Source organism: Procambarus clarkii, chromosome 1, assembly GCF_040958095.1.
Source record: "Procambarus clarkii isolate CNS0578487 chromosome 1, FALCON_Pclarkii_2.0, whole genome shotgun sequence".
NCBI classification, from domain to species: Eukaryota; Metazoa; Arthropoda; class Malacostraca; order Decapoda; family Cambaridae; genus Procambarus; species Procambarus clarkii.
Window position 1 is genome coordinate 34,604,739 of NC_091150.1, and position 144,179 is coordinate 34,748,917.

At 40.5% G+C, this 144,179-nt stretch overlaps 6 protein-coding genes and 1 long non-coding RNA gene across 18 annotated transcripts in view; 3 read left to right on the forward strand and 4 right to left on the reverse strand.

Annotated features, from left to right (window-relative positions):
* Positions 1-4,548, reverse strand: part of how (protein held out wings) — a 235,059-nt gene extending 230,511 nt beyond the window's left edge. For 4 of the 9 annotated variants that reach the window (XM_045753563.2, XM_045753385.2, XM_045753118.2 and 1 more), the window contains exon 1: positions 4,298-4,546. In XM_045753563.2, the coding sequence (XP_045609519.1) occupies positions 4,298-4,418 (121 nt within the window). In that variant the 5' untranslated portion in view covers positions 4,419-4,546. Of the gene's footprint in view, positions 1-4,297 lie in introns of all 9 variants that reach the window. The other 5 variants (XM_045753206.2, XM_045753057.2, XM_045753475.2 and 2 more) reach the window with 5 other exon arrangements.
* Positions 4,549-36,632: 32,084 nt separating this feature from the next.
* Positions 36,633-71,136, reverse strand: FBXO11 (F-box protein 11). 2 transcript variants are annotated; one of them, XM_045753750.2, is made up of 14 exons: positions 70,928-71,136; positions 65,175-65,588; positions 63,245-63,404; positions 62,912-63,089; positions 62,506-62,662; positions 59,364-59,579; positions 56,867-57,111; positions 54,548-54,851; positions 49,729-49,899; positions 48,484-48,616; positions 47,434-47,654; positions 47,064-47,297; positions 43,762-43,969; positions 36,633-40,734 (listed from the first exon to the last, which is right to left on the reverse strand). In XM_045753750.2, the coding sequence occupies exons 1-14, from the start codon at positions 71,031-71,033 to the stop codon at positions 40,602-40,604; spliced, it is 2,880 nt and encodes a 959-aa protein (XP_045609706.1). In that variant the 5' UTR covers positions 71,034-71,136; the 3' UTR covers positions 36,633-40,601. The 2 variants fall into 2 exon arrangements, with proteins under 2 accessions (XP_045609706.1, XP_045609793.2); XM_045753837.2 differs by lacking the exon at positions 70,928-71,136 and adding an exon at positions 70,558-70,603.
* A 6,977-nt stretch (positions 71,137-78,113) lies between these two features.
* Positions 78,114-96,222, forward strand: LOC123765355 (ankyrin repeat and SAM domain-containing protein 3). 3 transcript variants are annotated; one of them, XR_011229307.1, is made up of 10 exons: positions 78,114-78,239; positions 79,606-79,854; positions 80,437-80,635; positions 81,824-81,945; positions 82,971-83,161; positions 85,856-85,969; positions 88,120-88,261; positions 91,568-91,739; positions 91,896-95,603; positions 95,656-96,222. XR_011229307.1 is itself a non-coding variant. In XM_045753936.2 (9 exons), the coding sequence occupies exons 2-9, from the start codon at positions 79,679-79,681 to the stop codon at positions 92,229-92,231; spliced, it is 1,452 nt and encodes a 483-aa protein (XP_045609892.2). In that variant the 5' UTR covers positions 78,114-78,239; positions 79,606-79,678; the 3' UTR covers positions 92,232-96,222. The 3 variants fall into 3 exon arrangements, 2 of the variants coding, with proteins under 2 accessions (XP_045609892.2, XP_069184697.1); XM_045753936.2 differs by having other exon boundaries at positions 91,896-96,222; XM_069328596.1 differs by lacking the exon at positions 78,114-78,239 and adding an exon at positions 78,266-78,422 and having other exon boundaries at positions 91,896-96,222.
* A 17,598-nt stretch (positions 96,223-113,820) lies between these two features.
* LOC138363006 (uncharacterized) lies at positions 113,821-114,360 on the reverse strand. Its single transcript, XM_069321707.1, has one exon. The coding sequence runs from the start codon at positions 114,358-114,360 to the stop codon at positions 113,821-113,823; it is 540 nt and encodes a 179-aa protein (XP_069177808.1).
* A 6,422-nt stretch (positions 114,361-120,782) lies between these two features.
* On the reverse strand, positions 120,783-122,373 carry LOC138363008 (nematocyst expressed protein 3-like). The gene is made up of 2 exons (XM_069321714.1): positions 122,228-122,373; positions 120,783-121,515 (listed from the first exon to the last, which is right to left on the reverse strand). The coding sequence occupies exons 1-2, from the start codon at positions 122,371-122,373 to the stop codon at positions 120,783-120,785; spliced, it is 879 nt and encodes a 292-aa protein (XP_069177815.1).
* Positions 122,374-126,711: 4,338 nt separating this feature from the next.
* LOC123754333 (uncharacterized) lies at positions 126,712-131,232 on the forward strand (the record flags this gene model as incomplete). The annotated part of the gene is made up of 4 exons (XM_069321719.1): positions 126,712-127,595; positions 128,282-128,365; positions 128,554-128,640; positions 129,628-131,232. Coding segments are annotated over 4 exons (1,266 nt in total), but the record flags the coding sequence as incomplete, so codon positions are not given.
* Positions 131,233-134,614: 3,382 nt separating this feature from the next.
* On the forward strand, positions 134,615-137,170 carry LOC138358373 (uncharacterized). The gene is made up of 2 exons (XR_011225343.1): positions 134,615-134,772; positions 136,613-137,170. It is a non-coding gene; the product is annotated as an uncharacterized lncRNA (long non-coding RNA).
* The last annotated feature ends 7,009 nt before the right edge of the window (positions 137,171-144,179 follow it).

Consider the following 144,179-nt stretch of genomic DNA (forward strand, 5'->3'; position numbering starts at 1 on the left):
TTAACTGCACTCTTTTCAACTATTTAAATATAAAGCAATGAAAAACACTTTACACTAATTAAACACAGCCCATCCTCCTGTGTGTCTGTACTTATAGTATCTAAGTGGACCATCGTAGATACTGACGTAATGGGCAATTTGAAAGTAGAATTTGGTACTAATGAATTTGGGCAAACGGGAAGGTTTTGTATTTCTTTATAATAAAACCTAACCTAACCATTTCAGGCCTAATTTAGTACATATGTGCCATATCAAACTTAGGAATATTTAAAACTGGTTTTTAGCTTTTTTTTCCCCCGGACTCCATAAAGTGAGTAACACCAAATTCTTCTATCTAAGTGTCCATTACTTCAATATATGTACGATGGTCCACATTGTTACAAGAAGCATTAAACACGAGGATGGCTTGATTGAACCTAATTCATTATTGAGGAAATAGGGAGTCACTATGCCAGCACACTTCACTTAAGCATTAATATATTGTACTCATTTCTACCCATGAACCGGATATAACTACACTGATTTCCACTTCTGAATTTGTACCTTACACATAGAATTGTTAACAGTGCAACAAAAACATTGCTTACACACGTGGGAAGATGTTAAATATTATTCTTTTCCCACAAACGTTACAACAAATCTGACTGGACATATGTAAAATGTTACACCACAGACCACCCTTATGTGATAATGAAATACCACATCTTATTAAATGTGTTAGATGCCACATGCCATTTGAGTAGATACGCCTGACAGTTAAAAGAAACTAATGTGATACATATTTACTAAGCTGATCGCAGTAGCCAAATAATTAGTATATTCTAGTGAAGGTTAAGGTAGTCTGGTAGCATCCCCCCACCCCATCAAGAGTAAAATGGCAAACCATTCTACAGTAATTACTGTGAAACATCAGATCGGCAACTAACGGTCAGAGTAGATACTGTGCATACGGTTGGGTCCAATATCACCGGAAACTGGCATAGTCTTGTCGCTTACACACACTCCATGCCTAGGAAAATTACCCCTTCTAAAAAAAAGTGCTCATAGCTTTCTTCTAACTGTACATTTTTGTATTCAAAATTTTCGTTCCCAAGCAAATTTAATTGTTAGATACACCCTGGTAATTAAGAATGATACAAAAACTTGCATAGTTAGCCTAAGTTATCTTAGGTTAACTGAGCTGCATCAGACCGGTTTAATTAATAAATTAACGATAAAGTCAGAGTTAACCAGGTAATTGAAGAATTGTAACTTAGATGAAAGGTAATCAAAACTTCATAATTCCTCTAAAAAATATAATAAAATCAAGAAGAAAATGGAATCTGGTAACACGCACGTAATTTCCGTCTCACTGTCCATCTATCCATCCATATACCCATCCATCTATCCATCCATATATACCTATCCATTTATCCATCCACACACATTTATCCAATTATTTATCCGTCCATGTATACATCTATCTACCCATCCATCTATCCGTCCATACTTATATATACATTTATATATCTGCCCCCTCTATTCGTCCATCAACCCATTTATCTATCTGCCCCTCTATTCGTCCAACTATCCATCCGTCCATCTATCATACATTCGTCCATCCATCCATCCATCCACTAAGGTCTCCGTCCCCCTCTCCCTCATCCACCCCCCTCCAGTTCCCTCTTATAAAAATATAATGATGTGACCACGGCGTGTGGGTGGTCGTTGGTGAGGAGTTGAGCTGCGTGAAATACTGAACAATTGAATAGTTACCTCATTTACTCCAAGAAAAGGGCAAGGCTTGAGAAACCTTTGAAGCTTGTGGGAAAAGGTCTGTGTTATGCGACTACAGGCAAATTACGCGCAGCAAGAAATTGGTTAATTGTCCTTGTGATCAGTGAATAGTTATGCATATATTACTACAAGAAAACATCAAAATAAATAAATAAATAAATAAATAATTATTATATATATATATATATATATATATATATATATATATATATATATATATATATATATATATATATATATATATATATATATATATATATATATATATGCGCGTAAGTATCGACTAGGAAATTGAAACTGAAGTTAAAACGTTTTCGTGTTTCAACACATCAAGGAAATACAGAAGGATGACAGATTGATTGATTGGTGAAGATTAAGCCACCCAAGAGGTGGCACGAGCAGGAATTGAAGTGGTTGATTTTTTTTTTTTGGAGTGAATGTGATCTTTGGTCGTGAAAGAACATTATGCGTGTTGTGCTCGCATTTAAATCGTCAGTCCTTACTATGTGGCTGTTATCGCGGGGAGGATACTGCTTGACAGTATTTATGAGGGTGTCCAGCTGCTGGACACCTTTCATTACCAGAAGAGTGGCAGTGTTGATAACTTCAGGCTGGTTACTGCAAGATTCGGGGGACTCGAAGCTCTTCTAAGCTCCTTGGTTGCTTCACATTCCACGAGGAGAGATGACTAAGTGGACATTAACAGGGTATTCCTTCATTCATTTAATATTTATACTAGTTAATATCCATTTAATACCCCAGTTAATGTCCTTAATCATCTCGCCTCCATTAATCGATGTTTTAGCTTACGGTTCTTTGTTTAATCAGGCGTAGTTGAGTACATAATCCCAAACTTTTGTCATCCTTCTGCATTTCCTTGATAATGCACTGGAACACGAAAACGTTCGTAATTTTCGTTTCATTTTCCTAGAGGATACTTATGCATAACAATCACATTTTGTGATTATTCTGCATATTATATATATAACGTATATGTATATATTTGTGTAAACACACACACGATATAAGAACATAATCAAAGAAACTGTAGAAAGCCTTTTGGCCCATACGAGGCAGCTCCTATTTATATCCACTCAAACTTATTCATATATATGGCTAACCTACGCTTGAACTAATCAAGGGATATATTTATGAGCAGTAAGTACTACTTAATTATATTATAAACTGTTTTTTAGAAGGTTATCTGGAGAACCCAACCCCACCCCATTGATATCCATCCCAAAATCACTTTACCTAAGTGCGTACTGATTGGGAGATGCTATCACATTTCCTGACACCGTCTCTTGGATCTTACACACTTGTCTGAGACCCTTGGGTTTGCTCCAGTGTGACACGTTGATGCATGCCAACACTAAAATCAACTTGGAAACACATTGTTAATATGAAATTTAAATCTCTCTCCTTTATAACAAAAACATTCAAAGTTTTAAGAGATGCTAGCCGTGCCCACATTTGGGGGACATGATGAGAGGTAAGGAGGAGGAGGAGAGCAGAAGGTGGCGGGCATGTACTCCAGTGCTACGAGGGTGAGGCGGGGGCCCCAAGACGCAGCCACGAGTTACAAAGGAAATACTGAACCCCCAACAGTTACCCGTCCCACCCCGCCTTAGTGATCACCCACGACACTAGTAACATTTCTCCCACATCCCTTGTTCAAAGACAGTCCTACGATTCACGGAGGCACTTACTAATTCTAAATTTACGAGGCTGGAGATTCTTCAGCAACAAGGGGGTGGTTTGTGTGGGGGTGAGATGTGGTGTTGGTGGGTGGCATTCTGCTGGAGGGTGAGATGAGGGTCTGGCGGGCCGCTGCACCTGTGCCCCCTCTACCCTCCCAACCTCATCCCAACACCAATTCTCTAGTAATCTCATTTATACCCACACCTCCTGCACTCTCACTACACCTTGTCGCTGTTAATTACACACATTCATGGCATAAGAGCAGCGTCAAAAGCTTTCCATCAAGTGCAACAGTGCAAAAATAAAAAACGATCTAATGCTTGTTAAAAACAGTCTACAGGACCCCCCTGGAGTTAGCTATATTACGGGTTACTGTTAGTGTAGGAGCAGCAGCGTAGCCTGAGAGCCCGACCTTAGCAAGAGCCCGGCCCCCCACCTTAGCAAGGAACCATGCCCCACCTTAGCAAGAGTCCTGGCCCCTCACCTTAGCAAGAGTCCTGGCCCCCCCCCCAAGCAAGAGTCCTGGCCCCCCACCTTAGCAAGAGCCCCACGCTGCTAAACTATTTTCAGCGGCGAGGTTTGAGTGGGCCGCCACCACCACCACCAGGGGCCCGTCAGCTGACTACCCCCACTGCTAACTCTCCCACAACGTGTTAATGGCTCCACAACCCGCTCTCTCACCGCTTAACTAAACCCTTGAAGCTTCTCACTGTTACACCTACTTCCCCTTAACATGCAAAGTGTGTCCGCAACACTCGAAGAAGCTCCTGCCGCTGCTACGGAGGTGACAACGTTAGAAAGTATTGTTGGTGTGTCTTACCTTCATCGAGAAGTCTTTCGACGTGCATGAATACACTGGGGAAGGCTGCGAGCTGTTTCTTATCCTTTAAGAGTTGGGCTAGGTAGTCCGCAATGCTAGTAGTATTGTTAGAGTCACCCATTGTGTCAGTCGGTGTGAGTAGGCTAGAAGACGAGTGAGGTAAACAAGAGGTTAGTTGACACTACGGAGCAAGAGTCTACAGTACTGTACCTCCATGAACAGTTCCTCACTCACCACTGCCGCGCAGGCGCACCCCGCCCGGGACCGTCCACTCGGCCACGGGGGGGAGGTCGCCTCGCACACTACACGTTTTCTCTATTCTAACTCTACCCAATACTAAAATATATCTCACTATCCTTCGAAAATATATAAATATATATATTATATGTGTTTTTATATTTGTTTCTTAATTATGTGGTATATTTCATGTTGTTTTCGTCAACGCGTCTTTCTGTACCCGTTTGGTAATGTAAACAATTTATATATAATTTGTAATAATATATTTATTTATTTTTCTAGGGTACAGATATATTTATTAATTTAGGAAATATTGTCGGCAAACTTGTCTGTTAAATACAATACACAACACACATTATAAGGGAATCCTAATATAAAACAGACGTACATCAACAAATGTAAATCTTCGAGGGATATAATTAAAACACGCACACACATTTGTTTATTTATTTATAAGAGGGTACATTGGGTTTGTGAGAGTATATAACATTCGTGCTCGTATATGCTGTGCCGGGCTAGCAACACAGCCACTAACACCCATAGCGTTTTGTCCACTTATATAAAGTGTATCAAACAAAACATGTGTACGGGGCAAGTAACAACATCAGCAGATTAACAGACGTTGTCACAGCTCGAATAAGACTTGGCTACAGGTGTCTCTGGCAGTTGGGCTTATATAGGGCTGTAGATGAAGTAAAGTGTAAAGTGTGTAGACAAAGACAGGGACACACACTCGAGCATTATATCTAAGACTGATAAAATTGAGCCATTTAGAGATAAATCTAAACTCATGCTGGAGGAAATGAAAAACCATCCTTTTACTAAGGTTAAATATCTGAAAGCCTTGCACTGTATCCATCTCTCGCTTCTACTAGGTAGTGTGAAGACTAATAATAATAAACAGCAACTTTCCCATGACCTGTGATACCTACATAGTTAAAATAGTTAAGTATTAGCGTAAAGACCTACCATTAACGTATAATTGTAAATACATAGTCATTGAAATAGTAAATTCTCTGTAACTAGCTCACATTATAATTATAAGATGGGCAGGATAGATGCAATTGTGATTGTAATAATCTCCGTTGAGGTCTGATAAAGACCTTTTGTCACTTGTGACACAAAAGATTATTGATGTGTGTATTTGTGTGGGTGATTAAATATGTATGTGTATGTATATATGTATACGTATGTATATATGTATACGTATGTATATGTACATGTATGCATGAGTATGTGTACATGTATATATAACATTAATAGTTTTGAATCTAGCGTCAAAAGATTGTTATTTGCTTAGCTAAACGAACTAGAGGGTTCAGTTCCTGAACCGATTATGTGCCTCTGTAATCCTTTACACCACCGCCCACAGGATGGGTATGGGGTGCATTAGAAATAAAGAAACTGAATTGCCCTCTATAATGTTTTTTGCGCTACCGTCACAAGATGAATATGGGAATACACAATAAACTATAGCCGCCTCCGTCGGCAACATTCAATCAAACTTAGGCTAAGTTACGTTATTTAAGTTTTAAAAACTGTAATTGACGAATTGTCTTAAGTACAAATTGAATTGTAACAAGGCACGTTCAGTTTCGTTATATGTAGGCCTATTCGAGAATTATGCCTATATATATATTTGATCTGCATATTATGAGTCACTTGACTGAAACCATCATCGAATCAATTAAGAATTTCACTTACAGTAGGTTATTTATTTGTTAAGCCTTAGATCTAGATTAAAATTTGTTGTATTAATTAACCCATTAATACTAGGAATGTATATGACAACTAAATAATACACATACAAAGGTCGATCTTTCGTATAGCAAATAATAAACTTCATTTTATTTTATGGGATCATGCACTATATTAGCTAAAGTTACGAATTACGATTGGTTAGGTTAGTATAAGTTAGATTTAGTTGGATTAAGTTTTGTTAGGTTTATCGGAGTGCAGCCATTACAATTCCTATAACAATAGAAAACGAGATTTTTCTATGTCTACATAACACAACAGTGGATGAAATATTTATCTTAGAAAGGCTGCCGCCTTGTTTTCCATATAATCAGCCTCATTATTGTTAAAAACAATATCACAATTTTAGCGTTAATATATATACTTTTTACACTAACACAACTCATGCACCCAATCTGTAAACACAATACAGATAATTTCTACTAGAGTGGGTTTAGTGTTGCCAAAGTAGGGCTTGGCTGACGTCATTTGGGCGCCATATTGAAATTCCTGTTGTTAAGCTCCTGCTGAAATTAAATTTAAATTCAAAACTTTTTCCAAAAATGGTTAAATATTTATAACTGAGTTAATTTATACAAATTCAGTACATTATTTACTAAATAAATCATAATAATACCAGAAATCGTAATTATTATAATTATATACTGTGTAAATTAGATTTAGATTTAGAAGCCTTATTTGTCAGTGATTTATACAAATCATTACAGTGGTGGCTATAGTGAACAGATGCATTGCAATAGAAGACTGTATAGCTTATTAACGGTGAGGCTTATATTGTCAATATATATACAGTACCTTGAGGTGGTGCCTTGAGGTGCTTCCGGGGCTTAGCGTCCCCGCGGCCCGGTCGTCCCAGTATAGCATAAAATTAGTACGATAAGACAAGCTGAAGGATTTTTAGGTACATCTGCATTTGTGCAGCTACCATAGACTATATAAGGGGGAGTACAGCGTGCAAAAAATTAGCAACGTGATGCTAAAAATCCTCATCACGCAGGATGGTTAGTCATACAGAGGCATATGATAAGTAGTCTGCACTGGCAAACTCCGAGTGCATTATAAGGATATCATGAACACAAGAGTGCATAAGATAATAGTGGTACTAAAAGTCCCCATCTCGCAGGACTGTTAGTCATACAGGGCCGTACGTTCAGTAGCCAGCACTGGCAAATTTTGGGTGCAATATGAGGATATCCTCAAGAACACGAGAGCGAATAAAGTAATTGCAAAGCTCCAGGTACCCCATGCCAACGGGACTAGTTCGCCTTTTACTAGTAGATCTGACTAAATGTACAAAAAACAACTCTATCAACAAAACTGTTCACATAAAATAAAAAAGTGTGTTTCATTAAAATTTGTGTACTATTATGCATCTTAGTCAAGTATTCCGAGTTTGCATAATGACGGTAGAGGCCGCGGGAAACGTTACTGCATGGGTGTTGAGCCCAAGATAAAATGATATATAACTAGCTCACAGGAAATGTATATTGCTTAACTTATAGACTGTTGTGATCCAGCTCTTGGACCCATTATGGAACACTCATCCATGGAATGGATATGGGGGGGCGGGGTGAGGGGTGGGGGGTTCCATAAATCACTAATTAAAACTAAAACTAGAACTCAGTTGTTGCTTTAGAGCCTCTTAATGGGGATCACAATTATGTTAGTTTGATAAAGTGTGAATAGGCCGTTAAAATATGGTAACATATTCTTTAACTAGCTCATCAATGCTGTAACTTGCTTATCTAAACGAATATTGGGATTCAGCTCCCGGGTCAATACGGTTCTCTTAGTGTCTTCCACCACTGGTCGCAGTGTGTATGGAGTGATTAGTAAATTAACTAAACACATCTCCAAGAGTCACTGTTGGTCCATGGGTACTGTTCAAGAAGCCTTAGGGACATAAACATTAAATGTTGATTAACAAAGGAATTATTTCAATCACCCTAATCAAATAAGATTGATGTTCTCTACGAGAGACATGATACTCTTAACAATTAATGTTAAAATATGATAAATTATTTATCAATAAGTTTTACAAATAAAAGAATTATATACCACATTTAAGCATATAAATGACTTGTTTTATATTTGTAGAGGCCTGAAACCCCCCCCCCCCTACGGGCTCACCATAGCCCGTGCTACTTGGAACTTTTTGTTCCAGGTAGCGAATCTTGAACAGCAACAACCCACAGAGCAACCGAAAGCCTCATAGAATTACATGAATAATACAAATAAATTTATTCATACACAATAATACATCGTATTATATTACTTATAATATAAGTTTTGATATTTTGTATGAAGTTCATATGAAACATAATATATTAATGAGATACGGACCATTAGCAAACTTTTTTCACCAATTATGTAATTATATATCCGACACGGGACCATGTTAGAGATTCGACTATGTAGCGATCTGGGACAATATAACAATCTTAGGAACAATGAACTTTTATGTAAGGTTTAGTTTTAATTTAGTGGTACAGACATATTGTTGATACGCCAGTAACAGGCCGATTAGGTGCTGCTCTGTTTGAATACAAGCCTATTGTATTCTTCACTATTTATTTAGATACTTCCCCATATTGGAGTGACAGCATTTCTCTTTAGACATACTCGAGGGTACGGTCAAGTCGTTCCTTCTCCACTTCGCTTTTAACCTAAAATATTCACACGAGCCTATATATACAACTTCAATTTAATAACATCTAAACTTGACAAATATGTTCCCTGAAGCCTAGAACAAAGTGATAAATTGTGGAAAGGATTATGAGTTTGTTAATTAATTAGCTCTACTTTTTAACTTTCTTCTAGCCAAATATATTGTCTTGGAAAGAGACCCTTATTGAAAAATTATTATTTTTTAAGAGTAATTGAAGTATCGTTTGAATTATGAATCTTGACCTAATATTAGGACTGAATCCGTAGGAGCCGTGAAGAGGATTCGAACCTATGCGGTGGGTTGTCTCACGCACACGCCCTTTCTAAAGTTTAGGTTCGAATCCTCATCACGGCTTCTAGGAATTTACTCATAGATGCAGTCACGTTAGTGTCGATTACTCTATGTGTATGGACTGATGTTAGCCTATGACGCACTGTGCTAATTGGATACAGGTCCATGAGTCCCGTACTTCCACCCAGTAGACACAATATACAAAAATAGCATCAATTCAATGTTAAATAAATTTTACTCTTGTATATTGTGCCCACTAGATAATAAGACAAGTTGGCCTGATACTATAATGTACATGCTGGTTACTCCATCCTAATTTATACTGTGTCTCTATAGCACAACGATACAATTGTATTTAATATATACACAAACCTTAGATAAGGTATAATTAGGATTCATAGTTCAGTCAATTCTCAAGTTACTCCTTTATACAAGTACAATTTCCAACTGTTCTATAATAAATAGGCAATAATTCATCCACAGAGATTGACGAGATGTGTCACGTGTGGCGTCTTGGAAACCCGACTAGTTAAAAAAAATATATCCTCATTTAATTTAAACTTAACCCAAAAGAACCAAGTGTAAGTCAAACGTGACACATGTATAATACCGTGGAAAAATATGGCAGAATAGTGGCAGCAATTCATAACTGGATCGACGTGATCGATCAATTACTGATGCTCATAATAAACATTGCTCAATTAATAATAATTCACTGTGTCGGGGGACAGGCAGCCAGAGTGTATATATAAATGTTAGGCTTATATCGCCAACCCCCCCCCAAGGTCGTATTACTGATCCCCCCCCCCCTTCACCCACAATAACAACCCAACAACAAGCTGCCTAACTCATGGGTGCCTATTTACTGCTAGGTGAACAGCTGCATTAGGTGATAAAAAAAACGCGCCAAACTATTTCTGTCCCGCCCGGAATTCGAACCCGGAATTCCCGATTGTGAGTCGATAAGGAACCCGACTTTGCTACTGGGGCCCCTACTACCCCCCCCCCTTTATAGGCCTAGCCACTACCAACACAAATAAACAAATAAAATAAAAGCATGCAAATAATTATTTAGCGAAACATCTGGTTCGAAACATCTGAAAGCAGCACCCAACAGTCATTTTGATCAAGGCACTACAAAACATACCTTTAACCACTTGTTTATATGCAAATAAATTAATTGGTGTCGTAACAATATTTGAACAAGACACGGCATGACTCGAACACAAAAAGAGTGAATTTCAGTGTGAAGTTCAATTTATGTCATAAAATTTATTGGATTTCCATGCTGTCTCTTTATGATGTACACTGCTTCACTGTCGCTGCGTTACCTTGAGGTTAACCTCGAGATGATTTCGGGGATCTGCCACCCCGCGGCCCGGTCATCGACCAGGCCTCCTTAACACCAGCTGATATACTGTGTTAACACCAGCTGATACACTGTGTTAACACCAGCTGATAGACTGTGTTAACACCAGCTGATACACTGTGTTAACACCAGCTGATAGACTGTGTTAACACCAGCTGATAGACTGTGTTGACACCAGCTGATACACTGTTAACACCAGCTGATAGACTGTGTTAACACCAGCTGATACACTGTGTTAACACCAGCTGATACACTGTGTTAACACCAGCTGATAGACTGTGTTAACACCAGCTGATACACTGTGTTAACACCAGCTGATACACTGTGTTAACACCAGCTGATACACTGTGTTAACACCAGCTGATACACTGTGTTAACACCAGCTGATAGACTGTGTTAACACCAGCTGATACACTGTGTTAACACCAGCTGATACACTGTGTTAACACCAGCTGATACACTGTGTTAACACCAGCTGATACACTGTGTTAACACCAGCTGATACACTGTGTTAACACCAGCTGATACACTGTGTTAACACCAGCTGATACACTGTGTTAACACCAGCTGATACACTGTGTTAACACCAGCTGATACACTGTGTTAACACCAGCTGATACACTGTGTTAACACCAGCTGATACACTGTGTTAACACCAGCTGATACACTGTGTTAACACCAACTGATACACTGTGTTAACACTAGCTGATCCACTGTCTTAACACCAGCTGAGACACTGTGTTAACACCAGCTGATAGACTGTGTTAACACCAGCTGATACACTGTGTTAACACCAGCTGATACACTGTATTAACACCAGCTGATACAATGACATCATTGTATCACGTTAACATCAGCTGGTGTTAACACCAGCTGATACACTGTGTTAACACCAGCTACCCCCTCTGAGAGGGACAGCCTCCCCTCCCCCCTGTGTGGAATAGCCACCCATGGCTCTGTGTTCCCAGGTGGACGTTGATCCACAACGAGAAACTGACTTTACACCACCTGTGTAAGTACAAGAAACACATTAGGTGTGAACTAGATGATACATCACTGTCGCCTGGGAGCTTAACGTCTCCTCCATGTCATCCAAAACATCCTAGGAGCAGTCGAACAAACTAGGCTACCGTATGACTTTCAAGAACTTGAGAAAGCGTACAAGTTATTTTCAAAGAAATTTGAAAAAAACTCAAGTACTGCGCATAGGCAATTGTATACAAACGCAATAAAAGCTTTGTATGAGATATCTGTAGAGTAACCGTGGTAGACTTCGACGGCAGCCAAGTATAGTGGGTCCAAATATAGCCTCGTAATGTGCGGAGAGACGGGCAGGATCTCGCGTGGGGCTTCATTCCTATTTTCTCTACTTTGAGGGTGACTCGCTACAGCATCATCGCCCCACCTCGGTTTTATCTGTCATCTCCACCTTCCTTCACTTAGTGTGTGTACAATGTGAGACTTGTCTACGAACCTCATAACTGGGCCACATTTGATCCTAATAGCAAAATCCACCTGCTTTGGTATTTGTAAGCAATAGAGATGAGCTCAACATTATGTTTGTTGTTAGATAATTATACACCGTTTCAGTGACTATGTTTAACGTTGTAATTATCCCCCATGATGTCATTGTATGAGAAGAGCTGCATGATCTGAAGAGAGTTTGCTGGGGTTTAAGACTCTTAACCATGTTTGGCGACGACTCTGAACCTACATACATAAAACTTATTTTTCAATTTATAATCATAAGATATGAATGAATATTCAAAGGAAATAAATATGTATATAAAAGTCGACCACTTTTTGCTTGGTAAACAGCCACGTTGTTAAGGGACAGTAAAATGTATTTATTTGTTTAGCAAACAGCTAGGAGTCTCATGGCTCTAGCAGCTTCTGGTGTCGTAAGTTTCCATTGGGAAAAACAGTGCACATTTGTGACCATTATAAGACAACATCCCGGTGGGAGGGTCGCCAGAAGAGTCGCAACATAAATGATTATTAACTTACTAAATCGATTCATTTTATAAAAGCACCGAACCAACACAAGTGTTGTGTAACATCATATATATATATCGTCAATAATTAGTGCGGCCCTGGATGAATATATTAAAAAACCATGTCATACCATTTTATTGTTAACGATGGTAATATATTTGCCTGAATTTACCTGAGGGGCCACTATCTCTCTAGTGGCTTCGACGAGGACAGGAAATTGCCGGCTTGTCGAAGGTCTCCCAATTGTTCCTGGGGATTTTTTCCAACTGTCTTGTCATTTACGATTTCGGCAGGTAGGCGGTTCCGTGGATTTATAATTCTTTGGGTGAAAAAGCATCTCCTGTTTTCTGTCCTGCATTGTGGCCGTTACTCCCGTTTTACTCCTTGTATGTGTTAGATTAGACCTTTTAAAGAAGTGGTCTGGATTAATATCCTCCAACTTGTTCAGTATTTTAATGTTCTCGATGAGATCAGCCTTGTCATGTCTGGTTTACAGTTATAATTTTTTTTCTTAAACTTACTTAAACTGTTGCACAACAATTTAAAAAAAAATTCTGATAGGGAGGGTTACGGTGTCTCATTACAATATTATATTCATATATTGTGTGTTCAGTGAGACTTTTTCTTTAATCTTTCATAGTTATTCTCTGACCGCTTAATCCTTTTGACTATTCTAAGCTAATCTATACCTGTTTCCGGGTAATTCTTTCCCTGGGGATGGGTGGTCAGGTTCTAGTTGTGATTGATTGATTGATGAAGATTAAGCCACCCAAAAGGTGGCACGGGCATGAATAGCCCGTAAGTGGTGGCCGTTTTGAGTCATTACCAGTATCAAGAGCTGATACTGGAGATCTGTGGAGGTGCGACTGCACCCTGCGTGACAGGAGATGTCTCCCGTATCTAGTTGTTGGCCTGTACCCTTCTTATAGCCAGTCTGGTGTTGACAACGGCTTTGATCGGTTGAAACGTTCATCTTCCTTTCCTATTTATCTGTGGATTTTCCGCCAGAACGCACTTCTTGGCCTACTATGCAAGGCCCGATTTGCCTAATAGGCCGAGTGATTTTTTTATTTTTAATAAATTGTTTCCAATTAGTTTATTATTATTATTATTATTATATTATATTAGGAGCATAAATTATTGACTTAGTTGTGTTAGTTTAGGTTAGGTTAGGTAGGGTTGGTTAAGTTCGGTCATATATCTACGTTAGTTTTAACTCAAATTTAAACAAATTAACTAATACATAATGAAATAGACAGATTTATCGTTTCATAAGAAAAAAATTAGAAAAATATATAAATTCAGGAAAATTTGGCTTATTATGCAAATCGGGCCTTGCATAGTAGGCCGAGAAGTGCGTTCTGGCTACTAGGTACGACATATTATATATATATATATATATATATATATATATATATATATATATATATATATATATATATATATACCTAGTAGCCAGAACGCACTTTTTGGCTTACTATGCAAGGCCCGATTTGCCTAATAAGCCAAGTTTTCCTGAATTAATATATTTTCTCTAATTTTTTTCTTATGAAATGATAAAGCTACCCATTTCATTATGTATGAGGTCAATTTTTTTTTATTGGAGTTAAAATTAACGTAGATATATGACCGAACCTAACCAACCCTACCTAACCTAACCTAACCTATCTTTATAGGTTAGGTTAGGTTATGTAGCCGAAAAAGTTAGGTTAGGTTAGGTTAGGTAGGTTAGGTAGTAGAAAAACAATTAATTCATGAAAACTTGGCTTATTAGGCAAATTGGGCCTTGCATAGTAGGCTGAGAAGTGCGTTCTGGCTACTAGGTACGACATATATATATATATATATATATATATATATATATATATATATATATATATATATATATATATATATATGCGAACAAGCCTGAATGGTCCCCAGGACTATATGCGAATGAAAACTCACACCCCAGAAGTGACTCGAACCCATACTCCCAGAAGCAACGCAACTGGTAACTACAGGGCGCCTTAATCCGCTTGACCATCACGGCCGTCAAAAGGAAGTGATAGCCGAGGCTATTTGAGCCACTTCCCCGACGGCAACTTGGGCATAGCATTTCACCAAATCACCTCATTCTTTGGGGCACACGTGAGGAACACAAATGCGAACAAGCCTGAATGGTCCCCAGGACTATATGCGAATGAAAACTCACACCCCAGAAGTGACTCGAACCCATACTCCCAGAAGCAACGCAACTGGTAACTACAGGGCGCCTTAATCCGCTTGACCATCACGGCCGTCAAAAGGAAGTGATAGCCGAGGCTATTTGAGCCACTTCCCCGACGGCAACTCGGATGGTAATCTTGGGCATAGCATTTCACCAAATCACCTCATTCTTTGGGGCACACGTGAGGAACACAAATGCGAACAAGCCTGAATGGTCCCCAGGACTATATGCGAATGAAAACTCACACCCCAGAAGTGACTCGAACCCATACTCCCAGAAGCAACGCAACTGGTAACTACAGGGCGCCTTAATCCGCTTGACCATCACGGCCGTCAAAAGGAAGTGATAGCCGAGGCTATTTGAGCCACTTCCCCTGTAGTTACCAGTTGCGTTGCTTCTGGGAGTATGGGTTCGAGTCACTTCTGGGGTGTGAGTTTTCATTCATATATATATATATAAATATATATATATATAAATATATATATATATATATATATATATATATATATATATATATATATATATATATAAATATATATATATATATATATAAGGGTATTCCACTCTCACATGAAATTCCCTTTTTATGGTTCCACATGAAAAGGTTCCACCTATTTTTATACCACATATTCCACACATGGAATACCCAAGGTTCCACTCAACATATTTTTGTCAGATTAATTTCCATTTGGGTCTACTGTTTTGTTTACGTTTTATCCATTTTGTTATTTTACCATTTATTCGATGTTGGATGTGCTTGTAATTTCCTTACCCGTGTTTCACGTGGTATCTTATCGAAAGCTTTAAGACGTCCACGTATACCACGTCTACTGGAAGTTCTCTGAATTGCTGTTTACCGTTTCCAGGAATGTGAGCATGTTTGTAAGGCAGGATTAATTTTTATCAAAATCATGTTGTGTTGATTTTGAAATGATTCCCTCCTTTAGGATTCTCTCCATGAGCGGGCAGATATGTGAGGCTAGGCTGGTTGACCGGAAGTTTTCGGCTGGGCTTTCTTTCAAACGTCCAGCAGAAAAGCGAAGTAATTACGAGCGAAAATCGACGTAATTTGTAAGAGGACGGGTTGAGTCTGCTTTTTTTAAATATAGGGATGACATTTGCATATTTCCAATTTAGGGGTACTAGCCCTTGGTCCAGAAACTTTGTTAATAGAAGTTTCGGTGGTAGACACAGGTCATCAGCCAATTCAGTTACGATTTTGGATTGAATTCCATCCACACCTGGGGCTTTGGATTCTTTTCATTTTGTCGATCGATACCTGAGAGAGTGTTAATAAACCTGAGACAGTTAGGTAAGTCTCAGTTGTGTCTGGGTAGAAGTAACAGTTTGAACCCAGCTAGTTTTTTTCCTATGGGGATGAGTTATCCTGCCCAATAAACTTGCCCTTTGGGTCAAAATGAAAGTTGTCAATGATCTTCCTGAATGTTCCGCACGTCATAAGCAATGTCCCTTAATTAATGGACGGACACTGGTCACGTCAGCGATATTAATAATGGCGTTTGTGACTAAGTGCGCGGGTGGTGGAAAATCACTCAGAGGTTCAGCTCACCCTAAGGCGCTCCCAATTTGGGAGCAGATGAAGGTCAAAGGTCCAGCTTACCAATTACTGTGGGGCCTTAGGTATCCATCCTTTGTAGTCTGGAACAGCATCATCAAAGACCGCATGATCGAACCAGTCAGTCATTTTCTTGCCAGTTGTTACGGCCCTCTTGGGTCGCAACTGGGTTCTTTCTCTGATGTTAATAGAGCTTGGGTATCCGGCCCCAAGTTAGTAGTGGTTTTCAAGAGGTGTGTTCCGTAACGCAAGTAAATTAAAGGGGAAGGGATACAAATTAACTAAACTTAATATATAATTACCATCACCAATAAATAAATAAATAAATTATCACACAGGGGGGGGGGGTATAAACACTATAATATACAATATGGTCTTCCTCTGAAGACGCAGAGTGTTCCACGGTGCTCAACGATGCTTAGCCCTTGGTCCTCTTCTTGTGGCCTCACGATGAATCCTTTGATTCTCTCGAGTCTACCCTGGCCACAGGCCAGCCAAATCACAGTTCCACTGGGGGCACCGTCGTGGAGGCCTTCAACCACAAATCCAGCCTGTAGCTGGCAGGTTCCAATCAGTTCCGCTGGTTAGGCCACTCCACGACCGATACTAGGGTTGCGAGCCCTAGGCAGGAGCCTCGTGTGATTTCACAGATCACTCTCCTCACCACAACACCCCAGTGGCTAGTCTTCTCCACCAGTCAGCCCCGGGTACGACAATCCCTGGTTCTGCCACCTCACAGGCAGGCTAACACAACAGTGTTCATCCGGGAAGGGGGGGGGGGTGACTCACAGCTTCAGCAGCAAATGCGTGGAGGTTCTACGGCTGCCTTGGGTAGACTGATCCAACTTCCATTACAGCAGTCCCAGGTCGACTCTGTAATCAGACACGTCATCAGTACTAGTTACACTCTAGGGCACCTCACTTACAGGCTTAGACGCAAACGCCCACCTATCCACTCCATAGATGGCGTTGCTGTCTAAGCGTCACCTCACCAGAGGTCAGCAGCGGCTATGTCACGAGCTGATTAGGACGGGAAACTAGCCCTTGTGGCCAGTATATCTCGTCCTCACTAGATGGCGTCGTCCATTTGGAGGGGGTTTCGGGAGCTGACCCACAGATGGCGCGGTCGTCACTGCTCCGTGCTCGGACGCTGGGCTCGGGTCCGTAACACCAGTGACAAATAAAGTCACGAGTTCTATGTAATGCAGAGATTTTTTTTGTTAATACATTAGGTACATCTGCATTTGTGCAGCTACCCTAGACTATATGAAGGGGAGTACAGTGTGTCACTAGCTATGTGATGCTAAAAATCTCCATCACACAGGATGGTTAGTCATACAGAGGCACGTGATAAGTAGTCTGCACTGGCAGACTCTGGGTGCATTATGAGGATATCATCAACACGAGAGTGAATAAGGTAGCAGTGATACTGAGTCTCCATCTCGCAGGATGGTTAGTCATACAGAGAACTTGCAGCTTTACTGCAGACGGCTACTCTAGGCGGAAGGGAACCTGCAACTTTCCTAAAGGCTATGCCTCAGTTGCAGAGAACATCAAGCTTCTCTGCATGCGATTCCATTTGTGGAGGGAAAAGGTAATTATCATGAGAAAGCACTAAGCCATTCCAACTATATAGAATTTGGAAGGGATATGAGGATAAGGATTTAGAACAGGATGGAGGAAAGGAATGTGTCTAACCACATGGACGGTCGGGGATTGAACGCCGACCGTCTTGGTTCTCATATAAATTAATAGATGGAGGCAACTATTGTGCCAGGGCTTCTCTTCCATCCCCAGCTCCTATATCCACCCTCTATTCCAACCTCTCCCCTCTTCTCTCCTATCACCCCTTTCTTCACCTCTCCTCTCCCTTCTCATCTTCCACCCTCTTTACCGCTCTTCATCCCTCTCTCCTTCCCTATCGTCCAACATTCTCTCCTTTCCCCCCCTTCTATTTCAGAAAGTGTAATACTATGAATTACTGAAAAACTGCTAAGAAGCTCAACAGAAAACAAATCCCTGATTTTAGACATCTAAATTGCAGTGGTCGCTACAGAAGCCGATATTTCCTAAAATATGGCACTGGGGCTGACCCCCGACTGTCCTGTGACACTGCAATCATGTGTTATCTTGGAAAGTTGGGTGAGGATAACCCCCAAGCATCTCTTGCATTAGACGGATAAACAAACAGTTAAACAGAGAAAGATAGACATTCTGTTTGATAGATAAAGATATACGTGCCCAATAGCAGTCTTAAAAGAATTTATGAAATAATTTATTATTTAGCCGCCTCCGCTAAATAAGACTTACACTTAAAGCAAGAGAAGAGCATCAACTGCGTCACTGATGTTATTGAACGTTGCCATAAGCAACGGCAGGACATAACGTCAGCTGCATCTTGCGTGATGGAATACAGCGAAGCTACGAATGTAGAACAGTAAGGCGCAAATGAAGCATGAATCATCATACACCGTTTTCTTAAGCAAGGCAAGAAGAGAGCGTCAACTGCGTCGCTGGGTGGCGCTGTTGTCATGTGAAGCATTCTCTCTCCAAGATGACTCTTCCCTTCCCTCTCCTCTTGCTCTGTCTCTCCATCTAATATTTAATTCTGCAATTGAATTCAATAAATAAATGTTTATCATAAATTTTATTCTGATAAAACTAAAAATAAGATTTATGGTGCCGTCACCAGGTGCGAATGATACATGCCCATGGGGCACTAAACTGCAAAGATTGTCCCGTGAAGAAATGCGCAGTTCAATCACAAGCCCGTGGAGAGGTGCGCAGTTTAGTTACAGCCTCATGCAAAGAGGAGCAGTGCAGTTACAAAGCCATTAAGAGGTACGCAATTTAGATTTCTGAAGGATGGCAGAGGATACAGGGCCACGGTGAGCTGTGTACTTACCTTACCTACCAGTGCTTACCTACCAGTGTCAACGGGGAGAGTGAGCTCTAGCTCTTGATGCCCCTCCTACTAGCCTTATTGTACATTTTCAGTTATAATTTATCTATCCTAATGTTCGAATTCCTTGTCGAATCTGACTTTAAACTTGTTGATGGAAATGGCTTCCAAAGCCTCTTCTTGCAGTGCAATCCCCATGTTGACCGCCCGTACTGGGATTTCCTTACATTTATTCCTTCGGCTCATTTGTTGCGATCTCTACTAATGTCCTCTCACATTTTCTTTCAATTTAAAGAGACTGTTCTTATTCCACCTTGTCTATTTCCCTCAGTATCTTGTATGTTGTGATCATATCCCTTCTATTTCTTCTACCCTCTAGGGTTGTGAGATATAGTTAAATTAATAACTTCTTATAGCTTAACCTTGGCTCTGACACCAGTCTCTGTACTTTTCAATTTTGGTTTTATGCTTCACATGGTGTAGATTCTACGCCGCTGCATAAGCCAGTATTGATCTAACATCTGACCTGGTCAGAGGTGTATGAGCTGTGTATAAAGACCTATGGGCAGCTGTATATAAGGACTTATGGGGAGCTGTATATAAAGACATGTAGAGTTGTATCATTTGGATACAGGTTATTGTAGAGTTATAACTCAATATGACGTGTCTTGAACATTCGGCTTGAAGACAGCACAAAACACTAAGATACAGCCTGGAGAAGAGTAGTCTCTTAGGTGGCTGTTAGACGAGTGGCTTTCAATTAATGGAGATAGTGCCACCTAACCTGATTACCCTTGAATTGAAATTGAAATAAGTTTATTGAGGTAAAATACACACAAAGGGATGAGGTAGCTCAAGCTATTCTCACTCCGTTCAGTACATCGTGTTAATACATAGACACACATCACAAACAATAAACATATTACCGAACATTCTGAGAGATAAACATATACATTTCATAGCCTAAGCCAACTAATCCAACCGAATACTGAACATTATAACAAAAATATGAAGCAGGAGCTTCCGGTCCATGTTACTTCACTTGCTTGGTCAATATAATTCGTTCCCGTGTAATTCCATCTTAAATTTAATTTTGTAAATGACTTCCCGTAAAAGAACTGGTATTCGGTAATGTTTGACTCTGGTTATAACACGTTCTGAGGGAACTGGAGATGAAATTGCTCCCTGTGTGTGTGTGAGAAAAATTGCTAGTGTGAGAAAATAATGAGGCATTTACATGGGATCGAACTCGCCTCCAAGAGCTCCCCAGAGGTGCACACTACTGACTGAACCATGATGAAGTACACCGCTATAATATGATGTTTATTGCGCAAAGTGAATGTGCTTGGGAGTGGGTGAGGAGGCAGGATAACTGAGGGTGTAGCGTGCCTTAGCTTGGGTGTGGGTGAGGAGGCAGGATAACTCTGAGGGGCTTGGGTGTGGGTGAGGAGGCAGGAGAACTGAGGGTGTAGCGTGCCTTAGCTTGGGTGTGGGTGAGGAGGCAGGATAACTGAGGGTGTAGCGTGCCTTAGCTTGGGTGTGGGTGAGGAGGCAGGATAACTGAGGGTGTAGCGGACCTTAGCTTGGGTGTGGGTGAGGAGGCAGGATAACTCTGAGGGTGTAGCGGGCCTTAGCTTGGGTGTGGGTGAGGAGGCAGGATAACTGAGGGTGTAGCGGGCCTTAGCTTGGGTGAGGGTGAGGAGGCAGGATAACTCTGAGGGGCTTGGGTGTGGGTGAGGAGACAGGATAACTCTGAGGGGCTTGGGTGTGGGTGTGGAGGCAGGATAACTCTGAGGGTGTAGCGGGCGGGGGCAGAACACCGGCTAGTGACGTCAGAACTCACACTGCCTCATACCTTCAATAAGTTCCTATAGGATATGCAACCATTTGTGTATAAGTACAGTATTGCAACAAAATAATAAACAAATAAATGTATGCCAAAATTATGCACTCAACTGTTGAATATAAACAGTCTTATACTAATTTAGCTCAAGGCCTCTCTTTTTGTCATCGATTGAGATGCCAAGTTGGTAGACACAGCTTAGCACTGTAGTGTGCTTGACCAGGTGTTGCAGACATCCTGCATGCAACGTCACACATCTCACTGTTCTGCACGTCATGCTCAATGGATTTACCTTATGCTATACGATGTATTAGGAGACACATTGTCCCGTGGTGACTAACTGATGTGATATCAATATGTATAAATAGACAAACGAAAGTCTGGGTCATTAATATTTCTGTAATGTTGCATGAATTAGGTAACTCTGCAGGTTATCGTGTACTATCCGTGGCGTTCACTATACTCATGTTCCTGTCAACTCATCATTGTCTCGACCTGGGTATCAAAACTAAAAATTACTTTCGTAACTATGTTTTATAATCAGCTTCAACTGTCTAGTATGAGCAGGAACTTGTCTCAGTGTTGCTCCGCGCCTCCTGCAGTTGCCACACCCAAGCAAGAGGGCGTGAGTCTGGCCGGCGGCGTCAGGTGAAGTCTCCGGCCTGCACACTCCTCACTTGTCTTTGTAATGCCTTAAAAGTTTGATAACTCGCCAATAGCATTCGAATCGTCTGTTTATATGTGAAATATTTCATTAATTAGCATTGTGGCGTAATTATATATATAACTCAAAATTTCTAGGTAGTGCTCGTGATATTTTTAAATAAAAACGTCGAAAAACAACAAAATGCGGCCAGCTAGCCTACTAACATAATTAAAGACAATTATAAATACAAGAGTAAATTACAGCCTCGGTAGAGCATTGTTGCAGACATAATCTCTGACCCTTGCAGATATAACCTCTAACCTGTAGGGAACACGACCTTCTCCCCTTGCAGATATTGTAACAATGAAACATGGTAGGCTCTTCTCTCTCTCTCTTTCCCTTCTTTATTTACTCCTTCCTCCTTCCCGCATTCTCTCTTCTTCCCTCTTCTCCTTCCCTTCCCTACATGCCCTGTCCACCACGGATATTGGTGCCATTTGCCTATCCTCTCCTTAGACAGTCGAGGGTGTAGTTTACTGCACTCTTCCAGTTGTTTGGGGTTATATCAATGTAATTATTACAGGCTAAAGGGGTACATACAAGTTATAGCAACCATTACAGTGAGTGTTACCATACTTGTACAATAACAGCAGTACTTGGTGGTCAGTGATCGTTCAATGGTGACATTCAGTCGGGCTACAATGGTACAGGATTGATTGTTGCTAGCGTTACAATATGACCTCCACCCTTTGCAGACAATGTAATCATATATTGGGACGTTTCCTTAACAAACCGGAAGCTTCCTTTACAAAAATAAGTTTTCCTTTAGAGCGCTATTACCAAAACAATATTTATTAATATCCCTTGCTACCCTATATTTTATCAATTTAAATCCATTGTTATAAGTTTTATCATGATATGTGTTCCCATACCTTAATATATTTCCTCTAATGTTTCTCACTCATTTGCATGTATACTTCAGCTGTGCCTTCCTCTCAAGTCCACACCAATATTTAGAGCAGTGTTGACTAATGAAAACTAACTGAGAGAAATCGAGCAATCGACAACCTTATTGCTAATCTAGTATTTTCCCGTCTTTTTTATAATTTAAATTTATCCAGTTAGCATAAATTATTTTGTATTGCTACATTTATTATCCTAAGAGCTATTATATATAAATATTTCAGTGGAGGTGGACGAGGTATTCGATCAAGGTTTCATTTGAGTAAAGAACAACTTGAGTAGGTTGTCTTCAACATGAAGAAGGGAAGCCTATGGAGGTGGACGTCTGTTTTTTCGAGTTAATTTTCTGCCACAGATGCTGCCAAACGTTTACAATGTTAAACAGCATATATATATATATATATATATATATATATATATATATATATATATATATATATATATATATATATTTATTTATATATATATATATATATATATATATATATATATATATATATATGTATATATATATACATATATATATATATATGTATATATATATACATATATATATATATGTATATATATATATATATATATATATATATATATATATATATATATATGTATATATATATATACATATATATATATATGTATATATATATATATATATATATATATATATATATATATATATATATTTATATATTTATATATTTATATATATATATATGTATATATATATATATATATATATATATATATATATATATATATATATATACATATATATATATATATATATATATATATATATATATATATATATATATTCTTCTGTCATCTATGGACAGGGGCATATATTTATGGCTGTCCTATATAATATGGGTTCGAAATATGCTTCCTTACACATAGTACAGTTGGTTATTGAATACTCATTCACAGAATGTGATTAAAAATGTGTATTTACAAAAGTGAAACACAATTCTTATCCAATTTTCACATACATACATACATACATACATACATACATACATACATACATACATACATACATACATACATACATACATACATACATACGTGATGGACTTCATCACACAGAAATGTAAGGAGGCGACAGACAAGTTCGTCCCAGTCAAAAAGGAAAAAAATTAAGTGCAGATGAGGAACTCATGGTTTAATCAGAGATGTAAGCTAGCTAAGCAACTAAGTGCAAGGGCGTGGAGAAACTATAGAAATAATAGGACACTAGCGAGCAGAGAAAGGTACCGGAATGCCAGGAATGAATATGTCAGGGTGAGAAGAGAGGCACAAAGGCAATATGAAAATGACATAGCAAACCAAGCAAAGACTCAACTTAAGTTACTGCACAGCCACATCTGGAGGAAAACAACAGTGAAGGAACAGGTAATGAAACTGAGGATGGGAGGCAGACAGATTCACTACAAACGACAAGGAAGTGTGTGAGGAACTCAATAAGAAATTCCAGGAAGTCTTCACATTAGAGCAAGAAGAAGTTCCAGAGATAAGAGAGGGAATCGATAACCAGACACCGCTAGAGGACTTTGGGATTACCAGTGAGGAGGTGAGGAAGCTTTTGCTAGTGTTGGATGTGACAAAGGCTATAGGCCCAGATGGAATCTCACCATGGATACTAAAGGAAGGAGCAGATGCACTGTGCCTACTACTCTCCATAATGTATAACAAATCACTGATAACAGGGGAGCTGCCAAAAATTTGGAAGATTGCTAATGTAGTCCCGATATACAAAAAAAAGGAGATAGGCAGGAGGCACTAAACTACAGACCAGTGTCCCTAACTTGCAGGCCATGCAAGTTGATGGAAAAGATTGGGCGAAAAAAACTAGTGGAACATCTAGAGCGAAAGAACTTTGTAACACAACATCAGCATGGATTCAGGGATGACACATCATGCCTCATAGAATTAATTGAATTCCACGACCAGACAACAAAAATCAGGCAAGAAACAGAGGGGTGAGCAGACTGCGTATTTTTGGATTGCAAGAAAGCCTTTGACACAGTACCACACAAGAGACTAGTGCACAAGCTGGAGATGCAGGCAGGAGTGAAAGGGAAGGAACTCCATTGTATAAGGGAGGTTACCTTGAGGTGCCTCCGGGGCTTAGCGTCCCCGCGGCCCGGTCGTTGACCAGGCCTCCTGGTTGCTGGACTGATCAACCAGGCTGTTGGACGCGGCTGCTCGCAGCCTGACGTATGAGTCACAGCCTGGTTGATCAGGAGTACCTAAGCAACAGAAGACAGCGAGTCACTGTGAGGGGCGAGGTCTCAGATTGGCGAAGTGTCACCAGTGGAATCCCACAGGGTTCAGTCCTTGGACATATACTGTTTCTGATATGTGTGAATGATCTCCCAGAAGGAATAGACTCGTTCCTCTCAATGTTTGCCGATGATGCAAAAATTATGAGGAGGATTAAATCAGAAAAAGGTAGTATGAGGCTACAAGTTTATCTAGACAAACTGAATGAATGGTCTAACAAATGGCTACTACAGTTCAACCCCAGAAAAATGTAAGGTAATGAGACTAGGCAGTGGAAACAGAAGGCCAGAAACAGGATACCGAATGGGAGATGAAATCCTCCATGAAACGGACAGAGAGAAAGATCTAGGAGTTGATATCACACCAAACCTGTCTCCTGAAGCTCACATAAAAAGAATAATATCGGCAGCGTATGCGAGGCTGGCTAATATCAGAACTGCTTTCAGGAACCTGTTTAAGGAATCATTTAGAACCTTGTATACCACATATGTAAGACCAATCCTGGAGTATGCGGCCCCAGTATGGAGCCCGTACCTTGTCAAGCACAGGACTAAGCTGGAAAAAAGTTCAAAGGCATGCCACTAGGCTAGTCCCAGAACTAAGTGGCATGAGTTAAGAGGAAAGGCTGCATGAAATGAACCTAAAGTCGCTGGAAGATAGGAGAGCTCGGGGAGACATGATCACTACCAACAAAATTCTAAAAGGAATCGACAGGGTAGATAGAGATAAATTGTTTAACATGGAAGGATACTCGAACAAGAGGACACAGGTGGAAATTGAGTACCCAAATGAGCCACAGGGACGTTAGAAAAAACTTTCTCAGTGTCAGAGTAGTTAACAGATGGAATGCATTAGGCAGTGATGTGGTGTAGGCTGACTCCATACTCCATGTTTCAAATGTTGATATATATATATATATATATATATATATATATATATATATATATATATATATATATATATATATATATATATATATATATATATATATATATATATATATATATATATATATATTCTTTTTGCTAGGATACCACCTATAATTGCTTTAATCTCTCAGAGACCCACAAAACACACTTCAGGATGTTACACACTGAGAGACCACATTCACTCCGAACATCTACCACCTACGGGCTATTCAGGAGCATGAATATTAAGCGTCTTTATCAGGTCATTAAGCCTCTTGTGGTGGCTTAATCTTCATCAATCTCTCTCACCCTCACTTACGACTTGATAATGGTCCACGACGGACCGATACGTTGTCGTTTCTCCATCTTTATGTAGTGATACCATTTTTTGTATTCTTTCCAGCAAGATAGGACTTCATAGGATTTTATAAAATTAAACTATAACTTGGAGGGTTATGTTGCCCAGTGATACTCTCTAATGCTTAAACGGAGTGGTGACGGTATGTAACGTGACCTCCGTCAGAGTACCTAGTGTGACAGACATACAGTTTTATATCATGTAAGTTGACCCGAGAGAAAGTGATGTGACAAGGGGGGTAGAAATAGCCTAAGCTACTCTATCCCTTTGAGATGTATTTCTTGCTTATCTCAATAAACATACTTGAACTTGAACTTGATGTGACAATTTTTAGGTCCGGTCACACGGGACGTGTACTCTATGTCTCAAATAAGTAGCTGTACAGAGGGTAGTAAAGTTTAACACTATCTTGATCGTGAGTACATTATATTTGTTAAGGCTACATTTCTAAGACTGATGATAAGCATGCTTACATTTTCAAGCTATTCATCAGGTTGGTGGAGCCAGAATAAAGTAAAACTAATTCTTTTAATTCTCCGGACTCATTACTTTAATTAATCTGCCAAATATTTATTAGTTTTCTTTCACTTTAATGATTTGGAACGGCTGAAATCAGTTACATTAGATCTACGGCCCCTGTCGTCAAGCTGGAAGGATGATAATGACTTCCTTGATTGTATACATAACAAAAGCAAAGTATGAAGCGCATACAGATAAGAGCGGCTTATCTTCATGTCCGTAAAAGAAGGTGGCATTTGCATCATTCACCAGGAGACCGTGGCTGTGGACTTGGAGTCTGGCTGGTAGCCACGCATCAAATCAGTCAATCAGGATTCAGAACGAGTACTGATTCTTAAGGGTGACAGCAGCCGGCACCTGCTGAACTTGTGGCCAAAAGCAGAACTTGTTCTTCTCTGAGCTTCTAAAAAATACACTGTAATATCGACATTAAAAAATAAGATTGATTAGAGACAACGTAGACCACTTGGAAGAAATTGAATTCGCCACGGAGCGCCAACAAAGGCTCGCTTAACCTAACAGAATTTTGCGACAGGATGAAGATTATGTAAGAAATGATGGAGTGCATATTCCAAGACTGCCAGAAGGCTTGAGTTCAGTGCATCACAGTTGTGACACGGTTAATCATTCTAGAGTGTCTGAGAGAGTACTCCCACTATAGTATTAACTTTAATATACGGGTGTACTCCCACTCGAGTAATTGGGAGGACACCCCCAATAGAGTATCTGGAAAGACACTCCCACTGGATGATGAAGCACTTGACAAACGGTAGACACAGTGAGAGAGATGATATATTAATTAATAATGAATTAGGAGGTGGAGCTTTCAGGAGTCAGTCCTTGAACCCACGATGCACTTAATATATGTTTAAACGACCAACTTGGAGGTTATAGTATTGGTTGAGACAGCTGTCAGGTACAAATGAAAGCAAAGGGGTACTAAGATGCCTTTTCAAGGCTATCACCAGGACCACAATCTTGATCAATGCCTATTGATCAAGAGTAGAGGGTACTAAGGTCATTCACAGTGTCACAGTTGCTGCTCTTGTGTAACGGAGCGTTACTAGTGGCACAGGTGTTGCTTTAGGTTTGTGTGTGTTAATGTCTCAGGTGTCACTAGCACCGCCATCAGGATAACAGACAGAACTACCGCCATTCAGAAGCATATGGCTTTGACAGATCCCAGTAGAAACATCAAATTGGTATAATTCACTCCATTAGAAGGATCAAATTTCAGAATACATCTGGCGAATATGTGAAACTGTAAGAAGAATACCTCTCAGTTGATGAAATTTCCTGAACTACAGGACCGCTGTATTAACAGACCAGCTCCATGGATAGTCTGGATGAACGGAAGTAAATTGGATGCTATAAATTAAACCAATCCTATTGTCTAGATAATACTCACTGTAACAATGTGGACCATCATACATATATTGACGTAATGTACAATTGATAGTAACTTTTGGTTTATTTGATAGTCCTGAAAAACAAAGCTAAAAACGAAACGATATTTCCACGCACATATAAGTACTATATTAAACCTCAGATAGCGTGCATTAGGCCTAGGATGGTTAGGGTAGGTTAGGTTTAATTAGCAACAATTACAAAATCTTTTCCGGTTTGTTCAAATTCAGTAATACCAAATTCTACTTTCCAATTGTCCATTACGTTAGTATATGTACGATGGTTCATATCGTTACTATAAGTACTACATAAACAGGAGAATGGGCTGCTTAAATTAAACTTCTCACTAACGGAGTCCTGAATAAGCCATGATCAGTATAATTTAATAGATATAAGGAATTATTATAAATTGGACCATAACTATTTATGTATAAATCAGAAAATATGCTTGGGAAAGAAGCATGTTCTTCACAAATTGAGAAAGACTTTATGAATTGGGTAGAAATAAGCGAGTGAGCAAGGGGAGGCATGTCATCCTGAGTGAGATTAGGCTGTCTGTCCTCAAGGCTGCTACACGAGTGATGCACCACAGGTGGTTCATGGATCACAGGCCTTCAGAAAGCGGTGTGTAATGCAGGTAAGACATATGCACACAAGGCGAGGAAGGACTCCACCGATTAGATAAAGATGGCCATACAATAGCTGAAAGCGCTTATGCTCAGAGTGGAACAAAAGCGTCTGCTCCTGCCAGATGGTACACGCGGCAAATTGGATATCTGTCAGTAAGTCCCTGTACGGTAGTGGCTGATTCACCGGAGGGTAAGAGGGAAGGGGGAGTGATGCAACAGACCTTGCTGCCTAATTTGCCTCCTCATTGCCTCACCATACAAGGCCCGGTGTCCAGCGAAACAACCGAGGCCAGCGTCCTACCAGGATCTCCCCTCTTAAGATATCTAAATCAATAAGATATATAAGGCTAACTAATATAATTCTACAAAAAATGCATTATATTAGAATATGGCAGATAAACACAAGTGAATTATAATATATAATAGTATAGTATAGACCAATACACCTGACTGTTTGGGAGTAGTGATAAGTTGGTAAGGAAATGTAGTGTAATGTAATTATATGGAGAAAGCGCGCCAGTCTAAGAGGAAATCCGGTAATGAAATTTCCTCAATTCTGTGCAGTGGTGGCAGTGTTTGATACACACAGACGTGATGCTTCCTTCATATACATCATATGTTGTCCTACATATGTGACGGAGCGTTATTATAGGATCACAGATGTCTGATCTACACACGTACTGAGTCATTATAGTGTCACAGTTGTTGTTCCAGTGGTCTACACGTGTGGTGGAGCGTTATTATAGTCACATATATTGTTCCTGGTTACGCCAAAATTAATCTCGTAATATACGACAACATATTTCTCACAGATAAATATATTTCTGCAAATAATATATGGTTGCTAGTTCTAGTATTCTGCATACTGCTCTCTCATTTTTCAAAAAACGTGAATTTTGTTCAACATCTACTATGACGCTTTTAGTGTCTAACCTTTCAAGAAATATTTGTGGTGATAACTTTCAAAATATATTCCTGAATTTGCTTGTAATTCTATTATAAATAAATAAATAAATGTTTATTCAGGTAAGGTACATACATACAAGAGATTTTTACAAAAATTGCTAGGTTTATAGATAGAGCTGGTACATGTAATGCCTAAATGTACATACAATGGTACATAAAATGGTACAAACAATGCCTATTGATCAAGCGTCGGCATTGAGTGGTCAAGTTTGAGTACAAAGGGTGTTTTACACTCTACAACTTACAAATTAGGTCAACGATTAGTGATTAGGTCAACGATTAGTGCTCGCCGCTAATTTGGGATACTTTGCATATAAGATAGAACCACAATTCTGACAAAAATTAAACATGTTCCACTGAATCCAATGTCCTACGTACTCACTTTTTCCTGTCAACTCTTCTTACATTCCTTGGTAGGCTTTACACTACTCACAGAGGGAACCGTGTAAAGCACACTGGCAGACTTCACCTTCCTCTCTACCTGCACGTCACCTCAATACTTTAATTTTAGGTTCCATCATTTTAAACGTTTTAATTAAGATGATCGTACACCTGGAGCTCATCCTCACGCTTTTACATGCGTCAAATTTGAAGTGTTTTCTTAACCAGAAGCGTTCCAACCTGTCGAGGCCCGTGTTCATTAGCCGTAGTGATTATAGTGTAACCAATATTACATTGTTATATTAAAACACTGTAGTTTTGACGCTGTGGTCTATAGCGTTATAATAATAAACACCAGTTGCGTGCAACAACCTGGTTGACCTGACCACCCACTGCAGAGGGGAGCGACCGGTCCGCGGGGACATTGATCCCCGGAACCAACAACAGGGAAACGGGTAGACAATTGCGGTGCATTAAATGTGAAAGTTAGGTCAAAATCTAATCACTGGAGTGTCACGCGAACAGTTTTCACAGCCCATTGGCAGGAGGTGACTCGCCTCGTCAGAGTCTTGCAGCTCTGCTAGTTTTTCCGGCGTGTCTATGGCCACAAATAACCCCAGAGCGCGCCACCACAACCACCTCCCTCCACATCTACTCCTCGTCCGCTCTTTTCCTCCAGAACTCTTCCCGGTTCCCAGGTGACCTGTTTACCACTTTCTCTCATTGTCCTCCCGAGCTCATGCGCGCATATTTTGGATTTTTGGTTTGTCTCCTGCAGGATTTTCCTAACATGGGCATCTTTTCTATCCACAATACACCGTAGACGCTCATAGGTAATTACAACAGTGTAGTTGTGTTGTGGCACTCTTATAGTCACGAGTCGAATGTGTGCAACCAACTTACAGATTATAGGGTAACCAAGACAGCAGTCCGTCCTCATCAACAAAGGTCAAATGCTCGTTAATCCAGTCGCCAAACCCCCTGTTTATGAATGAAAAACTGTTTACACACGACTCACAACTGATGACGTTCGAACAGTGCTTCGCTGACTTTTGTTCGAACCGCAACGCTGTAAACAGCCCGTCCTCCAAACAAAGATCCAAAAGTGATTCCATCCACCCGCCAAACCCCCTGTTTATGAATGAAAAGCGGTTTACACACGACTCACAACTGCTGACGTTCGAACATATCCGGAACAATTGCTTCACTGACGAATTTTGTTCGAACCACAACGCTGTAAATGCTTCACCCACGTACTACAAATACAAATAATCACCAACAGAACCTAAACACCTAACCTATGCCTATTTATACACAATATGCTAATATATTATAATATAAATTTATACTTGAGAAAATTCCCGTTTTGAATGAACAGCATGTTAAAATTTATGAATGCGTCTGTGGGGTTGACCGCTGAATGTAATGGACTTGAGTCGAGGATGGGTTGAAGTTTGAGACTCAGACGAGCCATAGAGAGGTTACAAAGTTTTCTTTTAGCGTAATAGTCAGCCCGTCCTCCAAACAAAGATCCAAAAGTGATTCCATTCACCCGCCAAACCCCCTGTTTATGAATGAAAAGTGGTTTACACACGACTCACAACTGTTGACGTTCGAACATATCCGGAACAAGTGCTTCACTGACGAATTTTGTTCGAATCACAACGCTATAAACAGCCCGTCCTCCAAACAAAGATCCAAAAGTGATTCCATGCACCCGCCAAACCCCCTGTTTATGAATGAAAAGCGGTTTACACACGACTCACAACTGCTGACGTTCGAACATATCCGGAACAAGTGCTTCACTGACGAATTTTGTTCGAACCACAACGCTGTAAATGCTTCACCCACGTACTACAAATACAAATAATCGCCAACAGAACCTAAACACCTGACCTAACCTAACCTATGCCTATATATACACAATATGCTAATATATTATAATATTAATTTATACTTGCGAAAATTCCCGTTTTGAATGAACAGCATGTTAAAATTTATGAATGCGTCTGTGGGGTTGACCGCTGAATGTAATGGACTTGAGTCGAGGATGGGTTGAAGTTTGAGACTCAGAAGAGCCATAGAGAGGTTATAAAGTTTTCTTTTAGCGTAAGAGTAGTGGGCAAATTAAATGAAGTAAAGGAGAAGGCAATCGTAGAAGCAAACTGCATTCACAATTTTAAAAGTAAATATTACAGGGAAATAGGTCAGCAGTCATTGCATTACAGACGGATAGAAAGGCGGGGTCCAAAAGCTAAAGTTCCTACAGGCGCAAATAGGTGTGAACACACGCGTTCACGCGCACACACACACACACACGAGAGAGAGAGAGAGAGAGAGAGAGAGAGAGAGAGAGAGAGAGAGAGAGAGAGAGAGAGAGAGAGAGAGAGAGAGAGAGAGAGAGAGAGAGAGAGAGAGAGAGAGAGAGAGAGAGAGAGAGAGAGAGAGAGAGAGAGAGAGAGAGAGAGAGAGAGAGAGAGAGAGAGAGAGAGAGAGAGAGAGAGAGAGAGAGAGAGAGAGAGAGAAAAGGGAGGGAGGGAGCGCCAGACCGGCAATATTTGTAATATGGTTCAACTTATCGTACCTATATTTGACAACAATACCCGGGTTCACTTTGTACCAATAGCATAACACTGCGCTCAGTAACGTTAATCGAAATACCGTAAACAAATAATTAATCACATAGGCTTTTAGCCAACCAAGAGGGCCGACCACAGGAGCTGCTGCGGGGCCCAATTGGCAACATTTTTGGCGAGGTCTTCAGCTTCACAGCCAAGGTCGGTTTTAGTGAAACGATTTATTAAACATAAAAATAATAATAATTATTATGAATTAATATTTTTTGTTTTATAAAACAGCATTAATTGTAAACTAATTATCTAAACTTATGTAAACTTCTAAACTTACCTTTATTATAGAAATGTTATCTTTCTTACATACATTGACTACAGTATGGAAGCCTACAGCGTACATAAACATTAGCTTGAAAGTTTGTGTTGGTTTATGACAAGTGTTTACGGGTTCGGCTCTGCCAGAAGGCAGTTTTTCTTGGCAAGACTCGAGTATATTACTCTTGCGCGGGGCCCAATTGGGAGCAATAAATATACTCACCAATACTGCTACGTGACCTTTAATTCATTACATTTGGATTACATAGGCGAACTCAAAAATACAGCTGAACTAAGATGAAAATGAGATAATTGAGATGTTAAAATATAGTGCTAAGTAATTATCAACAGAAGGCGGCAGCATCATGTACTCACCTAGTTGTGCTTGCGGGGGTTGAGCTCTGGCTCTTTGGTCCCGCCTCTCAACCGTCAATCAACAGGTGTACAGATTTCTGAGCCTATTGGGCTCTATCATATCTACACTTGAAACTGTGTATGGAGTCAGCCTCCACCACATCACTTCCTAATGCATTCCATTTGTCAACCACTCTGACACTAAAAAAGTTCTTTCTAATATCTCTGTGGCTCATTTGGGCGCTCAGTTTCCACCTGTGTCCCCTTGTGCGTGTGCCCCTTGTGTTAAATAGCCTGTCTTTATCTACCCTATCAATTCCCTTGAGAATCTTGAATGTGGTGATCATGTCCCCCCTAACTTCTGTCTTCCAGCGAAGTGAGGTTTAATTCCCGTAGTCTCTGCTCGTAGCTCATACCTCTCAGCTCGGGTACTAGTCTGGTGGCAAATCTTTGAACCTTTTCTTGTTTAGTCTTATCCTTGACTAGATATGGACTCCATGCTGGGGCTGCATACTCCAGGATTGGCCTGACATATGTGGTATACAAAGTTCTGAATGATTCTTTACACAAATTTCTGAATGCCGTTCGTATGTTGGCCAGCCTGGCATATGCCGCTGATGTTATCCTCTTGATATGTGCTGCAGGAGACAGGTCTGGCGTGATATCAACTCCCAAGTATTTTTCTTTCTCTGACTCCTGAAGAATTTCCTCTCCCAGATAATACCTTGTATTTGGCCTCCTGCTCCCTGCCCCTATCTTCATTATATTACATTTGGTTGGGTTAAACTCTAACAACCACTTGTTCGACCATTCCTGCAGTTTGTCTAGGTCTTCTTGAAGCCTCAAACAGTCCTCTTCTGTCTTAATCCTTCTCATAATTTTGGCATCGTCCGCAAACATTGAGAGAAATGTTTAAGTAACAATTGTAATTACGAAGCTATAAGATGCTTATTTTAACATACTAAGTAGGTTAGGTAAGGTCGGTGTTTTCTATGAAGCTTTTCAAGGGAAACTATTATGTTTAGTATGTCACCTATGCACATATTTAATAAGTCAATATTGACTTATTAAATTTGCGAGAACTAGTATAGGTTAAGTAATAATTGTAATTACGAAGCAATAAGATGCTTATCTTAACATACTAACAAGGTTAGGTAAGGTCGGTGTTTTCTATGAAGCTTTTTAAGGGTATCTATTATGTTTAGTATATCACCTATGCACGTAGTTAATAAGTCAATATTGACTATACGATTTTGCGAGAACGGGTTGCACAGTATAATGGTCCAAGCTGTTTCCTTCTCATTTTTATTCTCGCCGCCAGAGGAGGGTAAGTTATTATTCACTTAATGTCTTGGACCAGTAGCAAGTCGAGTTGTTCGTCTTCCCGGGAATTTTAGGGAGAAGGAAAGTTCCTACAAGAATAAACAGTTACAGGGAATATATACAACAGTAAAGGATCTTGAGGTGTGCGAACAGCAACACAATGCAACCACCAATGAGCTGTGGGGATAAGATCAAAATTAGAAAAATGTCAGACAATTGAAAGAAAAATCTTATATATCCAGGTAATCGTGTCACATTCTCTTAAGTTATCAAGGACGGCCATTACCAATAAACCCACAGAAAAAAGTATTACTTGTGTAAATGTTAATCCTCAAGTAATAAGTAAGTACTGTAATTATCAAAAGAAGGCCACCAAGCCGGGAAGGCTATGTAGCCCTCAAGTAATAAACAAATCTTTCTAAAGCTAACGATATGGACACTATCCACATACATTCCCTCAGTTCCCCATAGAGGGCTGAAATACACTTGAATAACTCTCTCATATTTTGATTTTTAGTATTTTTGTTGGGGTTTTCGTAATGAACGGGGTAGGGTTTTTTTTTTTTACTGTATCAACAAATTAACAGATTTGTCCTATATAAATGAATATATGTTTCTGCCTTTTCAGACATGCAAATATAAAATCAATTGTTTAAAGTCCTTAATACCCATTGTTTAAAACATTCTTTAAGCTGCAGACTGTGCCACAAACAGCCAGCCTTAGTTTACAATGCTGCATTAATAATTGGTAAACAGCAGTATTGAAATTATGCTTGGAAGGTTTCAGTGATTTTTTGTCATTTCTCTCACAAACTATATGACTGCTCGCAGCTTGACGTACGAATCACAGCCTGGTTGATCAGGGATCATTTGGAGGTGTTTATCAAGTTATCTCTTGGACACTGTGAGGGGGACAGCCAGTTATGCTCCTTATGTGTAGCGGAAGCGTGTTGAACAGTCTCAGGTCTCTGATATTGATAAGGGTTGACTTTGAGTACCTATTGCACCTCCGCTCTTCAAAAGGGGGTATTCTGCACATCCTGCCATGCCTTCTGGTCTCATGTGTTGGTTATTTCTGTGTGAGCAGATTTGGGATCGGCCCCTCTTAATATTTTTTGTGTAAATTATTATCTCTCCCCTGCCTGCTCTCTAGATAATACAGATTTAGGCATTTTATTCAGTTTCAATAGCTTAGATGTTTTACCGTGTGGATACTAGCAGTAAAGCATCTCTGCATGCTCTCCTGGTCAGCAATTTCTCCAGCTTTGAAAGGGGATATCATTGTGCAACAGTATTCCACTCTACAGAGCACTAGCATCTTGAAAAGTATCATTGGTATAGCATCTCTAATTAGAAAGGTTCTTGTTATCCAACCTGTCCATTTTTCTTGCAATTGACACTTTATTGTGTTCTTTAAAGTTAAGGTCTTCTGACACGAGTACACCCAAATCCTTTACATTGTTTTTTAGTTCTATGGTATGATTTGAGTGCATTTTGTTCAGTTTCCATTTTCATATTTCCATAGCGCAGGAGCTGTAACTTATCTTCATTATATATCATATTTTCTGTAGCCCATTGAAAGACCTGATTTACATCTATCTGATTGAAGGCTTGCTGTGTCCTCAATGTTGTCTACTCTCATGAAAATCCTAGTGTCATCTGAAAAGGATGAGTTGGTACTTCTTGAAATTAATTTTCCCATATTTAAATAATAATTTCAGTACAGGTACTTTGTTAATCAGAAATATTGTATAAGTGCAGAAATGTCATCTTTAAGCAAAAACAATTTACAGTTGCATGCAAGGATCAGCCTCATGTAGTGAATGGAAGTTAAAAATTTTTAATAGTTATTTAAACAATTTCAGAGTTTAGGATTTTATTTGTATATACAATTCTAGGCCGTTTATACAGTGCACATGACACACGAGCCTCTGCTCTACACACTGGAGAAGGTGCACCACCCACGTCCCTTTCATTACCCCATTACCTTCTGAGGACCTCTGCAGTACTTCCATTATACAAGGCCTCACAGAGTCCTAGAGAGGAGGTATTTTGACCTGCATTTTGACCTTGGAGCAAATATCTATGCTACATCGATATGTGGAATATGAGACCTGGGTAATACAAAAACCACTCCATGTCTACATGGAAAATGATGGCAATGCTTAGAGGATTACCTAATTTTCATCTTGTCACTGACTATAAAATAAGTTTTCTTTACTAAATTGGGCATACATGATCACAGTAGTAAGTAGTTCCAGTGTGTTGATGTATTTCACATTGTCTAAAAGCTATTTCTTTGCCAGATATATAATTCTGGTGATATATACCTACAATATTATCCCTATGTTGAATATTTCACTTCAAGGTTCTACAGGTCAAAGTGGGATGTGATGCCGAGATAGAACAGCACAAAATCTAATTCACTACTTATAAACTGCACTTCGAGTGTTTAAAACTTGTGAAATCATATATATAATATATACTTCTTTGCATCACTATCAAAGTGTAAAAAACACGCTGTTTTCCAATTGGCTATATACTATTTTACTCAAGGAGTCTTACAAAATTCCAGCCTGAGGTACAAGACCTGGGTACATGTATCTCCATCTTGCAGCCCAACTTTACCTTCGGTTGTGACCTATGTATCAATCCATGAATTGCATTTGTAGATTCTATACATTATTTTACCTCTATATGCGTACAATGCAAAGTTTGGCAATAATATTGATCTTACATAAGTCACAACTGACCATTATTTGAGCTCTAAGATGTATCAAACAGCATTTATCTTCCCAACCCTCACACTATATGCCCAGGAAAATAGAAACTATTTTCTTTGTGTTTTTTCTGAATGATGATAAAATACCAGTTCCATTATACCTAGCCACTGGCAATTATACATGGTTCACTCAAAGGCATATTAAGAAGGATACACACATTTGTGTCAAGTAAATATACGAAACTAGCAGTACACTTACGTTTTGATTACCAACTTTCAAAATAGAAAATTTTCAGTGCTACATTTTATATAACAGTACCATATACAGTGCTGTATATAACTTTTACCCCCTTTATCTAATAACATTTTAGAGCATCGATTACCAAAAAAGTTCCCATAAAAATATAGAAAATTTAAAATAATATGGATGGGATATTTTTCTCGATTCAACCGATATAAAACTACTCGTACTCTCTGGCTCGTATCTTTACCTGTCACAGTAATACCAGTCCTACAACTGCACTCTCTAAGTACACATGGATTAGAAGATGTGCATCCTAAAACGAATACAAATCTTTGTTCTGGCATAAGAAAACTATTGCATAAGCAAACACATACCAGCATACAGTCTGTCTAAAGGTGAGGAAGAGAGGAAAGAGTGAGAAAAAGAAGTTACAACTGTCTGCCTCCAATCTCTCTATAGGTTTAGTGGCATTATTAGGTATGGGCCCCCCACCCTAATTCTTTTGACGTTATGTCTTTAATGCACACAAAATGCTGCTAATACTTTTCATTTTAGTTTAAAGGAAGGGGGGAGCCTAATTACAATAATTATGGAAGCACACTTGAACACTAAGGTAACACTTCAATGTGATAAAGCATTACAGATTCTTTTTTGTGCACTACATCTCTCAGAATTAAAAATATTAGCATGTGTCTGCTAGTAGAATGCCTTTCTTATAAAGCAAGGGCAATCAAAATATATTACGTCATTGTTTGTCATTCAAGCATACTCGAACCAAACACACACTTAACATGAGTATCTTCTCTGGGCTTTTTATGATTAATAGTCGGCTGATTGCATATCTTTCAAATCATTCTTTCATCTTGCTGGCACATATACATATACCATTTTGAACTCAATTATATGAAAACAAAAATTAAACACATATATGGCACATTGAGCAACAGTAACATCGCTATTTCTATATAGGAAGATTCCATACAAAATGCGGGAGGGGATTTTTTTTACAGCTGTGTGACAGGTACAATGGGAAGGGGTTACTGAGGTATGTGTCACAGGGGCTAAGGGAAAGGAAGTGACAGGGGAAAACAGAGTCTGGGATGGAAATATTTATTACGAGACCTATGAAAATATCATACCGAGGCCGTCACACGGAACACGAGGTTGTCACAGAAAAAAACAACAAAGGCCATTTTGATGTTTAACTCCATATCACAGGAGCCACAAAAAAAGGGGAATATTGAGGTTGTATAACAAGGACCACAGAACGGACACATGGATATAGTGTTACAAGGAACGCACTTAAAGTTGTGTCAACTTATACATCCCTGGATTCTTGGGATGGAGACAATTAGGCCGAGTCACAAAGAACACAGTGTCGTGGTTATATTAAAGAAAAAGACAAGAATAAAGTATACACTTTCGGTCACTGCATGAGTAAAGTAGCAGAGGAATGTAGAAAGAAAAACTATAGCGTGATGAAAGATACAGATTCAACATGAGCAGAGGAACTTATTCTTCATATTGAATATGGAAAGAAAAGTTGGTGGCCATGTGCTGCAGAGAATAAAGGAAACTCATTAGATTCAGACACTGTGGTTGGACATGCTACCTAAGAATGAAAAAATAAAGGCACTATCTAAATTCATCCTCACAAAGCTGCAGAAATATCATACCAATACTACATTTTGAAAGTATGTCATTTTACTGCAATGGGAGATGAAGCCACAGGTGTATTTTCTAGGCCCCTCCCAGGGTGTAAGCAGTAACATTAGGTTTATTTTGGTTTTAATCACAGTTATCTGTAGTGTTCCAATTCAGTATAAAATCTTAACAAAATTGAGACAACAAATATCTTCATATGTCACAAATACATTATAAAATGCAACTAAACTTCACATGCAAAAAAATACAACAGATCTTCAAAACAGAACACAGGAAGTGATCAGAAACAACTACAATTACTGCATATTGGTTTTTGTCAATCATTATTGTAATATATAAAAATCTTAACAGCTTAAATCCTAATTACGAACTGTACTCAATCATAACACTGCAAAATGACCCACACTACCTGTATTTAGGCCAGTTCTCCTGCATTCAACACATATGTACAAAGCCCTCACACATCCCAAACAGCATCTATGTACATCACTGGTACTAACGTAAACATGCACAGTCTTGTAGTTCGAGAACCACCATTCTTGTGCTTCAGTGTTTATGGTTTTGTGCCAATTTCTGGTTCTCTATAGCAAGTGTGTACTAACAATGAAAACAAGCATTTATCCACAGTGGTTTTCCTGTGCAATGTATATTAACAATACTGACCTACAAAATCATTTTCATCTTGTGCAGGAAATGTTTAGACAACCGTCTGGTGTTGCCATACCATAAAATTGATGTGATACACATCACGTTTATATAAAAAATGAGGATAATTGTAAAGATGGAGCAGGATTAAATCAGGCCACATTATATTTTTCATTTCCACAGGGTTTTTCAAGACCACCCTCTATTTCACTTCACACACTTTTGATAAGAAGCCACTTTGGTCTACTTTCCAGGAATTGTACAGGTGCCCACATCATCACTTTTGAAGTCCACGGATAATTCATTGTAAATAGAAATATACTCCATTATAAGGCTATGGATTGATGTGGACAAATCACAGTACAAAAGGTGGGTGTGTTTATTTCAATTAATCTTAAACTGCCAATACTTCCAGTTTGGCAACAAGTACAGTGCACACTGACACTAATCCTGCTTGTCTAAATACTGGTTATAGATCAGAAGGCTGGTGGGTATTTGAGGTGGAGTCTATGTAGAAACTTTTGACATAGCTAAGGTGGTTTTGGGCGGTAGTTAGACTTCCGCCATGAGTGACTGAGACTCGATGGGAGCAGCCGAGTCATACAGGGTATCGGTATCTTGTGTTGGCTCTCCCTGTAACTGGCACTGGTTGTTTAATGTCCCGGCACCACAGTCACAGAAAAACCTGCGAATCAATTATAATAAAATTAAGTACTCTATCTGTACTGTATTGGTAATTACACCACCAAATAGCACAGTTAGTTATGCACTTTGAAGGTAGGAGGTCATATAGGAAGGTAGATTAGATATGAGGACCCATATGCAGGTGATGAGGGTCCTCATGATGGGTCAACATGAGGACCCATCTTCCCAAAACTCTGCCCCACTGAGGGTATAAATACCAATGTCTCTGGCCCCATCGCCTTCCCATACTTGCTCTGGTGACAGAAAGCAAAGACAGGTTTGTACGTGTGTGAAATGTAAGACAAGCGACTCGAGAAGAAAAGTTAAAAGTGGGAAAAATTTTTAACCCTTTAACAGCGCAAATTGTATACTGTACATACAATTTTGGTCTAACTGGCTGAACAGCGCATTGTATATACCGTATTTGCTGGCGTAAAAGACGCACCCTTGCACAGGATGCACCCCTATTTTACAAGGATATTTTGAGGAAAAAACTATTTTAGCATGTTTCATCATACATTTATTGAAAGATATTTTAAAGTGGATTTTGTACTCCAACTCTTACCTTCTCTAAGATCAGCTGTATAGTTGTTTATATTTTGGGCAAGAGAATTGCTAAACAGGACGTGATGTTTTGTGTTGCCGCATCAGGCCACTGGCGCACCATCACAACGCTCTGGTTTTGTTGTCATTCACTCAGTGCAAATGTCTGACAGGCAGATGAAAGTTCAACATTCCTTTCAAATTTCTAGGAGCATTTTTCATTTAGACGAATGTCGTTAAAAATGTTGTTATTTTCGTTATATAGTCGTTAAAAATGTATGACACATATCGGGTGTCGGTAATGTAGTTTAATGATGTGAACTTCCTTCATAACTGCTGATGAATTGTAAGCAATTTTTCTTAAGTTTGTGATAACAGACTGTGATAACCCTGCTCGTTTTCAATATTTTATTATTAGTAACACGACTTACTGTAATAATTTGTCTTGTTTTCAATATTTTATTATTAGCAAAGATTTTTGTGCCTAGTGAATTTACCCAGTATGCTCCTCCGGCTCCCTAGTCTTGGAGCTCGGTCTCACATTCATAATACGGCAGGCAGCATTAGACGCAGGGCTTTTTTTTTTTTTATACATTTTAAAAATAAAAAAGTGCGTCTTATATGCCGGCAAATATGGTATACATTTTAAAGTACCCTAGCTACACAGGGTTCACATCAGCTTCTTCAGGGCACTAGTAAACAGATGCAATTAAAAAATAATAATAAATAAAAAATAACAAATCGTGGGTAATAATTCTGGGTGAGCATCAGTACTAAGTGAACATCCAAGGATGGCACAGCTTTATAAAATTCCTCACCCTATTGCAGCCAAAATATATCACCTACAATTTTTTTATTATTTTTCCATGATTAGGGAACCCATTTTAAATATCACAAAAGGAAATTTATTTTTCTTGCGCACAGCGGTGATGTCGGCTATTAATAGCAGTGCTGCCCAGGGGTTAAAGAAGGATAATCTAATGTGGAAGTGAGAGAGTGGAATGGGTAAAGCGTTTAAAAACAGGAATGACAGAAGATGAGAGAAGGAGTAAGATGCTGCAGATTGTGGAAGGCAGTGTGATGCTAAAGCGTTTGGAAGGTTGCGTATAATGTATAGCGTGCAGAAGGTAATGAGCAGAGAATACTACATAGCACCATAAAAATCAGTGTGATGCTACAGCATGTGGAAAGTCACACATTGCTATAGTGTGTGGAAGGTAGAGTGATGGAACAGTGTGTGGAAGGTAGCACATTACTAGTGTGGAAGATAGGATAATGCAAGTGTATGGCAGGCAGCATGAAAATGCTGGTTGCGTGGCAGACAGCACAAAAATGCTGGTGCGTGGCAGACAGCACAAAAATGCTGGAGCGTGGCAGACGGCACAAAAATGCTGGTGCGTGGCAGACAGCACAAAAATTCTGGTGCGTGGCAGACGGCACAAAAATGCTGGTGCGTGGCAGACGGCACAAAAATGCTGGTGCGTGGCAGACGGCACAAAAATGCTGGTGCGTGGCAGACAGCACAAAAATGCTGGTGCGTGGCAGACAGCACAATGCTGGTCTCAAAATTAACAATTTGAGGCTGCATCACACCTGTGTCCCATTATCACTTCAGGCATACGCCCATCATGGTTCAGTCGATAGTATGCACCCCTAATGTGATCAAGGACGCGGGCCTAACTCTGTCATACAAAATGTATACATTAATTTTAAGAAACTCCTGATCATCCTTAATTGTGCCCAACTCTTAAGACAATTGTAACATGCTTTTGTTTAAAGCTAGACGTGAGTACAACAAAATTATTAATGATGGTGGCAGTTCATTTCATGTGGATTCCATCTCATGTTGGCCTTTGAAAGAACGATAGAGCTGATGAGTTTGCAAAAAAAAAATTCTTTTAAAGATATTGACTAGATAACCTAGGACTGCCTACAAGAAGTTCAAAATCAACAATACACCAAGAATTCCAACAAAATTAAAATCAGCATTAGCAATTCCATCCATTATCACATAGATATATCTATGTGACATATCACAGATATACAGTACATGGTATATCTATGGATCACCTAATAAAATTGGTAGACCTTTAGATGTCACTACTGATTAGAATACATTTGAACATTTGACTCAGTGTCAGAGTTTGCATCACCTGCCTATGTGACTGCATCTTTCTGCCAAATATCTATGAGACGAGTGTTTGACAATTATATTTTATATATATATATATATATATATATATATATATATATATATATATATATATATATATATATATATATATATATATATATATATATATATATATATATATATATATATATATGACAAAAATAAAAACTAATGGAAAAGTCTAAGTCTGTAATTTTACACAATGTTGTCTGAAAATAAAGGCTTATACTTTAATGTTATATCCCCCAATATACAGTACTCATAACGGAGAAAGAAATATGCACAGTAAAGTCTTTAAAACACTATACAGACCTGTCATGACGGATGAACTCAACTACATGGCCACTATGACATGTTTTAATGCAGTTTACACATATAGCATTTCGCTCAGTGGTATTACACGTGCGGCACCGGTAGAAGTCGTGCATGGGGAAGCTGGTATATGACGATATCTTGTATAGGCACTGTCCGCTTGATACAGCTTTCTCTACTGCATCATGGTTATTAAAAATTTTATTGCCTGGAAAAACACACACATATGAATTGAGGAAATATAATGACACCAATATATTATACTACAAGCATAACTCTGAAAGCATTTAGGTAGAAATTAACAAAAATCAGAGGCTTTACAATAAAATGCAAGAGAATGGTAAAAATAAGAAATAGGTCTTAATGTATCAAGAATGCCAACTTCAAACTTATGTTCTGCTACCTAGATTGAGAACTTGGTATATATATAATCATTGAGGGAAAATATTATGTCAGGATGGCTGTATAACAACTGAGGACTAAGCTAAGGAGAGATATTAAGGAGAAACAGAAAAATATGCATTATGTGAATACAAAATGGTTGCAATTTATGTAGAAAAATGTATTTTATCTCAACAAAATGTAAACAATACACAAGTACTTCAGTGATTTCTACATCAAAAATACATTAACTAGATATATTCTACAATATGACAATTATTATTTGAGGTGTTGGCATATGGTTTGTAGGCGTGAGTTAAGTAAATAAGCAATTATCAAAAGAAAATGTAATATGGGCCCAAAAGGACATAAGGTAAACAGTATCAAAGACAATGGATTCAACAGGATTCTATCGACGAACAAATGGTCTCAAGGGACAATAGAAAAAGTAAGACTTATGATTGAACTGAAAACTGAGACATTCTACAAGGTGTACAACAAAGAGGGACAATGCAATTTGGACAATAAGGCTCAGGGCAGTGCTCCATTAAGCACCCATGAGTTAAACGTGTGTGGCCAATATGTAATGCAACCAGAGCCATTTCCCACCATCCATTACGGTGGTAGGAGAAACAAGGTGATAGGGTTACCATTAAGAATGCACAGTTCTTAAAGGTACCTTTAATGGCAGACCAGTGACCCTGCCAATTGTTGCTAGCAGGGTGACTGGGCATGAAATGAATGATTGAGCAGAAATCTGAATAAGGAATACATCTTTTGGAAACATGACAAGTACAAATGACAAGGTGAGGCATGTGATGCTTAACAATGTCTACAAAGAGCAAGATATATGCTGTTCATCGGCATATATCTGATGTACCCATCTCCTGTGGATGTGGTTAGGGTATGCAGGTGATAGCAGCTTTGATAGCAGCAGCTGGGCCACCACAGGTGCTCGGCCAATCAGCTTAGATTAAGGCTTGCTTGTAACATTTAGAAGTTCATCTAACTTATAACCGGCGTGTGAGTGGTGATGTGGATGTACTAAGCATGATTGTTAGGGAGTGAGATCACGCTTTTTAAGGACCACCCCACCTGGCCATTTATACAGTACTTGGAACATCAATTACACACCAGGAGGTTATTGTTTACATCTTATTATTCTTGAAGGTGGAGATGGAAATAGCTTTGACAATTCTATCTCCAATGCATTCCACATGCAAACCATCCTTGTTCATGTCATCCATGCTCCTCAGTATCTTGCACATAATATCATATTCCTTTTGTTTCTTCTCTCTATAAGATTGGGAGGTAGAATTCCCTTAACCTGTCCCTGTAACTATGTCCTCTCATTTCATGTGCTAACCTAGTTGCAAAGTCCGAAGTCTTTGGTACTAACCAAAGTTGCAAATTTGAGACCATTACGTTACATACTCCTAGTAATATAAAGGTCTCAAATAAGCATTGCATAAGGATTTAAAAAACATCAGTGTTTAGGTTCTTAGGTTTTTTTTTTTTTGTGCTTACCAAATTCCCATATGCTGCTGACATCCTGCTCCTATGAGCTTAGTGTTGGAATTCTATCCACTCCCAGAATTTTATAAAGTACAGTTTCTTGTAATTGCATTTTCCTTAGGGTGTAGTTACCTACAGGTAACTTTCCTATCTTCATTTCCATATGCTTATTTGAATTGAATCTCAGCAGCTATTTAATCTGTCCACTTCTGAAGCTTGTCAACCTCCTTTTGTAGTGCACTTTTGTATTGTGAAGTATTAAGGGTTTGGTGTGTGGTTGCAGCTTTCCTGATAGTGGGAAGGTATGCAGTACAAAAATAATGTTGTTGTTGCAGTTTTTTCTTCTATTATAAAATGTACAAACATCTACTGGCCACGAACTAGTTAGTGACATAATGAATGTGTACAGCGCTACTGTTCAAGATGGTCTAGCAATTGAGGTGTTGTACTTGGATACGATGTTAACATCCACAAGCACGCCGACGCTGCTGTTAACATCTGCTGTTCGGTTGAGTGCTGAGCAGTATGCAGTGGATGAGTGAACTCACTACACATGTCCAACATCGCTGTGTGTTTTGTTAATGCATCCTGTTTCTTCCCAATATAACCGAAATCTTAATTTGTGCAAATTGTCTTTGCACAATGTTCCAGGAAAACAACCCTTACACAAATTGAGGGAATAACGTACTGACTTCACTTAACTTACATGTATATAAAAAGTAAAAAATGCACTTTACTAATACTGGAAATAAATAGAATGAGTGCAAGGGAATCAATTTTCATGACAAGCTAACACTACAGGTCATGGAGTTCAAAACCACTTTACTGTAGTGACTCAATGTACCTGGAAAGAGTTTCGAGAGTTGTTCTACCCCGAGCCCAGCCTGGGGCCAGGCTCGACTTGTGATAACTTGATCCAACAGGTTGTTGCTTGGAGCAACCTGCAGGCCCACATATCCACTACAGCCTGGTTGGTCTGGCACTTCTTACAAGAACCTGTCCAAGTGCCTCTTGAATACCTCTACCTCCGTTCCAGCAATATTTCTAATGCTTGATGAGAGGGCGTTGAACAGCTGTGGACCCCTGATGTTCAGACAGTGCGCTCTGATTGTGCCTATGGCACCTCTACTCCTCAATGGTTCTATTCTGCATTTCCTTCCGTATCTTTCCCTCCAGTATGTTATTCTACTTTGCAAATTTGGGACCTGGCCCTCCAGTATCTTCCATGTACTGTATATATTATTTGATATCTATTTGATATCTCATCTCCTTTCCAGAGAGGGCATTTCGAGAGCTTTGAGATGGTTCCAATAATTCAGATGTTTTATCGTTTCCATGTAGAAATACAAATATATTAAATAAAAATACAAATATATTAAATAGAATTACAAATATAAAAGACTAACCTCTTTGGGAAGGATTCACTCCTGATGCTAAACAAAGACCACCAAAACGATTATTAAATATTTGGTTGTACTCTAAGGTGGCTGTGGCATTATTTGTTATTTCGATGCCTGCTGCCAACCCGTCATATATCTGGTTCCTTTTTAAACTAGGGTGGCTTTGAGTTGGATGACTCTGGGTGGATATTAGAACACCTGCCTGTGCATTACGAAATATATCATTCTCTTCTAGCACACCTGCAAAAAATGAAGAGGAAGCATCTTACACACATCCTTTCCGCCATGAAAGGTTCAAATTATATATTTAGGCATTGCAGTTGTTTACAACCATAAAATATGACAAATTTACTAAATTACATCTTTCACAACTTACCTTTCCCACCATTAAATATACAAATGCCAGCTTCTCTTCCATCATATATTTTGTTTCGTCGTAGAATGGGATTACTGTCAGTCTTGATCCACACACCAGCCATAGCATTGTCAAATATCTCATTTTGTTCAAGAAGCCCCAAACCCCCATTATAAACTAAAACTCCGCCATTCTGTCCTCCCCATATCTTATTTCGACGGATGTTTGGATTGCTCCCAGTCCTGCAATATAAGAGAAAGGTTGCCATTGCATCTTGCCCTCTTCCCGCTTTCGTTCCCCGAATATATATTTTGCATACTGCCACCATGGATTCAAGAAATGCAGGAAACCTCATGTTCAGGGCTTCAACAAGATGTGCAACCAAGAGGAAACCATGTGATGAATTTTGAGCAAAAAATATATAAAAATTAATTCAATCTGGTGTTCCTAGAAGTCATGTGCACTTCTTAATGCTCTTCTTGTGTTGAGTAGAAATTAGTACTGCCATACAAATTGGAGCTACCTCGTATGAGCCAATAAGGCAGATGCAGTTTCCTTTATTTCTATGTTGGATATAAATACGAGCTGCCTTAACTCATCTACTTTATCTAAAATTAGATCGTTTGAAGTAATCATTAGGTCCCTGGGCTGTGGCTAACATTTGCATTTATATTACTTTTCCAGTGTGATTTTTATTATATGCAAAAACAAGTTATAATGCATTTGTGGCTGGAGAATTCAGAGAAATAATAATGCCCAGGTACACAACTGTATTGAATGGAGAGAAAAATATATTTTTGGGAAATCACTGTAATCCCATTTTAAAGATATATCTTCAAGATTGATTTGCACAGTACTTGACAATAAGGGCTGCTTGTGTATGATACTGCTGTGCATTATCAATGTGGCCTAAGATCAATATATACACCATATTAAAGTGTCCAAAGATTAAATTTATATAGGCAAGCTTAAGTTTTATAAAATGACAGTTAATCACATATTATCATACTGTATGTAAATTGTTATAATTTAAATATGAACACAATTATAAAGATATTAAGGATAACTTACCTAATTTGTACACCTGAGTATAAATGGTTGAAGATATCATTATCTTCTAGTAAGCCATGGCCATTATCATAAAAATAAACTCCCACCTGCTTCCCAGAATGAATACGATTCCTTCTTAAAGTTGGCGTGCTCCCTGGAGTGAGAGAACAAGAGAGTGGGAGAAATAGAGAGAGAGAGAGAAAGAGTTTAGTTTAGTGTTAAAAAAAACAATAGATACAAATAATGCATTGTCATAACCACACAAATCTGAACAGCAAAACTAAACACAAGAAAAATCCTTACAGAACCTTCCCAAAGCACATATGTATATGTGAATTCTTCAAAATTCTTCATTCTTCAAAATGAATACTGCATAACCCAGTTAATAATAATTCTTATAAAAACACAATAAATGTTTAGGTTATAAGCAACAACAACTCCCCCTTCATTTTCATATGATGTACAAAAAAAAAAAAAAGATTATTAGGTCCCATTTACACATGGGACTGCAAAATACTAAATCAACACATTATAAGATCCAAAATTTCAAGCAAGCAAGTACAAAAATTATAGATCACCACAAAACAAGCAACACCTGTAATTAACAATTTTAATAATAAAGTGCCAATCTGATTCATGGTTCTCTGAAATATTTCAGCGTACTGTATTTAAGTTATTACTTTGCAAGAGAAATCTTGCTTAAGACCAGAAGCTTAAAAGTTTTGAGCTTGAATACAATTATGAAATTCTTTCTGGTTTCACTCCGAGGTAATGTAGTGAATGATTCTTATATTCTCCATTTCTACTGGTAACATTCCAGAGTAAATAACAATACGTACCTAGCTTTTCCAGCAGCAGCCTCATGATTCTTACTGCCCACTTTCAATTTTTATGTTATATATTTTTTATCTTAGAATTCATTTTGTACAGGTACATGTAACATTAAACTCCTGTAATAAAGTTTAGAAAGCATCATTTTGATCATTTAATCCAATTAAAATACTGTGTTTTAATTGATTTAAAATCCTACAACACCTACATGCGCACAATTTATTCAATGTATGAACAATGACACATAGCTCCTTCAAATTGCCTTTACATTATATTCTATCAAGAAAGAGATGAAAAGGCAAGTATCACTAATATGCCAATCATAGGCTAAAGTAGTATAGTCTTTTAAAAATGAGTTTCTTGATGTTTTTAATCTATTAAATAAAAACTGCTGAAGCTTCTTTTATGGTAATCAAATATGTGGTAAGATCTTACCTGTGGTAATCCAGACTCCAGCAAGTGTGTTGGCATAAACTTCGTTACATTCTATGAGGCCTTGACCCTTTTCATGAACATATATACCTCCGTGCTGACCATCATGAATCTTATTGTGCCGTACTATGGGATCACTGTTGGTGCGGATCTGAATACCAGCTAATGCATTACCTATAGATAAAAAAAATAATCAAGAAACACTTTGAATTGTGAGGGTTTGCTTCCTAATCTTTGTTAATGTCAGCCACTTTATTAAATAACATTTCCTGTAATCCATGAAATTTATTATGAGAAATACTCCACTGTCAAAAAGACTGCTGTACAATGATAAGTTTAGTATTGTTGACCAAACCACACATCAGAAGATAGGAAAAACTACAACAGTTTGGTCTGCCCTGGACAGTTATCAAGTCGTGGTCTTGATAATGGTCCTGGAAGGACTGAAATGTTGTCGTTTCTTGATCTCTTGAAGTGTGTTTGGTCATCATATCTTCAGCTACGTTATGACGACTTATCATCTGGAACAAGTGCTATTCTTCGTACAGTGTACTTTATTGCTTACCTCTGTAAGTAGACAAAGATTTATCATTGTACATACTGATAAATTATGACAAGGATGAAGATGGCTATCAAAGTTGAAACAGCTTGTCAGAAGAATAAGAAAGCAAAAATATAAACCAGGGGGAAATGCCAGAAACAGTAGTCTTATTACAGTGGAACCTCGAGTGACGAGTGGCTCTATCTATGAACATTTCGAGTAACGAGCGAGCCACTCTCCAAAAAACTGTCTCGACCGACAAGTTTTTGCTCGATTAACGAGCGAAACCACATGGTGCTTCCTAGCGTTCTCGCAAATTCTCGGACGTCTCCAATGACAGCGTTGTTGTTGTATCGCGTAGGACAAGCATTCCTCTGCATTTATTTGTGCTTTTGTGACTACAATTTGTAATGAATGATGTGGTCAAAGAAGCTGCTTGCTAAAGACAGTGTTGACAAGGGGAAGAAAGAGAGAATTACTGTGGAAGTGAAGAAGGAAATCATAGCAAAGCACGAGCGTGGTGTCTGTGTGACTGATCTCGCCAGGGAGTATGGCAGGTCCTCCTCCTCAACAATTTGCACCATTTTGAAGAGGAAGGAATAATTTAAGACGCTTGAAGTGGCTAAAGGAGTTACCAAGGTTACCAAGAAACGTCCAAAAATCCTAGAAAAGGTTGAAAAGCTACTGCTGGTCTGGATGAATGAAAGGCAATTACATGGCGAGTGTCTCCGAAGCTATTGTTTGCGCTAATGCAAAGAAGCTGTATGTGGACCTTGTTAGGAAGACACCTAGTGCGTCGTCTGAAGATGAGATATTTAAGGCAAAACATGGATGGTCTGAGAAATTTAGGAAGAGAAGTGGTATACACAGTGTTGTGCGACATGGGGAGGCTGCCAGCTCTGATAAAGCTGCTGCCGAGAAATTTATGCCAGAGTTCCAGGAATTTGTTGCTAGAGAGGAGTTCTTGCCGTGACAAGTTTTTAATTGTGATGAGATTGGCCTGTTTTGGAAGAAAATGATGAAGAGGACCTACATCACGCAAGAAGAACAGCCTTTGCCTGGCCACAAACCGATAAAGGATCGGCTTACCCTCGTGCTCTGCACCAATGCAAGTGGCGATTGCAAGGTCAAGCCACTGCTCGTCTACCACTCAGAAAATCCACACGTGTTCAAGGCATGTAAAGTGCACAAGACACGACATAATATGATGTAGAGGTTCAATAAGAAATCCTGGGTCACGCGGATATTCTTCAGTGACTGGGTCAATGATGTTTTTGGCCCCGCAGTGAGGAAATATCTTGGAGAAGCAGTTATCACTCAAGGCCTTGCTTGTGCTCGATAATGCTCCGGCACATCTTCCACAGATGCAAGATGATTTGTTTCCCAAAAATCAGTTCATCACCATCAAGTTTCTTCCTCCCAGCACCACTCCACTCCTCCAACCCATGGACCATAAAGTCATAATTTTATTTCCATTACTGTATTTTAAATGGGGAAATTAGTTTCTCAAGACGAGTGTTTCACATGACGAGCTCGATGTTGGAACAGATTAAATTCGTTAATCGAGGCTCCACTGTAATGGTGTATTTAAAAAAAATCAAGATTGATCCATGCAACTCATGGAAAAGGGAGGGAGGGAAGAGCTGACTGTCATTACAGATAAAAGCCAACAAGAGAGGCCTACAGCTGTCATGTGAATACCCTGCATTGCAGTGGAACTGCCTTTCCTACTCACCCTCAATGCCTCTGCACTGGAACTTCACCTCTACACCAGCCAAGATGAATCATCAGTCCTGCCACCTCTCCATAGCCCCCAGGGCCCTGGCACGGCCTGGTACGACTCGGCGGCAAGCAGGGCGTCTCCGCTAACCCGTAGTTTGCCTTCACAAACACACAGTTAGCTGCCTTCAACTAGCAGTGGTGCAGCCTAAACACAAAGGCACTGCCAGTCACAAAAGAGCAGTTTGCTAGTAGCACGCGTTACCACCTTGTGTTGACATCGGATGTGAGTCATTACCGCCAGACTATATAAAGGGCACCGTCTCAAAGCCAGTAGTGCTCTTGGATCAAATTAGTCTCCTGCAATGCCGTCTACCCTCAGCCTACGTCGTGTGCTGGATGCTGTTGTGGTATGGTAGTTGTCTTCAGCACACTAGTATACTCTTTGTAGCAGATTTAAACTTTCATTTACTTATTTTATTTGTTCAATAATAACAGCCAAGTGTTCTCAGGTGCCATGTTTGTTCATTCATATTTCAGTAAATTGTTTTAATTATTTATTTGATGATTTTCATTTGTTTCCACCTGCGACTTAAACACCACAAGGGCCAATAGCAGCAGTTTTGTTTATTTTACTTGTGTGATGGAGAGCCATACCACCTTGGTTCAGTATAGCTGCCTGGTTGATACCTGGTTGATGGGGTTCTGGGAGTTCTTCTACTCCCCAAGCCCGGCCCGAGGCCAGGCTTGACTTGTGAGAGTTTGGTCCACCAGGCTGTTGCTTGGAGCGGCCAGCAGGGCCACATACCCACCACAGCCCAATGTACTTTAGTGCAACATGACATCCAGCTGTTTCCCGATATGATGTCAATCCGTCAACCGTACTACAGCATCAGTCTACAGAAGAGAAGCCATGTTCGCAGAAGCAAAGTACCTCCTCAGCAATGGATTAGCTACACCTTGTGAGTCTCCTTGGGCTTCATCATGCATACTGGTTCCCAAACCACATGGCAAGGTAAGACTGTGCACAGATTACCGGAAGTTAAATGCAGTTACCATCAAAGACTCTTATCCTTTACCTCGCATCGACAAGGACATCTTAATTGTCATTGGTAACACTGAATTCTTATCTCGAACAGACCTCTTAAAGGGCTATCAATCAATGATAGTGATCAATGATAGATATAAATCAATGATAGGGCCCCCAATCAATGCTGCAATACCCAACCTGTCACACTGCATATATATCAGCCATTTGAGCACTGTTTAGTAAATAATGTAAAACTTATTAAAATTATACAGAAAAGAATTAATTAAATTTGGTCATTGCATTTAAATAAGTATAACAAAGTGTTAATTAATAAACTCAAAGCAAGAAAGCTCCATGAATTTCCTTAACTCTTTAATTGTGTAGATGCCTGAAGTGGGAATTAATCATTAAGTGCACTTTAAACATTCAAATTGACAGAAGAGAAATGGTTGGACAGGTTCCCTTTCAGGTTACAGTTGTGTGTGTAAACTAAAGTCTTTGAAAATGTAATAAGTTATTACGAAACGCGTTCAAGTGTCGCGTTAGACTAGAAATAAAAATGAATTTTGGAGAATTGATTTTTCAATTACCATCGACAGTAAAAAGAAGAAATTTTGAAAAAATTTGTGTTAGAATTATCAATCTTACTTTTTCGGTCATATTTAACAACATATGTTTACAAGAAAGACTGCTACAAATACAAATGCACACACAAATACACAAATACACACACACACACACAGTGGAACCTCGAGTGATGAGCGGCTCCAGTTACGAGCATTTCGAGGAATGAGCAAGCCACTCGCAGAAAATATGTCTCGCTGACGAGCTTTCCCTCGATTAACGAGCGTTCCCGTTGGTTCTCGGACACCTCCGATGACAGTTTTGTTGTTGTTTCACAAGACGAGTTTTCCACATGACAAGCTCGGTGCCGGAACGGATTAAACTCGTTAATCGAGGCGCCACTGTATATATATGTATGTATACATACATACATTCATGCACACACACTTACACACAGAGTTCATTCAGAGTAGTTAACAGGTGGAATGCATTAGGAAGTGATGTAGTGGAGGCTGACTCCATACACAGTTTCAAATCTAGATATGATACAGCTTGAGAGGCTCAGGAATCTGTACACCAGTAGATTGACGGTTGAGAAGTGGGACCAAAGAGCCAAAGCTCAACCCCCGCAAGCACAAATAGCCGAGTAAAAATAGGTGACAACACATATACAAACACACACACACGCTTCCTGTCCAGACAATGGGAATTATTTATTTAAAATATGAATAGTATTTGTTTGGTACCAATTCCTATCACACTGTAATGCTGATGAAAATACAGTACAAGTAAAATAATGAAGGATTGAGTTCCAATTAAGCGATAGAACCCAATATATATACATTGCCATTTCTTCAACATTTGATACAATTACTCTAAACACATTCATTCTACTTTTTGCTAACAACTTTCTAATTATGTTAGCTATCATTATATATAAACTTACTATGTAAAGCTGAAACACTTACCATATATATTGTTGTGCTCTATGAGTCCTCTGCCATCTCCAAATATATAAACGCCACCTTGAAGACCATTATATATTTCATTTCGTCTAATAGTTGGATTGCTGTTTGAGGTTATCCACACTCCAGCGTACTTGTTAGAGTGAATTTTATTTTCTATGAACTGACCCATTCCATGCTCATGTACATATATTCCTCCAGTTTGGCCATTATGTATTTCACATCGAACAACAGTTGGGTTAGCTTGAGCCTTCACCTCAAAGCCAGCAATACGATTATTATGAATGTCATTTGCCTCAAAGTAGCCCTGTAAAATAAACACTTTGAATGGATTATGATGTATAAAGAAAAGAATGTCATGAAAATCAAGCAATGGGAATAATAAAATACACTAACTCATGGAAAAATATAATGAACATTATTGTATTGTACATGTGATTTGCAAATCTACACACAACAGTGTAATGAGATAAGCATGCCAAGTTTGTTACCTAATAAACCTAAATGGCTATCTCTAAATTTCAATACAGTACAGGGGTTTCTCTGTAACCCCTTCATGTATAAAATCATTGTACAAACTCCCTGGAGCATCCCTTTGAATTTTGCAGCAACGCACTATAATGTCCATGCAGCAGCCACATGGTGGAGTATTGTATAGTACAAAAAAGTGGAGTCAAAAAGTGTCAAGTTGTACACAAGACTTTTTGACAGCTTATTTTCCAATTGTTAAACTCTATACTGTATATTGTTTGCTTAGGATGTATTAGCCTTGATTATGCTGTGTTAGTCTTATTTGGGTTAGCTTAGGCTAATTCGGGTAAGATTAAGTTTGGCCGAGTTAGACGAGGTAGACTTTAAAATGAGTTGGCGAACCGTTGTGTACAATGTGACGTGTACAGTATCTGTGGAGACTGACGCTGTCTTAAGTCAACATTTTCTCACACCCAGACTAACCAGTGCTGTGCTTTCTTTGACTTTATCAAGGCATTGAGCAAGAAGCTTGGCAAGGAGATAACTCCTCAAAAGTACTGCCAATACTCAGGGCCTGGCTCACACAGACTAGCTGAGAAAGGTACAATCACCTCAGAGAAAAAATTCCCTGGTGATTGTTAGTCCTCACAATTAGTGACAGGGAAGGGTGGACTGAAGCAAAGCTAAATTGGTTTTACTATTTTAGAGGCTCAAAAGATGACTATGAACCACCACATACTAAGCAAAATGTCCATGTCTGAGAATGATTTGGGACACCAATTTTATCTTTTGACTCTGCAGAGCCTAGATGATCAAGCGTGAAGCTGCAAAAGGTACAATTGTAAAGTAAGGGTTGTTTCCCTGACCAAACAATTTGTTCAGTAGCTCTGTAATTTGGTGATGGTTTTACAGTTAGGTTTAGGTCTTGAGAATGATCTTTAGTGATCTCTGAATTTTGTTTGAATATAAGGTTTGTTTAGAAAGAATTGTAAGTAAATTTGAAAGATTTCTTTGCATGCATTTGATTCAAAATGGGTTCAGAAAATGCCCTCCACCCACTGCCTCACCTACTTGAAGCAGAACAAAGCAGTTAGAAAACGTACTTGTCTCCTGGGGCATAGGGATACTTAAAGAGCCCGGCTCCAGGCCTGTCTCTTATGAAGACCACAGATGTAAGTAGAGGGAAGCTACCAAGTTGGTCCTAGCTCAAACTTACATTGAAGAGGTTAAGGTATCGTTTACAAGTTGGACTAAGATAAGTATCTCCTGGTATAAGTAAGGAAATTATGCTCAGATAGGTGTTTTTACAAGAGGAAATGAGTTGACTTGGGGAAACATCTGGATTGTATCCCCAGTTTTTTATTAATATAGGCTAATCTTAACACTTTCACTGGGGATAACACTATTTGTGTCCTAAAATCAATTCACATAGTTTGGGGGGGGGGGGGGAAGAGGATGTACTGTGCATCCACAATACCCCAAAATACCATTAAATTTCCGAATTGTTTTAAAATATGTGCCAATTTGATACAAAAATCAACAAAAATTGAGGTGAGAAAACTGGAAAGCGTTTAAACAATGGAATGTGGTTGTGTGCTCACGGGTACTGCTCACCACCCAGCCTACCTTGCAGTGCAATGCAGGTGGCACACCTGCCCCGGCAAGGTGTTAAGTATATTTTGCATAATCTGCTTATGTTAAGGCTTTCCAAGACTACAGTGTGTACCAATCACACAATGGTAATACAAAAATATGAATATGGAATATATAATTTTACCGAAGTGATTTTTTTTTTATCAAGTCTATACGTATTTATTATAAACAAACTAAAACCATAGACAAATAACTCACCAGTCCTCCATCAAAACAGAATATTCCCACATCTTTCCCATGGTGGATGTGGTTGCGCCGCATTATAGGGTTTGCATAGTTCTTGACCCATATTCCAGCCAGGGCATTGCGGCTGATCTCATTGTCTTCATAATGACCTTGTGCCCGGTCAGTGATGATCAGACCAACATTCTCGCAATCACTTATTTCGCAATGACGAATAACTGGTTCAGCGCCCGGACCACTCACACTCACTGCTGCTCCCACTGAAAATGCAAGTAATATGTTTCAATTAAAATACAATTCTACTAAAAAAATACAGCAGGCCCTTATATAACATTGTAGCTACATTCTTGGTAAAACTATGTTAAAACTGATTATTATATTGGAAAAATAGGGTTACATTGCCAGACAAGATAAGGTTGTAAACAGCAGGAAAACCATCGTTTAAAACAGTGAGCATGCATGAGACTTTGTACAGGTGAGAGTAGGTGGGTGTGTGAGAATGGGTGTGCATGTAATTACCCAAGTGCTATGTTCGTGGTGTTCCATCTTCCCAGCACTCTTGTCATATAACACTTTGAAATTACCGATGGTTTTGGCATTCACCGGCTTCCCACTTAAATTGTTCCAACCATCTACCCGTTTGCAAAAAGAGAACTTTATATATTTTTTTGACATGTTTGACCTCAATGAGCCCTTGTTGTTCAAGTTGCAAATTTTAAAAATTTATTGGAAAAGCCAAAAACTTATTACCACTGTACATACTGTCCCTTTTCACGATGAGGTAGAGACAATGTATGCAAACTTTAACATTATGTAGATGTAACCAGTTAGATGAACAGTGTTAAATATTCAGCAAGTGTCTGGAGAAGGGGAACAATGCAAGAAAAAGTGTTAATACAAAATAAACTAAACATGTCTACATTTGGTAAATTGAAAAGTAGTTAATTAAATTGTGGTTAAATATAATATACTAATAAGAGAGAATTTATGTACAATAAAACCTAAATTTTAATTTTATAAATATCTTTAACAAATGAATACAGTATATTTATCGTTTATACAAAAGTAAACCAATAAGAATGTTGTAGCACAATTAGGAACACATTCAATAAAGAAGGCATGTAATAATCTTTAAAATAAAATATATATATATTCCTGCATATAATGCAGTTACCTTATACCCTGATAGGTCTTAGAATCCCCTCAAGATTAAGCCAATATAATACTCTGCCACATTACTGAGGTATCCATAGGCTAGCCACACTACTGGTGGTGGAGTTCTTAGTAACAAAAATATTGCATGGCTATACAGTAGGTAGTGTTCTCTTATACTAAATTTGCAAGCTAGCAAGCAAGACAGAACACAAAATAATACTTGGGTGAAGTTTAAAAAATTTAAGAAAACAGTTCTTCCTCAAAGACCGGTATTGGCTAATAAATACAAATGCAAATGCGTATACAGAATATGGAAACACACTTGCTAAGTAGCACCTGTGTTTCAAACAGTTGCTGATAAATTGTGAAGCCCTCCATGGTCCAATACTAACATGAACACAGGAGAGGAAGCCCTCTTCAAGACCTAAGGAAGCCTCAAGAGAGAGAGAATCCAGAAGCCACCTGATGGAGCACTCTGGAGGGTGCACAGAGAATTTTCCAGAGCTTATGTTACCCCTGCATATAATCATCAAGAGAGAGAAGAACAGAGGAAGAGAGGGAGAGAAAGATAGAAAAGAGAAACGAGAGAAAAAGAGAAAAAAAAGAAAATGTGAGAAAAAGAGAGAGATTCACATCTGGAACTAGTTTGCTCAACACACAGATACATGTTGAGCCAAGTTAACCATATGAAGGCTCTGGTACAAAGAGGGCGACTCCTGGGTCATCTTGTTCCATACACGATAGTAACTTAATATTAAATTTAGTTTACTGCTGTTGGATACAAACAATACGTTTATCAAATAAATGAGTTTTTAGGGTCAAGCTTCAGACGAGCTGTAGGATAACAGCTCCTAGCTTGCAATTTCATTAGGATCCTCATTGACATTCAATAATAATACATGTACTCATAACTATCTGGTCAAACATATAAAATCACACTCAAAAAGTTATTGTTTTGTATTACTGAATTAGCTCAAATGGCATACTAAAAAAAAAAAAAAAAAAAAAGTAACAATAGAACCAGACTATTCAAGCATCCCAATGCCTAATATAGCACGTGTGTGCTATTTTAGGCCTAAAAAGGTTTATATTTGGTTTTTGGCTATTTATTTCATGCTCTACAAAATTAACAGCACAAAATGTGAACTCTGTTGGCTGCAACAGTTTATTTTTGTACAGTTGACCAAACAATTGGTATAAGTATTATTTTAAGATGGGGTAGGAAAGGCAGAGTTCTAAGAGAGGTTAATAACCTGGTGCTGGTTGTATTTTTTGTCTTTAACCAAAAATAAAAAGCTATTTTCCAGAGATAAAATCATTGATACGTTATATAAAACAGACGTGGTGATTTACTTACAATGAGATATGCTGCGAATAATGCAGTGTTCTATGGTGGGTGCACAGTTCTCTTGAATTTCCAATGCATAGTGTTTATGGTGCTGCATAGTTTCCGTACAACTAGGAGGAGAAAATTTTATTGTGACATAACCTAAATATGCCTGTTGTGCCCCCTCCATGAACATTACAGTCGATTCACATTCTCGTTCTAAAATTACATTTTCTGCCACATTACCTGAAAAAATAATAAAAGCAGGAATTACATAATGCTACTGAACACAGATGTGCATAGCTTAGTATTGTATGTGATAATTTCAATAACAGGTGGTATACAAAAGTAATAATACAGGTATTAATTTATGCTGATGACCGCAAAAGAATACTGCCACACCCATGCATTCCTACATCATATTAGGTGAAAACTATTTTTTTAATTTTTTACTTTTTCCCCACTTCAACTGATGGCAAAAACTGTACATTTCAGATTGAAAGCAATCAAGAGTAAAAATAACAATGTTTCAAGTTTTATCCAGAATATTCATCACAAAAAGTGACTTCACCAAAAACCAACATGTATAGTGATACTGTCAACATGTATAACAAAAAAAAAAAAAAAAATATCCTGGAACACACACCTTAGCATGAACCACCCCTGTATGGTTCTTAATGTGTGCATGGATTTTGAATTTTTCAAGAGAAACTTGGAAATGTACACATTTATCAATCTCATCCACCAAAATGCACAATAACTAATGGCTGTACCAAACAATGATGCCATCATGTAAATGCTCCTATAATTAGTATTTAGTTATGATGTATGTATGAACACACGTGCGTGTGTGCGTGCATGCGTATGTGTGTGTAATTACCTTAGTTACAGGATGAGAGCTATGCTTGTGGTGTGCCAACTTCCCAATACTGTCATATAACGCTTTGAAAGTATTGACGGTTTTAGCCTCCAAAACTTTCTTGCTTAACTTGTTCCATTCTGTTTGCAAAAGAAAACTTTCTAATATTTTTTTGGCAACTTTGTTTCATTAGCTTGAATCTGTGTCCTCATGTTCTTTAAGTTGCTGGCTTCAGGAATTACTCTTTACATATTTGGTAAATTCCTGCTATTATTTTATAAGAAGTGATCATATTACCTCTTTTTCTTCTATCTTCTAGAATCATTGCAAGGGATGAGATAAGTTGGCATATTTAAAGCCTCAAGCCTCTCCTCGTAACTCTTGATTTTCATATCCGGAAGTCAGTTTGTAGTATGTTTTTGCCTTTTTCCAGTTTATTGATGTGACTCGCAATATATGGGCACCATACAACTGCTGCATATTCCAATTTTGGTCTCACTAGTCATGAACAGTTTCTTTAGTATTTCACCATCCATGTAATTAAGAGCGAGTCTGAAATTGGAAAACGACACACACGTCCCTCACACAAAGTTCATTGTGTGTTCCTCTGGTGACGGATTACCATCAAAAACCACCCCTAGATCTCGTTATTTATTAGAGTTCTTTAATTCCTTTCCACATAACATAGAAGTTGTGTGTGGTTTATTTTCTCAGATTCCACATCCATAACATGACATTTATTCAAATTGAATTCTATTTACCTCATGTCACTTCAAGCACTTGTTTTATCTAGATCCATTTGAAGGGCATTACAATTGTCTTTGTCTCAACTCAAAGACAGAGTGGATAAAAGTGGACACACACACACTCACACGTACGTAAGTACATTGGTGCGTGTTTACTCGCCTATTTGTGTGTATGTGTGTAGCACACAACATTCCCATTCCAACTTGGCCAAGAGAATAAGATTGGTAGATGCTAAAGTCCAACTATTGCATGTCCCCGCTTTAATTTTTATTTCATTTTTGTGGTGGCACCTTTGCCTCCACCTGATAAACTCAATAAAATGAGAGGACTAGTTTGGCACGAGTTACTGCGATAAAAAGGGCCACGTCATACCCTCCCTCTTAACTCTTGGAATACTGGTCCCCACACAATCACCATAACTGCTCTCAACTCTTCTGCTTTCCCTAACAAAAGAATCCTATATTTACTTTGGCACATTACCAAAAACAATAAGACATTAAAAATAAATTAAAAGATGCATTAATTAGACCTCTTCAGAGAAAAATAATAACTAGGGGGTTGTTTATATCAAGTTAACTGAGGAATCTTTCACCAATGGCACAAGAGGTACAACTATTAAATAACATTTGTATAATACAGTTATTTCTAAAATCTAAAAGACACAATTCAATAACAGGTACTGTACTTAGAGAAGATTTTCATCTAGTGTTTAGAGATTCTTCTACAATACCAGTACCATAAATGTGACAGCAGTTTAATATTGGTTATGCTGCAATATAATCAAAGTTTAAAGTAAATACTTTAAGGTCTACAAGTAGCAACTGAGATTTTGTATAAAGGACCTAACTTCTTAATGGTACATTAGAGGGCTACTTTTTTTTACTTTACATATATCAAAATACTTCATACAGAATATACAATTTTGAATGTTATATACATACTGAATGTACACAAGGAGTAAGAGTGGACAGACTGCTTTTGTAAGAGGGGTATGCTCACTTATTTCAGAATGGAGTTCAGCCTAAATAGCTAAATGTTCCATCAAGTTTCATATATCAATGACAACACTTATAATTTACCACACAAAGCCCAAGAAATTTTCCCGTCTCTGGCAGCGTTGATAAAACAATTAGGAAATGAGTTTAATATTCAAGCTGTATTGCTATCATGAATCCTAGTTAAACACATGAAAATAAAATTTGTCCCTCATAAAATTTGTCCTTGCATTTTAACAAGGAAAAATTAAAAACAAACATCTACTTTAGTACAGGAGGTGATAATGTGTATCCCCCCAACCCTTTCCCTTACTCCAATTGTATGGCTGTATAGGTCCCCTAGTGGTGAGCTGCTGCTGTCCAGGGATGCACTGCGATTCAGGATATACATGCCCAAATTTTTCCGCAACTAAAACCACTTGCCATCAATTTGAACTTACAACATTAATGCACAGAAATATATTTCAAGAACCCTATCAACAATGTAGCATGTACTGAGAGCATCGCGTGCCCAGTTTTATAGGGTTAATACAAATGAAAAACATAGAAACTCGTCTAATGCAAAACTTACCAGGTGCAGCTCCAATAAGAGCAATATTGGTCTCTATAACAATAAGTTGTCCCCGGTAAACACCAGAATGAATTAACACAAGAGGTCTCTCTGCATCATCACAGTATTCAAAGGCAGCCTGGATGGTTTCAAAGTATGCAACAGATCGACCAGTTTCCTGAAAATTTGAAGAAAATTGATGTTAAATACAGTACATACTGTACCACATTGGAAAACATTGTCAACATAAACATAAGTATTATGTTCAAATTAAAAATAATAATATTTCAAATATTTCATTAATTGAACAATTTGGGCTATCAGTAACTACAATGATCATTTCATTATAAAAATTACCAGTAGACTATATAAAGGGCTATACACAAAAAGTGTCTATAATGAGCTTGGACAATTATAAGAGGCTGACCTTTGCTGCATATTTTTGATGTCCTTCTCTAACATGTACTCCATGATATAACTGCTTGAAACTTTCTTTCCAAGGGTTGTCATAATCACAGTCCTCAGGTTGCACAAAGTCAAATTTGCAGGGTGCAGGGTTGAATAATGGCAGGTCATATTCATACAGACCTTGGAAAAGATTTTTCCTGCAAAATTAAACAAACAAATTTATCTACATGTGTGCAATATAAATTACAGAAAAACAAATAAAGTACGTGCAGAAAATTTCAGTGTTGAACATGACACAAAAGTGCAACAACTTCAATAGAAGGGTGGTTAAAACCCGTTCATAATTACTTACCAAAGTTCATTGTCATTGGCTATTGTGTAGAAGCGTTTACAGACTTGTGCTACATGACAGAGATCTCTTTCATACAGGTAAGAAAAAATAGTGAGTAGCACCTCGTCAGGAAGTTCATACAGGAGGTAATGTGCTGCGGTAAATGGGTTGCACCCAAGCCCTGAAAAGATAGAATTCAATTGTTATGCACAAGCTTCTAAACAAATGAAGGTAAGATTTTTAACACTACACTAAAAGCTGTATTGCTGGTAAATATAGGCTCGAGAAAATAGTGCTCAAAGGAGTCATCTTGCTGAACTAATTTTGTAGTAGCATATAAGGCTTATGAAGATGTTTACGAATTGTGGACTAGTCTCTGGATACAGAGAAAAATACAAAACAAAATGAAGTCCTCTAAATAACAAATGAAGTAATTCATTCATTCATTGCCATTACCCTATACCATGGGGGAAGGGGAGACATCATCCTAGAGCAGAACAAAGAATAGTGACATTAAAAAAGATAAATCATTTGTATATTCAATATATTATTCACACTATTATCAGGGACAAACAAGCACCACCACACTCGCAGTCATTCACAGCAGGACTTCACCACTTCCAAAGACCAGATGTACAGTGCTCTAAATTAATTGCCTCATACATTACAAATATATTAACACCAGACCACAAACCAGGAGCCCAGAAACCCTGGTCAGAGAGTGGGGCTGTGGAGTCACTGATTCTCGGAACAAATGCAAAGTGCAATGTCAGCACTATTTCTCCACTTCCATACAATCCATTTCATCTCGGCTGCTCTCTTCCTGTCTACCAATATACTGTACTCGTTAGAATACAGTATACTCTTCACTGTTTTACCACTATTCATTCATTCAACATTAATGTACGAGCACCTATGTACTTTCCTTCTGTATTACTTATATTTTGTTCCTACCACCCCATCATCTTTCATCCATGAACAAAGGTCACCACAAGCACCTGTGCAGATATTACATCCTATTAGCTAGGTTACTATGTCCCAAGATATCAGATCTTAATGCTTCATGGTTCTCGATTAATGACCCCTAACATATGATACCTGATCTCCACACCTATGGCCAAATCTCTAGGAACCAAGCACTGGGTTCCTATAGGTAATTCTATGAGTAATTCTATGAGTGGTGTTCAATAGTATGGAAAAAAGAGAGAAGTAAAATATAGACTATACCATTTATGCAATGGTAAAAATTTTCTTATAAATGGGCAATGTCTAGCTTTCTGTAGACTGGCACAAGCGTGTTCAGACATTTGATTGAGCAATGAAACTGAATGCTGCTATTTATTTAACATCTTCATGAGCAGTACATAAAATATCCACTCCAGCATTATTTAATCTAACAAATCTTTTGATTTATATAATAAACTTTGCACAAACTATTTTTTAGTTAAACAAGAACATTAATAACAGAGTGCGGAGTCTGCTAACTTTATCCAATCTCTAGACGGTAGTGACAAGGCTTCATGACGACTAATAATGCGCGCGCACACAGTACCACTTCACCAGCAATTGCCTCTAGAGGTTTGTTGGTCCTGGAGCTCACTACACAAGCTCCATGACCTCCAAATTTTTGCACAATATTGGAAAATGCAAAACTCTGTAGACAGGAATCCTTGGAAAGCAGAACATGGCCAGCCCCAATTAGTATGCTTGAGGGAGATACCACTGAATTTGCATTTATTTAAATGCATATTTTATTCATCTAAATCCCACAAATAATTCACAGAAATATAATTAAAAAATGCACAGTAAAATTCATGAAAATTGAATGTTACATTTTTTTTTACATGCTTACTTTGTTTATATCAAAACAAAGATTAACAAAATATATCTTATATTTCAGATTACTGTATTAAAAACTAATAAACTGTTCAGTTTAGCACAAATTGTTTACCTGTGGAAGAATCCCCAGTAAAATACGTTCTCCGAGGGCGCTTGCGGGCAGGTAACATGGAAGGGCAGTATGTGGTTGCAGCAGCAATAGCAGCAGTGGGTGAGAGTAAAGGTGCAGAATTTGTGGCAGCAGATGGAAGCCCAGCCGTTGCTGCTGAAACTCCTGCTGGTGATGCCGTTGTGGGTGAGGCTGTTACTGACGCTGTTGCTGCCGCTGCCCCTATGGAGGATGGTGGACTGACCGGATGTGTTGGGGACTTGCGACGTAGGTGATATGGCGGGTGATGGTGATGTGTGGAGGTGCCAACGAGGGCAGAGGAGGGGCCTGCTTCACCAGCTGCAGCCGCTCCTCCAGCTACCAGCCCCAAAAGGGCCAGTGCTGATCCAGGAACTATAGGGACTTCACAATCATCGTCTAAAAGAAGATAAAAAAGATAATGCATAATTTTATTATTGGAAAGAATAATCTAAGAATAAATGTGCATATAAGTATTTTCATTTCTGTGCATGTTAAATGTAATCCCATATACAAAAGTTTATCATTCCTGCCATGCTTGTTCATAATTTTACAATATAAAAATATGCAATGACCAATAATACAGTTTTAGAAGCTTCTGCTATACACAATAAAATATGGTTCATCCCTCCATAATTTTACTATGCATTGAATACAGTACAGTATAGTGGAAACGTATTTATCCAGGTCCCAGTTATGTGAATTCTTGCTTTATCCAGAGAACCTGATCTAACAGTGTTAATGATGTATCTGGATTGAAAATGGACACACAAAAAGTGCAGTGAAAATTTAATCAAATAGTTCACCATTATGAATCAATTTCTTGCCCTGCACATTACACATATAAAATGAACTACTGTATTTTGAAACAGTAAGACCTACAGCACTTAGTCCAGCGAGGTAAATGCATTCCCTTTTTTGTCCCTGCGGCCAAGTATTTTTTTTTTGTTACTTAGTGTTAAAAATCATGCACTTATATTAATTTAGAAATGTGTTATTTTACATACAAAGTACAGTACTATAAATTGAAAAAATTATGGCTTACATGATTTTTTCGAGGCACCCAAATCTATTATGTGAGCATACATACCAGTCCAGTGTTCTGCACTTCTAACTTATGAGTGTGAGTGCAGTCTGACCTATCATCATGCAAGAATTTTCAGACTTTTGTTTTGACATTGTGGGATTATTTTCCTGACTCCCTAAATTAAAAGATCTAACTACTAACAGGGAATTATAACAGCAAACCTAGCTGTCCACAGTGACAGTAGTCATATCTAGTGGCCTCTAGAAAAACTGATGTCTTCATTGTGTAGTGAGAAATTTCCACATATATTTGCACATTGTATGTCATTATTTGCACATTGAAGCCATGTCAAACAGCAAGTGTAGTACAAGTACAGGTACATCAGACAAGAGTAAGAGGACCTGTTTTACCATGGATAAAAAGAGTTATTTGTAAACTGTGATCATGGCTAGGGAACGAAGTGGCTAGCAGAAAAGCATAGCATTGGTACTACTACTACTACTACTACTACTGTCTGGCATAATGAAGGTAGATAAAATAGTTTGTAAATAAAAGTGTAGAGCAGTAGTGGAAAAATTAAAAACATTGAAAATATTATATGAATAAGGATTTGGATGTTCACAATGATTTACACAACATGGGAGCTGACAGCTGGTGATGAACAATCACAGTCTGTAGAAGAGAGAATGGCATTAACCCCTTAACTGCGACAGCCAACAAAAGTCGTTCCGAGTTATTTTTTTTTAATTAGTCTATATTTTAATGTTTTTTAATGTTTTCATCACTTTTTTTAAATGAAAATAGTTGAGTTTGGAAACATTTTGACATTAACTTTACCTGAACTTATAAAAACAACAAAAATATGTCCTTAACAATTGCACTATAAAGGTTTTGCCAAAAACAGGTGCGCAGTGCAGGGGTTTAACCATGGGCAATAATGAATTCAAGACCAGTTTGTAGTGACTGAAGTGTAACAGACTGTATGATGTACTAAAATTACATTTCGCTGTCACTGTTATAATGGCCAACCAGTGCTAAATAAGGGTTATGTCAACAAATGAATTTTTCATACAGTAAAAAAATACAATAGTTGTTTTCCCAGCCAGCCCACTCGGTTCCTCTCGCCCTCCTGCCAGCCCACTCGGTTCCTCCCGCCCTCCTGCCAGCCCACTCGGTTCCTCCCGCCCTCCTGCCAGCCCACTCGGTTCCTCCCGCCCTCCTGCCAGCCCACTCGGTTCCTCCCGCCCTCCTGCCAGCCCACTCGGTTCCTCCCGCCCTCCTGCCAGCCCACTCGGTTCCTCCCGCCCTCCTGCCAGCCCACTCGGTTCCTCCCGCCCTCCTGCCAGCCCACTCGGTTCCTCCCGCCCTCCTGCCAGCCCACTCGGTTCCTCCCGCCCTCCTGCCAGCCCACTCGGTTCCTCCCGCCCTCCTGCCAGCCCACTCGGTTCCTCCCGCCCTCCTGCCAGCCCACTCGGTTCCTCCCGCCCTCCTGCCAGCCCACTCGGTTCCTCCCGCCCTCCTGCCAGCCCACTCGGTTCCTCCCGCCCTCCTGCCAGCCCACTCGGTTCCTCCCGCCCTCCTGCCAGCCCACTCGGTTCCTCCCGCCCTCCTGCCAGCCCACTCGGTTCCTCCCGCCCTCCTGCCAGCCCACTCGGTTCCTCCCGCCCTCCTGCCAGCCCACTCGGTTCCTCCCGCCCTCCTGCCAGCCCACTCGGTTCCTCCCGCCCTCCTGCCAGCCCACTCGGTTCCTCCCGCCCTCCTGCCAGCCCACTCGGTTCCTCCCGCCCTCCTGCCAGCCCTCTCGGTTCCTCCCGCCCTCCTGCCAGCCCACTCGGTTCCTCCCGCCCTCCTGCCAGCCCATTTGGTTCCTCTCTCCATCTCTCCTGCCAGCCCACTTGGTTCCTCCCTCCCTCCCTCATGCCAGCCCTCTCAGTTCACGAATAAAGATATATAGATGCTCATTACATTCCATGTCATGAAAGATGGGGATGCCCTAAATTTATATCTTCAAACAGATCTAGTCTTTAACTGTAGAATGATAAAGGTAAATATTTATGAAGGTCCACAAGAAAAAGAATATTGCGGTCGAACACCAATATATGCAACAAAAACCCAATACAGTAGAACCACGGTTTTCGAATGCCAGTTCTCAAATTTTTCGGTTCTCGAGCTCAATTTCTTAAAAAAATTTGAATCGGTACTCGAGGTTTGCCGCAGTGCTTGAGTTTGTTGATACACGTATGGGCCGACTGAGCACATGGCGCGCTGCAATTTATCAGTGTCTCCCGCCTAGTGACTACCACGCTTGAACTCTTTGTGAAGAATTTCATTGTTTTGGTGCTTTTTTTGGTTTCTGAACACAAAAGTTATTATATATCAAGCCATGGGTTCCAAGAAAGCCAGTGGTAAAGTTTAACCTGAGAAAATAGTTGTGGGGGATAAGAGGAAAAACAAGAGATCATTCATAGTGAGAATGTGATGTCTCACTATAGGTAAGTGTTTAAACGTAAAAAACACAAATGTCTATAGACAAATTTTTAATAAGACAAGCATGCAGTGAGCCACAACCAGATCCAAGTGGTATGCCTGCAAAACATAAGAGTGCACCCCAGAAATGTCATCACTGCTGTTATAATGGAAAAATGATGTTATAACATCACTGCTGTTATAACTCCCCCTTCCAAACACTAACACCTTTCCTCTCCCCTTCTTCACTGTCTTTCATATGCCAACAAGAGTTCTCGATAAAGGTAATGTACCTATAAGTATTATTCTGCATAAAATTTATTTTTTAGTTAACAGTTTTGGGGTGTGTGGAATGGATTAACTAAATTTACATTATTTCTTATGGGAAAATTCCCTTCGGTTTTCGAATCATCTCTGGGAACAAATTAAATTTGAAAACTGAGGTACCACTGTAGTTGCCAGTACTAGGCAACCTAAACAAAACACAGTATCAGTATAGGCCCCATCAAGCGGATATCAAGCAGGTACTGTATATCCAAATCAACTAAAAATACCACCAAAACATACTAACACCATGCTACCTTGTGCAGTAATACAAGATCTTAGAACTCTCTGGTTCTTGAAGAACCAACCAACAAACATGAGAAGGGTCAGTACCAGTCTTTAGCCACAGGTGCAAACGCCCAAAAAAGAAATGTCCACCACCAAAGAATATCGACACCATGCTACTATATACAGTAATATCCAAAAATAATGCTAGTGTTCTCACAATGCAATCACAAATATATTTAGGTTGCAATTGCCAGTCAGTTGGTAGCTGCACTGGTGGTTTTTTATAGTTTATTTCATTTATTATGCACCCCATAACCAACCTGTGGAAGGAGGTGGAGGAGGGTGGAAAAGGTTACAGAAGCACATAATGGGCTCAGAGACTGAACCCCAAAAATCACTGAGCTACTTGTGTGTTTAATGTGTATCAACATTATATCAACAATGGGTTCGAGAATGACTACAGGTACAATCTCTTGAACAATTAGCTTACATGACTGGTGAGCTAGTTTCATAATTGATTTGCCTATCAATTGGTCAGCAGTGGAAAGGTTACAAATCACCCACATTTACTACCTACATGTAGCAAACTGGAAATATTTGGCTAAAATTTCTGGCAGTAAATCCCTCTGAGTTAAATATTTACAGTACATATTTCTTGAACATTTGTTGTGGAGCTATCTCTAAACTCGCACATCTTTGTGCAACAATTTGTTATAAGAATGAAAAGCAAGCAAGGGAATGCATACCCTGTAGAAATGCATACACAGTGGATGAGTGTACAAGTGTTGCTGTCATAGCCAGCTGTGAAACTAATGACTGCTCAAGACACATCATTAAGGGCTCCTGTCAAGCCAATAATGTCTTCCTTTGATTTCTTGAATTTGCATTAAAATTACACACCAACAGGAAACAAAAATGTATCATTCATTCAACAAATACAGCATCCAGCTAGAGTAAGCAGGGCTTATTATGTTTCAGCAAGTTAAAGAACTCTGGCTCTACTCACAGAACCTGTATGTTTTTCTTCGCCTACATCAGATTGAACTCTATTCAAAACCTCCCAAAACACACCATTTTCCCACACACACACATTCAGAAATGTAATAGGTGGAGGTTAATTACTGTATTGCTGCTTTCTGCCAGGATATCAACTAATTTTTTACTAAACTAACCCCACAAGTGAGGTGACAGGGAAGAATCACCGTGATTTTTGTTGTTTCCCAAAACACACACACACTCGGGCAGATGCTTCTAGAGTACATGTACCAAGAATCGATGGAGTCAATCATAATCAAGCATTAATAGACCTAGGGAAAAGCTTACAGTGTGAAGTTTCCCCAGTGCTGGCCTCCATGAGCGCCCATCAGAGGGCCTACAACCTGCCACGGCTCCCCAGGCCCAGCCAACACGACTCCTCACTCCTAAAACGTGACAAATAATCCTCCAAACTCGCATATTGGCACCAGGATAAACTAACTTGTTCATGTTGCCCGAGCGAAAAATCAATGTCTGGTGCAATATCACCACTAAAAGATGGCTAAATAGGTAAACAAAGGTCTCATCCTTCACCTGGCCCTAATAAATAACACCCAAATGGACTCCCTGGGGCGCTTCGCGCAAAATAAAATCGCGCTGTTGCTCAACCTGAATTCAATAACAACGAAAACAAATGGTCATCACAAGACCAGCTCACCATTATTTCGTTGATTTAATGGGTTTCCTCTCCTCACTATTTTCTTTTTAGTAATTTTCCGTTTTCTTAATTGTGATATGCGTGTTCTAAAAGTAGGGTTCGACATTTTATGTTAAATATAGTGTCAATATTTCACAAATTGGAGACAAAGGTCATGTCTCCCCTCACCGCACACTGCCAGCCACTGAGCCAGCCATTTTGTCTCCCAGATATTATTGTTCCAGGCGGAAGCTCGCTCCACCAATCACCGCCCTGCATTTGGTCACGTGACAACCCTAAAGGAGCCAGAACGCGCACCATATGATTTCTCAAATGAGATTTAGATACCGATCACGGCTGAAATGGAAGCGTACGCGTGTAACCTAGCGTAATTATATTAAATCTGAGCGACTATAGTTGCTGCTTGTGTTATTTTGTACTATTGTATTGTTTATGGCCAGGGAGGTATTGTTGGAACATAACCTTGATTACAGATATCAGATAATTTGCATTTCTCCAAACATTATGATTCATCTGTAATACATATTGTGATACTTACACGCGGGTTATGTTACATTTTTGCAGTGATAAAGACATTTTAATCAATATCGCCCTGCACAATGGCATAATAAACGCCGAATATTGATCACTTTTGACTCATAGAAAACGTCTCCTACAGACATGTAAACAAAGGAGTGATCCGCTGTCGTCGCCTCCAGTGTCTCTCTCCAACGGGGCGAATACAATGACTTCCTCCAGCGGTCACATGCCTCAAACCCCAAGTTGGAAATGCTCAAATATAAAACGATTTTTTAAAGAATGTCTTTTATGCGGGTATGCCCTGATAGTTTGCCGTAGTTGCAATGTATTTAGAGAAGTTGGAGTGGTAAACACGTTTGGGTGTGAAGAAAGGGAGGTGGGCGGGGCAGTGATGATCAGCTGACGACCAGCTAGAATAATGGCACTGGCAGCAGCAGTGTCTCTGGCCCAGCTGCAACCTGCAGGCACTGCTTATTGAAGGCAGTTTTTTTTTAACTGGCTACTTCCTAAATTTGTGAGAACAGTCAGTTAGTTTACTTAGTAATCGGGCAAGCTGAGCCGCAAGGTGCAGTAAGCAGCTTGCGGCGGTAAATCAGATTACAAGAAAAGCTACAATTGGGGATATCCAACATCATATGAATTCTACTTTCTTAAAATATTCAATAGTATCACAAAAATAGTACGAAATTGCATTTGTCCGGAAGGGCAGGCTACAATTAACAAGTCTGTGAGAGAAATAATTTTCAACGTATTAGCTTTAGATTGAACTGAAAGTAGATTTCACGGGATAAAACATGCCGTGTTCAGAGAAACTAACAACAATATACTAAGACATGCACTTTGATTTCCCATGTTGAGGAGGGGGCGAAGGTAGCCCAATTATGGCGAAATTTAGTCAAAATATAATGGTAGTGATGTGTAATAATGCCAGGCCCGTGTTAAATTGGTGGAAGGGTTACATTCAAAGTCACTTTTAGGATCGCAGACACCACACATATATTTTTATAAGCAAGTGACAGTAACTCTTAACTAATTATACTAGGAAGGATTTGACATGGGCAGGTAAGAGTGACTTAGTTTAATCAATATTTCCACATTCTGCGCTCCATTATTATTATTATTATTGAGCTTAGGTACACAGTAGTGTGCACTTACCGTATTGAATAGGATGGATTAGAGTATAAAGAACTAGCTACAAGTTCATCAGCTATGCTCATCTTACAGTGATTCCGTGGGAGATGATAGAATGATTGCTCTGCAGTAATAGAAGCGCGTGTGATAACTGATCCCTTTGTGTTGTTTTAGGCCGAGTGAAGTAATGCCCTAGCATCAGACCTTTGAGTTAAGTCCTATAATTATTAATTACTTGCCTATCAACAGGGAGCAATTATAGTCCTACTATATAGTTACCTCGTAGTGGAGGCGCCTGACAGCTGGGTGGATAGCACTTCGGATTTGTAGTCTTCAGGTTCTGGGTTCGATCCCCGATGGAGGCGGAGACAAATGAGCAAAATGTTTCTTTCACCCTGATGCCCCTGCTACCTAGCAGTAAATGGGTACCTGGGAGTTAGACATCTGCTTCCTGGGTATGTGTAACAAAAAGGAGACCTGGTCGAGGACCGGTCCGCGGGGACGATAAGTCCCGAAATCATCTCAGCGTAAATGAGCACGGTTTCCAGCCCAATAAGCCACAATGTAGGACGGAAAACAGAAGCCTATTCACCTACTAGGTTATAAACATTCAATTGAGAGCTATAGTTTAATGTGCCTAACACTGTACATCCATACTCTTTACTAGGGGAAACTTTTTTTTTAACGTGACCACTTTGTCAAAATACAGTGGTGGAGATGTGTAATAATGCAAATGGTGGAGATGGCCACGTTAAGGTAAGGCCCGTGTTAAATTACAGATTGGTGGTTGCCTCTATTATCAGTGATTTCAGACCAAATGGTATGAGGTACTTTGAGCTCTGTAATTACTTCATACACTCAGGAATATTGGAAGATATTCTTGTGCTGTTCCCAGAGTTTGCTAGTGGAGGCTAATAGATTTACATTTCATGTTCTCTCTTGAATCCATGTATAAGTAACCATCCTGTGAGATGGGGATATTATATGAGCTTATAGCTAGTTTTTTTTTATCTACACTGTAATCTCTCATATAGAATAGGGTAGCATTACATTGCCGTGTATACCTAAGCATGTTAATAAAAATAATAAAGTTACATTCAGAGGCACTTATATAGGTTGGTAGACACCCTACACATTTTTAATATGCCATTATCTAATATTTAGTTTTTAATTATATTAGTATGCTAATTATATTTGAATTTTAATTATATTAATATTAATTATTGATATAATCTCATTATATTAATTAATAATATTATAATAAAATATTAATTATAATATAATATTATAATATAATACATTATAATATAATATTAATATTATATTAATTTTTAATATGCATCACTGGACTCAGGCACTATACACCGACTGTGGTTTCATTGTGCATAACTTATTCATCTTTATTATTTATCATTATCATCACTTTTCCTAGTAGTAATTTATATAGAATATATATAAATTATATACACTGATAATTTATTAAAGTATTATTATAAAGTAATTTATATAGAATATATAGTAATTTATATACACTGATCTATATACACTAATTTATTTACCGGAATTTGAACAGCAAATTTGGTAAAGACATTATCTAAATTTTAAGTTAAATTCGGAAAACAAAAAATAAAATCTTTGCCATCTCTGTTTTATCATAAACTAAATGATTATTTTCTGCTAACATAGGACCAACAGATTTTGTGAAAACGCTGCTTTCACTCTAAACATACCCAAGGATTTGGGATGGGACAATAGAAAGGAATGGTGCCCAACCACTTAGACTGAACGGTAGAGTGACAGTCTTTCTTCATGCAAGTCGGTGTTCAATTCCGACCAATCCAAGTTGTTGGGCACCATTCCTTACCCCCGTCCCATCCCAAATCCTTATCCTGACCCCTTCCAAATGCTATATAGTCGTAATGGCTTAACTCTTTCCGCTGATAATTCCCTCCTCCCTCTAAACATAAACTGGCCGACCTCTCAGTATGAACCTATCCCGTCTCACTACGGGATCACCATAACCCGGCCTACTTGGAACTTTTGTTCAAAGTAGCTGAATCTAAAACAACAAAAACTCTCAGTATGGTGTTCAAATGAGAACTTGATTAACACTGCCAGAGAATACCTGATCAACGAGGCTATAATTCACATCAACCTGTGAGCAGCCGTGTCCAACAGTCTGGATGACCAGACCAGCAGAGACCTGGACAAAGACAGGGCCGCGGGGGACACTGATCCTCGGAATCAATGCAAGGTATCCGCGAGGTAGGATATGCAACTAAAAATATTCTCGATTTCATTTTTGTGTTATGGTCAGCGATTATGATTCATAGGATTATATTTACAAAGATGAATGTGTTTCTTTGCTTTGTATCATAACATAACATGTTCTAATCTATGGCGTTGATTATGTATTTGTAGTATCCGATAAGAACGGTTGCTGGCGTTAGGCTATACTTATTTTATTTTATTTTATTTATTTATATACAAGAAGGTACATTGGGTTTGTGAGACTACATAGCATAGTATTTACAAACTTGTAAAGCCACTAGTACGCGCAGCGTTTCGGGCAGGTCCTTAATCTAACAGATAATTTTAATTAGATAAATTCTAGCAGAATTAATAAAATGATAACGGATACATTGCAAGAACAAATGAAAAAAATATACGTAAATTTCCACGCAGGAAAGTGAAATTCCGAACGTTTTCGTGTTTCAACACATTATCAGACATACAGAGAAGACATGGGGTTTGGGTTTATAATTATCTTTCATTTACATGAATGGTGATTATCTTTTATTGATATGACTGTGGAATCGATATTTTCAATATTTTGCACCGAAAAGTGAAGTTTACTGGGCAGCGTCACTCACCCTGCGAATGAACTTACCACCATACTGTAATGCTCAATAGCCATTCGGGCGTTCACAACGTTACTAAGGTATTAAATTGTCTGAACCTAACCTAACTGAGGACCCACAAATAGAAAACGGGACATCCCGTCAATTTTGTGAGCCGTTGTGATTCTTAGTACAGTTTTTTGGCCTTGGGAGCCCAAAAAACATTGCATACGTGGCTGGTGGAGCCGGTGGCTGAGCGGACAGAACACTGGGCGCGTGATCCTGTGGTCCCGGGTTCGATCCCGGGCGCCGGCGAGAGACAATGGGCAGAGTTTCTTTCACCCTGATGCCCCTGTTGCCTAGCAGTAAATAGGTACCTGGGAGTTAGTCAGCTGTCACGGGCGGCTTCCAGGGGGTGGAGGACTGGTCGAGGACCGGGCGGCGGGGACACTAAGCCCCGAAATCATCTCAAGATAACCTCAAGATGACGTCTGTAGCAAGGATATTGCATCAATAATATACTCGCTACACACTCGCATTATCTTAATGAGATGGGTTTGTAAATTCTACTTAGTCCACTAATTACGAATTCATACCTGTTCCCCAATGACAGTTAACACTCCTTCCCTACCTGCTAGAGGATGGTGAGGTGTGGACCGATTACACAAGCAATCGATAAGTGAATAATCTAGTAAAAAATCAGACACAGCCCCGCTCCTGTGCCAGGTAAGTTACGGGTTCACTATAGCCCGTGCTACTTGGAACTTGTTCCGAGTAGCTGAATCTATAACAACAGCAACAACGAATAATCTTTTTTACGGGCTATTCATGGCCATGCCACCTCTTGGGTGGCTTAATCTTCTTCAACCGAATAATCCTTTTTTCTAGAATGTAAAGCAACCAACGACCTTAGAAGAGCTTTAAGAGTCCCCGAATCTTGCAGTAACCGTCCTGAAGCCATCAACACTGCCACTCTTCTGGTCAAAAAAGGTGTCCAGCAGCTGGACACCCTCATAAATACTGTCAAGCAGTATCCTCCACCGCGATAGCAGCTTGACGATTAAATGCGACCTCAGCACAAAGTATACATTTACTAAAAAAATCTACCACTTACGGGCTATTCATGCCCGTGCTATCTCTTGGGTGGCTTAATCTTTATCAATCAATCAATCGAATAATCTTCTTACGTCGTCTTATAATCTTCTAAATGTCCATTTCAAAATTTAGTTAGAACAAAATCCTCAAGAATTTAGAGGATTTTGACAAGATGCCGGCTTCCTGTTCCCGGCGAGGCTATTAAAGATGGTGGCCCTCAAGTAAAAACTATAGCTACCGTTGGCGGCACCAGTAAAAAAAAAAAAAAAAGTTGACCCCGCACCATAAAAAAATAGCATAAAACGTACCAAAGAAAACGTAAACATAGGGCAGCCTCGAGGAAAACGCTTTCTGAAGCAAAACGGTATATTAAGGACTGTAGTGTAAGGCCTGAAATGGATCGGATATTGGCGAAAAGTACGTCCAAAAAGTGGTTTAGACATAAACCACTTTTTATTAGATTAGCCAAAATAAGAGATCTGCAACTAACAAAATAAGAGCCCTGTATATAATAAGGGGGGGAAGAAAAACTTGAGATTCAACCAGCGAATAAAATAAAAATTGCCAAAGAAAACGAAAAGAAGGCTAAGTTTGAGATAAGCAGCGCGTGGTCAAGCAGAACGCAGAGGGATATGAAAGACCTAAAGACACGTAAGGGAATCAAGCAGGTCCTTGTAAGCCGGACGAAGACTAGACGGAACCCACAAAAAAAGAGAAATCTGACAGGAGGACTAAATGATGGGCAGAACAGTGTGGGGGCTGTCTAGACAGATTTAAGAAAAACAGAGGGCTGAGTTGGTGGACCAAAGAGCGGGCCAGACAGTGCTGAATAAAATTATGTCTAAAAGGGAGAAAGGTGGGGCGAAAGTAATTTTGGAATATGAAAAAGCTTTGTTACGAAATAAAGGTAAAAAATATCACCCGGGCAGGTGCCAAAGATTTCCTCTTATAATCTTGATGCCATGTGTATCAAAAGTGTCGTATATCTTGTAGAGGCAAAGCTCAACGCTTTAAGCCATGTTAATACTCTATTCACAGAGCATTCCTTCTCTCATATCATATATTTACCTGAGGACCGCTAATTTACTCTCTAGTGGCCCTGACGAAGACAGGAAGCCGTCGGCTTGTTGAAGGTCCCCCCCCCCATTTGTCGTGCTGATTTTGTCTAGCTGTTTTTTTTTAAATTCAGCAGTGTTTTGGCATTTAAGGCTTCGGTGGGTAGGCAGTTCCATGGGTTTAGTTTAGCTCCGTCATTATGCACCCCATACCCATTTGTGGGCGGTAGTGGAAAGGGTTACAGAGGCACATAATGGGCTCAGGGACTGAACCCCACAATTCATTTAGCTAAGCAAGTTACAATCTTGATGAACTAGTTACAAAATTCAGTATAAGTCGTCACATCAACAATGGGTTCGAGATCGACCACAAGTATAGTTTCTAAATTAAGCAACTGACATATGTGGAGAGCTAGTGTCACAATTGATATGTTTATCCTGCACACCGCCCCCCATCCAGTGGGCAGCGGTGGATAGGTTACAATCACTTAGTTACTACCTACAGTTAGCAAACTAGGGATATTTGGCTATAATTTCTGGAAGCAGATTCTGATAAGGGAAATAGGGCTGCAGTTGGCAGCAGTTGCCTCACGAGCGACGTCACTCAATAACACAACCAGCTGTTGTCCAGAGCGCCGCCAGGCCTGGGCTGAGGTGGCAAGCTCCACGACTGTAATTACTACTGGCATTTTTTATTTCAGATATAATTAATGTTAACTAGTAGATATAAATAAAATCAACATGTACAGGGACATCTAATCCCGAGTTCGACCCCTGGGCCGGACAAAAATGGTTTGGGCACGTTTCCTTTCGCCTAATGCAGCTGTTCACCTAGTAATAAATTGATACCCGCAGGTTAGGCAACTGTTGTGTGGTTATATCCCGGGAGAGGAAGTAGTATGACCTTGGGGGGGACCTCGTTCTCGACTCAAAATCGAGAATTCAGAGTTTGTATCCCGGGCAAGATAGAAATGGTTTGGCACAATTCCTATCACCTTATGGCCCTATTCACTTTGTAGTAATTAGGTACCCAGGAGTTAGTCAGCTTGCTGTGGGTTGCATCCTGTGGGGGTCAGTAATTTGACTTGGGAGAGGGGGGGGGGGTTGACCTTGATATAAGCCTAACATGTATATATGTTTGGAACACAGTAACATAACAGTGGAGTTACTCAGTGCAGAGTTACCAACCAAATTACTTTATTACTATGCTATGTATCCTCACAATCCCAATGTACCTTCTTGTATAAATAAATAAATAAATAAATAAATAAGAGTTCAACTGAGATTTAACAGAGCAATTGTTGTTGTTAAACACACAGGACAGAATCTTACTGCAGTGAACATATGAACTATAAATACTCATACAACACAAAGTGAGATAGAGACGAGAAACAAGTAACACTAAGCCACCCAGAGGCTTAGGGCCAAAGCAGGAATATCCCTCCCCCTCAAAAAACAAAAAAAAAGTAAATAGATACCTAGGAGTTAGCTTGTTGTGGGGTTGCATCCTAGGGAGGGTCATTCAGTAATTCAACCCTGGGAATGACCTCGATATAAGCCTAACAGGTATATATACACTGGCTGCCTGTCCCTCGACACAGTGAATTAATCCACATTAAGATAGAAGTAAGGGAGTGTTGGGGGAGGAGAGGAAGGGAGCCAGCCTTAGTGGTGGCTTCTTCAGTTTTTCAAACACATTTATTTACTCAAAATATACATAGGCTACAGTAGTTGATGTAACCCAGTGACATTCACACACACACTCCTCTCCAGGGTGATAAATTATATCAAATAGACACATTTGCATAAGCTATCCTTAAAGCATTTGTCTGGTTACCAGAACACCCAAGTCCTGCCCAAGTGTGCCATTCCCTGCCCACATTTGCAGTAATATAACACCCACACAAATTAAGGGCTACCTGTACTCATTACCACTCTCCTGTTTATATCCTAAGATGTGCCAGTCTGGGAATACCCTTTCTTGTGTGATGGAAATGTATCTGGTTATTAATTTAATATATTTTTATTTTTATTTCAGGTGCACTCTTGCATATTACTGAACACTACTATATGCAGTACAGTAGTTCAGCAATGCTTTGCAAGGTGTTCCCATGCCAGTAAATATGGTGGAATTAGAAGAGACTTGGACTGAGAAGAGTTTTTATGATAAACCATTAACAATTTGGCTTGGAGAGGAAAGGTGTGATGAGAAAGATTCTCTTCTACTAGATATCTTCACAGCTGCTAGTATTGGCTGCTGTCAGCGTGTGAAGGATATTCTCAAAGAGTTAGTACACTATATGTACTTGCTATTTTTATTGGCATTAAAGAATTTTATAGTCTAAAACAAAAATAATAACAATTTGCAAAACTGCAGAGTATATTTAAGTGTGCAGAGGTATATTATAGTTTTACAGAGTTTTGTTGAAACTTACGTTATCTAAGTGCTCTTGAAACATTTGAACTTGGATCCTTTTAGTTAAATAATGTCATTAGTAATTTCTTGTCAGATTCAGACCAGTCTTTGCATAGTATGGTTGACAAAGTGTAAAAAAAAACAAAGTGTCAAAGTACAGTACAGTACTTCACAATAGTAGTGAGATCTTGGTTTAATTCAAATGAGGAATCCCTTGAGGGGCTGGTCAGCATTGTTGTTACCTGAATTTACCTGTACTTGTACTGTACTGTACCTCTAAAACTTCACACCAATGATAAATGTTTGATCTATTAGTAGCAAATAAAGGAAAAAGAACTTAAACATGTTACAAAAATTTGATGTTGAATACAATTTGAATACTGTACAGTACTTCATTAGATTTAAAAGACTTGACTCTTCATAGTACAGCTGACTGAAAATAATTACTTACAGAGATAAGAATGCAAGTAGTCTTAAAAACCATGGTGGGTGGACAGGACTCATGTATGCAGCTTACTATGCACATTCTGATGTGATAAATGTGCTCCTTGAAGCTAATGCATCAGTACACCTTCGTAATGGCAATGGCTGCAATGCTCTGATGATGGCAGTTATGTGCGGGAATGATTATGGTGTGGAGATTCTCATCAAGGTTGGTTGGTATAGCTTATGCATGCATAGCTTATTTAAGTATGTTTATACAACCCGTCTTCCTACTAAGATTTTAACAGTGGACCATTCAAAAATTTGATTACTGTCCATATATCAATCCAGATTCACAAATACGTGTACTGTACAGTAATAAAGGCTTCTGTAGAATTCCCATTTTTTGGCTTTTTATAACCAAATTTCCGGATTGTGTCAAATTAAAAATGAAGTAAAACATAGAATTTTGTTTTAATTAAGCTGAATGGGTTTCTCAGAAGACCAACTATTTCTTTTAATTTCATGCCTATCAAAAACAAAATAAATAAAAAATGTATCCTGAACAATATTGAGGGAGTTACTATTCATACCCTAATTTTTCTCATGCTGTTGGTTTACCACCAGAAGGTCCTGGGATTGATTCCCCACACAGGATATACATTTGGGCACGTTTCTTACAACCTGAGGCTTCTGTAACCTAGCAGTAAATAGGTACCTGGCCATTAAGCAACTGACAAGGCTCTACTAGCTTGCAGTGCCTGGCAAAAGTGTTGCTTACAAGTCTTTTTTTTTTCCTATTTTTCTTTCTGGCCTGTTACTAGTCCAGGGTTCCAGTGGACTCAAGTTCCTTGTCATTCTAGGCTTAAGCACACAGGGTTCTTTCCACCTCTACCTCTGTAGGACACACAAGTTCAGGCTGACACACAGGGATGTTTGTGATTATGTGGAACCTAGGGGTGTCTGCTGGGTATACTGAAGCCTGAACATGGGATGTTGTCAGTTGATCATGGTTCTGTGAGGGAGGACCCATAATCTTGTCTCCAGGAGGGAGGCAAGAGTATGGGTCCTCCTGGGAAACATGTTGTCTCAGGTTTCCCAGCTTGGGCTTGGAAGCAGGGCTGTGAAGTTACTTTATTTTATTATTATATATTTGTGTTTAATTTTATTGTATTTTGTGTCAATAATCTCACCATTATGGCATCAGGGAAAATATTTCACAATCAACATATAGTAGTGACTCCTACGACCTTAATGACCCTGTAGGGACAGTTTGAATTGTTCCTTGTGGCACCAATCAGTATGTTGTCCTTCCTGACGATGCAGGATCCTTGCCAATTTATACAGTGGTCTTTAGGAAGAAGCAAATAAATTACCCAAAGATGCTTTTTATTAAAATTAGATTTTTTTTCTTCAGGCAGGAAGCATCCTTGAAACCCGTGATAACCGTGACTGGACCGCACTTTTCCATGCTGTTAATTCTGGTCATCACACTGTTGTTGAAACATTGCTCAAGCACAGAGCTAATCTTAATTCTTGGTAAGTATTTTCATGGAAAGCAGTCTATAATATTCACCTAGTTGTGCTTGTGGGGGTTGAGCAGCCCCATGCTCTGCTCTTTCGGCCTGCCTCTCAACTGTCAATCAACTGATTTATTTTCTCCACACACACACACACACACACACACCCACCCACCCAGGATGCAGCCTGTAACAGCTGTCCAACTCCCAGGAACCTATTTACTGCTAGGTAACAAGGGCATCAGGGTGAAAGAAACTGCCCATTTGTTTTTCGCCATTGCTGGGGATCAAACCCGGACCCTAGCGCTGTCCACTCAGCCACAGGCCCCCTAGTGTCCTGTCATTTATGTCTACCATAGTACTATATGCTGAAGACTGATTTTCTTCTTTTTAACTTCAGAGACAGATATACAGAAACTCAGACATACAGACTGATAGACAGACATGATGGGTTGATGGGTGGGTGTTTGGTTCCCATTGTGAGGGACAAAAAGCTTTTTGAGGTTATCAAAGTCCTCTTTGGCCAATGACACCTTTTCCACAATGCAACCTACAACAGTCACCTAACTCCTAGATGAGATGCGTGAAGAAAGAAGGGTGAGAAGGGATGACCTTGGCATAAGTGGTCTAGCTCCTGGTGGTTGAGGGGTTAAGCAGGCAGTTGATTGGTTGCAGAAAGAGAAAAGCCCTATCCAATTGCAAATACCTGTGTGATGTCATTGAAGCTGTCAGCATAGGCTCTGAGAATATACTCTTTGTGCACACTATTTGACATCTTTGCTGAATTGGTCCTTCTCTGGTGATTTCCAAGTTTGTACCTGTCATTAGTGTGCAGTTCAAATCCAACTTTAGGCCCTGTGACATTAGTCTTATATATTTCATTGCCTGATTGTCAGTGAACTGGATTAATGTGCAGTAAACCAATAGATTTCTGCACTTAGGAAAATAATTTGCTTTAGTAAGAGGCTTTTCACAACCTCAAGATATATTTTGTTGATTATTTGTGCAAGTTTTTCCAATACCTTTTGTTTTGATTATTTGCAGTGAGCGGACAAGAGGTATGACACCCCTTATGTATGCTGCACAACTTGGTGATGCAACCATTGTGTCATTATTGCTGCGAGGCGGAGCAGTCGTTTCCCTTACCAATCATCAGGGACACACAGCAGGGAGAATTGCTCAAGATGCTGGGTTTCCTGATATTGCTGCTAATATTGCTCAGTGGGATCTTCCAGGTATCTTAATGAGATCTGAAAGTAAATTCTTCTCTCTACTTACACTGAAAATAATTTTTCAAAAAGCCCTCATATTTATGCTTCTGAAGCATGACAGTTCCTAAGAACTGATTGTATTATTGATAATTTGTAACTCCTTAAGAAACTGGAATCTTTCAAAATATGCTTATCAAGCTTATCTAGAAATATTAAGCTTTGAATATAATGAAACAAACTCGTCTGTAGTGGCCTCCTCAAGCTTATCTGTGGTATCACCAGGCCAATGAGATGAGACCCAATCATTGTCTACTGGGAGCCAGAACCTGAAACTGGCTTACTACAATGTAAGGGGGGGGGGGGGAAGGAAATCAGAGATCAACTACAAAACTCACTAGAACCACAAATGCCACAAAAAATAGACTGCTTGAAGGAAATTAGACAACCCTAGGTACACAATAATAATAATAATAATAATAATAATTTTTATTTAGGTAAAGGTACATACATAAAGAGATTTTACAAAGTTTGTTGGCTTTATAGATAGAGCTAGTACATACAATGCCTAAAGCCACTATTACGCAAAGCAAATGATCATGGCTGTCGGGTATATACCCTGACAATGATGCACCTTATTGCTGCCAAATGACGGCCTAGCCACTTTAGTTCTCAGCCAGCCTGCTCTCCTCACTCTGGAGCCATCTATTCAAAATCCTGGATTCTCACAAGGAAGAAGAAAACAGGAAGCCAGTGGAGGCCCACCAGAAAAAGAAGTGTCATTACATTTGATTCTTTGATTTCAGTGGATTCCAGAGTGCACTCGCAATGGTGTCTCGATAGAAGAGACTAGTTTTTCCTAAAAAGAGAAATGGCAAACAAGGCCAACCAAAGGAAGAACAGCAGAAGTGAAGGGTCTGGGCCAAAAACTGGCAGCCACATCTAGATCAGCCCTTAGATCTTTTGTTACCTCCCCTGTTTATGAACTAATGTTGCAATGACACACCACTGGCCAAAAAACAGTTGAGCAGTCAAGTGTCCACTTGCTCTTGTGGTCCCCCTAAAATGAGGGAATATTATAAAATGAACTGTAATGGCTACATGATTTACACAATATGGATGTACATACCCCTCAAATTAAAGCTGAAAGTTTGCAATGTTAACTGCTTGTGTATTGTTTCATTTCAAATCCAATGTGCAAGTATTCAGGGCCAAAAAACAAACATTGTGTCATTGCCCAAATACTTTTGGACCAAACTGTACGTACTTTATAAAAAACAAGTATGAAATAAGTCATGCTTAAAGACTGAGAGAGTACTATGAAGAGATCTTGCATTGAGGCAGCTGCTCAAGGTTTAGAAAGTGATACTTTCAGCTGTCAGGGGGCCTGACAGCTGAGTGGACAGTGCTTGGGATTCGTAGTCCTAAGGTTCTGGGTTCAATCCCCGGTGGAGGCGGAAACAAATGGGCAGAGTTTCTTTTACCCTGATTTTCCTGTTCACCTAGCAGTAAATAGGTACCTAGGAGTTAGACAGCTGCTATACGCTGCTTCTAGGGAATGTGTAACTAAAAGAAGGTCTGGTCAAGGACCGGGCCACGGGGACGGTAAACTCTGATATCATCTCGAGATATCCTCAAGATAAGATACTTCTACCTTCATAACTTCAGCACCTTCTGGGGATTACCAAAAATGCTGGTTACTGTATGAATGACTACAGTTTCTTTATCTCCATTGCATATTTAGATTAGTGGGAAAATTGCTGCTATGGATACCAAACCCATACAATAAAATAATTACAGTACAGTATAATACTAGTAACCATATTTTAATTTGATTTTGCCTGATACACATGAGTACTGTACATTACAGTTGGATTTTACTCCATTACTGTATTTATATTGTATACAGTAAGAAGAGAATAGGTCCTTGAAGTAGCTCTAAAGAGGATTCCTATGTAACATATTTGAGTGAGAATGCGTTACTGATGGATGTGTGTTAAATAGCTCTTGATCCAGTTTTGTATGCTTTTTTTAATACAGTAAATATATAAGTTTTATGTAGCTGCATCACATAGTTGACACATATTATGTTCTAAGAGATATTATTGCCCAGTTTTTATACATGTAATGTAATGTGGTTATAATACATCAATATAGATGTAATGGAGTTAACATAGATCATGAACATTTTTTGTTTAATTTGTAATTGCTTATTATGTGATAAGGTTATTGTATACCAGTAGCTGTGTGATTATTGTCAAATCACAATCTGGTGTTTCCTGTCGGTGTTTGATTCTATTTCTCAATGATATTACTAGACAGAACAGTAGCTAAGGAGTTGATTGCAAGACACTGCTTTTCAACTGTGGCAGGAACAGATTTGCATGCAATTTATGTGTACTGTATACAGTATATTACACTGTAGGCTTGTATACAATACTCACTCACTGTTTTTGTAAATTTTGTGTTTACAAAATTTTGTCCTACGAGTCCATAGATTCAATGACCTACCTCCTCACCTGGCTTCCTCTTGACTTGTACGAAATTAAAAACGCGACTTTAGATATGTATTGTTATTTTTTTTACACAGGCAGAGTGGCACCAATTATAATAACCGCATTTAGAGGGTTAAAGCTATTTTAACTGCCCTGTATTACAGATGAGCTTTGTAAATTGCAAAAGGTGCATTATTCTTCCACACTTTAATTTCTTTATCATCAGGTCTAAGTGGCCCAAGCATACTTGATGGTCCAGCAGCAGTGGAAGTAAGAAGAACACACCAACAACCTCAAACACCGAGGGGCAGAGGAAGTGTAGTTCCCTGTGTTGATAACGGTTTGCATCACAACACATTTGCTTCTTGATAAATAGTGTAGTGCAGGAAAGGGTAACCTCTGTCCTATGGTCTGAAACTGGATCCTTACATTTGTAAATACCAGTACTGTATAATATGGTATAGTTATGGTGTACTGTATAGCAAATTTCAAAGGATTAAGGAAGTTATAAGAGTTAGACATTTTTGTTGTGTGACTTAACATTTCTACATAACAGAGTAAAATGTTGAATAAAATATTCTGACATGAGCTGGATTCAAACATGTGTAGGCTAGATCTAAATGCTGCATAATGTAGAGTAATGGATATGTCGAAGAATGTAGTAATTACATCATTTCCATCTATCATAGATTGCAGAAATACTCTATCAGGACACAATAGAAAGTACGACAGTATATTAAGGAAAAATATGGTTAAGGATATAAACAATAGCGACATCAAATCTTTCATACTACCCACTGCACTGTACCATCGTTGGCAGCAATACTATAGCTATTCTTTTGACTAGGTGGAAAGTAAGTACTGCTGTAAAGTGGAACCTTAATAATTGGGATTACTTAGGACCAGATCCCTTCCAAATCTTCAAGGTCTTCAGAGTCTCTACGTTTACTGGTCTTTGGATATTTATTGCCAAACTTGTGTTTTCCTTACTGCAAATTATATAACACATCTGGTGTTTATTGATCTGAAGAAAACATATGAGAGTGTGAATAAAGAACTGAATAAAATGTTGCATGTGCATAGTGTAAGTTGGCTGCTGTTAGAGTAGTGAAAGGTTTATGAAGGAAGCAGTGTGTGCAAGGGCTCATGATGCAATGGGAGAAGATTAATTACAGAAATTTAAACATAGAAGCATGCAGAGGCTGTGTAATGTCTCTAGGGTACTTAAATGTGCAGTACAGTACAGGTGGACTATTTAAGTTAGGTAAAACCATTGAAAAGGGTGGAAAAGAATGTATGATACTAATATGTGATTTCTTTAAAACTTTTGGATGCAGATGAGGCAGTTCTTCTGGGGAAAAAAATGAAAGTAATACTGTATACAGTATACTGTATAGGATATTTTAAAGTGTATGTTTGTTTATAGTCTTCTCTAAGTGAAGGTATCAAAATGTTTATGAATAGGTGAAAGATAATTTTACATGCAATATCATGGTAAATGGAGAAGAGCTGGAATCTCTTAAATTCAAATACCTGGCAAACATGACAAAGGTAAAACATTATCAAATTAAAGTGATAGAAAAGTGTGCCAAAAGTGAAAGTGAGTAGCGCTTTCAAATCATGGTTAGGAAGAATGAGACAAAAAGGTACAAAGAAAGAGAACTAATATGTAAGTTACTGTGTCAGCGCTTTACTAATTACCTAAGTGTAATTACCTAAGTTACTGTTGATATTATATTGTGGTCTGGTCAAGTTGATTAGATGATAGTAGTGAAATGCATCTGAGGAAATATGAGTGTAGGATTAAGAAAGGAAGGCCAGTAAGATGGGCAGTTTTACAATGGTGTGTGAATAAATTATATACACAGAAATCACAATAGCGTGATACATCAAATGAACAAATCCACAAAGGTCTTGATGAGCGTTTGAACCTATGTACAGGATGTTCCCAGACACGCCCAAGTCAACTGTACTATATTTTGTCTGAACCAATTCTTGAAGTACTTTACACTTTGTTTATGATGCCGCTGAGATGCTGCTTGGGAGGATTTGTTGTTTTGGGGTTGCTACTAGTTCTCCATGATGGTAGAGTGTGGATAATAGTGTAAAATGCTAGGTGTTGATATCCTTAACTCGCTTTTCATACAATAACATTCCATCATCTTCAGATAAATATTGTTCCCACCATGGTGGTGATAGGGATAAACTCAAATGTAAAATGAGACAATTGAAATTCTTAAAAAAAAATTTTGGCGGTGGATCAGATTTTCATTGTTTGGTGTGGCTTCAGTTTTGGACTTGGCAAGAATGGTGGTGGTTTAACACAGATTGATAACAATATAACTGTCCATCTTTCATTTAGTTTAATATTAAAAATACTGTACATAATTATATTTAAAAATTTTCTTGTACAGTATCATAAAATCAGTTTGTACTATCTTTATTCCTGCCTTGGAGGATATCACTTTTATTTTGTAATGTATATTTTAGCCAGTATTCAACCAACGGATCTCGAGACCTTGCTGGATCAAATTGGACTGAGCTCGTACATGAGTATCTTCCGGGAACAGGATGTGGATCTCCAAATCTTCCTCACATTGACAGACCAAGACCTTAAAGAATGTGGCATCCAGTAAGTTAGAGGCTGTATGATGTAAATAATAAAATATATCTCCTATCTCTTAAGCTACTCTCATCCTTTTGAGATGTATCTTATTGTCTCAGTAAACTTGAAAGTTATTTATGATTTAAATTTTCTTTTGGTGACCCTCGGCATTAATATTTTCTCTTAAAAAATCACTGATTGTGCTATTACTTAGTAGGTATTTACAACAGGAATGTTTTTGTCATATTTATCTTGTACAGTATTATATTTTATTATTTCTGAGCAATAGCATTCTGTTGCTACCTAAAGCAATATCCTGCTTGTTTCCCAAGTAGGATCTGGAATAGTCAGGGCACGTCAATATCCTGCACCAGTAAAGCAGCGACCTCTTCACATACCCCTACTGGGTTGTATTGGTACACTCTGAAGATACTGAAAAATATTTTTGTTCAGACTGATGACGTATAGACTCATTCCAACCTCTGCAAAGCTATTCCAGTTGCTATGTTGCTTCACAACAGTTGCTAATTATTGCTCTTAATAATTAACAAATGGCCTACCTGGTCACTACCTTTGTCTGCCACCGGATGGCAGTACCTACTCAAGAGAGTTTTTTGCCCAAGCTTAGTTACACTCCTCCTGACTGCACCTTAGATCAATTTAATTCTGGTGTCTGCCTACACTTGACTAAGTGACGTATCATTATGAATATTATTTTCATAGTGCACTGGAGTGGATTCTTTGTGTGCATGTATGCAATGGTGTTGTATGTTTTAAGACTTTGACTGACTGTTCATGCTGGTCTTGTTCACTGTGCATTTGCTAGTGTTGATTTTGTTTTGGAGTTACCACTACATTCCTTGGTACGCTATTCTAGGACATACATAACATGTTGTTTCTTGCAATGAGAAACATTTTGCAACTACTGTACTGTGTATCACTTTTTTGTGTGGGGTGCAGTCCAGTTGTTTAACCATGTAGACAGGTTTTGCCTTTGTGCCAAGCAATTTTTAGCCCCTTTTATTTTTTAAATGTAAGTTATTTTTGTTTACTGGTCTTTGGCTTCCCATTCCTTGTCTTAGTTTTGTGGTTAGACTGGGTTCGATTATGGCCAACTGACAGATTTTACTCTGGCAGTCAGATCTCTTCTATATATATCCTGTTGACCTTGTATGATTCTTGTTTGCTTCTCTTTGCTGATTTTCCATGGGAGTTCATAAACTACTGTTTGGTAGAGTTTGCAGGAGTTCAGTACAGTAATTTTTCACAAAGGCAGTCAATTTTTTGTTCTCCAACAATGTTGAGATTAGGGGGACCCCTGTTTGAGTTGTCATTGTCTCCACTGTGGTGAATTTTGCAGCCTCCAGGGTTTCTAGAGGTTTATTTGGATTTGCATTTTTATCCGATTGTTTTTAATTTTAGTGACACAACATGTGGGCTGTTACATAGGTGCAAGAGTTCTTATTTGTAAACATCTTGCTTCAGTCACTGTATGTACTGTACTTATTATTTTAGAGGATGCTTTGATCAAATTCTGTATATGGTCATTTCTTTCAGCTACATCATCTGCTGTTATGTCATGATTCAAGCTTTTCTGGTACAGGTGTTTGTTGGTTCATGGTTGGAGGCTGTGTGCTATCCTATCTTTGTTCTAAGGCAGGTTTATCTGCAAAGCCTCAGTCTCATCAGGAACGGTCCCCGCCTCCCTCCTCTGACCTGGGAGAGGGATGGGGTTAGATGAGTGCAGTAATACACTGAGAATTCTGATCAATGGTAACAAAATAAAAACATTAGAGCAGGCTTGTATAATGTAAAAAATGTGGTATGCCTCTTTGCATTAATGATTGCTTAAATTATTTACTAAACAAAAAAATAATTAAAATAATTTGTAAAATGCTCAGATGCCACACCTGCCCACCCCACTAGTTACTACTGTACTTTCTCCCAGTCAGTCATCAAGCCAAATGCCTCCAGTCAGTTGCCATGCCTGCCACCATTTTTACAACTACAACATTCCATCACAGCCAATTTATGCATAGCAGAATATTTGTATTTTTAGCTTATTCATTTTACATAAATTTCTTGCATTTGTAAAGAACCTAATTGCATTTGCATTTCTTGGGTTGAGCACACAGAGCGGGAGCTGAAAATCCATGGCCGCAGCATGGGGTCAACACATTCTTCGTTAGCTCTTGCCACTGCAGCAGGGTCAGTGAGTTTCATATGTTGGTGAGGAGGCAAGCGTTTGTGGTGTTGCGTAGGGTTAAGTTACTTGGTTACACCCGAGTCCTATGTTTTAGCCCAAATTGTGGCTACTAGTAGTGTTTCAGAGGTATTTGATTCTAATTAAAGCCTGGTTCCTGCATCTTATTGTCCACCATTCAATAAACTTGGTTTTATTACTTCAACTTTACTCACAAGTCCTCTTGTTATGTTTCTGAGGCAACCCTCACACTGTGCTTCCCTGTATCAACCCTCTCACATTTTTGCACAGACTGATATAATTCAATTATTCAATAGGCTTACCCTATTGCCCAGGATATTTGCAAATTTGTGATGTGTAAGGCTTCCTTCTCGGATATATGTTGTTCCAAGATTCCTGTCTACAGGCTGTTGAAGGACTAACCAAGTTTTCACAGAAGTACCTGCTATAAAAATTCATTGCTTCTATGTATTTTGTTTAGCATTAGGCAGACTTATCTTAACACAGTGGAAGAGTAATAAGTTAGCACTTTGTTGCTCTCAAGTGAATCCTCCTTGCTTATGTTTTGTTTTCTTTGTCCATCTATGACAACAATTTTTAGTGCAATGGAATGCACAGGCTTACAAATATTGAACGACTTGGAGTACAGTAAATATCAAAGACTTTCTGAGCATTGCTATTTGGTTCCCCCAATCCTTCTCTTTTGTCTGTCTGTAGCATGGTGTATCAAGAAGTGCTGATATTTGGTGGCAGCTGGGGTAATAGGTTGTGATCACTTAATGAGGTGGAGATCTCATTAAGTGGTCACATTTGATCACCAGGGAAAATTATTACATGACTGAATTTTTTTGGAATGCACCTCTATTGGTCCCTCAGGGCTGTACTGAGCTTATCTCCAGTGACACTAGAGAACCTTTAATGAATCTCCAAGAACAGCAGGAAATGCTCTCTGCAGGGTAAGTGATCCTGAAAATCATGATCCTTGCCTAGAAGACACCGATTTTTCTTTTAGGGCGGCCAAATGATGTTGCTCAAAAAGGGGCAATTTTTTTTTTACTCTGTCATATGTTTAACTAATTGTATCAATCTTATAATCAACTTCAATATATTAATGGTAATGTTTTTTTCAGAAAGCTTGGGCCACGTCGAAAGATGACCTCTGCAATTGCTCGCTGGCATAGTAATGCTCCTTTAAGGAGTACAGCTGAGTGTGCCTATGCTGATAAACTAGAAGTAGAAATGCAAGAGTTGGGTGTGAAACTTACACAAGCTTTGCACTCTCTCCACCAAACAAAAACTCAGGTTAGTAATTTTCATTTATTTGACGTTGTTGTGTGCAACAAATATCACTAGAATTTATGTATGTTTATCATGTTTTTATATGATACCCTTGAAACACAAAGCTATTTTCTTAATAATCTTTCTTTATACTATACTCTTAAATGTTTTACATGCCAGGTTAACCAAGAAAATGATTTACGTGTTGTGACGGAGGGTTGGGTAGTGGAGGCTCGTGGACGCTTGCATGAATGCCACCAGCGGTGTCAAATGCTCATAGAACAAGTGGCTGCAGTTCGTCGTTGCACCTCTGTCCTCTGTGCTCAGGCTTCCCTTGGTAAATTACCTCTCATCCAACCTACTCTGATCTCTACAATTGTTGATACACTGACAATGATTGCAGCCCAAGCTGACACCTTGATGGCATTAACAGACCCCAGTGTTCCTCGTGGTCCAAGTAACCCTTCTTCACCTCGTAAGCAAGGATACAGAAGCTATCCCAGTACACCACGATGATGATAAGAAGTCTCTATTTATTTTCCTATATTTTTAGTATATTGTCTATTCATAAAGCAGTAATTGAGATCAGAAATTTGCAATACTGTACTTGCTTTCATAATACATTATGGTGTTTCTTGTTATATTGAGACCTTGTTGCTTGTAACAATTCCACTGTTTAAGGCAGAGGAGAGTCTGTAAATAGTAATTTCCTCAAGAAAGGGTAATGCTCAGGATGAAAAAAAAGTATGGATGATATAAATATGTACAGTAATTCTTTCATTTTCTTGTAAGATTTTTGAATGAAAAAATACTATGACAATCATACAATAGCTCAAAATGGAGTTCAAAAGCTCAAAACTCAAAACTCAGAGCTCAAAACTAATGTGCCATATACAGTACAGGAATATTTTTTTAAAAATTGTTTTATAATGTTCTTTTAAATAATTTTATGATATATTCAAAGCAATTATTCTTGGCTGGCCCTCAGTAGCTCTGTGGTACTGTACATTGGCTTTGGTATCACAGGGACATCCACAAAATAACCAGGTCTGAAAGTATGCTGGCCTACTGAATACCAGAGGATCTGAGATTGGCCCAAAACCGAGCTAAACTGCCCAGAAAGTTCAGGCAATGAGAGATATGAAAACAAGGGAAGCAGTAGTGTGCCCAATGGCAACACCATGTTTAAGTACCCAAGTGCACCACCAAATGGAAGTTCAGGTCACCCAGGGGTCCAGCCTGCCTGCCTTGTCACTCTTGTTCCTGGTACCAAGAACATTACCATACCTCCTCCGTGACACACACTGTTTTTTTTAGCTAAGTGGGGGGTTTAGCATTTCTTGGGACTTTGATGTTCTGTGCGGGGGATGAACCATGCTGAATGTTTATTTTTTCAAATCACTTCATGATTGTGTTTATGTTCCCTTTCTTGCAAGTCCTTAACAGATTAGTTCTCCTAAACTTTGTTTCAGGGTTATCTTCCCTGGCATTAACTGATGAGAAAAAGAGAAATATATGTAATCTTTTTTTTCTTAGGGGTTTGAATAGCCTCTCTTTCTCGGACTTCTCTTGAGTTGCTCTTTTGTCTGGGTAGTGCTAGGGACTTTGGCCTCAAGCCAGACCTGTTGATGGGAGTTGATTAAGTTCACTATCATCAGAGTTGTCTGGTACCCAGGAATTTGGTATTTTCCCAATTGGCTCAATTTGGGTTTATCATAAACTTGAAAAGTTACAGTTGATAGGGTTGAAATTGGTCAAGGTCTTCAGGGCAATTTCTTTCTTCTATGTGGTCAGCCTTGCTGCAACTTTGGGACCATCTTTGGCTAGTGTTAAGAGGCCCTCATATCAAGTGCCTTCTTGGACACCTGAATGTTTCCTATATAGTCTTCCAGTTGGTTCAAATTTGGCTGAAAGCATTGTACCTGCCTTCTGCTTGAGGAAAAGTTTTGCCTCCACTAGGACAGCATGGTGTGTCCTTGTGTCTTATGCAAGATATCAATTCAAGATTTTCTTCACTAGATTTTTTGGCGTTTGGTATGTGGCACCCTCTTCTTAGTCACTAACATTCCTCACAACACCAGTCAGAGGATGGGATCCATTTGCCTGTGGTAGTTTGCACATATAATGGCAGGAGAGTTTGCAGCAGTTTAGACGGCACTACGGTTCACTCCTCTTGAGGTGCCATTGAGAGTATGTACTGGGCATCTACTTAGGGCTAGCCCAGAAATCTGGTGATGAATGTAATGCAATACCAATTTCTGAGCCGTCTCAGTAGCTCCCTGTACCCACTCTTCTTTGTCCTTCTTCCACTTGGGGATCAGGTGCATCTTGGGGATGACATACAAGTTAGGAGGCAGGCAGGTTGGACCTCTGGATTACCTGAGCCACCATCTTTTCTCTCTTTAATCAAAATATATATAATTTCTTTTGTTTTACCTGTACTTTCTAGGTGATATTACTTGGTTTTGGGTTGGTCTCTGATTCCTGTGATCCTCTCGAATCTATGAACACATCAGATTCTGGTCCTGATATTCAGTTAACCTGTGCAAGTCCAAAGGCTTGGTAGTTTTGTATTTGTTTCTGTAGTTCTATAGCCAATGCACAGGGAAGCTGTGAAGCCACCCAGAAAAAAAAGAGCATTCCATTACATTCATTGCTGATTTATTTTTTAATTAATTTCAATTACTTTTTACTGTACTGTACAATATATCTTATTATCCTTTACCACATGCTGACAACAATGATAGGAGAAGTTATGTACAGTAGATCACTTTCCAATGTTGGTTCTTTGTGAAATCACATTCTTCATGTACAGTACTTTCAATGTCACTTGCTGACTTTCACTTTCAATCTCTTCCTTCAATATATTTTCACTAGTACCTAGCCAATTTAGTGGCACTAATATAAAAAGAACAATTAAAATTTCAGTGGTGGCATTCCTCCTGTTTGATTCATTGCCTCCTACCACTTCTCTCAACTTTGTTAGGCTACTTGTATGAGTGAGAAGTTTGCTTTTTCTCACCTCTCCTATGTCATCCAACTTTCAGACAAGTTTCTTGTGTAGGACTTTATTGAGTGCCATATTTAGGCCCAGATAGATGTAGTCTGGCAAATTATGTTTTTTTCTTTAAGATCTCTGTGGTCCTGTTGCCTATTATGTCAGTTCTTTTGGATATTCTTAACATTTAACTTGTAATACTTTCTAGCAATTTGACTACCACACTGGTCAATAATACTGGTCTGTAGTTTAATGGGTCTTCTGTCACTTTTCATAAATTGAGACCATGTTATCTTTTTTTTAAATGTCTGCAAGGTAGACTGCTATGCTCATGGGTGCAGATTCAGGCACCAAGTTGGAACACCATTTGGCTCAACTGCTGTGTGTTTAAACTGATTAAATTGCTTAGAATACTACTTAACCCTTTAACTGATGATAGTAAGAATGTGTGTATTGGTTCCTGTATGTTCATGTATTATTTTTGTGTGCAAATTGCACATATTTGTATGAGAGTATTTGTGTTGTGAGTGTGATCATTTAGTAATAATTGCCTATTCATGGTTTACATGATAAATCTGACGCTCATGGTGTTCTGTCTTCCTTGATAAATTTTTCACATTTAACCTAAGGCTTTCCATGTGTTTGCAGTTTTGTAATGTGGGTGTGAATTGGTATTTTGTATCAAGATTAATAATGCAATTCATTCAAAAGTTTACACATGTAATTTTTAGTTTGTTGTTTGTGTATGTATTACAAGTCTAGGTAAACGTGTGCTATCAATATCGCAGACTTCATATGCCTTAAATATGCATAAGTAAATATTGAGGCAGTACAGTGGAATTTAACCTATGTTTGTGAACTTGTGAGACAGATACAAACAATTACCTTTGGTAATTAATTACCTTAAGTAATTAATTACCTTAAGGTAATTAATTACTTAAGGTAATTAATTACTATCCTCTTACTGAATACACTTAGTTTTTTATGCATTTGACCCCGGCATAAAAATGCAGTGGTTTAGGGAACTTAAAAACACTCCAATAGTGACATTTCATGGGGCTAATGATTATCAGCTATGGTAGATTAGGTGGATAGCCTAGGTTCTGACAGTTTTTGTTAGGCTAACTCACTGCATTTTTTACAAAGGGGAAATTGAAAGAACAAGATCTGCACACACACACACTGCCACATTTTATTTTATCGCCATTAATCAGAATTATGCATTCTATATTTTTTTGTTTAATGTCAGATTAGACTTGTCAGTAATACAGTACAAACTTAAGATTATATATGTCCTACAAATTCAAGAATGTTTACAATTCTATTAATTTATTAATAGATAGTTAATTTCCTAGTGCAGTATACTGTATATATATATATGTATAGATATATGGTAATAGTTTTTATACTTTACTAGCCAATAAAATTGTAATACATGCAATTGTTACATATATAGAATACAATATTTGTAAGTACTGTACAGTATAATAGAATAAAATCAGAAATATATTCCATAGTCGTATCTCTCATAAGCTGCTTGCTAGGTTCAACAACCTGTGCAGTAATACCAGATTCCTTGCCTAAATCTGTACAATAGTTAGTTCTAGTTTATGCATCAGTTTATCTAAAGTTTTACATTATATGTAGTCATAGAATATTAAAAAGTTTCTTGTATGTTGGAAAAAGTTGAAATCAGTCAATAACTAATTTTTGGAGGGAATATGTGACTGGTTTCTTTTTCATTAGAATTTTAAATGAGTTACAATTTATTTGAGTTATTAATAAATTTTGATGTGTTTCATGCATCATTTATACCTTACTGTACCATATTTGCATTTACCTGTATTAAAATGTTAAGACTTTATTTTTTGACGATTGCGGAAAGTACTCATGCAATAAAGTAAAATGCATTATCCAATTTGGGTAGCATGGTGTAGAAAATACTTGACAAAACTGTCAAAGTGTTTATTTAGTTGTTGCATTTTTATTTTTAAATGCTTTATTTATTATTCTGTTCTATTCATTTAGTGTGTGTTCCAATTTTCAGCTGGTGAAGATATGCATGTAAAGTTCTATATGAATTAACACTGTAAGATGGTAACTGTCAATTCCACGTACCATTCATAGCATGAGCCACCTAAATGATGTAAAATACTCTCCAAAACATATTTATTAACTATTACACTGCAGTGTCCTAGGTACCATTTGCAGGACTAGCAAAATAGCTACACTAAAAAGCTTAAACAGGTGCATTTCTATTGCTCAATTCCTTGGAATAATTCAGGGTATTCAGGTTGACTGAAATGTAGGGATGCTGTTACAGTATGGATTCAATCGACTTGAGAATGGTCCAAGACGGACCGAAACGTCGTCGTCCCTTCACCTTCTAGTGTGTGGTCTGGTCAACATACTTTAGCCACGTTATTGTGACTCATCGCCTGCAAAGGAGGATAAATGGGGGAAGGAATATTTCCTTACATTTCTCAGATATATTTGCATTTCTAACTTCCTTCTATTTCATCTTGATCTCTTTCTTTCAATATAGAAATAGGTTTTACCTATCCACTTTTGCCTCTTTGTCAGTATTTTACATATAGTGATCACATTCTCCCTGCTCTAGGAGTTGTTAGGCTGAAATGAGAGAAGGAGAGAGATGAAGGGGAAGAAATGGGGGATAGGGGGAAGTTTATATATATATATATATATATATATATATATATATATATATATATATATATATATATATATATATATATATATATATATATATATATATATATATATTTTAAGCAATTAAAAACAATAGATATGAATCGAATATTAGTAGCTACTAACATTCGATTCTTCAACAGACATTTCACTTCATTGTACCGTTATTTGCTCCATATTTGACCACTGTATAGATGCTTCTTTTGCATTTATATCAAACTACAGACATTAGAAGTAATGTAGGAGCTATTTAAAATTATCCTCAAGAATTTCACATTTACAGGAATCCTTTATAATGCTAATAACATCTGCAATATATTAACAACGATTCCACGAAATATTAACAACCTCCGACGAGCACAGTTCCCGCCCTCACAGCACAGTTCCCGCCCTCACAACACAGTTCCCGCCCACACAACACAGTTCCCGCCCTCAGCACTGTTCCCGCCCTCAAACCACTGTTCCTGCCCTCAAACCACAGTTCCCGCTCTCACAACACAGTTCCCGCCCTCAAACCACAGTTCCCTCCATCACAACAGTTCCCGCCCTCACAGCACAGTTACCACCCTCAAACCACTGTTCCCACCCTCAAACCACAGTTCCCACCCTCAAACCACAGTTCCTGCCCTCACAACACAGTTCCCGCCCTCAAACCACAGTTCCCTCCATCACAACAGTTCCCGCCCTCACAGCACAGTTACCACCCTCAAACCACAGTTCCCACCCTCAAACCACAGTTCCCGCCCTCACAACACAGTTCCCGCCCTCAAGACACGGTTCCCGCCCTACACCACGGTTCTCGTGGAGGGAGTATACGGCAAATTGCCAAGTTCTTTTATTAAGTATATCCCCCTACTGGGGCGGCTCACGCCAGAGGCAGAATGCAGCCGTGATGTCATCGGTGTCGTCCCAAGAGTGTCCCGGCCACAGAATTATCGTGATGGCTGGGAAAACTCTGTATTTGAACAGATACAGGAAGCAATAGTAGTTACGATCGACTCTGAAACTGCCTGCATTATGATCGCAAAGCTGCACTCTCGAGCACATCGTCTCTGAAAATTGCCGGAGCTTTAAATTCCCTCCAATTTTGTGAATGGGGAACACAACGGCACCTCCGTGGTTACAAGGCTGCAACTAGAGTGACGCCTCGTACGGAGACGAAACGCAGTAATCTGGTGGTTGCAGGTGTGTCGCAGGTTTGGTTTTACCAGTTAGTTAGTTTAGTTCATTTATTATGCACCCCATACCCATCTTGTGGGCGGTAGTGGAAAGGGTTACAGAGGCACATAATGGGCTCAGGGGACTGAACCCCACAATTCATTTAGCTAAGCAAGTTACAATCTTGATGAGCTAGTTACAAAATTCAATATAAGTCGTCACATCAACTATGGGTTCGAGATCGACCACACAACAGATGCGAGTCTGTGTAATTTATATTTATTGTATTTTATACAACAGCCACAGCAACGCGCGCGATGTGGAACGTTTTGGAAACTATAAACAGTCATGGCATAAATTTTGTCATACCGCCTCCGACGTTCAAGAACATAACAATGAATGTATTTGACGGCGTTGTTTTGCCAATAATGCTTCTGATGGGGGGGGGGGGGGAAGGGGGCTCACCCTGTAACACATACAACCTCCCGAAACTTTGATGCCAGAATTTACGAAAACACAGGGGCTTCGTGGCTGAGTGGACAGCATTCGTGGGTCGTACTCCGCCCGGGTTCGTTTCCCGGCCGAGGCAGGAACAAATGAGCAGAGTTTCTTTCATCCTGATTTTCATGTTAACCTACCAGTAAATATGTACACGGGCAGCTTCATGGAAATGTGTGTGTGTTAGAGAGAAATATATAGCTTACATAATAGAGGAAGAATAGGTTGGTTAGAAAGGCGGGGTGCGATAGCTAAATAAGCTGATTCTATAGGCACAAATAGTAAATACAATATGCAACGTTTTTGTTAGTTTAGGTTTCAACTGAGTATATTTTGCGAGAGATGACAACATTGGGCAAGATAGGCCTCGAGCTGCCTTCTGTGGGAAAATTCACAGTAATATGAAACTAGACACAATACACATATATCGAAGTCATTGGTCACTGTAGTTCTGGTGTCACCATCACCCGGGTCACTATAGTTAGGGGTGATCCACTGATATCACCATCACTAAAACACTATAGCTCTCGCACCTTCACCACCACCACCACCACCATGAGGGGGTCAGAGTGGGACGAGGCTGTCACCTGGAGTGGCCAAACAGTCACGGTTAACTATATTAACTGTAGCCTATACGGTTAATATAGTCGCCACTTTGGCTCTGTGGCGACTTTTGATAGTTGGGAGTATTTTCTTCTTGATTTGCTCCTTAATCTATGAAAATCCGAAAACCCATTCACCTCCCTATATACTCCCCCTAACAATCTGTACAACAGTCGGTGGTGCCTCAGGCGTCAATATCTACAGTAGTCAATGACACTTGACGTCGAGGGGGTTCCGGGGTCAGTGGTTATATCAATGGTTAACTTGAATACCACTCGCTGATACCTTAGGCGTCCTTACCATATTGGTGGTACTTCAGTCGTCAGAACTTTATTATTGGTACCTCAAACATCATTAAATCTACTAGATTTTAATACCTTAAGCTACGAACTAGTTGCTGGAATTCCTTCAAGAATTCACTTTATGACAGAAACATTGATTTCGGTGCAAATATTTGTTAATTTATGAATAACTAAATAAATGTAGACTAGTGAGTCATTTCAGATTTTGATTTTGTTGACCAGACCACACACTAGAAGGTGAAGGGACGACGACGTTTCGGTCCGTCCTGGACCATTCTCAAGTCGATTGCGATTCACAGTCGACTTGAGAATGGTCCAGGACGGACCCAAACGTCGTCGTGCCTATACCTTCTAGCGTGTGGTCTGGTCAACTTACTTTAACCACGTTATTGTGACTCATTGCCTGCTTATTTCAAATTTCTTACCTTGAAGAAAAATGCTGTCTCCGTTATATGACAAGATTCTAATTGCCTTTCTGGGATGCACTCACATTTACCAAGACTCTTGAGATCAAAACTACGGCACTTGGCAAGCCTCGCCAAGCCTCGCCGGGGCATAAGCATACCATAAGTGAAGCTGTAAAGGTTCCCGGGGCAAGGCTCAAGGATTGAAGACCGCAAGGGAGAAAACAAATTTTTTTTACGCCAGTCAAACCACACAAAGGAAGTATGAACACCAGTAATATGAATAAATGCCACACAATCCGCGGGGGTCGAACCGCAGCGGCATGTGACCGCCTTTAGTGGCGGGCGGCGTGCAGGCAGTCAGTGTCAGCAGCACGCCCCCGCCACCGCCCTAATGACAAGTTGTAACGAGTAATTACTGGCGCCTCATACAGGTTATTATCATAAATCAAAACTAATCTGCCAGCAGTGAACGCGGCGTTGATTCACAACGGAGGAAGGTAAGATTGAGAAATACCCCGTAACTTATTCCCAAAGGAACTCAGGAATATAATTTACTTACACGAACGCAGGGAGGACAAACATGAATTTACTTACACGAACGCAGGGAGGACAAACATGAATTTATTTACACGAACGCAGGGAGGACAAACATGAATTTACTTACACGAACGCAGAGAGGACAAACATGAATTTGCAATAGTTAATTTTTCCAGTTACTCTTACATGTCAGAATACCACAGAACAACATACCTTTCTGGAAGATTAATTATCTCATCTTCTATGTACACCAGTTGAGAGAAATAAGGAGATAGAGAAACAGACACAGATGTGTAGGATTCCTGATGTGATCACAGGCAACTGTTTAGGGATTATATACTAAATAAAAGCGAATTACGAGTGTCTATAAGGATTCCGCCATTCAAACGCATTACGTTAACTTATTAACCCTTCAACTGCGCTTATGTACACTGGTTCGATCTCCCTGTCTTATCTCAAAGGTTTTCCTCATAGCCATATTACGTTATTGTGATTTTACTATCTATATAACCAAACTGGTTAACCAATCAACCCGTTTTGTCACCTAACATGTCGGATATGTTACGGAGTAGACCAGGGCTATCAAAATCCGTCTTGAAACGGATACACAGAAAACGCCATAACGTTTTCATCTGTGCGTCAGCCAGGTTGGGTGACGCTTAACTGCTTTTCCATCTGTAGCAGAGATAAATAAATATCTCAACACTTTGTTTTGACACAGAACTCTGTTATCGTGTTGCAAAATGTCGACTTGTAATATGGCAACTTGTCCTCATCTTGTATTCCATTTTGAGACAAACTACCTGTGCCAACTACTTGAGACAACCTACCTGTGCCAACTACCTGAAACAAGCTACCTGTGCCAACTACTTGAGACAACCTACCTGTGCCAACTACCTGAAACAACCTACCTGTGCCAACTACCTTGTACCAACAATTCAAGCACATGATTTTCGTATAGAACTGAACTTCACGATACGCTTCCTTGCACCATCAGAAAGCCTATTATACACTATTTACGAAAAAAAGAGTTATAACATATACAAATATCCGCCAAGTTGAACAAATCCACAAGGGCCCTGACGAGGATTCGAACCTACGTCCGAGAGCATCCCAGACGCTGCCTTTAATCGACTGAGCTACAATTTGATGCATCACGCTATTGTGATTTCTGAGTGTAATCCGTCAAGTGTGTCGTTGACAGTCTTGAGAACACAATAGCCAAACAACCCTGAAAAAAAAAATATTGCAAAAGGCCATTGACCCATACGAAGGGAAGGGAACTAATCAGGAGAAAGTGCCTAGTCATTAAGATTATATAGCACTTGGATGGGGTCAGGATATGGATTTGGGATGGGACGGGGGGGGGGGAGAGGGGGAATGAATGGTGCACACTCACTTGGACGGTCCGGGGATTGAACGCCGACCTCCATGAAGCGAGACCGTCACTCTACCGTCCAGCCCAAGTGATTGGCTACCATTCCTTTGTTAGCCCATACGAGACAGTTCCAATATATATATATATATATATATATATATATATATATATATATATATATATATATATATATATATATATATATATATATATATATATATATATTCTTAATACCACGTACAACAGGGAACACATAACTATCTTGTGAACAAAAATATATCTCTTGCAACAGAGGGGTCGAATACTATACAGGCCGCCCTGTCACAAACTCAGATGGAATCAGTCGATTATTCCCTATAATGTTTTATAATTCTTATAAGGGAATTGAAAGTATGAGGATGTTATAATCTTCAAGGAAGACTGAATGCATGTGGCTCTAGTACAACTTAGAACATGGTTCAAGACCGTGGTTCACGTATATGGTAAACCAGTTCATGCTCAGCCCTAAAAGCCTAGCCATTCCTTTAGTAAAAAACATTAATGTATTTTTTAATGAGAAATGAGGCACGTTTGGCAGCACCTTGCCTATGAACTAAGCCACAGACAAGCGTGGACATATGGCAACCATTCAAAATCCAAACGAATTTTGTTGATATGGAAACAGTCTTAAAATGGGCACTATAAGATATAAACCTAGGGCCGGATTCACGAAGCAGTTACGCAAGTACTTACGAGCGTGTACATCTTTCCTCAATCTTTGATGCCTTTGGTTACATTTATTAAGCAGTTTACAAGCATGAAAACTTCCCAATCAACTGTTGTTAATATTATAAACAGCCTCCTGGTGCTTCGGAGCTCATTAACTGTTTAATTATTGTAAACAAAGCCGCCAAGGATTGACGAAAGATGTATAGGTTCGTAAGTGCTTACGTAACTGCTTCGTGAATCTGGCCCCTAGAGCCGCCACCTTATTCTACACAAGGGATTAACGTATAGATTAAGCGCTAGCTGTACATTCTTCTAATATTCCCATCTCTACGGTTTACCAGACACTGCCAGTGGATTTTAGTTGGAGTTTCGTATCCCAAAATAAAACACTATACAATGTACAAATCCACAAGGGCCGTGACGAGGATTCGACCTGCGTCCGGGAGCATCCCAGACACTGCCTTAATCGACTCAGCTACGACAGGGTAAAAAGAGTTGTGTAACTTGTTGTTGTTTCAGATTTAGCTACTCAGAACGAAGTGTCCATGTAGCACGGGCTATAGTGAGCCCGTAAGTTGTGTAACTGTAACCGTGTGTAACTATACAATGTGTAGTTCGTGACTCAAAACACGAGGTGAGGCGCCATTCACCTGGCTGGAGGAGTCTCGAACTCCTAAAGTCTCTTAAGAGTTATATTTCACGAGGTAAGGTCATTAAGCGCCAAACTAATGTGACTCTATGATACTTCAAAGGGATATGGGGCCAGAGCCGGGGGGGGGTAGGAAGGAACGGCGCCCACCACTTGGATCATCGAGAATCGAACGGAGACTCTGCAAGAAATGAGTGGGTCGTTTTACCAGCCAATCCAAGTGGTTGAGACTGGAGTGTACTACACAAATGTGTCACTGCACCGACAACACCCATTATGACGTCCTTGATGTGAGTAGTGAACATTATCTCCTCTCGCAGCCTGGCAGCGGTAAAACAGAAGAAGAAGAAGATTGGGAAAATCAAAACGCCGACCTCTTTGTTTATAAGTAATATTATTTAAAGGAAAAGTCTCAGGTAAGGAGGTATAAGGACCGAGGCTTCTCAGGAAATGGTGATTATTCCCGATGGCTTTGTCTTCCCCCGCTGTCATTACCGCTCACGATATGCTTGGCCAATTTGACTATAATGCGTGATCAGATCATCAGAAGGTCACGTTACCATCACTTCCCTTCCCTTCCCAGCTGGCAGAGCCAGTGTGGGGCTTCACCAGCGTCACGGTGCCCGAGGCCTTGGCCCGCTGCCTCGGGCACCCTGGCACCACTGATGGAGCACACGCCATCACTTCACCTTACACATACACACAATCGATGACTTTCTTAAAGAAGCTTCGTGTTAGTTGCTGAGAGAAGCCATGGCCAACCTGTAGTACCATGGAGGCCTTGTCGAGGACCGGGCCGCTGGGTCGCTAAGCCCCGAAATCATCTCAAGATGCAGGCGATGAGTCACAATAACGTGACTAAAGTATGTTGACCAGACCACACACTAGAAGGTGAAGGAACGACGACGTTTCGGTCCGTCCTGGACTATTCTCAAGTCGATTGTGACTTGAGAATGGTTGATTGATTGACACAATCGACTTGAGAATGGTCCAGGACGGACCGAAACGTGGTCGTCCCTTCACCTTCTAGTGTGTGGTCTGCTCATCATCTCAAGATAACCTTCTGCTGGTAGTTTTTTGATAAGTACTCTATCACTATTACTTGGCTCACAGAAACTTCAAAAATTAAAAATGGCATAGAAAAATTACTGAAACTCTAATATTGACTGATAAACTCAACACGTTGCTGTGGGAACAAGGCCTCTGGTTTATTTAGTATAAATTGATTGATTGATAAAGATTAAGCCTCCCAAGAGGTGGCACGGGCATGAATAGCCCGTAATATTTAGTATAACTTTTGCTAATATTATACATACGTCAGTTGTTGGAGGACAGGTGTAGGTGTCTAGCCTCAACAGATGATTGACAGCGGGGGAAGTCTAGAGGAATCATCTTGAAGACCTGTTGACTTGTACCCATTGTTTTCACGTTATGAATTACAGGGCGCGGACCCTCAGTCTAAAATATACCCATGTTATTCATGCCTCTCCTCGAGTATAATGGCGGAATTGTCGTGAAATAGTATCTATTAAGGATGGTTTTTACGTGTCATAAATAAGAAATTTATATTGTGTTTATTTACGAGAGCTTCTCAGTACATTAGTTAGCGACAGAGCGCCGAGGTACATAGCTAGACAGTTGTCTAGCAAAGATTTCGGTCCGTCCTGAACCATTCTCAAGTCGATTGTCACTTTAGTACACTTTACACTTTAAACTGTAAAATACACTTTGTGTCGTGTAGCTCTCTATACAGTGCTTATCAACGCAGTTGTCTAGCAAAGATATATCTTATTATTTCTCAGTTCCCCCTCAGTCGCCGTGTATCAGTCGCCGTGTATCAGTCCGTGTATCAGCCGTGTATCAGTCGTGTATCATCCGTGTATCAGTATCAGTATCAGTATCAGTATCAGTATCAGTATCAGCCGTGTATCAGTCCGTGTATCAGTCCCTCAGTCGCCGTGTTCCCCCTCAGTCGCCCACCGGACAAGGATACACACACACATGGAAAACATCCAAATGAACATAAGACTGAACATCTTGTGTATGAAGAGGGGGAGGGAAGATGCGGAGGAAGTAGGAGGCAAACCACACACACACGGTATTAAATGTATTTATGACCACACTTGCGGGGTTGAACACCAATCTTGAGAACATGTTTGGAGCAGGACAGGAGGAGGAGGAGGAGGGGGGGGGGGTTACGAACGAGCGCCCTGTATCTCCCCCTTCAGATGCGCGCAGTACGCGGGTTCGATTCCTCCGGCCCTGTTCGGAAGGTTTTCTGACAGATACATCATGTTGTTTGTTGGGACTCTTGTGTACGTGAGCACCAATGTGCTGGGCCAGGTGTAACAAACTAGGCTGTTGTAAGAATTATTCCAGAAGGTTCCAGAAGTTTCGTGTAGGGACCTAACCTTCAACAACACACATTCCCCCTGGGAATTAGCAGGTCTGAGTCACAAATGGCGGGCATCTTTGTTCATAGTTTTGTATAATGAACCATCCTATAGTATTCAGTAATTTAGAGAAATTAGCCTTTATTCATTTTGTATTAAAATTGTATTGTATAATAGTACTGGGTACAATATCAAGAGTATTCTAATTATTGAGTTTAAGTCACCATCAGTGACGTCACGAATCAGATCTAACTTGTAAGGCGGAGTGACCGGCGGTCATAGGTCATCAGGGTTGACATGTCTACTATTTCTCAAAGTTCAATTAACCATTTTGGGGATCGGGAACAGCTCTGCCGTTAGGTGTTTGTGTAATTTAATTTCAGTAAAATAATTCAACCAGTCTGGATCAATTAAGTACAACAGAGGTTAATTGTTATAACTTAAACCTTGCTAGTAACTTGGTAGAACTTTGACTAGGTGGAAGGATACAATGCTCTAGTCTGGGGTAGACCAGACGAGGAAGAGATCAGTGTGGACTCCAGAGCAACTGGGAGAGGTCAACCATCTTACCTCTCCCCAAGACCAGCCCAACATCTTCAGCTGGTAAACGTAGAGGTATAGTTGCTATTGTTATGTATAGGAATAGTCTCCTCATTTGCCATTCAGGTCAAGTAGGGAGTGTTAAAGTGACAGGGAGTGAACATATTTAGATTTTGTTTTAGTTTTTCTTTTAATAAATTAATTAGTTAATTTTTTTGCATTTTTATTGTTTCCATTTGTTATGTTTACTTGTCCTGGTCACGTGGTCCACACGAGGCAGAGTTGGATTGGGCGCCGATTCTAACATCGAATCGGAATTCATCATCCCCGTCTAATTAATTCCACACTCAAGTTTCCGAGGTTATAAACTACTAGTGGGGATCAAGCCCCAAGGTTGATTAATTAGCATGATCGATCCAGACCTCGATCATTGCTCTTGTGTTACTGGTCTGGTGGTGGCAGCGTAGAGGCGACTCTAGGGTTTTGCTCAAAGCCTAGGTCACGTCATACTGGTTGTAGAATCCTAAGTCGGTCAATCGTCTTAGGACCACGTGGCGTGGAGTTGGCTTTAGTAAAAGTTTTGGATTCCCTTGTAGAGAATAAAAAGTAAGAATACGGGTAGAGGGGGAATAGAAGAAGTAAGATTAGGTAGAGAGGAACCCTTACCTTTTGTTACACAGGGAGCCGGGGCACTTTCCCGCCAACACACAAGGGAGATCATCTTATACAAGCTAAACAAAACAATCTTATCATCCATTTCTCTTATCTGTATAATATGGTTGTTCTATAAATATTTTAATTCCCTTCTATTGTCAACTCTAATTGAAATAACCTGTATTATCACACCGAATCAATTCCTTCAATCCCTTCATTCACATCAAGCAATTTTATCAATTCTTTCTTTTACCGTGTCACTGCGCGGGCCAGTGATAATGTACCCGATCTAGTGACACTCTGTATTATGTACCTCACTACACATGCTACACTTTGTTGACCAGACCACACACACTTAGAAAGTGAAGGGACGACGACGACGACGTTTCGGTCCGTCCTGGACCATTCTCAAGTCGATTGTCACTTTACTACACTTTACACTTTAAAGTGTAGACTACACTTTATGTGTCATGTAGCTCTCTATACACTGCTTATCAACGCAGGTGTATTTTTTAAGTGTGTATATATATATATATATATATATATATATATATATATATATATATATATATATATATATATATATATATATATGTATATATATATATATATATATGTATATATATATATATGTATATATATATATATATATATATATATATATGTATATATATATATGTATATATATATATATATATATATATATATATATATATATATATATATATATATATATATATATATATATATATATATTCAAGTTAAAATTTATAACTTAGAAATATTGTGGACCATCAGAGAGCGTCCCAGAAGCACAAACAGAACACGTGAACAAACTGAACACGCGTACAAACAGAACACGTGCACAAAGAGAACACGTGCACAAAGAGAACACGTGCACAAAGAGAACACGTGCACAAAGAGAACACGTGCACAAAGAGAACACGTTCACCAACAGAACACATGCGGTGATAAGCAAGTTTTAACAAGAGTGTCCAGCCCGGTGTGACGAGAGCCTTGGATACCTTCCTGCGGAGCATTGAAATCACTAGACTTAACTACAATTAACTACACTACTCAATCGACTTGAGAACGGTCCAGGACGGACCGAAACGTCGTCGTCGTCGTCCCTTCACTTTCTAGTGTGTGGTCTGGTCAATCACACTGTTGTTCAGTTTAGTTTCCAATAACAGCCTCGTCAGAAAACAATATTCATATTCACTCTAAGTCTCTGGTAATGTGTTGTTATTGATTTTATATTTAAGCCTTACTAAAAAAACAATAACTCCTTGGAAAACTGTTGCTATGAACATCAGGCTTAAGTCTCCAGATAGTTCTGTTGTTGTTGTTATAGATTCAGCTACTCGGAACAAGTTCCAAGTAGCACTGGCTATGGTGAGCCCGTAACTTCCCTGGCACAGGAGCGGGGCAAGTAGCACAGGCTATGGTGAGCCCGTAGTGGACTTACCCGACACAGGAGCGGTGCCGTATGGTGTGCCAACCAGATAGTTCTGTTTCAAGACAATCTTTATACATGCACACGCCACCACCAACGGTTAGGTGGGTCGGTTCTCGCATACCCCCACCACAGCTTACATTATTTATTCATTGTTAACCAGTCATGATCCTGCCTGGTCTCTCGAACTGCCAATTCGTAAAAACACGCAAAAATGTTTAACTAAACCAGGCACCACTCCACTACGGGCTCACCATAGCCCGTGCTACTTGGAACTTTGTTCCAGGTAGCGATTTTTTAACAACAACAACCACAACAACCAGACACCTACAAGCTCATTCAATCCACCCAATCTATCGAGGCCGAGGCATAGAAAACGCCATATTACAGTGCTTTAATTCTAATACGTCGAATTTTTAAAGTATTGGTAAATTCCGTATAGAAAATGGGGGGTATTAGGATAGAGGAAATTCAACTGAAGAAATCGCCTCGGGGGACGGTTCTCCAGCTTAATTTAGTCATTCATATGTGCTCATTTGACGAGGAAATTGTGGGAGGGTTCAGGTCTTTATCGTGGGTGTTGGGTTGAAGGTAATTCTTCGCTGTAAGCTTTATGTGACGACGGTACGGCAGGGGCCGAGGCTCACACAAACTGGCACCTTTCACCTGATGCCTCTGTTCTCCTAATAGTAAATAGGTGCCTGAGAGTTAGCTACTGCGGGCGGCATCCTGGTAATGCGTGTATGCGTGTATTTACTATTTTTACTATTCACTATTTGTGTCTGCTGAATCGAGCTATTAGCTCTTGGACCCCGCCTTTCTAACCAATCTACTTTTCCTTTATTATGTTTACTACGTATATTTCTCTCAAACACACACACGCACACTCAGGAAAGGCTGCGGGAAATGCACCTTACGACACTGGAAGACAGAAGAGTAAGGGGGGAGACATGATCACAACCTACAAAATTCTCAGGGGAATTGACCGGGTAAACAAGGATAAACTATTCAACACTGGCGGGACGAGAACAAGGGGACACAGGTGGAAACTGAGTACCCACATGAGCCACAGAGACGTTAGAAGGAACTTTTTCAGTGTCAGAGTAGTTAACGGATGGAATGCATTAGGCAGTGATGTGGTGTAGGCTGAGTCCATACACAGTTTCAAATGTAGATATGATAGAGCCTAGTAGGCTCAGGAATCTGTACACCAGTTGATTGACAGTTGAGAGGCGGGACCAAAGAGCCAGAGCTCAACCCCTGCAAGCACAACTAGGTGAGTACAACTAGGTGAGTACACACATTCCTAGAAAGCAGCCCGAAGTAGCTGTCTAACTCATCTGTTTACTACTATGTTAATAAAGTCATTATATGAAAGGAAACGCTGCCAATAGCTTCTGTCCAGGACAATGTGTGTGTGTAGCTGTGGTTATGTCCATGCCGGGTTGTGCTGACCGGATCCATATGTCCGGACACTTGAGGATCTATAAGCTTGAGTGTTCACCCTCGATATGCACAAATGCTAAATTTTAATCTTGCGAAATATGGTTGCAACTGACTTATCCATTCTCAGGCTATTTTTCGAGATTCATTGATTCACAGTGTTCTTTTAGTTTACGGGCTCACCATAGACAGTGCTACTTGTAACTTTTTGTTCCGAGTAACTGAATCTAAAGCAGCAACAACAACTCTTACATCCCATTCTCTCGATTTCTCACTCCATAAACAAAAGCAAACTGTTTTTGCCTGACCAGACACCTACGAACTCTACCTACTCACCTATAATCAATGCACAGAAAACGTAAATATTAGGCTGCTTTAACTTTGTAATAATACTTGCCAATTTTTTACGCATTGGTTGATTCCGTAAATAATACGAGAAACCAGGGGCCAGATTCACGAAAGCACTTACGCAAGCACTTACGAACGTGTACATCTTTCCTCAATCTTTGACGGCTTTGGTTACATTTATTAAACAGTTTATAAACATGAAAACTTGCCATTCAACTGTTGGTATTGTTATAAACAGCCTCCTGGTGCTTCGGAGCTCATTAACTGTTTAATAATTGTAAACAAAGCCGCCAAAGATTGAGAAAAGATGTACAGGTTCGTAAGTGTTTGCGTAAGTGCTTTCGTGAATCTGGCCCCTGATGAGAACCCGGTGTGTCTCAAGGTTCTATAGCGATACCGAACGCCAACCTCCCCGACGCGCGAGATCGTTCATCATGAATTTAAAATTGACTATTTTGCAAAGTTTCTCACGTCTCGAGATTCGTGTCTGCGGGCCGTGAAACACCCGCCAATCAAGGCCTTTGATGTACTTTCTAACTGCGTAAAAGACAGATCTACAACACGTATGCAATAGGCTGTTGCTACAAAACATTATCGTGTCCTCCGGTTACATGTGTCGTGTTCGTTGACGGACAGCAACGATTGCAAATCCTGAAGACACGGCAACATATAACTCTTACAAACTCCGGGAATCCAAACATTCCAAATTAATACTTCGAGAGCATCTAGACAAACATCTTTAGAAAATTACTGGACACATAAAATTCCTTCCTTGATATTGACGACTGATCAGCTGTTGCCAACAACTCGTCTTCAGAGGCTCTTAAAGTATCGTTTGTTGAACGTTGTAAAAAAAAAAAACCTCGTTACTTTCTCAAAGGGAATATGCGAAAATGACATATGACGCGTATGGTAAAATTGCCATACGACACGTGTGATATGGCAATTTTTCGAAACCGATGCACAGAAAACATTAATATTACGACGTTTCGTTACAAATATGTCGCATTTTTTTCGTATTGATCGATTCCTTAAAGAATGTGACGTATTAAGTGGGAGGACAGGTTGTTAGCGGACTGTATTCCTAGGTCACGTGACCTGCGGTAGGTAGACTCATCAACAAACAAACAAACAAACACTTGTTTGTGTACACTTGTACACAAACAAGTGTACATAAATATTTATAAACAAAGCCAAATTAAAAAACATCGCAGACGATGAGTCACAATAACGTGGCTAAAGTATGTTGACCAGACCACACCCTAGAAGGTGAAGGGACGACGACGACGTTTCGGTCCGTCCTGGACCATTCTCAAAGTCGATTGTGTGAATGACAATCAAAGAAGAGATTGTGAGATCACAATCGACTTGAGAATGGTCCAGGACGGACCGAAACGTCGTCGTCGTCCCTTCACCTTCTAGTGAGTGGTCTGGTCAACAAAAAACATGGCCATCAAACCAAAAATTCTCGTGCTAGCAGAAGCCATTAACGAAATACCCATTTTCAAACACATTTTTTGCAATTTGAAATTGCAAGCAAACAAAAAGTTTACAATTAGGTCTCAACAATTAAAGTTTTAGAAACGGGGAGATGGGAAGGAAACTATCAGGAAGAAAGCGCCAAGCCATGACGACTATATAGCACTTGGAAGGGATCAGGATAAGGACTTGGGATAGGACGGAGGGGAAGGAATGGTGCCCAAACCACTTGGACGATCGGGGAATTGAACGCCGACCTGCATGAAGCGAGACCGTCGCTCTACCGTCCAGTCCAAGTGGTTGGACAGGAACGAGGAGAGAAGAAGTGAAGCTTTAGTCCACAAAGTCATCATGGGGGTAAACAGAAGATGTCTGAGTTAATGGTTAAAAGAGATGTCAAAGATCACATCAGCCATGGCTGGCTTTCACGACTTCTCTTGCCAATAGCAGTCACAGCTGGGCAAGTACTGCTGGGCAGGCACTGTTGGGTAAGCACGGCTAGGTTAGCACTGCTGGGACAAGCACTGTTAATTGCGTAAGCACACATCCGCTATCCGCTTGCAGAGTCGGCACCCACATCACCACTCCGTCTACTTGCTCGCCAACCGCCCGCCCACCTGGGCGTCATCACCCCGCCCACCTGGGCGTCGCCGGCCCGCCCACCTCTCAGGAACCAATAGAAGGGGCGGTGCCTGGGTTTAGGGGCGGAGCTACAGGAGTGCCACTGGAGGCGGTACTGAGGTAAATGTTACATGAACCTTGATGCCTCAGCAGGCAGGGATGAGAGCCACGGTGGAGAGGAATGTGACGTAAAGAGGAAATAAAACGTAGTAGTTGTAGAGGCAGAGGAACAAAATTAGAGGAGTATAGGGGAGAAATATTAGGGGAAAGTATTGGGGGGAAAAGTATTAGGGGGCGCAGAAGCGGGACGTGGACTCGCCAGTCACCCGCCACGCTCTTCTCAGACCCAGAAAACGGGCCAAAAGTCCATCACTAGTCATCAGCCTCTGAAAGCTCCTCATCATTACACTCAAAGGCAACATTACCTCGCCTTCTAAGGGGGAACGAACGCTCCTGAAGGCGTTCTTGAAGCCGTTCTCGTAGTCAGTGGGTATTATCACCGAGACAATCGCAGATTTGTGTGATCCTGACCTCACAATTGGAGAGTTGCGTGTGTGGGGAGCCTCGGACTAGCCGCTCGGTCACTGTGTCCGATCACGGGTGGATATTAATGTCTGGGGGCCAGATTCACGAAGCAGTTACGCAAGCACTTACGAACCTGTACATCTTTTCTCAATCTTTGGCGGCTTTGTTTACAATTATTAAACAGTTAATGAGTTCCGAAGCGCCAGGAGGCTGTTTATAACAATACCGACAGTTGATTGGGAAGTTTTCATGCTTGTAAATTGTTTAATAATTGTTTCTCTCTCACACTGCCTTCCCCACAACCCCCCACCCCCACACTGCCTCCCCCAGAACCCCCCTCCACCCCCAACTCTTCTCTCCCCCTTCCTCCTTAAACATTAATAAATGAAACAAATGCTGTTGACACCCAGCTTGTTGAGGACATTGTACGATATTTGCATCGTTTATATTTACCAGTTCCCCGGAGATCCGCCAGCTCTGCCAAGAAGAGACTTCACTACCCCCTGAAAACCGCATAGTTGGCGGCGCTGGGAACCCGCTTACATACAGCAAGATAATGATTATATTTCACCCTCCGAAACAATCACCGTTTGGCGGTTTCTCCTAGCACGAGCCATCATAGCCCACATGATCAGCTGAGTGTAGGGGGAGGGGGCAGAGATGCTTGGCGTGCCTTCGTGGCTCTCACGACCTTCAGTGTTATTCTGCACGCATCACTCCGGCCCCTCGGTAACTCCCAGCCAGTCTAGACGTCGAGGATGACTGGAGCCCCATGACTGGAGCCCTGGGTTGCTGTGAGACCCATGACTGGAGCCCTGGGCTGCTGTGAGACCCATGACTGGAGCCCTGGGCTGCTGTGAGACCCATAACTGGAGCCCTGGGCTGCTGTGAGACCCATGACTGGAGCCCTGGGCTGCTGTGAGACCCATGACTGGAGCCCTGGATTGCTGTGAGACCCATAACTGGAGCCCTGGGCTGCTGTGAGACCCATGACTGGAGCCCTGGGCTGCTGTGAGACCCATGACTGGAGCCCTGGGCTGCTGTGAGACCCATGACTGGAGCCCTGGGTTGCTGTGAGACCCATGACTGGAGCCCTGGGCTGCTGTGAGACCCATGACTGGAGCCCTGGGCTGCTGTGAGACCCATAACTGGAGCCCTGGGCTGCTGTGAGACCCATGACTGGAGCCCTGGGCTGCTGTGAGACCCATGACTGGAGCCCTGGGCTGCTGTGAGACCCATAACTGGAGCCCTGGGTTGTCTCCGTGGGCGTGTTGCTTGAAGCAAGAGGGAGAACACTCAACACAACACCAAGTTCCTGATAGGACTCCTTCCCGCTCTGAAGCTCCTTGATCTCCCTGTGTTTCCTTATTATTCCTTCTCTTCTCGACTTTAATTCATCTTCACATTCTTTTTGACGTCTTCATCTTATTACCTATTTTCCTTCCCTCGTTCTTTCCATTTCCGTCCACCCTTTTTTGTTACTATATTTTGGGTTTCTCTGTCTGTCTGTCTCTCTCTCTTCCCTGTAGGATGTACTGGTTTACAAGTGGTGAGAGGTTTCACGGAAAAAGTTTTTGCTGGGTGGCGGCGTGTCTCCCGACTCTGGAGGATAATGTTCCCTCACGCCATGGTGGCAGCGTTCACCCTCCCTGTCTGTTGGGCACCGAGGACTGTCACCACGACAGTCCTCGATGTGATGGAGACACCGCAGCTACCCCTTGGGTCGAAGAACACTGCATTAAAACTGACTCGTACAACTTGAACGTCTCACATGAGGTATGAGAGACGAAACTGTTTACTTGACAATCGCGTGAGACGTCACGAGGCTACAAACACTCTCCCTGGCTCCGCCGACATGTGGGGGCCCCGCACGGAAATTAGGAAGAGCAGATCTTCACGACTTGAAGTCTAATAAATGTGTTTCGCTGGATTCTAAAGACTGGAATTCTTACTGAATGAGATTTTTTTTTGGCTATCACCTTAAATTTTTACCTCTCACTTTTAGGAAGTAAAGAAGTATTGGTATCCGAATTTCGGGCCAACGCAAGGATGTACAATTTATGTTAGCGTTTATAAAGGACTTGAGAACCTGACCTTAGTCACCTTCACACTAAGGGTCCGTACAGCTTCCACAAAACTAAGGGTATCTAGAGCTTCGTACTGATAGGGGGTTGAAAGATGTTGTAGAGAGACATGTTGAGTTTCGTATCATTCCATAACATTATGACCTTAAGCACGCCTTAATTTGTTTCATTGTTTCCGGGTTGTTTCGGTTAAGAAAGATGAAGTTATATTTCAAGTACTTGACAAAACTAGAAAATAAAAAGTGTGTTGTCCATTATAAAATAAATAAATAAATAAATGTTTATTCAGGTAAGGTACATACATACAAAGAGATTTTACAAAAATTGATAGATTTATAGATAGAGCTAGTACATACAATACAATACAGTTTTATGAAGAAACTGATTTAGTCGCGCCGCTGAAACACACAAAATAGGGACCTCCAGGATGGACTCCTTAATGTCCTTATACACATTCACTAGGCTGCCGCTAGAGACGTATAGTGAATACTCTCATCCGAATAAATAATTAATAACAAATAAAAATGTCTCCCCTTACACTTGCCAAACTAATTTGTTTCTGCATCCTAGTCTAGTGTTTGGGTTCACATTACGGCAAATTTTACTGAATAATATAAAAACAGAGTGAATGCAGACAAAGGAATTCACTTTACCTTCTTCGTCTCGCTTTATGCAAGTCGGCGTTCAATCCCCCGACCGTCCAAGTGGTTGGGCACCATTCTTTCCTCCCGTCCCATCCCAAATTCTTATCCTGACCCCCCTTCCTAGTGCTATATAGTTGTATTGGTTCGGCACTTTCTCCTCTCCATTGTCAAGTTACAGCCCCGCTCCTGTGCCAGGTAAGTCCACTACGGGCTCACCATAGCCCGTGATACTTGGAACTTGTTTCGAGTAGCTGAATCTATAACAATAACAACAGGCACTTTCCCTGACAATTCCCTCCCTCCGTAAGACGAGAGACGAAGGCGGTCGTGCAGTTGTTTCCTGGTCGTCGAGAGGTGGAGCCGACGCGGGTGTGATGGAACCAGCAGTTCACATCACTAAACCTGTAATTTGCCAGGCTTGGCGGCTGGTCTGTGCTTGACACGACGCAGAGAGAGAGGCTGTTATCGCTTGGTATCTCTCCGTTCATCTTCCTCTCATCTCCTTGTCTGTCTCTCTCTCGTCACCTTTGCCAACTTTATAACGTTTTGATACGAATATAAGCGTACAAATATCCGCGTAGCTGATCTTACTGGTGTGTGTGTGTGTGTGTGTGTGTGTGTGTGTGTGTGTGTGTGTGTGTGTGTGTGTGTGTGGCTGACCTTACTGGTGTGTGTGTGTGGCTGACCTTACTGGTGTGTGTGTGTGTGGCTGATCTTACTGGTGAGTGAGTGACCTTACTGGTGTGCACGATATATAAATTCCAGTATGTTGACAGCACATGTTTACAAGGACTGCGTTTGTGCTTCTTTTAATTAAGTGGAATTTTGAAGTACGTTAGATTGTCTTGGATGGTATTAGATGCTGTTCTTGGTGTGTTGAAACGTGTAGGCTGGAGTGCAGGCTGGACGTGCAGGCTGGACGTGCGAGCTAGTCAAGTCCAACTGGACTGGACTTGCAAGAAACGATAAATAACAGAAGCACCGATAATATTACATGAGAGGAGAGAGAGAGAGAGAGAGAGAGAGAGAGAGAGAGAGAGAGAGAGAGAGAGAGAGAGAGAGAGAGAGAGAGAGAGAGAGAGAGAGAGAGAGAGAGAGAGAGAAAATATGTTGTACAAACTTGACAGTTTCCATAGCAATTTTATCTTCACCAGAGGATCTTCACTTTAAGAACACCAGACAATAAGAGAACACGTCAATCTCCTGCTGGTGACCTTGCAACCCAACGAGCTCCATTGTGGTGGTTAGTGCCAGAAAATGATAGTAATTTGGATCAGTAATTGCACATTAACAAGTGCTTAGGATTTACCAGGCGTCAACTTTATAACCCTAAGAGTCGAGTATATTAGCTTTAAGCTCACTTCAGGGGAACAATAAAAATTATATATACATATAAGACACCCTAAATAGGAGACGACTCACAAGAAAGGAGAAAGAGAAGTATTAAAACGAAATCTTGCACGAGAGAAAAAAACATCTGCAATATATGAGAGATTAGCAACTATAAGAGTGGCTATCAGACGCCTACATAGTCCTTCAAAACAATATTTACAACCTATGTCAGACCAACACATGAGTATGTATCTCTGGCATTAAGTCCGCATCTAAAGATGCACATAATAAAACTACAAGGGTGCAAAGATATGCAACACGACGTGAGAAAACTGAAGGAGGTCCCCATCAATGTAAAGCTGAGTAAATATATATATATATATATATATATATATATATATATATATATATATATATATATATATATATTATATATAAAGGGTACCAACTCTGGTAACATTGTAAGGACCCATAGCCTCGAAGAAGAAAATAAGATGCATTTCGGGAATATCTGAGCATTTCGGGAATATCTGAGCATTTTCTTCTACACCCCCTAGTTTTCTCTTCGTTTTTTGTAGTTACAGTTTACAAAATGTACACATGACAACTGTTCTGCAGCCTCCCTCTGCTCCTCAGGTGAGGAGAGTACTCACCATACAGCAGACATTTCCCCCTGTGGATCACTGAGGAGATGGAAGAGGACACTAGATGCTCTTGGGTCTCTGGGTTTGCCTCAAGAGTTCCTCACCCAACTTTATTTCATTAACTTTACCTGTCATAACTGTGTTACCACCTGACGCCTCTATAAGGACCAAGGGGTACCTTAACCCAGGCCTCGATACTACTGGTATTCTGGGTCTCCCTTAAAGTGGTCGCCCCGACACCTTAATGTACTCTGTACTGTAGAGAGTTTCTGCCAATATGAATGTGTAGTCCTAGACTACCTGCTTGCTAGTGCTACATTGCTGCACGGTAAACACCCATGGATGCTACCTATCAGGTCTACACAATTGAGGTTCTCTTTGTGCTGGACATGAGACTGCAACCAGATTTCTTTTAAAGTCTTATAATTGTTTTAATACTTCAATCTTCCCTTTTTACGACAGGTGAGGCCATGGTGGTCACATTAGTCTGCGGAAGCACTGCCGCAGATACATCTGTGCTCAGTGAAGATAGAATGGCAACACAAATACATAGAGTCTGAGAGTCCAGGTTAGTGTCCACAGGCAGTAGAGACAACTAATAAAAAATCCCCAACATAAGGGGCTTGCACAGCTTGGAAGTGGACTTCATCTTTCCTTGAAGCAGTCCAGTATTGCTGAGGTAATATTCTACACTATGGGAATATCCAAGTAGATTTATTTGCAATTGTTTTGTATACCTGGTTCGGGTGAAGAGCATTCAAGTGTATCCCTCTGTTTGGCTCCTTCGTTGAAATTGGTATATAAATCCTAATATAATTTCCTAAGTACTATGGTAGTATCTGCATTGCTACTAATTCTAATAGGAAATGTTTGGTTCCGTTGTCAGTCTTCCGGGGAAAGGTTAAACACTCACTGATACTGTTTTCAGAAGGGTGTCATGCATTCCTAATTTTGTGCTGTAGAATGACGTCATTTGATTGATGGAGATTAAGCCAGCCAAGAAGTGACACGGACATGAATAGCCCGTAGGTGGTAGATGATTGGAGTGAATGTGATCTTTGGTCATGTAACATTTTGAAGTTTCTCTGGGTCTTTAACAAAGATGTCGATTGATGAAGATTAAGCCAGCCAAGAGGTGGCAGGGGCATGAACAGCACGTAATCAAAGATGTCGAACACTTCGGGAATTATATAGTCCAAGCGAGTGTAGTGAAAGATGATTGCCTCCTCCAGAGATGTGAGCTGGGAGGCACCAGGTACCAGAGCGACCAGCATTTATATCTTGGTCACACTGAAGGAAAGACGAACCTAGATACAAGCTGGATGTTGATATAATTGAATATGTGTTTAATATCAAAAACTCCTTTTGTGTCCAAACTTTAATTGTCTTTTAATTTGTCAATTGTTTCAGTGATGCTGGACAGGATCTCAGGTGAATATATATGTTTCCAAACATCCATGTATATCAGTATATATTTTATTATATGTAAACGGTCTTACATGACTTACGGGGCTGTTGATAACACGAACAAATTTATATTGTTGTGGTTGAGACCCAAATTATGGTGCCAGCAAGAGGAAGCGTATTACAAACCGAACCTGTTCATTTTGGCAAAGCCAGGTCAGAGGTCAAGACCACGACCTCCTTAACATATTTTCAAACAGTGAGAGTTGCCTATGGGAAACTGCGTAATATATAATTATTATTATTATTATTATTATTATTATTTTCTACCTCCCTTATGTTTTAGTAGTTGACTATTTTTGGTTTGTATGTGTTTGGTTTCTTGAAATATCTTGAAAGAGCCTCATTGTACTGGAGCAGTTGTGTTTATAAAATGAAGCTTGCTATTTCATTGATATAGTAGCAGTAGTAGATATAGCAAGTAGATATATTGATATAGCAAGCAGTAGCCCACTGCTTGCCATACCTGGCATGACCACACCATACACAGGGAAGAGCACCCATGGTAGTGTGACCACACCTGTGGAACACTGACTACCACACCATCCTCCACAGATAACCGCCGAGGGCAGTGCCTACGTAGCTGATTTAGTGAAGACCTTTAAAGAACACACAGATCACAATGAAGACGCCCTTTATATTAGATTATAAGGACACAACACAGTTGGTACCAGACAACTGCACACTACAAAGAGGATTCCAGACAACTGGCCGCCATATTGGGGATACCAAACAATTTTATTGTAACTGGAATGGTACGATAATTATTATGATAATTTGGGCTGAGGTCCAGGCGCAAGGACCTGAAAGTCCACCTCCCGGGCTCTGAACTGTTCCCCGCCGCGGTCTCAACTGGACTTGATCAGGTCTGCTGCTGACGTTCCTCTTCAAGTCTGATACTCCTCGGCCAGCTTCACGGGTTTCACAGGCAGAGAACGAAATAATATTTTCTCCCAAATACAGAAAACTGTGAACATTGGAGAGATGCGACTGCGACGGCCTCAGGCAGAAGCACAGACCTCTGCTTACAGCTCTTGTAGCTTAAATCACTGCTTCTTATATTGTCTTAGCTTGTGTTCTTGAGGTAAATGAGATATAGATGGGTTGTATATAGGGAGGTAAAGAGAGACTGTAGATAATGATGCTCCTCAATGATATACAGAGAAGGCGGTCGTGGAGACGCCAAGGCGAAGGTTCCTTAGATGGTTTACCTGGTGTAGGTGACATCGAGGGTGACGGTGGAGGTGTTCTCGTAGACAAGTGGTTGAGGTGGAGTGCGTCTTGTGTAGTGTGGAGTAGTGAGGGTCTTACTAGTCGTTACCTCCGGCGTTCGTGTAACGTGCGTCGTGACGTGAGGTCTCTCTCTCCTCTGAAGTGTTACTGGCGTATTACAGGCGTGACGAGCGTATTAGTACATGTGACAAGGACTGGGTCGCCATAAATGAGATAAAACAAATTATGGGGGGTTTGTGGACCTCTTTTATCTTGGTCTGTTATTTGTGTTTTTGAGGAAGACGGCCTGCCTCGTGGGATGGTGCCACACCTGCCTCGTGGGATGGTGCCACACCTGCCTCGTGGGATGGTGCCACACCTGCCTCGTGGGATGGTGCCACACCTGCCTCGTGGGATGGTGCCACACCTGCCTCGTGGGATGGTGCCACACCTGCCTCGTGGGATGGTGCCACACCTGCCTCGTGGGATGGTGCCACACCTGCCTCGTGGGATGGTGCCACACCTGCCTCGTGGGATGGTGCCACACCTGCCTCGTGGGATGGTGCCACACCTGCCTCGTGGGATGGTGCCACACCTGCCTCGTGGGATGGTGCCACACCTGCCTCGTGGGGTGGTGCCACACCTGCCTCGTGGGATGGTGCCACTCCTGCCTCGTGGGGTGGTGCCACACCTGCCTCGTGGGGTGGTGCCACACCTGCCTCGTGGGGTGGTGCCACACCTGCCTCGTGGGATGGTGCCACTCCTGCCTCGTGGGGTGGTGCCACACCTGCCTCGTGGGGTGGTGCCACACCTGCCTCGTGGGGTGGTGCCACACCTGCCTCGTGGGGTGGTGCCACTCCTGCCTCGTGGGGTGGTGCCACACCTGCCTCGTGGGGTGGTGCCACACCTGCCTCGTGGGGTGGTGCCACACCTGCCTCGTGGGATGGTGCCACTCCTGCCTCGTGGGGTGGTGCCACACCTGCCTCGTGGGGTGGTGCCACACCTGCCCTGGTCCTGCTTTAATGATACAATGTAGTTCACAGTGGTAAGTGTGTGGAGCTGGTACATGTCTGCTTCTCGCGGATGCTCATGTCTGCACTAGTCAGGAATTCAATAGTTACGAATGTGAAGCGTTAGACGCAAGCACTTCGTGTGCTCGTAAATGTCCGTTGGAGGTGGTTGGGCGCCTGGAACCGCCAGGAAGGCCAGGTCAGGCCGGACACCTGGATCTGGTCGCATGTCTGCCGCTGGCTGATCGCATGGAACTGCTGCAACTAAAAAAAAAACATGTTGTCATAGAAGGCGCTTTGTCTCGGTGTCTATCTGGCAGTTGAGGCACAATAAGATGACCTCAGCTGGCCACCAGATCCATCACAGGTTGTCCACACTCGCGCCGCCTTATCTTACTACTGACCTTCACTGCTAGAGCTGTATGCTTTCCAACCGAAGGTTCTCACGGTGATTCTTGTAGTCTCGCGCTATAGTTTTGTTACGCGCATCAACATATATTCATTCACTTGAAAATATATATATACGTAAATTTTGTTTCTATGATATAAAGGTTACTTACATAGAGAAGGGAGCGATTATCTGTTAATAACATATCCGGTACAGCTCAAGATGGAGCCGAAGGTTTGGGGAAGGAGGCCGGCCTTGGCGATGGTGTAGTCGTGTAGGGTATATTAGGAGAGTGTGGGCAAGGCGTCGTTACTCTGCCCTCCGTCACCGAGGCCGAAACCAAGCTCCCGCCCGGGCCCTCCTGCCTCTCATCTCCTGCAGCTGCGTCGGGTGTAGCCTGTGGCAGTGACTAGTGTGCTGAGACGAGCCGTGTAGAGCGCCCCCCGACGCCCGCCGCCCCCAGCCCGCCGCCATGCTGCCGTTGGTAAGTCTTGATACATTGTCTGAGGAGGTCGTCTCCTTCACTCTCCTCCGCTCATCTCTGCGAGCTGATTGCAATGTCAGTTTTTTATTTTCTTTCAATGTCGTCGCATTTCCCGAGCTGGTTTGCGTATAGATGGTTCCTTTAGCGAATAAGACCTTAAGAATAAAGGACACTGAAGGAGGTCTCTATATACAAGAGGCAGCTCCTATTTATTGCCTCCCAAACTCATTTATAAATATGTGAAACACGCTTAAAACATGACCACGTCGGTCATGTTACCTGATAATTTGTTCCATAAATCAACAACCCTGTTTTCAAACCAGTATTTACCCAGGTCTTTCCAGAATCTAAATTTATCCATTATATCGAGTTCTATTTAGTGTTGGTATATTTAAAAAAAACTTATTTTATTCCCTGTTATTCCCCGTTTGATCCAAACTTCCATCACTTAAGCCCTAACTTCGTCATTCTAGAGAATGTAAATTAAATTTTATAATTTGTATCCATAAAGAAGGTTTCTAATTCCTAGGATTAGCTTCGCTGCTCTTTCCTGTACGTGTTTAAGTGGATTCATGTTCACTATATAGTACGGAGACCAAAACTAAGCCGCACAATCTAAAGAGGGCCTAACAAGGGCAAGTTAAAGCTGAAGTATTAAATACCTTGTTACTGTTGTTTAAGATTCAGGTACCCGGATCAAAAGTTCCAAGTAGCACGGGCTATGGTGAGCCCGTCGTTGCTAACGCTTCCAGAGATAAATCCTAGTGTCCTCTTTGCCTTATTACGTACATTTATGCATTGATTTTTTGCATAAGTTCCCTACTAATCATGACTCGGATTCACATTCAGATTTCTCAATTTTAACATTGTCCAGCTAAAATATGGTAATCCATTACCATTAACTAAGCTCACAACCCTATATTTGTCAACATTAAAATATATTTTCCAATCATTTATAAATTGTAAAAGCCTATCCAGATTGTCTAGCAGGCAATCTAGATTGTAGATTGTCTCAGACAATCTAAATTGTCCCGTAAATAATCTAGATGGTCTCGGTGACAATCTAGATTCTCTCGTAGAGAATCTAGATTGCTTTCTGGATATATTTCCCGTCATATTTAGTACCGTCTGCAAATCTACAATGTTGCCGTTCATGATCATATCACCTTTTTGTTATATATGAACAAACCATCTACCAGAACTATTGCCCGGCCGGGCCCTCCGGTCCCTACATAACATTCGATAAGCAGAAAAAAAGCAATTTTCTGCCTATCAATAAAGATAAATTAATTAAAACCCATTACAAATGGAATGCTAAATGTTGATTTAGTTTGGTGTTGGGCCTAAGGCCTTGTCAACGACATGAAAGTTACCAAGATCGAGACATAGTGATCAAAGCCCCTCAATTATCTTAAGCATAGTCAATGTATAGGCAGAGTAATACGTGTAGATTATACAGGCTTATAGCAACAGCCTCACGACCCTTCTCTCGTCTGCCCAAAACATACGCTGCTAGTTTATACGTATATAGAATACGTCACACTGACGACGTTCATATGTACGTCTAACCTACGCTTGAAACGCTTCAAGAATCCCACGTCTCTTATATGTTACCCGGTAATTTTTAACATTTTATGTGTTAAAGATATTTAAACGTTTCAAAAGGCCAAACCGAAGTGTCTTAATGCCTGTAAACTGATATTTTAGAGATTTTGTTTAAACATAGAATGGAGTTATAGGTTTACAGTGCCCCCTTCACATTATAGTGCCAATTATTGGTTTATAGTGTCCCTTTTATTATAGTGCCAATTATAAGAGTACAGTGACCTTCACAGTACAGTGTCAATTCTAAGCTTGCAGTGACCTCCTTCCAGTATAGCGCCAATTATATACACCCCTCGCAGTAGGATCCCTTCCCACACTAACCTTCCTCACGTCTAACTCATATTTTTTATGAAGTACATAATTGTGAGTTATTAGACCTCATTGCGGAGGCTGTGAGTCTCGCCAGACTCATGATTCACCGTGAGGACACTATCATCTCCCCCCCCCCCCCATCCTATGTCTCGCGCCTCAATGCCTGTTGCTGTTGGAAATTGTCCAATTGGACAAAATAAACAATAACGTCTGCATTGGCATTTGATAGTAAGTACTGCCTCGTTAGCTCTGAGGTAACGACTCCCTTCGTACTGCAGCTACAGATCTGCAGGATGTATAAACTACACAATAACGTGGTTTTATCTCTGCCAGCTGCCAAATGTAGAGCCTAAGCACAAAGCTTTGCTTCGATTGGTTACGAAATTGCAGTGAAAATTGTTGTGTTAAAATCGCTTGCCCCCGTGACACCCAGTGTTCGGTGGGGGGGGGGCATGCACAGTGGATGATATTACGGCTCTAAACAGCACCTGGGAGTGGTAATAAGTGGTCTCCTCCTCCCATGGAGGCCTTTCCTCCCATGGAGTGGTCTTTCTCCTCCCATGCTCCGGCTCCCACAACCCATGGCAGTCACGGGTGAATACTCCGTGGGGTGTACCGCGCTTCATGCCTCATATACACTGGGAGTTTACTTTCAGGAATACTTACTAGTTGGGCAGCAAGTTATTGTGGTGACTTCAATAGCTCTCTTGAGGCTGATAGGCCTTAAGATCAACACCAAACCGGCCCACGACCAACGGTCCGCATCAGACAAGTCCTCCACTTTACCTCGACAACTCAGCCTCTTAATAGAGCGTCGCATTTTGACGTATACTCCACCTAAGGCCCAAAAAATTGTCGTACTAGAAAATGGTAGTGGCTCGCGAAATTGACATACTGTTCCGTTTTCTGTTTTGGGTCCTCTGGTAGGTTAGGATAAGGTCACTTTAGTACGACAGTTTCTTGACGTTGGGGAACCTTAGGAGGACGGGCTGGCTGTTTACAGTCTGTTGCTGTGGTTCAGTGTCAAGCTCTGTTAACAGTATAGCTGAGTCATTAGCCTACAGTACGCCTACAATACAGCATCTTCTTGAGATGATTTCGGGGCTTAGGGTCCCCGCGACCCGGTCCTCGACCAGGCCTCCATTTTGTTACACACCCCCAGGAAGCAGCCCGTAGCAGCTGTCTAACTCCCAGGTACCTATTTCCTTCTAGGTAAACAGGGCCATCACGGTGAAACTCTGCCCATTTGTTTCCGCCTCTGCCGGGGATTGAAACCGGAACCTTAGAACTACGAATTCCGAGCGTTATCCACTCAGCCGTCAGGCCCCGTCAATAGCAGACTGTAGGCTATTTTGTAACCTACAGTATGAGGCATTGTCGGTCATTTTACTTCTGTTTTAAGGACCATGCTGGAATTATTGTTTGAGGAGTCTGAGAAGAGGATGACAATGTTAGTTCTTAGCTTTTGTTTACAGTAAAAATCAAGTTGTCACATCCCACGTGGCTGAGACGAGACCCAAGACCACGCTTTGCCACGACTCACGAGACATGGACCCAAACACTTAAGAAAACCTGTACATCTTTCCTCAATCATGGCAGCTGTGTTTACATATATTAAACAGGTTATAAGCACAAAGAGATTGTTTATAACGATAATAACCTTGGCCTGTGAAGATTCCAAGGCCCCTAAACTGTTTAATAAATGTAAACAAAGCCGCCATGTTTGCAGAAAGATGTACAGGTTTCGTTAAGAGATACGTCATCACCCCACAAGCACCGTCTCACGGTGTAACCAGTTTCACTTCTGAAGCGGTTTACTCTACCCAGAAGTCTTCAAAGCTAAACAAGGCAACTAAATAACCGGACTAAACTAATTTAGCTAAGCCAACAAAATAATCAAATCCTCTTGATTTGACACCGTTTTGTCTAAGCCAGAAACGTGCGAACCCAAGCAACCCACCTAACCCATGGAAGCCGATGTACAACGTCATTATTACGGCGCTTTAACTTTTGAGTAATATGTCGCATTTTTCACGAATTAGTCGAGTACGTACATCATGCAACGTTACAACAGGTGAGAGGCACCTGTATAAATCTTTTTCTAAAATGTGTAATAACGGCTCCCAAATCCCGGCCCACGGCTCGGCCCCACGGCTCGGCCCCACGGCTCGGCCCCATGGCTCGGCCCCACGGCTCGGCCCCACGGCTCGGCCCCACGGCCCGGCCACCGGCCCCTGGAGGCACAATTAGACAATCGTGTGAGTGAGGAGAGTATTGTGATGGCGGCCTCTACGCCTGAGCAGGAATGTAGAATATACGCCGCCAAGGCCGGCCCAGAGGCGGGTTAACGTGCCTTCTCTCCCCCCCGCCCCCTTTCCCTATATAGCCAATCAGGACGTCAGAATTGACTTTTCCTGTTAACACACCACATTTTTTCCCAGGTTCTGTGTGTGTGTTTAGTGGCAGCCGTCTGTGGGCAGCAGTCTCTACTACCACAGCAGTCTCTACTACCACAGCAGTCTCTACTACCACAGCAGTCTCTACTACCACAGCAGTCTCTACTACCACAGCAGTCTCTACTACCACAACAGTCTCTACTACCACAACAACGATTGGTGCAGCAACCTTTGCTGATACAGCAGCAACCACCACTGGCACAGCAGCTGTTCCTGGCTCCCCAAGACCCACTTTTACTGCAAGATCCGCTTCTCTTCGAACAGGAGTCTCTCTCATTGCAACAACCACTGTTACTTCAGCAAGAATCTCTATCGCTACAAGAACCCCTTGCCGTGCAAGGAGAGTCACTCATTGTCCAGCAACAAAGACCATTAGCTGTGCAACAAGATACTCTCTTGATAGGACAAACATCCCTTGGAAACCAACAACAGCCAGCCATCCGCCCTCAGCGGCAAACGTTGCAACAACAGCAACAAATACTCCAGCAGCAGCTGCTGACTCTCCGTCGACGACAGGAAGCTCTCAGGCTACAAGAAGAGTCTCGTCGACAACAGGAGCGAAGACGACAGCTGGAACTCGCACGCCTCAGACAGTTACGTCGCGAGCAAGAAGCCCTTCGTCTGCGGCAAGCGCAACTCCAGCGGGCTCAGCTGCTGCGGACCCAGACGCAGCTGGATCGGGCGCAACTGCTGCAAACTGAGGCACAACTCGTACAGGCGCGGGCACAGCTCCAGCAGGCGGAGGCGCAAGCACTCAACCGGAAGGCGGAGCGACCCTCTGTACCCATCTTTGACGATGATCGCGATGGTCCCTTCCAGGACGGCTCTTACTACTTCACGTAGGTGTTTCTCTCTTGTTGTTCATGCACTTGCCTTCCAGGACGGCTCTTACTTCCTCACACACGTGTTTCTCTCTTCTTCATACTCTTATGAACTACTAAATGCCTACTATTACTACTACTACTACCACATAGCTTTTAATACTGCAACTTTGAGGTCTTTGGCCATTTCTTAGGTTTTCTAAATCAGTTTTAATATTTTTAATTAGTAAGTTGTTAATAAATGCATTAGACAGATCTAGTAAAACCCAGAGTGATGTGCATAGTTCTTAGTGTAAATCCCTGCGAGTATCTTGCAAATAAAAAAATAGATTTGCTGAAAATCGTAAGTCTATGTCTGAATACAATATATATCTAGTATAGTTACTGTAGCAGGTTACTTCAGGACTACAATAATATCATTATAATTGATAGTTAACAATTTTGTATGTTATAACCTTTGTTATCACGATAATTAACATTTTAATAATAATAGTAATATTGACTTATTATTTCTTATTTTTATTATAATTGCCAATATCAGTATTATTATTGTCATTATAATTATTGCTTTAACAATAGCTGTCATTAATTATATTTTATCCTCTCCATACCTTCCCCTTCTCCATCCCACCCCCCTCCGTTACATCTACCCCCCGTACCATTCCACAACCCTTCCCTTCCCGTCATCTTCTTGCCGCGGCCAGATACGCCACAGGGGACGGCATCCTGCGGGAGGAGGGCGCCAGACTCACCAGCCCCAACACCCACGAAGTCACAGGATCCTACTCGTGAGTGTCGCTCCGGTTCACGGTGTGTATGGGGGACGCTGCTGGTGTCATGGCGGGAGACGGGAAGGTTGTATAATTGGGTATGAAATTATGTATACACGGTGTATGGAGGACAGTCGGTCTTCTCCTCCAGCGTCTCCGGGAATATGTACCCACTGACGGTGTTGTTTCTGCGCTTCCCCCTCAAGGTACACGGCGCCCAACGGGGAGCTGGTCGTTATGGAGTACATCGCGGACGAGAAGGGTTACCGCGCCTTCCCTGTGCGCCCCGGCAGGTACGTCCCTCCTTTCCCCTCCACATTAACTTTCCCGCCAACAAGCCCTCTTTCCCTAAGGCCATCCACAACCCACGCCTCCCTCATCCAGATGAATGTGTTATTGAGCTAACATGAACATATGTCTTCCAGGTGAGGTTATCTGAACGAATAAAGATTAAACAACATTAAAATGAAATATACTAAATAATTACTGCGTAATAATGTAATGCGTGTAAATCACGAAGAAGTTAATATCTTATGAACGATGTGAAAATGTATGACCACAAAGGGAAAATGAAACGAGAAATTAGTTCTTGAAGATGTGTTAATTAACACGAAGTCGCTCCTCAAGTAATCTCTTGTTTAATTTTCCGTTCCTAGTTTATATATATATATATATATATATATATATATATATATATATATATATATATATGTGTGTGTGTATGTGTGTGTGTATGTGTGTGTGTATGTGTGTGTGTATGTGTGTGTGTATGTGTGTGTGTATGTGTGTGTGTATGTGTGTGTGTATGTACTCACCTATATGTACTCACCTATATGTGCTTGCAGGATCGAGCATTGACTCTTGGATCCCGCCTTTCTAGCTATCGGTTGTTTACAGCAATGACTCCTGTCCCATTTCCCTATCATACCTAGTTTTAAAAGTATGAATAGTATTTGCTTCCACAACCTGTTCCCCAAGTGCATTCCATTTTTCTACTACTCTCACGCTAAAAGAAAACTTCCTAACATCTCTGTGACTCATCTGAGTTTCCAGTTTCCACCCATGTCCCCTCGTTCTGTTAAAACGTTAAAACGAACGTAAACCGTTCTGTTATGTGTGTGTGTATGTGTGTGTGTGTGTGTGTGTGTGTGTGTGTGTGTGTGTGTGTGTGTGTGTGTGTGTGTGTGTGTGTGTGTGTGTGTGTGTGTGTGTCTGTGTGTGTGTGTGTGTTTAGGAATTAAATTATAAATAGTAAAGAAGACTCTCCGTGTGGGGGACAGGCCCAGTCTGGTGCAGCGTCCCCAGCGCATCCCGGTGCCTCCGCCCTACCGCCAGCCCTTGGTCCAGAACCAGCCCTTGAGGGGCCGCGCCCTCTCCTCCAGACACCTCGCCTCTCAGAACTCGGATGACACCGGAGCCTTCAACAGCCAGCCACACAGCCTGCAGGAGAGTGACCTGTCCTCCGGCTCGGAGGAAGACAGTGACTCCTGAACCCCCGACTCCCAAGGACCCGAATCTTGACTCTCTGAATCCATAGTATCTTTTACACATTTCCATTTTACGATTTGTCCTGAAATATATTAGAGCAGGGGTGGCGAACCTTCTTGAGACCGTGTACCCATATTGGCAATGATTCAAAAAAATGTTCTCGCGTACCTATGGAAATTTTGAGCCGCTGATTATTATGTATTATTAATATATTTGTATTTTACCATTTTCACAGAGAAAGAGAACAAAATGCTTGAAAGCATTCATAAGTCCGTTTAAAACAGACCATAATGAATAACAGATCACAATAAGTAAAAATATGTTTATTTATTCTGAGTAGGACCTTAGAAAATCAAGGTGAGATACCGGTACTGCGCGCTGCGTACCAACAAAATTTGCTTGCATGCCACCTTGGGCACGTGTGCCATAGATTCGCCGCCACCCATGTTCTAAACTAACGTAGCTATTAACGCCGCTTTCTTTTAGACTTTAGGTACCGATATAAAATTGTCTGGACAGCATTGTACTCCACTGGATACATAACAAACTGTACAACTGTATGACAAAGCATCCGCCATGACATGTGACTTATGATACTCTCAATGAAGCATTAACAACTACATAAGCCAGATAAGAATATAATCTTTTTCCCCTCAATTTCTTAATAAGAGATCCATTCAAAATCAATATAAATCTTAAGAATCAGAATACATGAAGAGTCTAGCTTGATAACCTTCTAACACATTCACTGACTCGAAGTCAATTGAGCTTCTATATAAAAAAAAAAGTTACTTTTTTTAAGATGACCAATATAAGTAGCGTTTGTATGTCGAAGTCTTAAACACCGACGATCATATTACTGTCAGTGTGGTCAGGACTCCGTTGGTTGTCCGCTCCCTGTGAGTTCCTTTCAGCGTCCGGGTGAAGCAAACTCTATGTTGAGCACCACTGCTGTGGCAGCCGAGGGCGGGCTAGGGACCGTCTGGCTCAGTGCATGTGATACTGCCAAGAATTACCGGTATTTGTCATAATCAAATTTTAATAGCAGCGTCATATGACGTAACCCACAGTCGTGGCCCCAGCTGATGCTACGGTTAAATGACGTAAGCTTCTGGCGTTGCCCCAGCTGATGGCAGCGTCATGTATGACGTAAGCTACCGTCATAGCCTCAGCTGATGTCATACCGGGTCTCTGCGCCTCTCGTTCCTCACATGTTTTAGCCCCATGCTTTGCTTAAAAATAAAAAAATAAATACTGTAATGTGCCACGGTCTTTCAATACATCCCCCAAGCTCTCATAATTTCATGCTGCTGTTGTTGTTGTTATAGATTTAGCTACTCGGAACAAGTTCCAAGTAGCACGGGCTATGGTGAGCCCGTAGCTTACCTGGCACATGGGCGGGGCAAGTAGCACTGGCTATGGTGAGCCCGTAGTGGACTTACCTGGCTCAGGAGCAGAGTAATTTCATGCTTAGTGTAAACTTTATATATAATAATAAAAGAGTTTCTCGCTCATGGACAAGGGATTAGCTGATCCACTTAAAGTGGATCCCACTCCAGCTAACACAGTAGTAACTTCACACGGTACTGGACATCAAAGTCTGCCTCAGGGATCTGTACACTTGTAGTTGGTGGTGACCGCTGAGTGATGAGTTTGGTCAGCAAAGGGGAAAAAGGTTTACTGATAATCATTTTTTTGACAGATACTAATATTTTAGATGATCCGTAAGCCAAAATCCATTATATTATTTTCGTACCCATTTGGTTCGTGCTGGCTACGCAGACTATTTTTGCTGCAAAAAGAGAGAGGAAGAGGGGAGTGTGAAGGGGTGGGGGAAGGTGGAAGGAAAGATGGGGGAAGAAGAAGGATGTGGGGATGAGGTTGGGATTGGGATCTTGGTAGTACAGCTGGGTTCATTCTCGAATCACAATCAGGAATCCCAGGTTTGAAACCTGGGCGGAACAGCAATTTAATGGTTGGGCACATTTCCTTTCACTTAATGCCTCTGTTCACCTAGCAGTAAATTGTTACAGAGTTGCACTCCGGGGAGGGTGAGTAGTCGACATGAGCTTTAACGTATATATATACTCCGGTTGCCTGTCCCCGACATAATGAATTATTTACTTTTAATAAAGTTTCCCATATATTCTTCGTAAAAACTTGTTTTCTGTTAAAATTGAAAAGACGACGAAAACGTTAGGGGAAACTAAAATATTTAGTTGTCTGCAAGGTAATATTGTTAATTTGATAGTTGTGACGCGGGTTGCTATGTCCCACATGCAAGGTCTTGCATTTGTCGACATTAAAACGCATTTGCCAGTCTTCTGACTATTTAATGGAGGACATGTAGATCTCTTCGTAAGGCCTCAATATCGTTTTTCACTTCCCCACTTTACTATAAATCTTAGTGTCATCTGAAAATTTGATGATGTGATCCGTGATAATCTTTCATGTCACTGATGTATACGACAAAAAGGGTTGGCCTCAAGATAGACCCTTGTGGCACTCCTCTCACCGCATTTCTCCAGACAGATTTATTCCCGTTTAGCACGACCCTTTGTTTCCTTTTTTATAACCACTTCTTTTTTTTTTTTTTTTTTTTGAGATATATACAAGAGTTGTTACATTCTTGTACAGCCACTAGTACGCGTAGCGTTTCGGGCAAGTCCTTAATCCTATGGTCCCTGGAATACGATCCCCTGCCGCGAAGAATCGTTTTTTCATCCAAGTACACATTTTACTGTTGCGTTAAACAGAGGCTACAGTTAAGGAATTACGCCCAGTAAATCCTCCCCGGCCAGGATACGAACCCATGACATAGCGCTCGCGGAACGCCAGGCGAGTGTCTTACCACTACACCACGGAGACTGTCAATTGTTTACCCATTCTAGTATTCTACCATTTATTCCACGTGCTTCTAATTTCCTTGCTAGTCTTTCATGCGGTACCTTATCAAAAGCGGAAGCACAGTCCATGTATACTACATCTACCGGAAGTCCTTTAATTGTTTGAGTAGCTGGATAAAGTTTCTAGAAATGTGAGAAGGTTTGTAAGTCAGGATCTATTTTTAACAAACCCATGTTGCGTTGGTGTTACATGCTTGTTCACTGTGAGATGGTGAAGGATTCCCTCCCTGAGGATTCTCTCCATCAGCTTGCAGATGTGTGCTGTCAAGCTGATAGGACGGTAGTTTTCTACTGTGCTCTTTCTGCCTTCTTTGAAACTAGGGGTAATATTTGCATATTTCCAATCTATAGGAACTATACCTTGGTCCGGAGATTTTCCGAAAAGGAGTTTCAGTGGCAAGCATAATTCCTCTGCCAGTTAAGTTACGACTTTAGATTAAATTCCACCCACACCTGGGGCTTTGGAATCTTCTAGTTTGTCAATGTTCTTCCTGATTATGTCGCACGATATGCTCTTAATTCGTTCTCTTCACCTCCATCAAGCCTTAGTGTGGGTGATGGGATATAGTCTCATCTTTCTAGTGTGAACACTGATGTAAAGCATTCATCCTGAGTGCTGTTCCTTTTTATCATCCATTATAACTTGGTAGTTATAATGGATGATACTTGGTTCTCTTAAGGATCCTACCGAGTCCTTTGCTTTGATCTTACTTCTCATATAGGTATATAACAACTTAGGATCTTTCTTTATGTTTTTTTACAAGTTTTCTCTCGTAGTTTCTTTTGGCTGATCTGATTTCCTGGGTGGCTTCATTTACTACCTTTTTACATATATCTCATAATCAATTATATTCATCGTGGGTATATACCTCCTCCAGAGGTTCCGCTTAGTTATATTAAAGCTCTTTTCACCACCTGGGTCATCCATCTAGTTCCCTTTCTATTATTTCTCCTTTCTGGCACATATTTTTGAAGATACAATAATGTACGTATCATTGGAGATCTCAACACTCGGGGAGTAGATGGGACATTAAAAGCAGGTAATTCAGAATTCAAACAATTCCCGGAAATGATCTAAGCGTGTTAGCGAGTCTGCCAGAAACCACAACATTCTGGATTTAGTTCTGGAGAAGAAATGGAAATAATAGCTGTCATATAGGGGAGTAGATTTAAGAGTTTAAGTTTACGAGTTTAAGTTTTTTAAGCTAGTTTAAGGAGTAGATTTACGAGATACTCGTTGTAGAGCACCTATCTTAAGGAGTAGATTTACGAGATACTCGTTGTAGAGCACCTATCTTAAGGAGTAGATTTACGAGATACTCGTTGTAGAGCACCTATCTTAAGGAGTAGATTTACGAGATACTCGTTGTAGAGCACCTATCTTAAGGAGTAGATTTGCGAGGCGCTCGTTGTAGAGCACGTAGCAACCGTCACGTTACGAGGTGCTCCCTGTAAACCATCTGGCACCGAGGAATCTGCTTTAAAAAAGAGGTAGCACATCCTGCTCTCTTTCCCTGAGGGTCAGTGACTGGCCTGTGTGTGTGTGTGGGGGGGGGGGCCTGGCCCACTCCTGATCTTCCCCCCCCCCAGGTACCGCCCACCATGACGTCACCCGCCAAGGAGTGATGCTCACTTGTTTCTCCAGCACGACGCCGCTGGTTATTGGAGACTATAGGGTGCAAAAATAATAACAACAAAAAAAAGTCATGTGACTAGACGACTCAAGGAATTCTTCGAAGTAATGAACCAGTCATGGCTGATCTTACCTTCAACTGTCCGGGCGTTGCGGGGAAAATCCCCCATCACGCATATACGTATACGCCATCCCCCCCCCCCCCCCCCATCACGCGTATATAACGTCAGCAAAAGCGTATATAAAGGCGTCGGAAACCATCTCTCTAATCTTTCACCAATATCCTAGCGATTGCAAATATAGAAAACGAATTTACCACCCAGTAACTCGCTCGGGGTCGCCACAGAAGAAATTACTAGGCTACAAATGAACGCTTTCTAAATGGGCCGTGGTAGCTGGTGAGTGAAACTGCTGCTGCTACGCCAGACGCGAGGCTGTTGGCTGTTGGGGAAGATCTCTGAGGCAAAAAGAACTATTTGACATATACGAATGGAATATTTGCATACATGGGTTGAATTAACTTTATACTTTATATATATATATATATATATATATATATATATATATATATATATATATATATATATATATATATATATATATATATAGCACCTAGTTGTATTCACCTAGTTGTGCTTGCGGGGGTTGAGTTCTGCTTTTTCGGCCCGCTTCTCAACTGTCAATCAACTGTTACTAACTACTAATTCCCCGCCCCCCCCCCCACACACACATAGTGTGTGTGTGTGTGTGTGTGTGTGTGTGTGTGTGTGTGTGTGTGTGTGTGTGTGTGTGTGTGTGTGTGTGTGTGTGTGTGTGACCTTCACTTGTGAGTATACGAGACCTTCACATATAAATACGTACGAGGGCTTCATATGTATATACGTATGCAAGCTTCATATGTATATACGTATGTAACCATTTGTGTCGAAAGTCACATATTGAAGGGGGGGGGCGTGACAGTGTAACTTCCTCCTCGTGGCCAGCATATCATTAATATACAATCGTATAAATGTATTTAGCTTGTTGTATTATGTATTTACAGATGAATTTTGTATTATTCAGTTTATTATTTTGCATTTATCCGCATTTATCATTTATGTTAATCTCGTGAGAATATGTTGTAATCGTCTCGAGTCTAAGCTTTGCCAGCCATGTTTACTCGTAATAGCCCAATTACCCTCATCCAAGGCTGTTAGTGTCAAATTATTCTCATCTCTGCGTGTCAACTCTTTTGTTCATTATTTACGAATCAGAGCGTTCGTGTTTGAGGGAATTCTGGTGTGTTTAATAATGGTTGACCAAACCACACTAGAAAGTGAAGGGACGACGACGTTTCGGTCCGTCCTGGACCATTCTCAAGTCGATTGCTAATAATGGTTACTTTCTCCTGCAATAATGGTTATTGCAGGAGACAACGGCTTATAGTGCGTCGTGTCCAGAGACTAAGTCGCAATATCATGGTTGAAGACATATAATCTAACATGAATAGTGATGTAATAGTAATCTAACATTGCTTCATCCACCAGTACACCATCCACACACCCCTCCACCTCCTCACTTAACACCCACTTCTCCCCCTCCCCCCCGTACACCCCAAACCACCCGCAACCCACCACAGAGCAAAATCACCCCCAAGCCAACACATATCAAATGACAATGACAACATTTCGAGTCCAGCTAGAAGGACCGAAACGTCGTCAACTTCCATATACCATGTATGGGCTGGCGGGGGTGATGTGTTTCACCCACATTACTGTGACTGCGAACATCGCATATAGCTCCTGACAGTGGACGAGGACCCGGACAAAGGGATCCCTGAACCGAACACCCTGGATTCCTGTACTTAATTATCCACATTTACTACGGATGTTGAGGCTGTCCTTCGCCTTGGTGAGGTACTCGCTCCGGGGCCACAGTCACCGCTCACAATTTCCGGACCAGATAAACAGTTCTATATTATTAGAAGTGTAATTTGTAGCATATTGGGAACTGAGGGTTTTGTTGAGTTGAAATTAAATACTGAAATTAAATGTTGAGTGGCAATTAATTAATATTTTAAATAATTTAAAATAAATATATATTAAAATATAAATAAATTAAGGTTTTTAGTTAGACAGCTTTTACTACCTAGGAAATAACAGTAACGATTTTTCGTACAAATTACAAAATCCATAATGATTGTACATTTATAAGTAATAATGACAACAGACCTATTACCCCATTACCTATTACCCCCAGGCTGTTGACCTTCCCCAGGATGCAACCCACAACAGTTGCCTAACTCCCAGTTACCTTATTAATAGTAGAAGCATCACGTGGGGAGGAAACGTCCATAAAAAGTCTTGATCCTGCCGCGAGAATCGAACCAGGGACCGTTAGGTTATGAGCTGATTGCCCTGACCACTACGCACCTAAATAAACCAATAAAAAAAAAGAAAATTGCCGTGAGAATAAGATTCCCTTCGCCAGTAGCAACTGTATTCCATGTATTCCTGTATGTAGTCAATTGTATTTCTACTGTATTCCATTAACTGGGAAACACTTGGATGGTGTTTGATGTTTAAAAGAGGGGGCCTCGTAGCCTGGTGGATAGCGCGCAGGATTCGTAATTCTGTGGCGCGGGTTCGATTCCCGCACGAGGCAGAAACAAATGGGCAAAGTTTCTTTCACCCTGAATGCCCCTGTTACCTAGCAGTAAATAGGTACCTGGGAGTTAGTCAGCTGTCACGGGCTGCTTCCTGGGGGGTGGAGGCCTGGTCGAGGACCGGGCCGCGGGGACACTAAAAAGCCCCGAAATCATCTCAAGATAACCTCAAGATGGTGTGTTCCAGCAGACACCTGAACGGTGTTGCTAAAACCACAATAGAATACTGATAAATTGTTCTTGTAAAAATTGAAAAAATCTTGTAAAAATAAAAAATAATTGATCTTGTAAAACAAAAAAAAATACTAGTTTACATTACAAATAAAGACAAATATAAACTAATTCAACACTGATTTAACAATGCATGATGATATCTGGATATCTCCAACAAATAAAATATCGATAAAAGATAGAGTGATGATGATTATAAAGATAGCGAGTGACTCCATCACATTATTAATACCAAAGTCATAATAGTTCTTAAGAGGCTACTCAATGTTACTTTGCATCATTTACCTAGCACCTGTTACCTAGCAGTAAAATAGGTACCTGGGTGTTAGTCAGCTGTCACGGGCTGCTTCCTGGGGGTGGAGGCCTGGTCGAGGACCGGGCCGCGGGGACACTAAAAAGCCCCGAAAACATCTCAAGATAACCATCATATGCAATTAGCACGCTTATATCGACACTATGATAAAGTTGGGCGTTCAGCGTTGCAATTATAAATGATTTATGCTGATACGGTGACAAATCTGCTCTTATCACGGTTAAGCTTTATTTTGGTGTATTCTTGGGCTTTACAACCCGCTTTATTCACCTGCTTTATCTTTTTGTACTTATTTAAACAAGAGTTCTTTCATTTTAGTAAAGCCACTAGCACTCATAGCGTCTCGGGCAGGTCCTCAATCCCAATTTTTTTCCCCTGGAAAATGACCCGCCAAATCGTTTAACAACCAGGTGTACCCATCCACTGCTGGGTGAACAGAGGCTACAGTTAAGGACTGGCGCCCAGTCAATCCTCCCCGGCCAGGGTACGAACCCAGGGCAATGAGCTCGCGAAGCGACAGGCTTAGTGCCTTACCACTCCGCCATGGAGACTGCAACTACAATGTATATACAACTAATTATTATGCATAATTATACAAAAAATTAACAAAAAATGCTTTAGAGTTTAAAAGCGATTTACACTATACAATCGTCACAGAGCTTGGCGTGTAGACTCTGAATCACAAGGTTTACATTGTTCTGAGAATGCGCAGCTTCACTGGAGTAAACTCCACAGATTGTTGTGGGTTTATTAATAGTCGTTTAATGTTTCCACGAAGCTCGTTACTCTTTGTAGGATACATGCGTCAGTATCCGGGTGGTCATGTGTCCGTGTCTGCGTCCTTAGATTATGTCTGCCTGAATGTCTGTCCGTAGATTATGTCTGCTGAATGTCTGTCCGTAGATTATGTCTGTCCGTATAGATTATGTTTGCCGAATGTCTGTCCGTAGATTATGTCTGCCGAATGTCTGTCCGTAGATTATGTCTGCCGAATGTCTGTCCGTAGATTATGTCTGCCGAATGTCTGTCCGTAGATTATGTCTGCCGAATGTCTGTCCGTAGATCATGTCTATCGGAATATGTCTAAATTCTGGCTATAGGAATGTGCGCGTCCGCAGCCTTGAAAATAATTGTTAAAAAAACAAAAACAAATTAAAAATAATATGTTATGGACGGAAATGATGGTTGTACTTACCTAAATGTAACTACCTAACTGTAGTTACATGATGAGAGCTACGCTCGTGGTGTCCCGTCTTCCCAGCACTCTTTGTCGTATAACGCTTTGAAACTACTGACGGTTTTGGCCTCCACCACCTTCTCACTAAACTTGTTCCAACCGTCTACCACTCTGTTTGCAAATGATTAATTTTTTAAATACCTTTTCAACACCCTTGTTTCCTTAGCTTGAATCTACGACCTCTTGTTCCTGAAGTTCCATGTTTCAAGAACTGCTCTTTGTCAATTTTGTCGGTTCCCGCTACTATTTTGCATGTAGTGATCATGTCACCTACTTTTCTGGTCATCTAGCTTTGGCATATTTAACCCTTCAAGTCTCTCCTTGTACTTTTTTTTAGACATTCAGCACCGCTCCAGTGCCAGGTAAGTCCACTACTGGCTCACCATAGCCCGTGCTACTGGCCCCGCTCCTGTGCCAGGTAAGTTACGGGCTCACCATAGCCCGTGCTACTTGGAACTTGTTCTGAGTAGCTGAATCTATAACAACAACAACAACTCTCCTTGTAACGCGTGTTTATTCAGTTCCGGAAGCCACTTGGCACCATTTCCAGTTTACTGATGTGCTTCTTGAGATGTGGGCACCGTACAATCCCCCCCCTCACCCATCATGTTTGTATGGGCTCACAAAAGTTGTGAATAATTTTAGTATGTCGCCAGTCATGTATTTAAAAGCGTTGTGTGAATGTATTTACTTTGTATTTACTATTTGTATATGCAGAATCAAGCTATTAGCTCTTGGACCCCGCCTTTCTAACCAATTTATTTTTCCTCTATTATATCTACTTGATACATTTATCTCTAACACACGCACACATACATCCCCAGAAAGCAGCCCGTAGCAGTTGTGTAGCTCCCAGGTACCTATTTACTGCTAGGTGAACAGGTTCATCTGGGTGAGAGAAACTCTGCCCATTTGTTTCTGCTTCCGCTGGGGATCGAACCCGGGCCCTTAGGACTACGACCCCAGAGCGCTGGCCACTCAGCCGCGAGGCCCCCCTAGACTGTGGGGGCAAGAACCTCTATGTGTACTCACCTAGTTGTGCTTGCGGGGGTTGAGCTCTGGCTCTTTGGTCCCGCCTCTTAACCGTCAATCAACTGGTGTACAGATTCCTGAGCGTATTGGGCTCTATCATATCTACAGTTGAAACTTTTGTATGGAGTCAGCCTCCACCACATCACTGCCTAATGTATTCCATTTATTAACGACTCTGACACTAAAAAAAATATTTTTAATGTCTTGATGGCTCATTTGAGCCATAAAGACTCACAGAGACCCATAAAGTGTGTGTGTGAGGGGAGGGGTGGGGGGGGGGGGGAATGACCGCATGTGCGTGCTTGCGTGTGTGTGCATTCACGCGTGTGTACGAGTGTTCTCATCAATCACTGATGATTGACTGTGATGATGGCATGCCACCCCTCAACTTCACACCGTCCAGCCTCCCCCCCCCCCCCCCCCCCGTGCTCCCGTGTGGCACAGCCCTCAAGGCTGCTCCTCCCGCCTACTACCAACTCCGGTTCCATACCTGAATGCCAGATGCGTCACGAGTCTGTAGTTTCCGCAGTTTAATCACCAGCTACACTGGTTGTTTTAAACAATCACTGTTACCGAAGAGAAGGGAAGTACAGCAACAAGTTGACAAATGTGTGCCAAAAAATAATATCGACTTTCGTGGCAAAACGATTGGGCAAGCTCGAGACGGGGGATTGTCCGGCCGCCGGCTTCTCCTTGGAAACACTTGACTTTCCCGCCAAGCTTGAGGACGACCCTGCCTACAGTTTACACCACGAAGATAGAAAGTTAAAAGATTTCAGGTTAGAGAAACAAAAGAGTGCGCTATGCGGACAGAAATGTGTGCTGTCTGGACAGAAATGTGTGCTTTGGGACAGAAATATGATGTAGGGGCAGAAATGTACGATTGGGGGGGGGGACAGAAATGTGTGCAATAGGAGAAAACAAATGTACAATAGGGTAAAAATATATGCAGTGTGAGAAAAAAAATGTGCGTAAAGACTGAAAGCTAAACATCCGCGCACACAGAGGTGGAGCCAGGGGAAAGAGAGGCTACCGTGACGACACGGAAGTGGGGGAAAATCCCCATGGGAAGGGAAATATTTTTGAGAAGCTTGGAAGAGGCAGGGAATGTATACTTTTTTGTATATCTGTGAACACTATGGAATTTTGTGAACATCACGGTGATAACACATATAATTTTGTTTGTTTTGTTATAATAATTATAATACAAAATTAATTGTAAGGTAATATCACTGAGTTCATCAATATACGTTAGGCTTATCAGGACCTAGAGGTGGGATACCTGTTTAACACCTGTCTGTGTACTCGCCTAGATTTAGTAGCGAGGGGGAGGGGGGGGAGGTTGAGCTGCGGCTCTTGAGATCCGCCTCTCAACTATCAATATGCGACAAAATATGTGTCTGTGATTATTGTGCAAACCTCTAACTTTCAAATACAATTTCAAACAACGTATTAATTTCTAAACGATCGACGACCGTAGCTTCTAAACGATCTGGCACATGCGGAGATAAAGCTCTACGCCAACGAGAGCATGCGCAGAACAGTACCACATTAGAACATGCGCACAGTAGTACAATATGAGGGCAAGCGCAGACCAGTACCAAATAAGGACACATTATCGTTCCATCAGACTGTGACGGGAGGGGAATTGCCGAGGTCCCGCCCGCCCTCAGTCTCGCCCCTCTCAACTGAACCCAAGAGGTACAAAGGCCTCTCTTGAGAGGTCTTTGCGGGTGTGGTGAGACAGGTGTGTGTGCAGGAACGGGTGACATGGACCAGGTGTGTGAGATATACCGAGAGAAAAACAACACACAAACTACATCTGAATGACACACCACGAAAAAATTATCTCCCACTCAAGTCGGTGGAAAAATTCCACCCATCAAAGCAAAAAAAAAAAGTTTCATAATGAAACTTGCCCAATTCACACGAGTGGAAGTTTTGAGTCACAAGAGGATATATCCACCACTGGAGAACCGGTTTGACCAGTCCCCCCCCCCCCAGCACCGGTTGTGGCCTGAACGACCACACCCCCTCCCCCCACAAGTCACCAGGTAACTATACAACTAGGGAGGTCAAGGCCGTCACCAAACTACCAGGCAAGGATTCGAACGCGCTTCACAAACTTCCTACTTGATCACTGATCTTGGAGAAAGGAGTAATCCGTTGTCAACGAATTCGCGTTTCATATATATTTGTTGAAGATGTTAATTATTTACTTGCAGGTGGATAAATCCACAAGGGCCGTGATGAGGGTTCGAACTTACGTCCAGGATGATCCCAGACGCTGCCTTAATCGACGGAGCCACAACATGGTATAAAAATTGCAGCCAGGATTGCTACTGCTCTCACAGGGAGAGTAGGTGGTTACTTCCAAGTGGTTAGGTCCGTATAAAGTCAAACTTATATATTTCCTCAAACACTAAACACATATAATCTGGAGCACACCATCTGACTCTATATTTAAATCGTAAATTTACAAAAAAATGTGGATCAAATTCTATATCTAAGACACAACTCTGTATAGATACACTTGTATGCTAACACGTATGTTGAAGACCTGACTATAGGACACTATAGAAGACTATAGAACACTGACTATAGAAGAAACAGCTGCCACTTAGAAGAACTAACTTGTCAACTTAAAACCACCGCAGTCTTCTGTCCAAGTTGTTGATTTTTTTATTTAATGTTTTTTCTACCACAAACGAGGTTATTCGTATGTATACAATGGTAACCAGCATGTATATATTGTATTATGTCCTCCCTGGGTTAGAGGTTTGTTAGATAGCATACAGTGTATACTAAGTTACTGAGCACTCAGTTACAGGGGATTGAAATTCTTGTACAGTGCTAGCCAAGATGAATACATGTGTGTGTGTGTGTGTGTGTGTGTGTGTGTGTGTGTGTGTGTGTGTGTGTGTGTGTGTGTGTGTGTGTGTGTGTGTGTGTGTGTGTGTGCGCGCATTGTGGCGCTTTGGTGTGGGTATTCCCCGTACCCACCTACCCCCCCCTCCCAATCAACCATCTACACATCCTCTCCCCGCCCCATCTCTCTCTTTTCACGACAGGTATTCCCTCAATCTCTTGCTTCACCCCAACTTGCTTCACCCCCTCCTTGCTTCACCCCTCCTTGCTTCACCCCTCCTTGCTTTACCCCCTCCTTGCTTCACTCCTCCTTGCTCGTGGATACATCATACCATTTGTTACTGGGTCTGCTCCATGGGGTCTTTAACGAAGTTACACGGTACCACATACGCTGTAACCTGCACCGCGGACTACCCTGTATGGTGAACCACGTGTTCCCCGCACCGTATATAATGTATCACCGTACCTACTCAAGTGTCGTGATGGCCGTCCCGGGACCTTCTTGAAGGTAGATGAAGACGGCACAAGTTTTGCCACAGATAAGCTGGAATGATACAGCGGTGAGTCTTGATCATAGGGTAAGAAAGCACCAAGCTTGCCTGACTGTGTAGCACACACGGGATAGAGTCTGGGACAGAAGGACGGAGTGGAGGAACGGTGCCTAATCACTTGGGCTATAGGGTATCGAACCCTAACCTTGCGAGAAGCGTAGCCCAATTGGCTGTACCGGCCAATCCAGGTGAATTGTGAAACTTTGCACAACTGTTGACCAGACCACACACTAGAAGGTGAAGGGACGACGACGTTTCGGTCCGTCCTGAACCATTTTCAAGTCGATTTGCACAATTGGTCAAAATCCAGCAGCTGTTCAACCATACACTGGTGGAATACCTTGACCTTAATGAGGCAAGAAAACTATTATCTTGAGGTTATCTTGATATCAATAGCGGAATCCCGAAGGTAAACTTTGACTCTCAAAGGCCACAACAATGGTCTGTGAAAGTAGGTTTGATGTTCTACAAAAAGTTGCCCCAACTACTTACGAAAATAGACAATATAAATTAAATATAGACAATATAAAACCCTGACAGTGTATTTAGTTTTTCTACCTGAAAATACTTCCTTACTGGAATTTCTACAACCAGTGACACAGCGGAAATATTTGATGCCGATGACTCGTAAATCTATTCCAGATTCCTGGAACAGAAGAAGATGACCTTTACAAGACGCGACCTGTTGGGGCTTCCGTGATTCCAGGCCATATGGACGCTTCATATATGCTGGAAGTCTTAGCATCGGAAACATACCTGGCGGCCAGGAGCTGGAGCTTGTGACATTACAGATCGTGTGGAGAAGGTACACTGAGGGTGCAGCCAAACACAACACCTTACCCGCGTGCATATTGACACAGAGAGCGTGAGAAAGCTGAGCTCTGATACCGAATGGTTGGATGTGGGCAACAGAAAACGACATGAAAACA

Bases quoted from the DNA above. Each gene is read 5' to 3' on its own strand.
- FBXO11 (XM_045753750.2), bottom strand. From the start codon at position 71,033: ATGTCGAACCCTACTTTTAGAACACGCATATCACAATTAAGAAAACGG. The intron at 63,405-65,174 runs GTAAACAATTTG...CTATCTTTTCAG, and splicing joins TACTGGGGATTCTTCCACAG to GGCTTGGGTGCAACCCATTT. The intron at 49,900-54,547 runs GTAAGTGTTTCA...TTTTATCTATAG, and splicing joins AGAGCACAACAATATATATG to GTAATGCATTAGCTGGTATT.
- LOC123765355 (XM_045753936.2), top strand. From the start codon at position 79,679: ATGCCAGTAAATATGGTGGAATTAGAAGAGACTTGGACTGAGAAGAGT. The intron at 80,636-81,823 runs GTTGGTTGGTAT...TTTTTTCTTCAG, and splicing joins GTGTGGAGATTCTCATCAAG to GCAGGAAGCATCCTTGAAAC. The intron at 85,970-88,119 runs GTTTGCATCACA...TGTATATTTTAG, and splicing joins AGTTCCCTGTGTTGATAACG to CCAGTATTCAACCAACGGAT.
- LOC138363006 (XM_069321707.1), bottom strand. From the start codon at position 114,360: ATGGGTCTCACAGCAGCCCAGGGCTCCAGTCATGGGTCTCACAGCAGC.
- LOC138363008 (XM_069321714.1), bottom strand. From the start codon at position 122,373: ATGGCGGCGGGCTGGGGGCGGCGGGCGTCGGGGGGCGCTCTACACGGC. The intron at 121,516-122,227 runs GTGACGGAGGGC...TCATTAAAGCAG, and splicing joins GGAGCTTGGTTTCGGCCTCG to GACCAGGGCAGGTGTGGCAC.